General features: G+C 31.8%; 4 protein-coding genes and 1 non-coding gene across 7 annotated transcripts; 3 read left to right on the top strand and 2 right to left on the bottom strand.

Annotated features, from left to right (window-relative positions):
• Positions 1-15370: 15370 nt before the first annotated feature.
• LOC149902960 (uncharacterized) lies at positions 15371-16125 on the top strand. Its single transcript, XM_090109143.1, has one exon. The coding sequence runs from the start codon at positions 15371-15373 to the stop codon at positions 15878-15880; it is 510 nt and encodes a 169-aa protein (XP_089965269.1). The 3' UTR covers positions 15881-16125.
• Positions 16126-17047: 922 nt separating this feature from the next.
• TRNAM-CAU (transfer RNA methionine (anticodon CAU)) lies at positions 17048-17120 on the top strand. The gene has a single exon. It is a non-coding gene; the product is annotated as a tRNA-Met (tRNA).
• A 4878-nt stretch (positions 17121-21998) lies between these two features.
• On the bottom strand, positions 21999-23033 carry LOC149902962 (uncharacterized). Its single transcript, XM_090109707.1, has one exon. It carries the CDS (start codon positions 23031-23033, stop codon positions 21999-22001), a length of 1035 nt encoding a protein of 344 aa, XP_089965833.1.
• Positions 23034-42189: 19156 nt separating this feature from the next.
• On the bottom strand, positions 42190-121472 carry LOC149902963 (uncharacterized). 3 transcript variants are annotated; one of them, XM_090109533.1, is made up of 6 exons: positions 121325-121472; positions 110212-110560; positions 70109-70154; positions 60391-60517; positions 44666-44775; positions 42190-44529 (listed from the first exon to the last, which is right to left on the bottom strand). In XM_090109533.1, the coding sequence occupies exons 2-6, from the start codon at positions 110313-110315 to the stop codon at positions 44170-44172; spliced, it is 747 nt and encodes a 248-aa protein (XP_089965659.1). In that variant the 5' UTR covers positions 110316-110560; positions 121325-121472; the 3' UTR covers positions 42190-44169. The 3 variants fall into 3 exon arrangements, with proteins under 3 accessions (XP_089965659.1, XP_089965658.1, XP_089965660.1); XM_090109532.1 differs by having other exon boundaries at positions 121174-121472; XM_090109534.1 differs by lacking the exons at positions 110212-110560; positions 121325-121472 and adding an exon at positions 74952-75418.
• Positions 45839-47177, top strand: LOC149902964 (uncharacterized). Its single transcript, XM_090109674.1, has 2 exons — positions 45839-45846; positions 46212-47177. The coding sequence occupies exons 1-2, from the start codon at positions 45839-45841 to the stop codon at positions 46957-46959; spliced, it is 756 nt and encodes a 251-aa protein (XP_089965800.1). The 3' UTR covers positions 46960-47177.
• Positions 121473-126581: the final 5109 nt, after the last annotated feature.

Here is a 126581-nt window from a genome sequence, read left to right on the forward strand (position 1 = left end):
TTGAACGGGGAGGTATTACACCCTACAGAATCGACTGTATTTCTTGGGTTAACATTGGACGAGAAACTACAGTGGGGAGCCCATGTCAACACCGCTGCAGGTAAGCTCAGTTCAGCAGCATATGCAGTCCGAAAGGTAAGGCATCTCACCGATGAAGATACAGCTAGATTGGTTTATTTCAGCTACTTTCATAGTATTATGTCCTATGGAATTCTACTATGGGGCAGGGCAGCAGATATAGAAACTATATTTATCTTACAGAAAAGAGCCATTCGTTCTATATATAATTTACGTGCTCGGGACTCACTAAGAGATCTCTTTAAGAATACTGGTATCCTTACTGTACCATCACAGTATATATTTAATAATATTTTGCATGTACACAAAAACGCCGACTTACACACAAGAGTAGGAGATAGACACTGTTATGGCACAAGGAACAGAAATAGAATTGAAATGCCATTTTTCCGATTAGCTAAAGTTAAAAATTCATTTATGGGTCAAGGTATACGCTTTTACAATAGAATTCCTCATAATATTAAAGAGTTTAGTAGTTCTAAATTTAAAACTTATATAAAAAATGTACTAGTTCAGAGAGCGTACTACAGTATTCAGGAATATATGGACGATAAAAACCCATGGAGGGTTGTCGCGTAAAAACCACAGGACAGTTCTTTGGCATGTTATTACAATACTTATATGTTGTTACATATGTATTTTGTAAAATTGTAAAACTGACATGATTTAAAAGAGCAACTATGGAGTTTCTTGCCGGTTCTTCTCCGTAGATACTGCTTTCCGAATCGGTGGTAAATTTTAAAATATGTAATGACGTTTCAAAAGTGCTTCTTTAAGAAGTCTAATTGAATAAATAAATGTTTGAGTTTGAGTTTGAGTTTATGCAGCCGCTGCCTACACATTGAATAATAAGTATAACTTTTTACATACCTATTTTATTGTGGTGCTTGTAAAATCAATACATATAATAAAATCGTAGAAAAGTGATGTCTGTACATTGAAAATATTAAAAAAAAACTTAGCAGGTGTTATTATTAAATCGATCCTGAACCCAAAACTGTAGTAAAAAAATTTTTTGTCTGTTTGTCGGTTTGTCTGTTTGTCTGTATGTTCGTGCACGCTAATCTCAGAAACGGCTTATCCGATTTAGATGCGGTTTTCACTAATATATTGTGGTAAGCTTCACTTAACATTTAGTGTTTATTTCATGTCAATCGGTTCATAAATAAAAAAGTTATGACCATTTAAGTAATCACGGCGAACATTTGCTAAGGCATTCTATACATGAATAACTTACATGAATAACTTTATTACGTAAATTATACGCTAAAGTTATTCCTTGACATGTCCAGATGATCATATCGAAAGTGCCGTGGGGTGGGGGGGGGGGGGGTTTAGCTGAGGGGGTAGTAGGGGGATCAAAGGACCTTTATTTCGATTTTTGCTCATAAGTCTAAAACCTTCACAAATAGCATTATGGTTACTTCTAGGTAAATTTTCTACATAAAATGTCTTTTAAATTATGTCGTAGGTATTATATTTTTAACCCCCAATGCAAAAAGAGGGGTGTTACGTCCGCTATGTGTGTTTGCGTGTCCGTCTGTGCAACCGTAGCTCGCTAACGGGTAAAACGAATTAGATGCGTTTTTTTTTGTTACATTAGTTGTTCTTAGGTATAGTGTACCGAAATCGGTTCATCCATTTATTATATAATATAGGGGTAAAAGTGGGAATGGAAAAAATGAATGTTGTCCGTTATACCCAAGTGATATAGGTATCAAATGAAAATAGACGACCTGTCAGAAACAATTAGTCAAATTTTATCAAAATCGGTTCATCCATTTATTTTATATAGGGGTAAAAGTAGGAATAAATAAATGAATTTTATCAAATATACTCAAGTGACGTATCTAATGAAAGACATGACGTGTAAAGTACAATAAGACATATTTTATCAAAATTGGTTCATCCATTTATTGGATATAGGTATAAAAGTGGGAATAAAAAAATGAATTTTGTCAAATTGGGTATATTTGACAGTGGCATATCAAATGAAAGGGCATGACATGACGTGAGAAGTATAATGAGGCATCTAGGTATTTACTCAAAATCGGTTAATCCATTTATTGGGTTATAGCGGTAAAAGTGGGAATGAATAATCGAATGTGGTCAAATAATATACTCAAGCGGCATATCAATTGACGTCTGAATTACAATTAGTCATGTTTTATCAAAATCGGTTCATCTGTTTATTACATATAGGGCACCTTAGGGATGATATAGTGGGGATAAATAATCCAAATGGAGCACCAAACTAAAGGATATGACGTGTACATATACGTACAATTAGACATGGTTTACATCAAAATCGGTTCTGCCATTTACTAGGGGTGAAAGGGAAAAATTGAAAGTCTGTGAAAGTAGAAGGATATGGGAGCGGGAGGATAGCCATACCTTGGAAATTTTGAACTCTTTTGTACCTAAGTTTTTTTAGCTCAGTTTAGTAATAAATTTTACTAACAGTTATTTTGTGTTATTATTTATTTTATTTCTTAACTGTAAAATAATCTGTAAGTACTTATAATTTAGTTGTTTATGGTAGTACGTGTTTCAAGACGTGTTTACTCAATAATTGTGTGTTAATTAGTAACTACTATGCAGTCACTATTCCACGCGGACGAAGTCGCGGGCACAGCTAGTACAAAATATGTAATGTTTTTGACTTTGTGTTATGGCATAGCAAAAATAATCAAGGCAGTGGACGAAACCGCGAAAAAAGATATCTAAACCCCGAGTAGTGTTGGTTTATAAGCTACATCACATCGAAGTATTTAATCCGTTCAGTTGTTTTCCCGTTAAGGTTGATGTTCCGACCGTCCCTCCATACATTTTTGATTACCTCTAAACACTTAACACAGACACTATTTCTTTAAAACTAATCATTTTATCACTTCTCTATAATGAAATGTGTGCGCGTTCGACCTTTTTAATCAATAATTTACTATATTTACTTAGAAAAACAACAGTAAAATACCGGAAAAATTTGACACTTCTACAGTAGTGTGCGTGACTTTTGCCAAGCGAAACACGACATAAAGCACGACATCTAGCGCATAGACTATATACTTATTACAGATCTAGCGCGTCAATGTCTAAACGAAAGGCGATGTTTAGACATTGACGCGCTAGATGTCGTGCATTCGCGTTCGTTATCTTATGCATAATGAGCATAATTCTAATAAATCAAAGTTCTGTGTAAAAATTGAGTAATTTCATTTCCAATCGTTCAAAGAAAATAACAATAAAATAAAATAAAACTAATGACCTTAGAAACTATGTTTTTTTTTATTTATTACTCATTATTGTTCGTCCGTCGTAGGTCTGTAAACTGTATTGTACACTGAAGGTAAATGGTACTGTAGGTACTTTAGTTCGGCGTCGTCGCTCGTCGGCTTGATATAAAATTACATTCTTGATTTCATTGACACGCGCTATGATTTGCGCGCGGAATTTCTTGTGTTGTGAATTTATTTTTGTATGCTATGCATTTTAATTGATTCAAATTGCAATGTTTCTCTAGTATGCATTTGAGACTATATTGTAAATTGTAATAATTGATCGTGGGTATAGTAATTAATTATTCTAATAACGCAATTAGTAATATATGTATTTTCGGTGGGATTCAAAACAAAAAATTGGCCCGTGATTTTTATGAAATTTCACCACATTGCAAATCACATCAATCATAGTTCATACACATGTATGACGAAAGTGATTAGTATTGTGGCTAACATTGACTCATCAGTTCATCACTGAAACCAGTGATAAATCAGTACCTATATCATATTGTGTTTGAATATTTTTAAACAATGATATAAGTATACAATTATTATAAATCGGTAAACTATCAAAGTAATCACAAACTTGCAAACATTGGTAAAATGTCCAGTAGTTTATGAGCCTATTCATTACAATCAAACAAACAAACAAAGTTTTCCTCTTTATAATATTAGTGTAGACAAACACTATGAATACGATCACGAATGCAAATTCGGGGATTTTCTAATTATTGCTAAATAATAATTGAATTCGTTTTGAAATACTCTATAATTTTTAGTGTATAAATAGACATTTATAATGTGGTGCTCATTTTTTTTGTACTGCTAACGCTATTATGTAGTATGTAGGTACCTATTTTCGTTGTTTTATTTCAAGTGAACACGGCCATACAATTTTGTCACGAGCCGCCTATGATTGTAGGTACTTTTGTTAGGCTCCTTCGTCGTCCGCGTCGGCTCGAAAGTTCTTGATTTCATTGTCACGCGCTATGATTTGCGCGCGGATTTTCTTGTGTTGTGAATTTATTTTTGTATTATTATTATTTTTTATTTATTTTTTTATTTTATTGATTCAAATAAAATATTTCACTAGTATGCATTTGAGACTATATTGTATTATGTATAATTTATCGTAGGTATAGTTATTCTTATAACGCAGTTATATTTTCGGTGGGACAATTTGACCCGTGATTTTTCTGAAATATCACCACGTTGCAAATCACATCAATCATACACACGTATGACGAAAGTATAGTGGCTATAATTGACTCATCAGTTCATCACTGAAACCAGTGATAAATCAGTACATATATCATATTTTATTGTGTTTGAATATTTTTTAAACAACGATATATACAATATTATTATAAATCGGTAAACTACCAAAGTACTTCCGAATTTTCAGACAGACAAACAAGTAGTTTGAACACGCAGTTTTCTTATACTAGTAGCAAAAATCAAAACCATAATATTATGTTTCCCTACTATATTTTACTAAAAGTCGAGTGCGTCGAAATCGTAAATAATAATATGTTTTTCACCTTCCTGGTTATTTTCCCATAGTAAATAGTGTTTTAGGTTTGTTGTTGTAGGTAGGAATAATAATAATTATTCTTACATGTTGGTTATGAAATGTATATTGAAATAATTTACTTTTACAAATCATTAGTGATATAAGTTTTGAGTGAAAATGCTTGGATCAGCATAATATTATATGGTACTTCAAATACATGTTTTGATAAAAAAAACAATAGTGTAATAAAATAAAACTGCGTTTTATTGTAATCAATGTTGACAATTTTAAATTCCAAAATTATTGATCAATAAAATAGTTTACACCAACAAATATAACTTTTATTTTTATAACAATCGTTCATAATATAAACCGTAGCAGGTGGCGTTTTGAAGTTCTGTCTACTCATACAGAAAAATGGAAAACTTGTTTTTTTTGTAAACAATTTATTACTCATGTTGTTTGGCAACTCGAAGCGTGGTCGTCCGTCGTAGGTACTTTTGTTCGGCGTCGCGTCGTCGTCCGCGTCGGCTTGATATAAAACATTCTTGATTTCATTGACACGCGCTATGATTTGCGCGCGGAATTTCTTGTGTTGTGAATTTATTTTTGTATGCTATGCATTTTAATTGAATCAAATTGCAATATTTCTCTAGTATGCATTTGAGACTATATTGTAATAATTGATCGTGGGTAGGTATAGTAATTAATTATTCTAATAACGCAATTATATTTTCGGTGGGATTCAAAACAAAAAATTGGCCCGTGATTTTTATGAAATTTCACCACATTGCAAATTATATATTATACAATTACAATTACAATTATTATAAATCGGTAAACTATCAAAGTAATTACAAACTTGCAAAATATGCTTTTCCGAATTTTCAGACAGACACACAATTTTATTAGTTTGTTTTAGCAAAGTAGGTACCTATACCTATACGCTTACGTCGCGCGTCGCGTCGTCGAAAACGGTGCGCCAAGAAACAAACATACCTAATTCAGTTACAATCCTTTTTTTGTTCCGTAATTTATTGTATTTATTCTAATACGATTTTTTTTATTCGTCGGCCAGTTCTACTAGGTATAAAAAGATAAAATTGAAATATAATTATTGTAGCGACAGCCATAGGTATTATGTTACTATGTTTTCGTAAATATGTTTTTCACCTTCCTGGTTATTTTCACATAATCTTATCTTCTTATATATAAAAATGAATCGCAAAATGTGTTGGTAAGCGCATAACTCGAGAACGGCTGAACCGATTTCGATCATTCTTTTTTTATTATATTCCTTGAAGTACGAGGATGGTTTTTATGTAGAGAAAACGTAAATATTATGTACCACGGGCGAAGCCGGGGCGGACCGCTAGTATATATATATAAATGAATCGCAAAATGTGTTGGTAAGCGCATAACTCGAGAACGGCTGAACCGATTTCGATAATTCTTTTTTTATTATATTCCTTGAAGTACGAGGATGGTTCTTATGTAGAGAAAACGTAAACATGTACCACGGGCGAAGCCGGGGCGGACCGCTAGTCTTATATATAAAAATGAATCGCAAAATGTGTTGGTAAGCGCATAACTCGAGAACGGCTGAACCGATTTCGATAATTCTTTTTTTATTATATCCCTTGAAGTACGAGGATGGTTCTTATAGCTAGAGAGCTAGTTAGTTTAGTTTTAGTGCAGTGGCAGTGTAAATGTTGTTGTTGAGGTTATGTAAATTTAACACTTTAGTTAACTACCAAGATATAAAGAAATGAGGATAGGACACAATAACTATTGGTTGAGGTATTTATAAACTCATAATATACTTTTAAAAAAATCACGTTTTAATAAATTTCTAGAATTAAATTAGAACAGCTGATTCAAAATAGCCTAAAAAATCTTAATAATAATAATTACGCTTCACATAGGGCATGCACCCGGGTTTACCCGGTTCCGAAAAACCCGGGTAAACCCGGGTTTTTTTTATGATCTTGAGAACCGGGTCTGAATAGTATGAAACCCGGTTCTCCCGGTTCCGACCAAAATATTAAAATATAAAGTATTATTTATATTTTGCTGCATTATTTTAACAAATTTATTGTATCTGGCAACGTCAGACTCACGTGCATCGCGAATTTTCGTGCCACCGTGGCTCCGATTGGTTGTCTAACCTTAGATGCTATAAGTTTCCTACGGTTGTATTACCAAAAAAAATTAGGCTTCGAAAATGACAAAAATTAGGCTACAGAAATATTTTTATTAGATTTCTCGTGAATTTGAAAAGCTGTTAATTTTACTGATTCATATTTAATGATCCAGTCATGTTTTTGTTTTTGGTATCAAGCTGAAATTTATATCGAATACTCAAGTCTTCGGTCCCTTTTATGTGAAAAAGTCGAACTCACAAGCCAACGCATCAAAAGATACAGCCGTAAATGCTGAAAATTTTCGAAAATTTCGACATTCGCATGGGACTCAAAACCTACAGCTGGGTACTTTTCATATTTTTATGTGATATTATGATAGCAAGAGCGCCGAGACAACCGTCAAAACGCTAAGGAATAGAATACGCTATCGATACATATTGACATAATCCTATGATGTTTTGCCTAAGGATTCGGTCACACTACCAACGACGACGACGACCACGAACAAAGTTTTCATCCAGTCGAAATTAAATAAATTGTGCAAAACACAATTAAAAAAATGTTTTCGAGATCAATGGATAAAAAATAGGTTTTTCGTAGAAACGGTAGCTCCTAGGAAAAAATATATTTAACCTTTTTTATAGATAATTTTATGATGTACAATTTTGGTTCCAGGTGATTGTATGATAAACTTACCGCCTCGGCGAAAATCGCAAAAAAAAAAACTATTTTTTTATTAATTGACCTCGAATTAATTTTGAATAAATTTTGGCAAGATTTGAATTTTGGTCGTGGTCGTCATCGTCGTTGGTAGTGTGACCGAACCATTACCAAAATATCATGAGCTTATGTCAATAATTAGCGTTAGCAATTTCTATTCCTTGGCGATACTGACGTTTGACTAAAGGCCAAGGTACTTTTATAAGACTGATAAATAAAGAGAAGTATTGAAATTTTGTTTCTTTATTAATTTAATAAAATAAGACATAAGCCGCGTAAAATAAAGGCCTATCAGGTACTTTTACAGTTACTTTTGTTTAATTTCGTATTTTTTCCGAAGTATTATAAAAGAACCGGGTAACCCGGTTCTACCCGGTTCTGAGCCCGATTTGGAACCGGGTTTCAGAAACTTGGAACCGGATCCGGTTCTGCATGCCCTAGCTTCACAGCAAGAAGAAATGTACCATATGTACCCGCACAAAGTCGATATTGTGTTGCCTACCGTTCGACTCAATGGCTAGGGTTGTAACTACCTTTAATAATTATTACCAAACTAATAAACCGAGTGATGCGAAATAACCATAATTCTTTTAGAGTTTGATAAAATGATCAGGCAGGTATTTTCTTTAATCCTCTGAATTCTCGGTTACTAAATTGTATCGTTGAAATTATTCTTAATCGCGTAAATTTAATAAATAATCATATGGAAAACACTTTTCATTTGTTTTTTTACTTTCACGCCCAACTACTATACAATAATTACGTTGTTTCGGTATTTTGACGAGAAAACGCAGGAAACATCCGTTGTATCATTTTAGATAGATTGTATATTTTGTATCTGTAGAATTGAAATCAAAGCTATGTATATGTTGTCTCCATTCTTTTCTTATCGGATAGTTGATCCCAATGCGAATGCGTCACTTAAATTTTATAAAAGACAATTAAGAACATCAAAAATAAAGTGATACGTAAATATTTCACAGTGCAATATATTATGTAATTAATAATAATTATATATTTATGAAAAAATAATTACATCAGATTTAATAATAGCAATTGTTTTGAATGTACATAATATGAATAAATGATTACATCATAATAGTAATAATCACAATTGTTTTATTTCCCATTTGTTGCAACCCTAGCATATTTTCATGTAGCAGCAGAAGTACCTACACTGGCGGCGCGGCGGCATCGTGCGACATCAAAGGCATTGCCTTACTAGGTAAGTTTATAATGACTCATTTCTTTTATTATATAATTTACGTTTTACTTTTACAGAATCCGATTCAATGGATTATGAAGACGAGTCACACAACGCCATACGATAGTGATGATGAATGAACATTTCAATAAATGCATGCGTGTTTTTTTATGTTGTTTTGTAATTGTTAATTGTTTCTTAAATAAAGAAATAAACTAAATATTTAAATGATGATTTTTTATTTGCAACACAACTTTATATTTGAGATTCTTTACAAATGTATATTTAGTTTTGTATCATCAAATTTATAAATTTTATTCCATAGTTTTCAAAATTAAATGTAAATGACCATAAAAACATTAATAAAGTAAATCATTGATGTAAGGTCAGGGAACGTAATACATATATACATCTGACCATGTAGAAGCTAAGTCTTGTTGACTGCTGAAGTCTGTAAAGTTTTGTTGTCTGCTGAAGTCTGTACGCAATGAAAATGTCTGCCGTTTCGAAAATAAGTTTTTAAGACCCTAATAAATAAAATATATGAATGGCAGATCTGGTCAAATACTTTCAAAATTGTATTTTTTTCAGCACTTTCATAAGTGTCTGCCAGAATGTTATCCGCGTGATAATGGTCTGCCATTGTTATTTTCCGATAGTAATAATAATCTATTTTCAAATATCAAAATGGCAGACGTGGTCAAATGGTTTCAAAGTTCGCCAAAAATTTCCATCTGTCTTACCTAAGCGCGCGCCCCGTCCACCACTCTGGGCTTAGTGACTCCTCATCTCATGTATAGTAGGTATAGGGGAATCAACACACAAAAATCCAGGTCTGGTCAAATACATACAGGTAGCTTTGCGCTAGCTCTCTAGCTATTACTTCTTATGGAGAGAAAACGTAAACATGTACCACGGGCGAAGCCGGGGCGGACCGCTAGTAAATAATAAAATAATAAATAGTGTATTAGATTTGTTATTGTATCTTGTATACCTACGAATAATTATTCTTACGTCTTGTTGGGAAATGTTCAAATACCTACCTATTGAAATAATTTACTGTTACAAATCATTAGTGTTATTAGTTTTGAGTGAATAGGCATGGATCAGAAATTCAGAATATAATATGCTACTAACTACTCAAATACATACATGTTTACACAACAAACACCACTGACCTCTATAACTATAAGTTATAGAGGTCAGTGACCGTCAGTGACAAACACTATGGATACCTACGCTCGCGAATGCAAATTCGGTGATTTACTAATTATTGATACCTAGTCATTGAATTCGTTTTGAAATAGCCTGTACTTTGTAATTTTTAGTGTTATAGACATTTATAAAATGTGGTGCTCATTTTTTTGTAATAAATCATCCCGAACGCTATTGTATTTTCGTTGTTTTATTTCAAGTGAACACCTATACAATTTTGTCACGAGCCGCCTCTGGCCTCTGGGTGAAATAAACAAGTCAAATGATTTTTGTTCTAATTGTATTTTGGTAGTAGTTTGTTTAGAATTTACATTACCATTGTTTAATTTTTATTTTGTATTTGCAGTAAAATAAAAAGATGAAAAACTTCATTAGGTATATTGTACGACACCTCACTCTGAATCGCGCTAGCGAAATTTTTTCGTTACAGAGCACATATACAACTTTCGGACAATCTTCATTGAGGCCGGCCGGCAAATCGAGTATGTCGAGAAACTTCACTTATTCGATGGAGGTATTCTACCTTCCTTCCTCCACAGTTGTGGGACCCCGACGTGCATTGAACACGCAGCTTTCTGATACTAGTAGCTAAAATCAAAACCACAGATATGTCTGTGATCAAAACCATAATAATATTTTTACCTATTATTTTACTAAAAGTCGAGTGCATCGAAATCGTAAATATGTTTTTCACCTTCCTGGTTTTTTTTCCATAGTAAATAGTGTTTTTGATTTGTTGTTGTATGAATAATTATTCTTACTTGTTGGTTATGAAATGTATTTTGAAATAATTTACTTTTACAAATTGTCTACGCCTGTTAATTTATAATAGCAATCGCGCACGCACCGACATGGATTGTCATTTTTATAAATTTATCATTTATTGGCCGGGTAGAATGTATTTTTTTACTCACAAAGAAACCTTTGTACAAATGGGGCGTTGGTGTTGAAAATAAAATCTTTATACAAGTAATATTGAGTTTCCCTAAAGAGATTCCAGTTCCCATGCCTAAAGCGGGAACAATTTGGCGACCGTGACAGGACGAAAACGGATTTCACCGCAAAATACGAGTTTATTACAAAATATCTACACATCTACGCAACATTGTTTCTGGAATTGACGACTTCAATTTGGGACTGATTCCTGTCGAAAAGGATAACCTGCTCGTCTGAACAACGATACAGCTAAAGTGTCGTGCCGGAGTGCAGCTCATAGTACCAAGTTAAGTGCAAATCCTTTATTCCAATAACACATTCCTAAACCTAACCTTATAACATAAAATTCACGTTCATAATTATCCAAAAATTACCTATTATTTCGCTTCCATTTGTGTAAAACAATTTAAATTATATTATTTTGGTTTATCAATACCTATTATCATATCTTCACGCCAGATTCCCTTGCGGGATTGGCATGTAAATCGTAATTCATTTGTTCCAAATTAAATTCATTTTTTGTTAACAACAATCTCGAATATAATATTATAGCCCCTTCTCGCTTATAAACACGACTTCGCCGAATAATTTCAGGAGGCGTCTTCTCAGGCGACTAAATTTCGCTTGCACGATCTTCTGCGAAGCAGCTGCGTGTGAGCAGCAGCCCGGCTACCAGCTGCAGCGGCAGGTTCCACCAGGCGAGGAGCGTGAGATAAGCATTTTATTTCTTCCATAATTTTATCAGGCTTGTTGACGTGCATTTAAATAATTAATTAATCGAAAAATAATTACATAATTTCAAAATAATTACATACAATTAAACTTTAATTTCATAACAATATTCAATTAAACTATTTTACAAAATGTCGACGGAACCTAATCCAAAGTTATTAAGAGATTTATATTCAAAAAGGTCTGCTATTAAGGGCCAAATTACAAAATTTAAAAATTATTTGGACAGAATTAGTGAGTCCACTTCAATGGACGAACTATTAATGGCTGAACTTAAATTGAAACTTAGTAAATTTGAAGCATTGTCAACAAAGTTTGATGTGTTGCAGACTGAGATTGAGGTTCTTAATTCTGAAAATATAGATTCTGAGATTGATGAGAGAGACGACATTGAGAACGATTTCGTCCAAAGTATTGCTTCTGCTCAAATAATGATTAAACAGTATGATAATTTATTTAATGACAACGAAAATCGTAGGAAATCGATGGGCAATGAAGACTCTTTCCATCAAGACTCAAATGTTAAATTACCACGAATCGAAATCTCAAAGTTTGATGGTTCATACTTCCGTTGGCTAGAGTTCCGCGATACATTTTCAAATTTAGTTCATAAAAACAAAAATATTACTGATATACATAAATTTCATTATTTAATTTCTTACCTTGAGGGTGATGCGGCACGGATTGTCTCTAATCTCGAAGTGTCAACAGCAAACTACCAGGCAGCCTGGACGCTACTTTGCGACAGATATAATAACAAAAGGCTTCTTGTTGATCATCACTTAGATTCTTTACTTAATATTGAATCTATAACTCGTGAGTCCGACAAGTCACTACGTTTTTTAGTCGATCATGTTACAAAAAATCTGCGCGCCTTGTCTAGCCTGGGTCAGCCTACTGACTATTGGGATGTACTTATAATATTTATTTTGTCTTCTAAATTGGACAAATGTACTCTTGTTAAATGGGAAGAGTATCGAAATACTATTGATGACATTCCAACTTTGCAACAATTTCAACGATTTTTAATCAACCGTGCAGATGTGTTAGAATCTTTGAATCGTAATAAGGTTGGCACTAATAATGAATCCCAAAATAATTCTAAATTACAATTCACGTCACGTCCCTCACAACTAAATTCACAAAAAAATAATAAATTTAATACAAATAGAAATACTAATTCATTTTCTACATCCAATCAAAATAAATTAAACGTTTATCTTTGCATAATTTGTAACGAAAATCACAGAATTTATGACTGTCCTACATTTAAGTCTAAAAACATTCAAGATAGGCTGTCGTATGTAAATAAATACAAATTATGTCGAAATTGCCTCAGACAAGGGCATCCTGTCAGTGACTGCCGCATGGGTTCATGTCGACAATGCCAGCAAAAACACAACACTCTTCTCCATAATTCTAATGATGACGTCACTGCCAACTTCAGCACAGATGAGCAAGTTGAACCAAGCGAATCTGTAGCAGCATTTTCTAGACAAATGTCCAAACATGTTCTCCTATCTACAGCATTGATAGAAGTTTTTAACCCTATTAATAAACAGGTAGAAAAGGTTCGCGCTCTCTTGGATTGTGGCAGCCAGTCTTCATTTGTCACTAAATCCCTGCAACGAAGAATGTCGTTAAGAACTTGCCCATTGCAGGCAATTAATGTCATTGGCATTGGCAATAATTCTTCTAATACAGTGCACGAAAGCTGTCTCACTCAATTAAAATCTCTAAATAGCAATTACAGCGTTACTCTTTCATGTCTTGTTCTCAACGAATTGACGGGCCGCTTACCTAAGACGCCAGTTAATATTCAAGGTCTCAAAATACCTAATTCTTTAACTTTGGCGGACCCTGAGTTCTACAAGCCAGCTCCGATTGAAGTTTTAATTGGAGCAGATATCTTCTGGGACATTCTAGAAAGCGAACAGCTTTCTTTAGGTCCTAATAATCCTAAATTGCAAAATTCTAAATTCGGCTGGTTAATAGCTGGCCCAATCAATAATTCTCGTAGTAACGAAATTCATTGCAATCATGCCATAATTACAAACCCTACTTCTAACAAAATTCACAAAATGCTAAGAAAATTCTGGGAGCTTGAAGAGCTACCCCAAAAAACTGTTCGAAGTCAAAATGACATAACATGCGAAAAACGCTTTCTAAATACCGCCACTCGCTTAGAAAGCGGCAGATTCTGTGTGAAGTTACCCCTAAAGGACTCACCTGACTGCCTCGGCGATTCATATTCTCAAGCTAAAAAACGATTCCTAAATCTTGAGAAAAGATTTAGACGAAATGATATCTAATCACCGGCTGTGATGATGAAGATCAACTTTAATACATTCAAAATTCAGTTTCAAACGCTCTAAATTCAGCTTGTTTTCCTCTACGAAAGTACAAAACTAATTCAAAAAACTTATTTCAAAATTTACACGAAAGTAATACAGAACATTTAACAATCAGTGAGTCGTCGAGCACTCTCGGACTTTGTTGGGATCCATCGAGGGATGCTTTCAATTTTCCTATCGAAATTCCACTTCATAGTGACAAGATCACAAAGAGACATATCCTCTCAAGTTCATTTCGAATCTTCGATCCTTTAGGTCTTTTGAGCCCGTGCATTATTCAACCAAAGATGTTGCTCCTAAAATTGTAGCTCAAGGGTGTTGAGTGGGATGAACCTGTGTCGCAGGATATCAAAAATGACTGGTTGGACATTGTAGATAATCTAAAATTTCTTTCAAAATTCGATATTTCTCGTAGAGTTCTTTGCGATTCACCAAAAATCGTTTACATTCGTTTAGCGATGCATCTCAATGCGCTGATGGCCTCAACTTAACAAAAAATACGAAGAAGACTTACCTGAAGTCAAGGTCCATACAGCCGTCGAATCTGAAATTAATTTTGATTTTAAAAAATATTCTAAATTTACAAAACTTCAAATAACTTTCACTTACATTCTACGATTTTACACAACTCTAAAAACAAAATAAAAATAATAAACTTACCGGCATTTTATCAATTGACTAATTAAATTATTCTTTTCAAAAACTGCGTTACCTGCACTCGTCTTCGTGGTCAGACCTATAATCCAAAAATGGCTGACTTACCTTCAAATCGCGTCAACGTTGACTTTCCCTTCAAGTCTGTTGGAGTGGACTATGCGGGCCCTTTCTTCATTCTTAATCGTAAAGGACGCGGTGCAAGAGTAGTTAAGTGCTACTTATGTTTGTTTGTGTGTCTGCGTTTCAAATGCATTCACTTAGAGGTCGTGTCTGATTTGACAAAAGACGCTTATATTATGACACTTCGCAGATTTGTGGCACGCCGTGGAAAGCCAACCGAAATATTTTCCGACAACGGTAAAAATTTTGTAGCTGCCGCGAAAGAATTAAATAGTTTTCTAAAGGCTAATCAGGAACCTCTGTCTGAGTTTGCTGCTCAGGAGGGAATAAAATTTTCTTTTATCGCCGCTTACGCTCCTCACTTTGGTGGAATATGGGAGGCCGGTGTTAAGTCCGCTAAATATCATATAAAGCGAGTTATGGGCAATACTCATCTCACATTTGAGGAACTTTCGACATTGTTTGCTCAAGTGGAGGCCATTCTCAATAGCCGTCCTCTGTGTCCCATGTCATCTTCCCCCAATGACTTCCTTTCCTTGTCCCCAGGGCACTTCTTAATCGGAAGACCATTGAATGCACTGCCGGCTCCTTCGTTGGACAACGCTAAAGAGAGCTCCCTTGATAGATATGGCAGACTTGAACAAATTCGCCAGCACTTCTGGAAGAGATGGCAGAAAGAGTATATCTCAGAAATGCAACTACGAACCAAATGGAAGGTTGACAAATCAAAAATAAACGTCGGAGACCTCGTACTGCTTCAAGAGGATAATTCTCCACCACTTTGTTGGCGCATGGGGCGTATCGTTCGATTATTCCATGGAACAGACGGCGTTTGTCGAGTTGCGGACGTCGAAACTACAAGAGGCTGCGTTCGAAGACCTTTGGTTCGACTGTGTCCTCTGCCCACTTCTGAAGACCTTCAATCTTGAAAATCTACGCTTTTCACCGGGGGGAGGATTATGTCTACGCCTGTTAATTTATAATAGCAATCGCGCACGCACCGACATGGATTGTCATTTTTATAAATTTATCATTTATTGGCCGGGTAGAATGTATTTTTTTACTCACAAAGAAACCTTTGTACAAATGGGGCGTTGGTGTTGAAAATAAAATCTTTATACAAGTAATATTGAGTTTCCCTAAAGAGATTCCAGTTCCCATGCCTAAAGCGGGAACACAAATCATTAGTGATATTAGCTGTTTTGAGTGAAAATGCTTGGATCAGCATAATATCATATTTGCTACTTCAAATACATGTTTTGATAAAAAAAAAACAATAGTAAAATGTAGGTAATAAAATAAAACTGCGTTTTATTGTAGGTAATCAATTTTGACATTATTTATTTCCCAAAATTACAATAAAATAGTTTACGCCAACAAATATAACTTTTATTTTTATAACAATCCTACTTCCTACTAATGCGAAAGTTCATACATGTTTCAAAAGAAAAACTTTTACTTTTACTATTATTTCAATTTATCCGGTTTAATTAAGACTTAATATTGATACATATGATCATTATAAATACAAATAGGAATTAACAATATAACGAATACGTGGCACAACTAAAATTTTACCGATACCACCCGTGGTCATTCTCCTTTGTGGGTCATTTGTAACAGGATGGCGGTTCTACAGCGAAAAAAGAAAAATGATGGTCAGAACGCTGATACCGGATACCTTAAGATACTGTAATATAAAATATTACTAGATTAGATAAAATATTATAGGTAGTATCTTCACCGTGTGTGACGCGCTTTACATTCACGCCATCTAGAGTTAAATCTTTATCATTTTTGTATACGTCTGTGTGTGTAAACGACCCTGTATGCAATGACAGATGTTAAAACGCATAATTTTACCGAATTGGGTGGATTTTAAGGCAATGATATAACATATTTCAATAAAATATAATATTCAGTAACCGCCATGACTATTCCTAGGTTTGATGACTATTCCAATTACGCAAAAACTCAAATAAACTAGAAATGTAGAATTCAGCGCCATCTAGCGGGATATTGGCTGGGAACAGATCGTTGCAATCACCTTATTGTTAAAATAGCAACTTATGGCTAATTTTACACTCAGTTCATAAGCCTCGGTGGCGCAGTAGGCAGCGCGTAAGTCTCATAATCTTAAGGTCGTGAGTTCGAGCCTCACCCGGGGCATATCTATTGTTTTTTTTTTTTCATAAAAACAATCACAACACATAATGCATTTATACAAATTATTACATTATCAAATTATTATTTAATGAAATTTATTTTTTCAAAATTTTAATTCAGTGTTGCTACACGGTACATTTTTTTAACTTGTTAAATGGTGACTACTGGCGCCATCTATTGTAAGAACAAGCAATTAATTTTATGTGATAAACGCCATCTAGTGACAAAAAGTTAACTAAGATTACTTTAGCACTAATAGTTAATACCAGTAACTCGCAAGGTATTTTGTTTGTGTAGTAAAAAAAATCCTATATTAAATAAAACCACATTTAGCTTACTACGTAATATTTACTACGCTTATTTATTTTTTAGTAAAATTATTACATTGTCTTAATTTAATACAGCGCCATCTATTAATTTATATTAGAACTACGATCTGAGCACTAAACTAGCAAATCCTTAACTAGAACTTGTTCACGGAAACAACAATAGATGGCGCTTAAAACAATATACAAAAATTGTCGTTCATTTACATACTTAAGGGCTTGGTCTAGTAGTGCAAACAAATGCATCCTGTCATCCTATATGTAAATAATACAAATGTACTAAGGGAAAGTTGCTCCACTTAATTTTTAAAAATTAAATCATTCGTATAATTTAATATTCGTAATAAGTACCAAAAATGACAATTTGAAACAATTTTCGTGAAAATTACACCGGGTGATTTTTTTTTATCAGTACACAAAATTTGCGAATACTTTCTATTGATATCTTCAACTTCATGTTTATATAACTGATCAACTTTTACAAAGAAATTTGGACGAAATATAAAAAAAATAAGCTTTCCATACAAAATGCATAACTCTATACATTTTTTTCGACCTAAGTTTCTTAGTGAAGGTTGTTCAGTTTAACTAATAAAACGGATAAACAAATTTTGTATTTAATAAAAAAAATGTAATGTTTGTGTTAAAAAATTATAAAATAGAAAAATACGCAAATGAAAACAAAAGATATTTATTTCTGACTAGCTTCCGCCCGCGACTCCGTCCGCGCGGATGTCAGTCTTCGCTTCTTCTACAGATTTATTATTTTTTATTTTTTTTTATTTTTATTCATAAAAGGCACCTTACAGCTGTTATTAAGATAAATTATACAAATTACATATAAAAACGCCAATTACAAGGCACACCAATAATAGTCCAATTGTGTGACAACAAGAGGTAAACTAAAAGGGAACAATAATTGTTTTCTTTTTCTTTAACAAAAGTACAACAATTGTTCTTGATGAAACATAAAACGTACATGAAAAATAAATGTGACTTCTAGTAAACAAGCAACATCAACAAAATAACATTAAAGTTGAGAAAAAACAAAAATAAAAATGAGCCTAATAATGTGACTGTGTGAGTGAATGAGTGGATGTGTGAGTGTGTGTGTGTGTGTGTGTGTGTGTGTGTGTGTGTGTGTGTGTGTGTGTGTGTGTGTGTGTGTGTGTGTTACTTATTGAAATTATTGATAATCTGAAGAATTGCACTTTTAAATCTGGGACGTGACAAACTAAATATATCAGCTGAGCAAAATTTATTATTGTATACTTCAGGGAGTCTGAAATATGGAGAATTTTTAAGATAGTTTGTAGATGTTGAGGGCACTAAGAACAGATTTTTTTGACGAGTGCCTTGACTTGGAACCCGAAAATTTAAAGGATTCAAAATAGAGATACAGTCAAATTTATTATTTAAAATATCAAACAAGAACATTACGTCGATTAGATCTCTTCTATCCGATAGTGCGTTAATATTATAATGTTGGCAAGCTTGCTCGTAGCTATCAGGGAAATGTTTAGATTTAAAATTTAATTTCTTAAAAAATATCTTTTGTATCTTTTCTAGCCTATGGATATAACATTTGTAGACTGGTCGCCATATTACACATGCGAACTCAAGGATACTCCGAACATATGCAAAATATAAGACCTTTAAGCATCGTATATCATCAAAAGGTTCGGCTGTGCGCAAAACAAACCCTAAATTAGCAAAAGCCTTTTTTGTGACGTAGTCAATGTGATCGTTGTACGTGAGTTTCTCATCCAGTATCACGCCCAAATCCCTTACTGTATTCGTGGAAGGAATTTTTTCGTTGCAGATTGAATATTCAAAATTTATAATATTTTTTTTATTTCTAGAGAAAGTTATTTTTTGGCATTTATTAATATTAACGGATATCTTATTTATGTTATAGTAGTTTGTTAATCTATTAAGGTCGTTTTGAAGTGATAGACAATCATCTAAGCTAGCTATTTTAGTAAATATCTTTTTATCGTCCGCATATAAAAGAAATTTAGAACTATGAAAGCATTTATCTATATCATAAAGATATATATTGTACAGCAAAGGCCCCATGTGCGAACCCTGGGGCACACCTGAAGGGATATCTACAAAGTTAGACCTATAACCACCAACTACAACGGCTTGACAACGATTTCTTATGTAAGAATCTATCCATCTTAGTAGGTTACCTTTGATATTAACGTCTGAAAGCTTGCCTATTAGAACATCGTAATTTACTCTGTCAAATGCCTTCTCAAAGTCTGTATATATTACATCAACCTGTACTTTGTCACTCATATTGATGTTGAGATAGTGGGTAAGATCCAATAAGTTCGTTAAGACATTTCGTGATTTTATAAAACCGTGTTGATTATGTGGAATATAATTCAGAGCATGTTTGTAAATACTTTTATACACTAGTTTTTCAAGCAATTTTGAGAATATGTTAAGCAATGAAATACCCCTATAGTTAGTTATTTCTTTTTTAGAATTCTTTTTATGGATCGGTACAATTAAGGCTTCCTTCCAACGTTTCGGAAAAACTCCTTCGGTGACTGAACGATTAAATAATATTTTTAAAGGCAAAAGAAGACCAGACTGACATTTTTTGACGAATATAGCTGGTATACCATCAGAACCAGCGCCTTTCTTAACATCTAAATCCTTAAGTAGTTTTAATATTTCTCCTTCATTACAAGATATAGTGTGTAAGCAGTCAGTTACATCAGATTCATAGGCATTAGGCGTTACGCTGGAGGAGATAGTCCTTTGAAACACGCTATGAAAATATTCGTTGAAAGCATTACAAATATCGCTACCATTTGTGAGAACACGTCCATTATAATTCATATTGCATGGTAAATTTGAGTTATTACGCTTGCTGTTAATGTAAGTCCAAAATTGCTTTGGGTCTTTAATGATGCTGTCTTGACAACGAGATAAATAGTTGGAATGACATTCATCCTGTAAGTATTTAACTCTCTTTCTAAGTAGAGAGAAGGATGCGTAGTCATTAGGGTTTTTGAAAATTTTCCATCGATTATGAAATTTAGATTTCTCTTTAATTGCATTAATAAGAGCCGGCGTGTACCACTTAGGGTAATAGCGTCGAGAAGATATCTTTATACATGGGACAAACGTATCGATGAGGGTATTAATCTTGCTGTAAAATATGTCTACGCATTCGTCCAAAGAACCTATTGTTAGAAGCTCGTACCAGTTTATTTTATTCAGTTCAGAATTTATGGCATCATAGTCTGCTCTATAAAATTTCCTCAGCTTAGAAAACATAGGTCGCAATTTTTTAAAACATATATCGTGTACACAAATAAACAATGGGCTATGAAATTTATCTATATTTACGAGTGCATCGGAACATGCCGTGCAATCGACAGAAAAATTCGAGAAGACAAGATCGAGAGTATTGCCACAGTGGTTCTGTGTGACGTTAAACTGTCGAGCTCCCATTAAATTTATAATATCGAGCAGATCTAATGCAGATTCAAGTAAATTAGAATTACAATATTTGCTTATTTTATACGTGTTGTCAGTCGACCATAAAATAAAAGGTAAGTTAAAATCGCCAATAATAAGAAATAGGTCATTCGGATGCCGATCATAAAGATTACGTAAAGCTTGATTAAATATTTTTAGGGTATTATGTGCGTCTGAATTAGGGGGTAGATAAAGCGCAAGAACGTGCAAATTCTTTATATCCTGTGTCTTAAATTTAAAAACATTCCCTGGTATCGTCAACCAAACACTTTCAAGGTCATCAGGAACGTTATGCAAGTTATGACTCAAAAATGTTTTTTTAATGCAAATCATAACACCCCCGCCCTTCTTTTTGGTTATTCTGTCGCATCTAAATACATCGTAACGCCTATCACATAGTTCCGTATCCAATATCCCGTTACATAACCAACTTTCAGTAATAATAATTAAGTCGTAATTATTCTTTTCAACATTTTTAAAGAAGATTGGTAATTTTGTGCGTAATCCGCGTGCATTTTGATAGTAAATATTTAAACTATTGTTTATTGGCATTATATAAGAAGGAAGAAATTATATATTTAACTATATTATTTAAAAAACCGGAATTAATTCCGTCTGAAATAAAATAATTGACAATATTTTATAACAAAATAACACTTATTAATATCGCGGTTACGCATCAAATAATATATTCTATTAATGCATAATAAACAAGTAGATTCATTATTCACAAAGAACATCAGACACGAAAAAATATAGTCATTGAGGGTATGTGAAAAAATTTTGTTCAAATTTGTTACTGTGCGTTCACTATTTAACGCAGTCAGGGGTGGTAAACATATTATTACAACAACGTTCATTGATATTTGTATAACAATATTAAAGGAAGATTTAATAAGTGCATTCTTCTGTAAATAAAGTGTATGTGAAAAGTGTGTGTATATATAGTATAAGTAAAAGTAATTTGGAAAATTATGTAAATTAATGTGATGTGGCTCATAATATAGAAAGCTATATTTTAATTGTGACTCGATCGTAGCAGTAAACAAAAAAACTATTTTAAATTCTCTAAAAAAATATTCAAGTCTTCTTCCGAAGTTATAGCCTTTGCTGGAGACTTCTCACTGGCGCGTAAGTAAATAACGCAATTTTTAACCCATACGAACTTTATATTACGCTCTTTTGCACGTTGTTTACAGGTATTTAACAAGATTTTGTTCGCGATAGTGAGATGTTCATTAATGAAAATCTTTACAGAGTTACCTCCAAAACCAAGGTCGTGCGACGATAGGCCTTTATTCTTGTTGCATTTTTTAAAATTAGCTATTAAAACATCCTTGCTCATTTTATTATTTAACTTCGCCACGATCTTTTTCGAAGCTCCTTGTTTACCATGTAAAGGTTGGATTCTGGTAATAAAATCTAAGTCTTCTTTTTTCAGATTACAGTCTAAGGCAGCTGCTAAGCGTAAAAATTCTTCAACTAAGTTTTCATTGGGTTTTTCCGGTAAGCCAACTATTTCAACGTTTAAGAATCTGTTCTTTTGTTGAGTACGTCGTTGCTCGAGTTCCAAGGCTGCAATAGCCTTCTGAAGACGTTCGTGATCCTCTTTTCTCTTAGAAGCTTCAATTTCATAAGCCTTAAATTTGTCTTCCATAATAAGCACCTGTGATTGAATTTTTTGCATATTCTCTTTAATTGTGTCCGCTATTTTTAATTTTGAATCGATGTCCTCAAGTCTTTTATAAATATCTTCAATAACACTGGTATTAAAAGTAGAGGTTAGTTCATTTAAATCATAGCGAAGCTTTTCAACTTGTTCCGGAAGTGAAGAAAGCGGCGAAAGCATGTCTTCGATTCTCTTCAATGATAATTGATAAGAACTTAAGTCTTCTAAGTTTTTTGTGGTACATCCAGATGATAACGTATTTTTACAATCCTGACAAAGCCATGAGGTTTGACGTTCAATCCCGAGTCTCCGCCAACCGATTTCTGAATATCCCGCACATTGAAAGTGGTAATTACACCGACAGCTGGAGCAAGCGGTACCATCAGAAACAGTCTCATTACAACGCTTACACGAGTTCATGCCGAAGGTTGCGAATACTGGCGTTACGTAGATAGGACGAAACAAGAAACGGATGACTCAATTCACGTAGTGATTCTTAGCTTGTTTGGCGTCGCGCGCGGCACCGCGGACCGAGAAGTCACAGAGTCCAGGTTCAAATCCACTCAAGAATATTTTTAAATATTAAATTTTAAATTCCACTTTACGACAAAAACTACGTTCTTGCACACACAGATCTCAAGACAGACTGTGATTATATTATGTATAATATATAGATTTATATTGATAAACCTAATAAATCTTTTGCTAGCATTCTGATGCTTTATCGGTTGCACTGGATTTATCTCTTTTTTTTCAATCGCTTGAATGATATAGGATGGGTCCTTGATGGGCATCGAATGCTGAAGTCTCGAATCAATCAATTCTGACAGTAGGCAATTTATGTAAAATCCAATAATGGTCCATCATTTTATTTTGCCTAAACGTTACATACTTTTTTATATATTATATTTTTAACGAATGATTCACTCCAGTCCAAACAGCAAATAAGCAGACTTCTGCTTCTGCAACGTTTAGTTGTCCCTGAATTTGGAAAAAATAGTCATGATTCTTATCTATGACAAAAGTGCTATTTTTTGCATTGTATTTCAAATATTAAATTTTTTTTTAACCGCATCTTCCGCATTCATGTCTTTTGCCGGAATTAGACATTTAACTTCTACTAGTCCCATTTTCCCTTTTTGATATGGGAGTGTATAAAGTAAATTTTTTAGATATTTCTCGTTATACTTTTAAAAAGTTATTATTGTCATTTTGCTCATTAGGTAAAGTAATTTCGATATCAGTTTTAAGTTTTTTGATACCTGCAATAATAACGTCATAATCGCCTGCACATACTTATCGATTACACCCTGTATACAATCCACCATCCATATTCATAATGTTTTCCTGTCCTCCTCTCCTTTACGCTGTTCACCGATACATTTTAAATGAGTAAATCTGCTACCACTGAAGGATGTTTCATTGTGATCAGCAAATTTTCACCACTGTTGTCGATTATTTGTTTTTCATTTTTAATCAGCAATTGGGAATCATCAGTTTTGTTTTTTGCAGATTGGTGATGTACCCTAACAATACGTCGAAAAGGGAAAGCATCAACGAATTATCGTTTTCGTCCTCTTTTTTTATTCTTCGCGTCTCTGTTACTTCTGTTTGTTTAGTTCTCAACCCCACTGAATTTTGAGTTGGTAGAGTTGGTAGACTAAACTAGAAATAGTGGACTAAATTTGTCAGCGCGTCTGTAAGATCAGAATATAAAACCAACATCCTGTATTTAAGTTACAAAATTAATAATCAAACAACATGCCGCTACGTTGAAAATGACTAGAAGAAAAAATTAAAACACCTCGGATCAATTTTGGAGTAAACAAATCATTTTCCCCGTATGGGGATTTCCCCGGATGAACATGGGAAGTTCAAGTTCTCAATACAAGTTTATATTATATTTCGTATTTCTCAAACGAAAAATAAACATTTTTGGAACTTCAAAAAAATTATATTATAAGAAAATTTATGAGCTTACTTTAGTTTTAAAGAAATATACATCCCTTTACTGACACCCCGTAAAATAAAGAAATTGTTGCCAATCACCTTTGCAATCTATTTGGTTTCATTAACTTTATGTTCGAAGATAATTTTTTTTCTAGTAGTTACACACGTATTTTTTTCGTTTATTTTCCATATCGAAATCAAATGTTTAAAAATACGAATATTTGCACAAAACTAAGATAAAAATAATCAATTAACAAAAATATTAAATTTAATGAAGTAGAGCAACTTTCACTTCGGTATGAAGGAAAATCGAGCGTAGAGCACACGTCAGAACGCTCCGGCCCAAGGAGCGCGACTAAAGAAATTCGCTAGGATTTTTCCTTATTATTTTAAATATTTTTTTAATATTTAAAGAATTATCAAAATTCAAAAAAAAATTTTTTTAAAGGATTAATACTCATTGGTCTTCAACCAACTCGAATAAATTAATGGAAAAAATAACTTTTAGCAGTATTTATCAATCGATTTTGTAAGGCAAAAAATGGGAAATTTAATGAATTTATAACGCTCTAATTAAGAAAATCATAAGTTTTTCGGCAATTGTATTCAGCAGTTTTTAATAACGACTATATAAGGATAATAATGCGCTGATCAGATTGTGTAAATTGTAATCGGTTGCAACGTAGTGAGTGCCCAAACTTAGCTCGAAATGATTTTGGGGGAAAAGAGACTTATCTTGAAGGCCTGATTAAGGTAACATAAAGTAACTTTATAAATGTGAAAAAATTCACGCGCATTGCGTATATAACACTAATTGATAAACAAGAAAAAAAAATTCAGTTTATCATTTCATTAGCCGGGAAAAAATTGTCAAATAACTTGTTGAAAACGCAATTTTGCTAGACTGCAGCCTTAAGTGCATCCACTAAATATTTATTTTTATTTCTTTGCCCATATACATTCAAAATAATATTATTTATTACTTAAATGATTATATTATAAAGTGAAGCAGGTAAGCGAAGGAAATTTAATAGCTCATTGTTTTGAATTCCATCACGAACGATTTGTACAGGTTAAGGTCGCTGAATTTTACATTCATTGAATTGTATTCCTTACTTGATTTCAAAAAAGAGCACACTCCCTTTTTAATATAATAAGCTATCTGCGGCTAGTATTGCTAGTTAGATTAGATATACTTAATATAAAGTTTAGAGCGATACTATTCATACTAGCCCATGGGTGGAGAGACAAAATAGTTGCGGAGACAAAGTTGCTCGTGCGCGCTAGCTCTAATAATAACAGCTGTTAGTTGTTACAAAATGGAAATGGTACCTACTTACTAGGTAGAATCTAAAGAAGGTAAGATTTTAGATGAGCAACTATCGAGTTTATTGCCGCGGTTTTTCTCCATAGATACTGCTTTCCGAATCGGTGGTAAATGAAAAAAAAATTAGGTAGATATGTAATGACGATTCAAAAAAGCTTCTAGAAGAAGTCTAATTGAATAAATAAATATTTGAGTTTCAGTTGAGTTTGAGTAAAAGTAAAATAAGTAACTAGCGGTCCGCCCCGGCTTCGCCCGTGGTACATGTTTACGTTTTCTCTACATAAAAACCATCCTCGTACTTCAAGGAATATAATAAAAAAAGAATTATCGAAATCGGCTCAGCCGTTCTCGAGTTATGCGCTTACCAACACATTTTGCGATTCATTTTTATATATAAGAAGAAAAGAAGATTAAGAAAGACGGCAGCAGTTATCAACATCATCATCATCAGACCATATTATACGCTCCCGCTGCAGGGGCTATGGCCTATGAGCCTATGAGGGTCGCTCCCACTGCAGGGACACTGGCCTATGAGATGAGGGTATGCCATAATCCACCACACTGGCCAAAGCCAAATATGCAAAGTTGCAAACCTTTTACGTTTCTAATTAATAACGACCGGAAGGTTAAATCTAATGAATGCTGTATTTTAATAGAAATGAAATATATTTTAAATTCAACTCTTTGTGCAGTAAGGAATCTGTAAGAATAATAATAATTATTATATTGAGAATCACTTCAAACGCCTGCACGCTTGTAAAGAGGAATAATTTAATTAAATACAATTACTGGATTATCACACAAAACGCGTGATCGACACACATGGACAAACTTAATTCTATGTTATTAAATAATTATGTTTTCAATTTAACAACAACGACAAAGGTCAGTCAAATAATATATTATATAATCATATAGAACCTTCATAAGTGATAAACATTAAAATTTATAATAATCTGTGATAATAATATAATTCATAATTTTATGATTATACACGAAGGTCTAGGTAATTTATAAATCACATTTTTTATTAAGTTATGAGATTTGTTGTATTAATTATTTATTATACTAATTAGTAATTTATAATACCTATAGTGTTATGGATTCTAAAGATTTCTATAATTTAAAGAGTTATGAAATTAATATAATACTTAAAAAAAATAGGTTGGTGTACAATTTTAACACAAAAATAAAGTTCACAACAAACCAGCATATACAGAAACTAGATATAGCAATAATTTCATTAATACAAAGGGATGCAGAACCGACGGTAGTGACGAAGCACCCTTAAATGTCAAATTATACCCCCTTTACGTATCTGCCGCCTCAGAGCTATTAAGAGCTGATTTATTAGAAAGATTATATAACATCATTAAGAGCATTGATTAGTCACGGATACCACTTTTGAAACACGTGGTAGAACGAAAACGGTTTTTGCTGACGGTCAACAATTTTCTAGACAATTTTACTTGGAATTTTGTGCCGTTTTAATTTTTGAAACACGATTTTGAATGATGCTTTTTTGTGTTTGAATCATATGACGTGATGGTTGTACCGTGAAAAAATTTCTTATGACATTTTTAATGATTGCATTCTTAACAAATACTTAGTTACCTAGGTATCTAAATAGTACCTAAATACCAATATTTTTTGAAAGTACGAATATGTATAGATATGTACGAATATTTGGACTGTTATCTTTGTTCAGAACAAGTACCTACGATGAAGATGAGGCATTAGTGTTTTGTAATATATGTATTTTTAAAATTCGCAATATTTTAATAAGTATAAAGGTGAGTATGAAATATTTCAATAAATTATAACAAATGGCCCTTTTATTAATATTCACACCGTAAAATTGACGATTTATTAAAATGCACTCATCTTATTCAGCGCAGTTTTTACAAACGATGCCGCTAAAGTTCATATGACTGGACCAAAAGATGAATAGAGTAGTATTATTTAAACAATAATTTTAATTTATAAGTTTTGGCCAATATAATATTTGAAAAGATCACTCCATATTATAATCCACACATGTTTCGAATCAAAATTCAACAGTGAGCTAAGAACTTTGCAAGCTGAAACCGCAAATGCTGAAAACTAACATAATATGTTTAGTGAATGTACTTTATTATGAAATAATATGCCAACAATTTTTAATATGCCTAATAAATTTAAGGATGTAACATGTTTTTTAATAACAGTAAAATAAAGGCAAAAGCAGACAGGAAAAGTATAATAACGGTAAAATAGAGGCTCTTCAAATATTTATAAATAAATGTAGAAACAACAAATAACTGCGACTCCATAGTTTCTTTGATATGAGCCGAACTAAATTAAGTTATCAACTTTGATAAAATACATTGTCTTTACTTTTTTTACGATACGTGTTTAATAGTCAATTAATGAAGGTGCTTGCTACCTGCGGCGCTTTTATCCCAAATTGATTGCGAAGGTAGGCCTAAGATTCATTTTAATATCGCGATAACTTCAATAAGGACACAAACTGACTAAGCGGTTTTAATTCCTTTCTTTAAAAATAACAAACACACACTGAGGCTTCAAGCGTGCCGCGTGCGATTAAATCCTATCTATTACTATCAATACCACTGGACTATTAATTATTATACGGCCACGTCGAAGAGTTAACCGTCGCGGACGCGTTGACGAGCGTTTCGACTCTTTTGTTTAGTCGTTGAATTTAACTAGTGCGTTGGTGAGCGATGGACTAGTCGAATCATTGAGTGTACATAGTCGGTTAATTTAACTAGTCCGTTGATTCAACGCCCATGCCTAAATACCACAAGTTTATTAAAATAACAGTTGGGTGAAAGAAAACATCGTTTTGGAAAAAGCGAGTCATACAGCTTAAAGCTCGCACTGCACTAGCGGAGCAGAATGTGGCTTAGACCCGACTATTTACTTATCTGTGTACCAAGTAACACGCATCAAAATTAAGTAGACATGTAGTTGGTAGCACAGATAATAAAATAGGTATAGTAGACATGGAAACGAAAATTAAAACTCGCCTGTTAGGTATAACTTATTTGAACCGATATTGCAACAAAATCTAAATACATTTATTCTACAAATAAATTATTTAATAAATATAATTACAATTAGTATTAATAACTTTTCCATATTACACAAAGCAATTAAAACTTTAAAAAATAACTGATACCTATACCTTTCCTACACTACCTAAATGTAAGTAATTATTTTTCATCATCTACACTTACGATATTAATTACTTCCAAGTGCACGAACCCGCCTTGTTATTACAAAATAACCAATCACCTCGTTATTACCCCTACGAATTACAAAACCTATATTTTTCTCACAAATCAACGTACTAAATACCTCACAATTACAGACAGGGTAATATTGTAAGCGATATCAATTTACACCGAGATTCTCTATAATTATCGAGTTTTCTCAAGGAATAAATATAAAAGATGTGGTAGATTGGCTAATAACAGTTGAATATCTTTGATGATATTTATTACGAATTATTGCTTCATGCTTCATATAGCTCGCTCCAATACGGACTCGAGGAATTATACATTCATCATTTATCATTAATCATTATCATACATCACTAAACATTTATCTAAATAAATAAGTGTAGATTTTTATTAATTCCAATGTCTCTATTAAAATGACCAATGCAAATAGCCTTAATGCCTTGGCAAAGAAAGGCCTGAATTGCTATTGCTTCAATATTGCTACTAAAGTTATCAAAATACTACGAGATGGCCAGAGACTAAAAACTGTTCGCTTCAAAACTGAATTTTTAAATATCCTTTTGCGAAGGAAATAAGACTATCTTCGTACCACGTTTTGGAGAGAAACACACTTTTACTTCGACCACCGGCTAAATCATCTTTTAAATTCAATTATTAAAAATTAATTCCATAATAAAGACAAAATTGACGTTTCCGTGTCAAATAAGTACAGTTAATAATTATAAAAACACTTTCGAAGTTTATTAATGCAATAAATAAAGCCAATTTTTCTGGATGGATGGCACGAGGATGCTATCAATCAAGTAAAATGCACTAACCTAAATTTTAAGCTGTATTTTGAGCATATTGGTTATACAAAAATATGCTTCAATCAATATTCCTACAATAAATTTGAAAAAAATGTCTGAAGAGAATGTCCGAAGCTATAGTCATATTATTACAAGATATTATATAATAACATACTATAATCTTTAGATAAAAACAATCTTATATATTGACGTATCTAAATCTTATATTGCTGGCATATGATAATGTATAATTGCACATAATTGTGAAACATCTAAAGCTACATAATTCAGGAATAAAATGGATCTTAAAATAATAAATTGGCTAGGTACCATCTCCAATTATGGGTCATAGCTCTTAACATTACGTAATTGACTTAAATGCCATTATCATAGTTCAAGGTGCACTTAAAACTGTAAGAAAGGAAAATACTTGTTCACCCAACACATACATACATACACATACAACATATCTGGGTAGATATCTATGCATACATATTTGTAATTATGAATGGCAATAAAAAAAAGATGAAAATAAATAGACACAGACTAGAAAAAATTGCGAATAATTTAGTCTCTCTTTTTATCTCCCTAGAGAATGGGACAAACATGGGAGAATATACTGGACATCGTTAATTCATTGCATTTTGTTGTCTATAACTCAATGTCTATTATTTTGTCTGTAACCTTTGTCTGTAATGTATATTAAACTAAAATACACACCTAAAATAAAACATCTGTCTTGGTAATAATATTATACAGACTTATTAATGCAAAAGTTATTTTTATCCAGCGTATATTATACAATATTTATAAAGCCTAATGTTAAAATTATAATCAATTAATTATAACAGAAGAACCACTGTCACTAACTAATGATAACATGCAAACTACAGAGCTAATGTTGTCTACGACCAGTTTTTAACATAATTAATTATATCTGCTAGATTAGAATGCAAAATGGAACTATTTCAATGTAAGCTCTACCAAAAATTTCAATTAAGCTTCTGGGCTATTCTATGATCTTTAATTCGACAAGGTTCCTAAATGATTTGTATGTGTGTAGGAGTGTCGGCGCCACTACTACATTATATTGTATGCTAATTTCGTAGTTCGAATTATAATTGATACAAAAATAATATGGAAGCGGTTGCGAGTAAAGACGGGTTCCCTCATAATAGTAGAGCGTTACCGGTTATTATCATATGAGCTTGGTGATGTACCGATGTTGGGAAATATACTATTGTTTGATGACACTGTAGCTGTTACAATACAGAACCATATTATATCTTGAAAGCTCCATCTTACAATAGCCTTATAAATAGGAGCCCGCGAATGTATGCAAGAATGTATCGATATAACCACAGAACAGACTAAATATTTGGCAGTAATGTAGCTTATATACCAGAACAACACATAAGTTGTAACTTTATATACTTGCTGTCATTTTCATTTACATTGATTATCTACAGGCGGGAGCTTCACTCGCGTTGTACCCAGAAACCCTATGTGCTATTTATATGACAAATTTACAATCAGCCAATTATGCGTGATCCAATGTAAGAAAATTTTAAAATAATAAATTACCGAGGATAAACATAAGCTCGACATTTCTATTCATTTAGGTATAATTTGAAAACTTAAAAATAGCTAAGCTTTGAAAAATTATCAAGTTTATAAAAGATTGTATTTATTATTTTCAAACCTTTTCTTTTCTATGTTATTTATCTAGACGCTACGCGATTAAAGGTCGTACTTATAACTTATAAATAAACACAATACATACTAGCATTTTATTATATGTACTTATAAATAACATGTTTTGATTAACATTATCCATTATTTACGTGAGATTTTAAACCGCCTTATTTTATTATCCTTTTAATCCGTATATATCTAATCAATTTCCGTTATTCAAAACAAGAATTTCCCATTGACAAGATATTATTTAATTGTATTTCAATTGTGATTAATTATTGTATTATCATCGTTTGGGTTCAGATATTGATAATTCTTTGACCATATTATCAATGTTTTCTATTTGTGAAATATATTTTTAATATAATTATGTAACAGAAATAAATTTAACATAAATTACCAACCCATTACTACAATATTATGTCAATCAACAAAAATTTATTTAGATAACAGTATAGGTACTAAATAAAGTACCTACACGTATAATTTCAACTACCACAGAGAACAGACCATACATAAAGCAAAACTTTCATAAATAATATTTTACGTAAACAATATTCCATGTAACTTTATTAGTTTCATTAATCTCATTTCCAATTCATATGCAACGTAAGTGATCATCCATAAATCAATTTTAAATGCTTTTAATATGCTCATTACATAAAGGAACGCCTTCCAAAACCGTGGATGAATATTGTAGTAGCTTGGTTTTACAGTTAAGGACAAAGATTATGAGGTGATAAGTAAATACTAAATGGAGGTTCCCTCTGAGAGGCAAGCAAGGGTTCTTGTGAAAACCTATAATAAATATTATTTGAAGTCTACACGGGATTAATCGTAGCAAGTGTTGTAAGTAATAATGTAAATTAGTATTAAGTACCTATTTAATATTTGTAGATACGTGTAACCATGTTTGAGAATATTGTATTACAACGCAATTCTTGATTTATCAATACGATAATATAGATAAAGTTGAATTAAAAATAACTTCTAAGACATAATTATGTAAGCATCGTTTTAAAATAAACTATGCGTAATTTACTGTCTTGTAGTGGGTGCCGTTTGTAAAGTGACTTCTCTAATCAAATGTGAATTTATAATCATCTTTGTTACTTTAATTGTAGGTTCTACAAACGATCTATAAAATTTAAATACCATACTTTGAATTTCCGATCTTGCGCATAGAAAAATAATATAAAAATAAATTACACACACATCTTACGGCATTTAAAATCGTACAACTTATTTTGTTCGTGCTACGTTATCTATGCTAATGGCGGCTGCATACAAAATATTCAGAAAAGAATCCTACTTTACAAGCATTAGCGCCTCATATCATATGCAAATTGCTGACAGCATGCGGACCACGATTACCATGCTCCAGCGATTTCTCTCGGCCATTCAGTGGTCATTTTCTTAATTCCCTTTTATCTACATATTTTACGATCTATTACGTATAGAGGTGATGATTTTGGGTGGTCCGAGGTTGTAATGATGTTATTATTTATATGGTATTATTAATGGTTTCTTCCAACTGTCTCATCAAGATAAGTTTCAACGAGCATTCATTAGCCGCTATCGATGTACGATCGACTATCTCTATTCGAGATTTTAATTCGATTGTCAACAGTTGCTGATGATTGTAAATGCGGTTTCTTGCGTCATAAGTACAGCTAGATACAATTAGCAATGCTATATAATTGTACTACTAAAATGAACGTGAAAGTATGAGATAATAATTTTATGAATTTATATTTTGTTCCTTAATTGCAATAACAATAGCTGATCAAAACTTTGGTAGATGTATTGTGATGTTTGGCACTGTACCTATTAAAGCATAAAAACTATGTTATTAGATAGTTATTATTTATTATGTAGAGAAAAATCTCTATCCGAGTGAAGACGAAATTGACTCAAGAATAGGTACAGATAGATGTAATAAGAAGGTAAGTTTACTTTTGTAGAGTTCCAGTTTTTGTAGTTTGTTTAAGTCATTCAACTATTTTTGCCTAATCGTTTAGAATGGAACTTTTTTCTGGTCCTTTGGTCCTTTAATACTGTAAAATTATATTAGTTTATTTTCTATAATCTAGTATATTTTTGTTAATCTCCCATCAACTCTTTACAGCCAATTATTTCCTCAGATGTTATTTTATTTATTAAACGTGGATTAAAATAAACTGTCAAAGCCATCGAGTTCTTATTCTCTTTATTTTATATGTTAAACAGCTTGAAACATCGAACTATTCCACAAAATTGTTCGAATCATTGATTTATAGGTACAACACTAAGAACGTGCGCGGTAGGCTCCCCAAGGAAAAACGATACATAATTCATTCTCACTAATTAGAACTCGGAACATAATGATATGCTGTAAGATTAGTTTATCCTTATCAAAGATATATTTCAAGTTAGGTTAAGTGGACATAGATAATGTAAAAGAGTAAAATGCGCTCAGAATTCCTTGCGTTTATTTTGTTTTTGTTCGTATAAAAGTGTATACCGTGGCTTCGTTTATGTTAGAAAATTATAAAGGATTGGAATATATTATTTCTTTACGCTGCAGCTGTTTTGTAGTTTAAATTGATTAAAACGAGAATTATTGTATTTAATTATTATTAATTATTGATATGGATGCCTTCAAAAAAAGAGCCTACGCGTCCTTCAAAGGCCGGCAAAACAATCGCAGGGTTTACCTAACGTTGCAATTGCTATGGGCGGCGGTGATCATCTACATCAGTACACCGCCCGCTCCTTAGTCGGTTTTAGTATTAAAAAAATTATTAGTAATTAGTAGTAGCGAAGTTGAAGCTTCTAAAATATACGTGTTATAGAAACAAATTGTCAATTGATATTGAATGAATAGCACTCGATAAACAAAAACTAAGAGAGACATTGTTAATCAATTTTAATGTACATTTACTCATAAACCATGCAAAATAATAATGGCTAATAATTTTATACTTACAATTACATTAAGAAAACAATAAGAGGCTTACTATTGGAAATATAATAGACGTAACATAAATGTAAAATTAAATAGGTTCTCGAGTTTGCTCTATAAATGTTCTATTCCGAACTACAAAGGACACGAAAAAATGTTGCTTTATAAGTTAATTGCAATACATTGCTTGCTATCAAGAGACGCGAATTGTTCACTCTCATTAAAGCGGTAATGTACTTCGTTCTTAAGTTAGTATGCATTTGTTCCCGTCCCAAAAAGGGGTACGGAGGACCAAAGCAAAATGTTTGTCCGTGGGAACGTGGTTGTTTGTCCACCACATTTGTTGGCCTCTCATCGAGAACTAAACACTCGACGCCTTTGTCCGAAAATGTAATGGGAATAGATAAATATAAAAGAGTGGCGTGGCGCTATTGATGGTGTGACGTTTTATGATGCTTATTATGAAATAATAACTGTTTTTATTCTTATTGTGAGGAACTTCTGAATTGAGGAAATTGTGGTATGCAACGCTGGAATGTATGGTGATGGAGAGGTATTGTGTTCTACAAAATATTAATCTAAAATAAAAAGTAGTTGTATGGTACAGATGACTATAGAAGTGAAATTGTTCGTAAAGAAAATTGATTGATCAACCCATTTAAAATTTATCTTCTGTGTTAGCCAAAAGTTAAGAACCCGTACATTTTCATATTATGTTTGTATATTATGTTACTATTTAAAAAACTTATATCATGAACCATAACTTTGAGACGTTCAAAATCTGAACTTTTATAAACCAAAGTATTAAATTTCTCGTTTTTTCTTCTTCTTTTCGCTGTCTTTTAAATAAAGCAGTACACAAATTTAGGACCAATAATTGAAAGGCCGCTCCACTCCTTTCTTATGCCACAGGCTTGGCTTAGAACATATCCGCAAGCGAACCTAATGGATTTGTAATACCCGACAACTTCAAATACACTGGTGGCGTTAAAAGGACGAAGGGCCAACATTATACTTTCGATTTGTGATTTAATTCATAAGAGAAAGAGGGATAGAGCCCAACATTATATGTGGATGAATATAGAGTAAGTATTTCAAGAAGTTATATGCTCTAAATAAAATAAATTGATATTTCTTATAGAATTGATGTCTTAAAGTAAAAGTAAAATACATACTCCTTCTTGTTAGAGTTTATTTTCTGGTTAGAGTTCAACACATTTTTTATTCTAATTGACTTCGTTGATATACATATTGATTTTCGAAACATCTTCTTTAGTTTCGTATAAGTTTGAAATCCCGTATGTATATGATGCAATATCATCCGTTCTCTGATCGATTTCCCGTAGTAAGAGCGACGTTATACACTAAATATTAAATATGTTTTTTAATATTAGCTCTCGCACTTTTTGAGTCTTACACACTTGGATTACACTCCTTATCTCAAATGAGTGTCATGTGGTCATTCATTCCAACTAGCTTATCCCTTAGACCACACACTAAGACAGTGGACGTCCAATATTTACCGAGTGTGGAGTATTTTTTGTCAAGCTTGAGTGGAAGGGTTGAATGGCTGAGGGTGTTTGACTAGTCGCAACCTTCACTTTGGTATTGGGAAATTGGGAACATTATGACACTGAGATCCTTTAGAATCCTTAACTAAGTCATGCAGGTGATTAGTGGGGATAAATGAGATTAGTATGTGTTGGTTGCAGCAGTTATGGGTACACTGTTCAAGTAGGAGACTGCCGCATGCAAGTGCAAAGCCGAAAAATATATGTATTTCAGAATTCATACAAAATTACTTTGGCAGCTCAGTTGAGAAGAGCGCACGATGCGTATTTTGGAGTATTTTTTACATTTTGGGTAAATAATTTGCTTTTTAATATTTAATATTTTTCGCATTACAAATGAATAGAAACATTTGGCTCAATTATTCCATATTAAAAGTTAAAAGTATATCCATAATTTGAGATGGCGGATTATACATTGTAAGTAGAATTATTAACGACAATATATAATTCAACTATTAAAGTAAATTTAAATTCACAATTTTTAAATCAAAATAGGATACACAACAGCATTTTGAATTAGCAAATTGAATTTAACGTATAATATCAGAACTATAATATGATACAAAATTGTCAAGTACTACCAAAACTTGCTTCTAAAGTGGCGTAAAAATGAAATGTAACAAGTAATACAGCTAGGCTTGTGACGTGAGATTAAGATGTCAGTGTTTGCTAAACTCTCCACTTCCATTGTAATAAGGGCTCTAGAGGGTAGCATTTGTTTGCGTTTCAGCTTCCACGCTGCAATAACTTTGCTTCATAACTGTATATAGAATTCTTTTAAGTTTTTGATACCACAACTGGCTTTTAATAACGCTTTTAAATTAGCGTTTATTTCTGTTGAAGATATTATATAGAGATCAGGTTCGTTTGTTTGAAAGTATATTCGTAAATATAAAACAGATAATACATACTAATGTCTCGTTATTTCTTAATTTTTTTATTAAAAATGCAATAAGTATCTGTATTTTTCTATGCCTAGTATTTTGTAGATATAAATTACTTCATCAAATAGCAGGATCTTTTAGACTCTACATAATTCCTCCACCAAAATATGAATGAAACCGAAAAGCGGTCCCAAAATGCCTCCAAAAGCTGTCGATTCATGACCACTACCATGAATATAACCAGGTAGACCGGGTTGATGTTTGAACTATCCGTTAACACCAGGCCTAACTAGTTGCTGGCATCATGAGCCCGATTAACATTCGGTTATGAATAAACTATTGTTACTTAATAGACCACACGTTTTAAAAGGTTTTAAAGCATAGATTCGACGCATAGAAATATAAGATGAGTAAAGAATATTGGTGTTGATATAGAAAACATAATATTTATAAATAAGAAGCTTTTTATTTTTAAAAAGAAGAGTTAAAGAGAGAGTGTAACGTTTAACGTAGTTCTTCATTGAAAACATGACCATTCATTGGCATATCATGAGTTATCAGGACAATTGCTTTATTAAGAATAATATTGCACATTTTATTTCATTCATAAATTGTTTTTATCTGTATAATCTAGCAGTTTAATCTTTATACTGATAAAATCAATTCACATTTTCTTAATTTATAACAAGGTGTGTCTATTTTTTTATAAATCCTTAATCGGTATTTCAATACATTTTGAAGTTAACTTCTTAGGCGCGTTGAGAGTAAAATTTCAGGGTCGGGCATGGCAATACCGTCACGCCATGGCGACGATTTTGGTATCTTTGAATATTGCCAAAAAAGTTTCACTTAAATATTAATACCATCATAATCTGGTATTAATATTTAAGTCTAGTTAATCTTCCCCAGTTATCAATGCAGTGCTTTTTTCTTAATCGCTTTAAATATAAGAAATACTCAATATCCTCTTTAGATTACTTATCATATTCCTAATGATCAGTAAAATTGTCAATTTTAAGATTATATGAGCCGCAACTTCTATTCTAAAGTTTTTCATAATTCAGTCGAATATTCTAGACGTATCCAGAAATGTTATTAAATAAGTACTAATAGCGGGGTAAAGTCATACTACGGAATAAAGCTCTTTAATTTTCAAACTAGATCAGACGACTTGAATTTTATTTAACGAAATACATTTGCATAGATGAGAATGTACCCCTAATGATATTCTATTAAAATTGAGCTTGTATATTTAAAAACCCTTGTAATTTCTCTAAAAATTCCTTAAAATTTCCATGATATTTGTAAATGTGGTTATCGTGAAGCACACCTGTGCTATGAGCGACTCATTAGCACTTACATCGGGTTAGTATTGACAAACAGAATCGGCTTCCCACTTCCATCTCTATTGTTAGGAATGTGTTAGCTTTCGGCTATTTATAGAATGCAATTAAGTACAATATATTTAAATACCAATTCGTCAATAGTTTATTTATTTCAGCAGACGCAAGAGAAAGACTTTCCTCCTTTCTCTGTAGAAACTGCTTTCGGAACGGGCGGTAAAATTTTAAGATATGTATTTTGACGATTCAAAAGCGCTTCTTGAGGCAAGTATAAATGTTTAGGTTAGAGTTTGATATCACTCGTATTTTACTACAATATGTTCACTACAATATAGAAATAAAGTGATAGGTATAAAATTTATCAGAAAATAATTTTTAGTGTAGGTATCTAGTTTAAAAAGGGTTTGAAATTTTACATGATTAACCATACATGGATTACATATTTTCTGCTTAGACTTCCTATACCTCTACTAATTGTGAAGTACAACAGCTGACTATGATATAATTAAAATTTATTTAATTTCATACTAATTGAAACTCTTAAATTCACTTCAGCTCAGCTTTAAATCCCCGTTTTATTATCGAAGGAATTCCGTCTATCTATGTGTGTCAAGTTCGTTAGAGGCAATTCGATTTAGTTCTGCAAAGCGTCGTTCTGCTTGCAAGAATATAAGATAAAACCTAAAATATCACAAGTGAAGATTTATCATACGAAAACAAATGTTCCACAAATCTTCTGTAAGTAGTATATATTCTCTGAAATAAGTAACGTATCAGACTGTATGGTAGTAGAGCGTAACATATTAAATAAATCCTTAATCGGTATTTCAATACATTTTGAAGTTAAACTTCTTTAGGCGCGTTGAGAGTAAAATTTCAAGGTCGGGCATGGCAATACCGTCACGTCATGGCTACGATTTTGGTATCTTTGAATAGTGCCAAAGAAGTTTCACTTCTGACACATGTGCTCGGCACACACGCTCTTTTTTAATTTTCGTGAGTTTAATATATTTTTCATTTATCGTAAAGATCTCTTTATACAATTTTATTTAACTGCACGTGACCCGCTCTATACAAACGTTCAAGTACAATTTGACCCACTTCCCAGTGTTCGATAGAGCTGAAAATTTTTCACTTTAGCCTAATTTTCCATTTAATAATTTTATACAGAAATCTTTATTTTGCTCACAGTATTATATTATGATAGGATAGGCTAATTACTAAGAATTAAAAACGATAAATAAGTAATCAATATAATTATTACGAATATGACGCAACTTACATTTGTAATCCATTTATTAAACAAAGACAAATAATATTTCAAGAATTTAAAAAATCTTAATCGCTATTACGTATCAAATATGAGTCACAATTTAATACCTGAGTCTAGCTTGTAGCTCAAGTACGTACACACCGTGACATCAATTATGGTATGACATAATTTGAACTAAAACTACTTATTACTACTTTGCTGATGTTATCAGTGTAGTAAAAGAATCGATTGGATCCACTTACTGTGTAGGCCATTTGTTAGATAACTGTGATAGCCTTGGTGTGTAATCCCATGTCTGGTTTCTAAGAAAACTGATTGATAATGACATAGCTAATTTAAAATTTGTATGTGCCCTTGCCAAACTATCCCTAATAATGGCAAGGCCATGGTAGAGTGACCGATGTTCTGTCGTAAATTTTCCATTTGATCTCAATGCATCTTTTCTGAGTGAAATTCAAACAGTTATTTATTAAATTACTCTTTAATTATTATCATCATTAATTAGAAATGGAGGGATTGTACGATCGCACTAATTTTAGACTTCTGATTGCTCATTGCAATCGAAAAAATATATTTGTGTTAAATAGTCGATTTATTGAAGAAGGCAATATAACGTTATGTATAGCTGCAATGTGGGTGAAACTACAATCCACGGCTTGTATAAAATATTTTTGGTAAGAAGCTCTTTCCTTAATTCTAAAGGTGATAGCCCACAAAATAATATTTAATTTTCTTTTCGTGACGTCAATACGCAGACATTCGCGCATGCCGTATCAGCTGTAATACTGCTTCCACGTAATTTTATGAAGCTGAATTGTCTAGCATTCTATAAGCAATTTTAAAACACGTCATATAAAAAGAATGAAGCATTGTAAAATGATAACTACTTATGTACGTCAAACAGTACGAACAAAGACATGTTACGCTCAATTTTTACGCTATTTATCATATTCTATACCTATCACACCCACTTTTATCTATAAAGCGTAACAATATCGCACAAAAATTGTTTGGACACCTCACATTGTTTATGAATATTTAAAAATATTCCGACAATTTCATTGTTAACAATTTTATTTAAGTGATAACCTCGTGTCTTTAAATTCTGTCATATAATGTATTGATCAACAAATATGTCATATCATAATTGCTGGTTTATTATAAACTTTTTTTATTAATAATTACGTTCTATGTATATGAATAACGTTTTAGATAAAATAAATTTGGATCTTTGGATCACTGTTGTCATTTCTAAATATAATTTATTCTGCTTCATTTTTGTTTTGAAATTTAAGTAGATATAAAGTTTATGTTATTGTGCCTTTCGACCTGACACTCACCCTGTAGAAATAATATTTTTTAATAAATAAAGCATCTCTAAGTTCTAACCAATATGATTTAAATATTTTATTTATAAATATTACAACAATTTGTTCTTTCTTTGAGAAATTATTATAATATTACAATAAAACCGTTATTCCAGAAACTATATTCGGTAAACCTAGAAGTTTATCGTTTATTTGCAAAATGTCATTCTTATAATATTTCGTAATTTGTTCTAACATTGCGTTAACATGCGCTAGACAAACCTTTAATTAATAGTCGTCACCAACCATCAATTAGTGATTGATAGGGCTCTATCTTTTCTCGACGATCAAAATCCACTCATTTCCACTAAATTGTATACTTATATCCAGTATAAAGTTTCGATTTAATATGCAATATATTAACCTATTTGTTTTTGATCAGATCTTATTTTACGAGCTGAAAGCTACCCTATTCCTAAGTGACATATATTTTTTATCCTGCTTCAACTTTCTAGGCGGCATGAACTGAATGACTCGTAGCAAACAGGGTGGCGGTGAAATGCCTCCAATAACAACCACAAGCCTTCGCTGTACTAGCCACTAGGTGCTAATCGAGGCAGGCACGCTCGTACGATGCGGCATCATGGCCAGTTAGCCAGTTAGTCTCACTTTAGCCTATTTGTCTTTCTCGTTAGATTTCGTGTTCAAACAATCTCCTTCCGGAGACTTACTGGAACTAACCTTTTTATCCCCAGCCACTTATTGATAATTTACTCGAGTCAACATATTATATGCACTTTGACGTTTCGGTATAAATGAACACCTAATCCGGCCATAAACATCAGCGTTTTTGCCTAATCTTTACGAGCATTTCAATAAAATTGTTTGACATTGGTATCTTAAAATACAAATAATTTTTGAACGCAATGGAATTGAGTTAATAAAAGTCGGTTAAAAGGGTAAGCATTCGAAATAAGATGTCGGATTAAGGTTTCGTAAATCAGGCGAAAACTTCTTGATGTGCGTGCAAAATTAGTAAGTACTGTATTATTGTACTTTGCTTGGATAACTGTAGTAAATTTAGGTGTATGAACAATGAACTTTTTTGAAAGATATATGTTTGGTGCATTAAAAACTAACTGTTTGAAACAATATCAGCAGAAAAACATGTCTTAGGTACGCCGAAATAATGAAATTAATTCACTCTACATTTACAGTTCAAGGGTATAAAATAAATAACCAAAAATGCGAGTTAAATATGATTTAATTTCGTAATTTTCTTAGCAATTATGTAATTTCGTTTTCAGCATCTGAGTAATTATAAATATAGACACGGCGATACATTTTAAACAGTAATATAACTTTGTGTATAAGCGCATCACGTAAACTAACATTTAAATAGTTGGAATGTTTCTACGTCTTTTACATGTATTGTCGACTATGAATATACATAATAATAGTACATAATATACAACATGTAACAGAGTTTACTATATACGCTGAGTGTAACTTGTTAAATAAAAAGTTTCCAAAAGATGTAAATTACAGACACCCTAAATTGTAAAGCTACGCATACACCGTATCACTGTGTGCGTAGAATTTTGTTATGTGTGTTTCATATTGTATCCACACTTTCCACCAATAACGGGAATAATGCAATACTAAAATATGCAACGATTTATCCTGTTAAAACATTTTATTGTATTTACTTAAATTTACCATCGTATAGTTATGTAATTTCTGTTACATATTGTATAAGTTACGGAACGTCTAACATCGATTGTATTCCACACATTATGGTGACAGCAACCATTAATATTCAGTAAATACATTCATAAATAATTGAATAGACACTGGGCGTTACACTAATGTTTTAAATCATCTTTTCCTATAAGTTAAATACTTTATCTACGCGTAATTACATACAAACTTAACCCACTAAATAAGAACACAAATCGTGCACTGCCACCACACTATGGCACAGATCTTAAAATATTAAAATTACAATGTCTATTACAAAATTTCGCTTCGATATTTGTTAGGATGACTTTATTATCCAATATTTTTTATGGTAAAATTATATTTTTACAATATTACAATAGTCATCGTATGAAAGCATTGAACCTCGATAATTTGAATGAAGGTGTTTTTTTTATGAATTACCCTTTCGATTTTGAATGCATGATTGGCATAGATTGATTTAGTGATTTTTTTACAAAATAGCAACAATAAAAATGTAGGTCTACGAGATTTTTTGAGGCATTTGAATGAAACTATTAATGCAGAGACTATTTATGTTTCAAATTATCGAGAGTCCTCTGCAGAAAGTGTCAAAAGAGATTCAAAAACCTATCACTCACATACAAACACTTAAAATAATATATACAGAACGTTCAAAATCATACACATAATTCATTTCATACATTACAATTAAATTGAAAACATAAAGGAAGATGTTCGTAGTTACAGAAGAATTTTAGTTCGATTGTGACAATACACAAGAGAGCCATCGGATTAAATACAAAACATTTAAAAACAATTTTACATCTAACACCTACGTTACAAGTTTCCATTTAAGTTTTCGATAAATAAGTGAACATATTAGTATATTTACAAGCGGATAACACGATTCATACTTAAAAGAGTAAAGCGTTTAAATAATAATACACTGAGAATTGACATAAAGGCGCTGTAAGTACATTATGGCGAGCCAGCCGAGCGATCGAGGTTCGTAGAACTCGGCCTTATCAAACCGTTCGGCGCATGAAAGGGAAAATTACATTTTGACACGTACTAATGACGACGCGGCCGATATACCTCGCGTGTAAGCTACAAGTTCAGCGGTGGTCTGTCGGAAGACTCGTGACTAGGGAGACTACTATTTGCTCTCCGTACAGAAAACCTTTTTTCTCTCGGAGCGCAAGAGCGCAGGCAGAAGAGCAAACGCCACGATGTTACACGACCTTAAGGAATTTCACAGCTCCAGACGCGGGCCCGGCTCGGCTTTTTTCTCCCCGTCCAATGTTTGCTCTGTCTCTCGGTTCGGCTACCATCCGTGCGGCGTTCGCGACGCCGCGGCCGCGCTAACCTAACACTATCCAGTCCTCGTCACTGTAATAATACTGCGGTAGTTGACTAATACTCTGTCCACTCACAATGTCCATCGACAGCTGGCAACGAAACGCGCGAAGCGTTGAAGCGCAAATGAGTCGCGAGCGAGAGCCGCCTACGTGCCCTCGCAGTTCCGTCGCCGCTGCGGCCGGCCGTGGTGGTGGCGCACGTGGCACGGCGGCTTGATGGAGTTCTGCGCGGGCGGCCGGAGCCTACGCTGCGGGCGCCACTTGGGCAGCGAGCCGGCCAGCACCGTGTTGTGCCGGCTGATGTCGAAGTCGTGCGCTTCCTTCAGCAGCGAGAAGCACTTGTGCTGGCCCTCGGGGAGGTTCCGCTTGCCGCGCCGCATCTGCGCGCCTCGCCTGTTGAATCCTATGTACCGGTCTTCGTTCTTCACGAGATGGTATCTGCTGTAGCCGTCCACAAACTCTTCTTTGAATAGGCAGTTCGGTTGTCTCTCGGCTTGAAATCTCGTCTGTTGACAAGAAGGAATACATTTTAGACATGATTCACGATACCTAACTATTTATAAGTTTTAAGCCTGTATAATGTAACAATTAAAACATTGTTTGGTTTTATAATTTTTTACTACATTATGAAGAGTATCTTACCAGCCTCCTGCCGACCAGTCGCGACCGATTGAAGCACAGGTACATGTCTTGCACCGGCGAGTGTATGAGCAGGTCCAGGCTTAAGCCGCGTGTGCTGATCGTGAGATTCGCTGAAACAACATGCATTTACATATAAATCTCTTGTAAACAGTACAGAAATAAAAGTTTAACATTTTGTTATTTATACTCGATTGTGTTAAAGTTTTCCTTTTTTTGCAAATATGCATTAAAAATATTTTATGTAAACTTCTCTTTAATTTACATATCATATTAATTTAATAAATATCACGTTCGTTAAAAGAGAACTTTATTGTTATTTATTCTAATTCTAAGAAAATATAAATACTTGACGCAACAAGACTTCTTCCTAGATTCAAATGCTATAAACATTCATATAAAATATCCAATTATAAAGATATTTAAGAGCATAATTGCTACACCACAGGCGCTAAGCGTCATAAGTTTTATCAACGTTACCGCCAGTGGTCACATAATAAATTCAATTAGCTGCATGAACTTATATGAAAGTCATATGCAATGGACGAATCGTTAATGATATTTGAATACTTATAAAGTACAAAAATAAAAAGTCAATAAAAATTAATCTATTACTTGACAAGTACATGATTAGTTAAGCGGGGATTACATGGCTGTCGTTATTGTATTATGTGTACCCAATTCATTTTCGATTATCACTATTAAATTATTTTAATCTTTGGAAGTATTTTGCTATAATATAACCATCTTATAAATTAGATTTAGGAAAAAAAGAACACTTGCGAGCATAAATTTATGTTATGATGATAACACAAAGTCCAACAAAAAAATATTTCAAAAACAACACGTCATATCCGAAACACGTCAAGAATTCAACAAGAATTTCGCTAATCGCGGAGATAAGTCTCATTCGTCAGCCTAATTAAAGGATTTCAAACAGCATCATGTAATCCCAGCCGACTCATCGATTAGATAACATATAAAAGAGGAAAGTTCGAGAATGCAACGACCTAACGCGATGGGACACGTATAAAAAGGTACCGCTACGACACCGGCCATGTCAATTCAATTACCATTAGAAGAAATAAAAATACTCCGGGCGACTCCACGAACATAAATTTGTTATAATTTCGATGTAACGTGAAAGTGATAACACAGATATCTTGTTCTTGTAAGATGGAAAAGTAATGGAATGGTATAAAATATATGTTTATGCCAATTTTAATTGACGCGTTTAAGCAAAGCTATGAAAAAGCAAGTTATGCAATAGGGAGGATTACGTCGGAAAGGTAGAGTTGCAGGTATTTTTATAACAAATAAAGTTATTCGTTATTTTCTATATATTTTTCAAAAAACATCCTAAAACACCAATAAATTTACGTAAATTTACGCCATTGAATAAAATAGCGTAAATTAATCGATCTGTTACTGAAATATTTCGGGATTTAAGCAAACTTGCATGTTATATAACTATAAGAGAAGACTATGATTTCCTTATATACTTTTTTCTTTCTTATGTAAAAAAGTAACCTCAAAACGACATAAACAGTAACTTAAATACTGATAAAACTAAGCTTCTAATCGTACATTCACCATACCTACCTCTCAGTCAAACACATTCCATGTTCACCCACACTTTTGAATGCATCCATAATCAATTTAAAAATTGTATTTGTAAACCGATTGAACGCGTGAAAACTGTCACATATCTGGGCATGAGGGTAGATGAACATTTTTCTTGGACTACACATATAGACTATATATATGATAAATTAAAAGTATTGTTAGGTAAATTCTATCATATAAGTTACAAAGTTCCTATAAAGACTTTAAAATGTCTGTACATGGCCCTTGTGGATTCAATACTTAGTTATTCTCTTGATTGTTATGGACTTACTACTAAAACTAACTTAAACAAATTAGAAAATATGCAAATTAGATTCTTAAAACTCTTGGTGAGTAAAAAAATAAAACATAAATATAAACATAACTATAGAATGCTATTTAAATTTTGTAATATTCTTCCAGTCAGCCTTAAGCACAAATATCTTCTTGCTGTAAACAACCATAGCTCTATTCCTTCTCTTAATCTGTTAAATACCAATCATACAACGAGGTCAGTGACCTCAGGAAAATATGAAGTACCTAGAGTCAACAATTATTTTGGAGATCGAACTCTAGATAAACGTTTACCATATTTTCTCAATAGCTTACCAGAGTACATACGAACAGAAGCAAACATTCACAAATTTAAAAGATTATTAAGGAAACACCTTCTTCAGTCAATAGAATGCTAAAACACAAGCTCATGAATAGATATACCTATTCACTTAATATTATATTTTATAACAGATAATAATATGATATAATATATTTAGTTATAGATAGATATATAGATATTTTATATAATATATTTAGTTATAGGCTTGATCCCACAGACAAACTGCATGTGCAGTTTTGTGGGACTTAGACTTAAGTTATTGTAATAATTTGTAAGAATAATTTCAATAAATAAATAAAATAAAATAAAATCAAACAAATATCATACGTATCAAGGAACGTGACCGCGTCACATTGTCTGCAATTTTTGTTAAAAATTTTAACGATGTTTAAATATCTCTGTATCTCACATGTGAAACAATGTTTGTTTTTTGATATAAAAAGTTATTAACATTGATAACGAGTCACGGCATAATATTGTCTTATTATTTAATCCACTTTATTACTGTTTGTGTATGAGTTCATTACTTGGAGAGAGAATTTTAACCAACGTCAATAAATTTCTTGCATTCATTTTGAGTTAATCATTCAATACACACGATGAAAATAAGAAGCATCAAAATTACTAATTACTAATTGAGTGAACTTATTGTATTAAAAAGAAGGCAGTTCAAGCATAGTTTTCAAATCATAGTCATCTATCTATGAGTCTTGGAGAATCTCTACATTTAAACCCTATTAAACGATTTCAACACTTTTTACTCGCATTCTTAGGCACTTATTTTACATGTAAAGCATGACTCACACTCAAAAAATCAAGTAATCTTCAATCCCAAAATAGATTCGTGTTTTCGTCTATTTACCCGCTAAAACTGGACGGTGAATTCATAACAAACACTTATTGAACGGCGTACAAACATTTACTACAGCAATGGGCCATATTTCTGTCGTAACAAGAAAAACTTAAACATTGCACAACCTCCTTCATAGACATAAGCTAATTTTTGAAAAGACAACGTAATCTCAACTACTTATGGTAAACAAGTCGCTTTGATCGTGCCGCTGCATGAATTTTCTCTTGAGCATATTTGCTAAGGGCGCAAGTACTCAATCAAAATAAACATTATTAGATTCCATGTTAATGTAAAATTGCGAAAGTTCAAACTGGCATTATATCTTAGGGTTTCAAAGGATATAGGCTTTTTATTTTTGCTATTAAGTTTTTTGATGCTCTGAAAACTCTACTAAGAATTAATTCTTAATGTAGGGTCAAAAGTTTTGAGACAAAAGCTGGGTGTTTTAAAAAATGTTACTAGAAAAATAATACAATCATGAAGGCTTATTGTGTTTAAAAGTCAAAAAATGTAAGTAGGTAGTTACTTGGTATGTAACAAGTACTAAGTACCTACGAAGGTAATAGTTTCCCTCCATACAACGGAAATTTCGTAAATGCCATAGACTAAGGCATCCTTTCAAGAAGAACAATTATCATGAAGCTACAGTAATTTTCACTTGAAAACTGTTACATTCTCGATTCGATACGCCCTTTGAACAGTTAGTCCGTCTATCTGTTTATCAGTCAAAGACCGTTAAGTACTTTAACGAAGGAATTTCAAGTCGGTTAGTAATAGACAATATAAATAGAATAATTATAATATTTGGATATTTTTTAGCATACAGATAATTTAACCAGTCTTCAAAGATACTAAATAACCATATAAGAAGTTTGAGACTGATACTAATAAAGAGATTAAATTATATCAATCATAAACAATGAACATTTCAAGAACAGAATCGTGAATTTTATCACAAAAGAACGTAATCTATGTATAGAAATTGTGAAAAAAACAAGAAAAACTTGTCTAAATTCGCATCACACGGCAATTTATCGTTCATAACAAATATTTTCGATACTCATCGATTTTCAATGAAATTTCTTTATTCATCCGACCTCGCGTCATTTGACACATATTGTATGCGAAAAATATTGCTAATTCACGAAAACATTCGAGGCTACTAAAGAAAAATATTTGCTCACAACTCTTTATTTCAAAATATATATAAAATTATATTTTAGTCCGGGATACATCGCCCATTTTTGCAAGTGATTACTATCAAGCTAATTTTTCGTGAGTAGCTTTATTTTGATGAGATGCCCAATAATTTCATGTACGAAACTCTCGATTGTGGTAGCTTACAGAGGTAACAAGGATAAAAAATTTTGATTTGACGGTTTTCAAATATTTATTACGCAATTTGTAGGACAATATGTCTGTTGAATTACATAAGTATTAAATAAGTGAAAATAAAAAAATCTGCTGGTTAGTAATCATTTATGATGACTTCGTTATCGATACACATTGGAAAGGGGGACTCTTTGATCAAACCATAGATTTTGTAGGACAAATATTTTTTCGAATAATTTAGATAATTATCTTGAGATTGAACAAAAAAAAACATTCAGTTAGTAATTAATATTTGAGAACCATCAAATCAAAATATTTTATCCTTGTTTCCTCTGGTAGCTACCACAATCGAGAGTTTTGTACATGAAATTATTGGGCATCTCATCAAAATAAAGCTACTCACGAAAAATTAGCTTGATAGTAATCACTTGCAAAAATGGGCGATGTATCCCGGACTATTTGGCATAGAGGTTTGTTTTTAGACATAACGTTAGATAATAATTTAATTATTAAGGTTAAGTGCGGGCGTTCTGAATTCGATACACGAATTTATATACTACCTACTTTGAGGACAGTAGAAAGTCTATTACTGGACACAATTTCTAAGTAATATTTACGTAGTGCAGTCAATGATATTGTACGCTCTTTTAAACTGACTAGGAAAAGGATGTATTCTAAATTATATCTCACCAAATAGAATAAAAACTTACTGTAAAGTTTTACAGCTAACAAGTTTTAGGTCCAACAAAAAGTAAAATAAAAAGTGTGTTACAAACGAGAAGATTGTAAGCATAATTTGCAATGCGAAATAATAAGCGAAATAATGAATGATTCTTCACATTCAAAAATATAAAATTACAGAGCAAAAATTATAAACCACGAATTTTTATAGTGCATATAAAAAGATTATTCGTAATCCGTGGTATACTTTAAATTTCCGCTATACCGTTTTCCTAATGATTAGCTTCGAATGGTCAACGTCCGGCTATCGATACTGATAACTGATAATAATTGTATACCGCATTATCTTAATCGAACCTGCATTTCCTTTTTGAAGATTACAAGTTTTATGTTCATTAAAATATGTGGTATGAAAACTCGCACATATGTTCCGCCTAGTTACTGGAAGAGAAAACGATATAATATTATGTATAGCCTAAAGGTAATAATATAAAGCTGAAGAGTTTGTTTGTTTGAACGTGCTAATCGAAACTACTGCACCGCTTTCAAAAGTTCTATGTTGTATGTTCTCTGTTGTTCTTGGCTCCTGAGTTCTATAGGCTGGTTGTGCCACCAGCGAATCCAGGTCGGACCGCTAGTACTGTCATAATGAGATCAATAAAAGAATCGATGTGAAAAAAATTAACATTAATTAAAATCTATAATTGTGACGTACAATCAATGTAATGTATATGTGTTTGTACACATAAAAATTATAGCATGAAATTGAATGTTTTTCTTAAGTAAATAGACTTTGATAAGTCAAAGTAAATACATAAGTATATTTCATTTGCTATAAGCGTGTTCGCGCTATCACGTGTTTATAATACAAAGCCATTTAATTTAATAAAAATACTTCGTATAATTAATTTGATTATTTGCTCGTAAAATATTATCTAAGGCCTTGTCTCCAATCAATCTACTAACATTTAAATAACATAATTTTACGTAATAATCGTCGTTTACGATAACATTTGATACCAAAAGGTTAAATTGTATCAATTGTAGGTAATATTGGCTAAGAATTCGTGTGAGAATAGAATAATGTATATAAAAAACTAGTAATTTTAACTATTGTTACGTGTTGTCTATGAAAAAGAACAGAACTATGAAGATGCTCGATGAAATTCTTATGAAATGTTATTTTAAGATAATGGAGAATCGTTTTTGAAGCACAATATCATTGAAAATCGTAAATTATAAATAATTTTTTATACATTTTCTGAAAATTCCCTTATACAAAAGTGAGGTAACTTACTTGTACTTGTACAAAAAATAAACAGAAGAACATTTAAGCCGTGAAGCGTTATGACATTCGTGTAAATGTATTTTTATCTTGTCTTATGATAAAATTTTATTTTCTTAAGCAGTTTAATCCTAATCCTAACTAAAACGGTATTCTTCACTGGGGACCTACAAAGGACTTTTATTTATTTTAAACTAACTCTTTTAAACTGTGGGTGTTATTTTTAGTTAGACTTAAATCTTACCAATGTAAAGTTTATCTAAGTTATTTAATTACACAGTCGTCTTAGTTATGACTGTAATTTAGAAATTTAACACAAATGGATGGATGTTGTAATTTTCATGTTCAATTTTACAAATAATTTTATTTACTAAATAATTAACATTCGTTCTTATTTACGTATTACAGAAGTTTATCAAATCTACCTTATTCGTAAACATAATATTACAAAATATTATACAATACATAATATATTAAAACAAATATACTTCTGTTTTCTTGCTAACATCGTTCAGTTTTCAATATAAAGAGCGATCCCTTTATGTCGGTATCAATTACTACGCTATAACCCGTAAGATTTATAGCACGGGTAACATCATAATCGCGTTTAGTCTAGAAACCTAGGGATTAAATGCTGGCGTCTAATCCACAACTGCGGTAGGTATTCGTCGAGAATCTGCTGAGCGCTCCTTTGGTAGCCAACGCGTTTCCATTGTAATACAGCTGTTTTGAAATATGTTATTAGATTTTACGCAAAAATATTCTCTCTCATTGCTATGTAAATGGAAAACAATAACTAGTTAGTTTGATGTTGCATAATGCAGCATACTTTTTGAATTGTTTCAGTGCACTTTTTTATTACAAGTATGCGAATTCATTGTGAATTTACTGTGACTTTTTAAACTTAACTGATTTTAATACTTATTAAAGAAAACTTAACAATCAAACGAAAAATCTAAACTATATAAAAAGAACCTTCCAAATTTCCTCTTTCCTCGTTTTCAGAGTATAGATAACAAAATAGAGCCAGAACTGGAAGCTTATTATAGCTTAATTAAATGAAGGAACCAGCAAATAACAATTTTTGTCACTATCACCTATTGGAGGTATATAAATCGTTGTCGTATTCAGCACGCAGTAACAACAGTCATAACCAATATATAGTATAATCTCGTGACGTACCACAATGGAAACATACAAATTGAAGCGCCAAGACGACAGGATGCATAGCGGCACAGCAAACACGGATTACTATTGAAGGCTTTACAGTAACCGAGCTTTATCTTACGGGTTTATCTGCGCAATTAAACGCACTTGTTAAACAAATACAGGGTTCACTCGGAAGTTTTGTCGTTGATAACGTATACATATGTTTTTGTTATTAAAGTAAGTATATTTTTACATGTCACTGAAATTTTGATATGATGATTGGATCGTGCATTCCGATACTACAAACTCTTTTTATATGGACTAGCGTGCAGGAAATAAATAGATTTTTTCAAATTATCTGCGAATGTTGATAACATTACCACTGCTCGAACGGTGAAGGAAAACATTGTAATGAAACCGGCATGTCGAAGAATCAAAAGTTCGACGACATGTGACATCCGCCAACCCGCACTTGGCCAGCGTGATGAATTACGACCTGATCCCTAAATGGCAATGGAGGCCCGTTTCCCAGCAGTGGGAACAATTGTGGGCTGATGATGAAAATTAATTTTATCTATCGAAATTGAAGTGAAGTTTAATATCGTAATTAATCAGACTCACATAATTTTTTTGTTATTTTCCGCTTTATAAAACTATTTACGTTCAGATTATATCTAAGACATTGAAGATATTAATAAATAATAAAATATCATTTAAAGATAATGGTGTTTGTGAAAACCACAATAGTTGTCCAATATTATCATACTGATTTTTGGATAATCTTTGATTAAATCTAAATATTTGATATTGATCAATCTGTTACAAAAATACTAAATTATCATTATGTCTGATATTCTAAAATATATTTAGGGGTAATATAAAATCAAATAAGAAATCATATAATTTGAGTTTGGGTTTGTTCACATTTCATGTGGGTTTTACGTGTTGCTGATCGAATTTTGATGATTTACAAACTTAATGTTAAATTCAACAAAGTTTAAATATTAGGGATAATATCCTTACCAGCAGTCATTGAATGCTTAGCTTTGCTTTTATTTAGACCTCTATTAGAAATATGTATGATCTGTAATATAGCAGCAGTACATTATTATAAAGCTGCAATATTTTATATTTAAAATATTTCAAAACGTATTCTATACAAAGTCAGTGTATTTCTGACCCATATAGGAGGCTTTCATTCAGTCATCTGGACAAATGCCCAGAGTGAGGTCAACCCGAGCGCAGGCTACATCTGTCTTTGAATACCGCTTAAATAACCAAAAGCTTCGAGACGCTTTAAGAAATCCAAAACAAACTCTGATAAATTAAGTTAGATTTAATATTAAAATTCGATTTTGCGAATTCCGGGCTTATGAAAATAAGGTTTTAACACTTGATTTATAGTCTAAGATCCCACCGCAGGATTAGTGCGTTCACAGTTTTTTGACTGGTAACCCAGTCGATATAATTATATAATTATAAATATACATAAAATTTTGGTTTTAGCAAAAAAACTATGAATGCACTAATCCTGCGGTGGGATCTTATACTATTACTTGTTATTGTGTAGTTATAAATATTCAGCAAGCGATCTACCTATCACCAACAAGGACGTTCAAACAATATCTCCATACTAAAGATCCTTTTATATAAAGTTGCCAAGAAAATGTGATAATAATGTATTTATTTATTTTTGTCGCGGGTGTCAACGGCCAAACTGTAATTATCGGCTGGCGAAGTTGATCAATAAAATAAATAAAAATGATCGTCGAAGTTTACTGCACAGTGTCAATAATATTATATGAATAGTTGAAGACTTTCTTGTCAGGGAGGTTATTAAGATGGAATGCGACTCGATTACATTTTTTTCCTAGAACTTGTGTTTTCCCCTTTTTTTAGTATAATGTTAGCTGCTACCTACTCCGTTAACATTTTCTGTATGCCAAACTTGTTATTTCATCGAAAAAGTTACTAGGTGTGCATTACATTCTTAGGTTTATTTTCCAGAAATGTATGTATATTTCTAAACCATAAATTTGAAATTACATGCAATTAACATCGCAATGATATCGAGGAAAACGAAGTTTAATTGTTTACAAGCTTGTAAAGTAGTAAGTTTATACAATTAAGCCCGTAAGGTAGTTAATTATATTTTATAGGTAAGTAATAGTAATTGATAATAATGTCTCTGTACAATGCATCTATTTCATTTTTATGAACTTTTGCTGTAGTTAAGTTGTATTAATTTTAAGCTCTCGCTTCTGTTATGTACATAAAAAGTAACCATGGAAAAGAGCGAGTAAAAATCTACAAATTCGTTACTTTTATAAAAATTACCATAGTAAAGTTACCATTCAGTATAGAAAACAAATAAAAATCTACAAATTCTCGACAAATACGATGTTATTCGTAAACATCCACAAACACTAGAACACGTTTAGTCTAGACCGCATCACGACAATGACACTAATACTAGCATCTGAATTTAATACGCTATGCAAATTATAATAGGAAAATAAATAAAGGTCACTTCGAATCTCTGAAATGATTATCTTTAATGAATTCATGGAATGTTGTATGTCGACGTATTAAGCAGTTAATATAGGACTGTCTTCATTTTGCGGTGAGCATAATATTAACGTTAGTGTAATAATTGCAGGGAAGATTGGGAATTTCCTATGCATTGCTTAAGATGTTGCAATTTGCTTTAACCTTTATTAAATATAATGCGTCATTTTGTCATCTGTATTTCTTTTTCCTAGTGAATTATCAACTATAATTTTAAAGGAAAAAAAGGTAGGCTCTCTGTCAATCTTTCTAAATAAAATGAAAACAAGTTAAGAACATATGAATGGTATCCATGAAGATGAATTCCCAGAATCTTTTAAAATGTGTAGACTACAAAATGATACAATTAACCTTAACGATATTTGCAACAATTATAAGCAAGTTAGTTCTCGATTAGACATAAAACAGTTTAGATGGACTAAACAACGAATACCTATATAATTTCCTAACTTTTATCATTAACTAATAAATCAGCCAATAATCTGAATTATTATTTAACCCTATCACCTAAAATTATTCCTATCTGAAACCGAGTGAATCTAGACATAAAGAGAGTAGGTGAAAATCATATGTCACAACAAAACTGGGTCAATATTTTCACAAACAATGCGTAAAATTCGTAATAGCAATATGAACTTTATATCCATTGATAGTAAGGTGACATTTGTGTGATTCATGTTATCGAATGATACGATTGAGTAAGGAATTGTCACGGCGATCGAAATCGGGTCATTCATATTTTGATAAGTAAGCGCAGACTTCACAAAGATAAGTTAAGATTATTGTTGAGTGCTTCGCACTTCGAACAAATATATTTGACCACCTGTTCTGAAATTTATATGTTCTGAAAAATAAGGTAAGAATATATTTAACTAAATATCACTTGAACCTACTAGGTACTTAATATTTGAATTTTACTAATGTTATTAACTAAAAAGGAAAAATACCGAGAATACACATCATTGTATTATCAATGTTTCACAACGATGCCTATCATATTTTACTAAGGAAATTCGTGAATAAGATTAGTATTTTGCCCTTAATGTGGTACTTGATTAACAATAAAAGCACGCAGCGTTAAATAACAAATTAAAAAAAATAAAGAATTTTAAAACAATAAACTTGCATACCTCAACCCGATTCCATTGCATACAAAGTTGAATGTTTGCTAAACATTTAATGTTATTTTTTATTCGCGACAAAGGCCAGGACCACCCAAGTAATTGTAACAAACAGATGTTACGAAAAGCAATATTGTTGATAAGCGGTCTGTTTTAAAACGTATAAATTATAAATTATAGTTTTATTCCTATTTCCTACGATAGATATCGCGTGGAATCAACACTATTTTATTGATATATTTCGTGTACTGAGATTATGTGGTTTGATTTTATAATAACGATGAGTTGTACAAGTTTTTTGTTAGGCTTGCTCTTCGGTTTAAAAGTAGAAATCAGTCATATGGCTTCAGCACCACCCTCCTATTTAAATATCGCAACTCTTCTTTTTAATTATTACGTAGAGTCCTTAACACATTTTTAACAATATCTCGAAGTTAAATTTCTATTAATATCCCATAATTCTAAGAAAAATATTTTCAACTGCATAGAAAATTGTCTACACAATAGCAAATAATACAACGCAAATTTAGTTACACTGAAAAGCATAAATCATTTGAAATAGTCACGTAATCAACACGATTTCCATTACAGTAAGTAGCCGTACCTTACCTAATCAAAACATTGTACGATACAAGTTCGCATTATTTTTGTACCTCAAATAAAAACACTCAAACCGATCTTCACTTTCACACAAAGAAAATGGCTAAAAAATATCCACTCGATAACCGCATAGTCATTCACAACGTTAAATAAATAGAAGACACGTAACAAATTGTATATTTACTAAGACAACCGACGAAATTAACCCATCAAAATCTCTCGACTCTAGTTTTGTAAACCACTTAAAAGACTCAAAATGATTTCTCGGTAGTTTATTTTCGAACGCACAAATTACGTTATTTCTTATTAGATTATAGGGAAATAATTGGATACGTGTGTGGTATGTTTTTTGCGAAACGGAGGGCATTATGGCTCTTTCATTATAATGTTTTTAACCTATAACAACTTAATTTGGGAAGGCGCCGCACCGCCTCCGTCGATTGATTTCATATAATTTGCGACCCGACAATCTTCTTTCCAAGAATTCACACAAAAAACACCTTGAAGAAGCTTACGAGTTGTAAAAGGTTGATGCTTATATTAAATACTTGGCACATTCTCTATCCTATATATTTAATATAATATTTGAACCTTAAATGGAAAATATTAGAAGATATTCCAATCTAATTATTCTCTTGTCGAAAACAATTAATATATTCTTCTTCAATTCAATTGGTTTAAAAAGAAAGTTCTGTCTGTACTTCAAATCATTGATTAATATTACTTTTTCTATTTAACTGGAGGCATCAGGAATTTTTATGGCTTCGTATTGAGCATTCCTTCTAACTCTCAATGAATTATTTTCTCTTATCAGTACATTTACATCAAATTTTAATTAAAAAGCGTCACATATTTTATGCGGATATTCGGCGGTAGGCGGTGCAAGGTGGTCGCCTCGGCGTGAACCGACAAAAATAGCTTGACCTACGATATTACTTTACATTTAAGATAAAAAACAACGAGCACAGGTCAGCTTATATTGGCTATGTGATATTAATTCGTTAAATCTAATATAGCCCGTAGTTTATTTCCTCGTGATTAAATAACACATATTATAATAACCATACAATGTAAGGTTTTGCTTCACACTTGATTATCTTTCACACTTTTAATAATAGAACTAAGTTCAATGCAATCATAACTCGAAAAATTCATTAAACAGCTATACATAAATTACAATTGAACATTAAAATGGACTCTTATGAATGAACGTGCAGTAGTAAAACCTTTAAAAATACTACATTAATTTTTAATTTTTTACGATTATTACAAGCACATACACAAAAATCGATGATGAAATAAATAATAATTATGTCATACAAGTGGATTGTTGCGTCTTCGATTCAAGTACTTGATGTAACATTACAAACAAATAAATCATATTACAAATTATTGATTACGTTTCTAATTGCTAATGGAATGTGTCATAATATATTGGGTCAGGCATTAATGTAGCTGTGACGTAGTACACAATTCCAGCGAACATTTAGAGCCGAGGGAAATCTTTTTAAATGCCATTGGAGTACACTGTAGGACCCTTGTAATCGCTCTCCACATTCTTGTGAAGCAAAAATGAATACGACATAAGAGAATTCCTTTATTTAAGTCCTTGCAGGTGATGTAAAGCCTACGATAATTCCTGAGCAAACCGCAAATCGCTGTGAAATGTTGGTGAAAGTACTTTTTATTTGAACAGGTGACTTTGTTAAAATACGTTTAACAAACATTAAGTAATATTATGGACATCGTCTAGTCTAGACGAAGCCGTGATTTTTTCTACGTCGAGGTGTTGATCAGACGCATTAGATGTGCTAATCAAACGTGATGAAGTAAAATATATCCGGCTATTAGAAATTCGTTATTTACAGCTCTTTTGTATTTTAAATATTAACTTTCATTTGAACAAGTTTTCTTAACGCATTTAAACATTTGACAATTCACTGCCCAGATTGACAAAAAATTTAATGTTCTTTTATACGTACATCTGTTTAAATGTAAGTAATAATCTTTAATTGTACGTGCTTGCAAATTGATGATATTCATAAAATTTTCATTTAAATCCACTACAAATATTATTAAGCAACTGTAATATTACTGATAACGAGATTTACGAGCTACAAATAAATAAAAAACATCACATGACTGAAATAAGCACTCGGATATTTGCCTAGTTTTTGAACACTTTGCAATTATGTTTTGACATCACATTTGATCATAATAATTTATTATGATAGGTACCCAACAACACAGTAATTAAATGTCAAACATGACTACCTAAAACAGTACCCCGTCTACACATTCATATAAACTTACATTTGTAGGTACAATAAACCCCTGAAGAAGCCATGCTAATACAGTTTTGCCAATACAATTCAACAGAAGGCATCTAACAACAAGCAAGCTCCCTTAGACCTTGAGAAATCAAGTCGCACAATACATATCGCACGGTGACCATGCCCATGCCGTTAGCATATAGCAAAGTACTTGTTGCATGGCCGTTGACCCTTCAAGTATTGACATATTCCTATAGTTTCTCACGTCTAGAACCCGCAAACATGATTATGGCAAGCCTGCAGCGCTCAAATCGACTCGGTAGCTGGTTTTTAAACTAAAGCCTACAGGTGTTTCTAATGGATTTTTCGCATACCTTAGATTGGTTTTGAGGGTTTTACATAGATAAAATGCATTTGCTTACTTATTTTAATGAATTTACGAATTGATGTTATAAGAGAGATGATACTTTGAAGTACGATGTGCTATGTTGTAGGAAAAATGCGGTTTAAATCCTTAAGATTTTATAATAATATCGGATTGTATTGATCATCAAATTTGATAGAGTCGTGAGTAAAAAATACAATTTTTAACTCTAGCTTTAAATTAACTCTAAATACCTATTCCCCTTATACTACTAAGCCGAAAACTTACAGAACGATAATAAGTTTTATCATAACGTTTTAAAACATGTTAACGCTGGATTATAGCAAATACCTACTTCTTTAAATGTCTAAAAACTAAGTCATACACAAAGTCATATTGCGGTTGTTTCCGATTAGCAAATGTGGTCTAAACGGATAACAATAAGTAATAGATAGCATCACAGATTTGAATTATGTTGAAATAGGTTTTCACGGATTTGAAAAATGCAACATTAAAAGGAAGGAAGTAAAATAAAATATTCTTAATCACGTGTTGTTTCATTAGGGTTTTGTTTTTTAGTACATTTCAATTAAAATACCAAGTATTATGAATAGAGATAGCAATTTATCAGAAATCAATAGATAATATTTTTTACTTTCTAGATAATGTTTTAGTCTTTTGAGGCCAAGGATTATTATCACACTACATTTGAATTTGTTATTCTTTTGATTTTCGATACGATATTATATTTGATATAAGTGAAGTCAGTAGGGTAAAATTATGAACTTTTCAGGATTGTTTCATATTCATCTCGCGATTTTCCAATGATTTCGTATTGTTGTTGAGTCATTTAGGTATAATTTTCTTGATATCATTGTAGTCCAAATCAGAGAAAGTCGCGATTTTCATATTAAATTCATAACAGAAAGATCTAGGTATATTCTATCTATACTAATATTATAAAGAGGAAAGGTTTGTATAATTATGTATGTATGTATGTATGGTTTTCACGCATAAACTACTGAAGCGATTACAATGAAATTTAGCACACATATAGAGGGTAACTGGATTAACACATAGGATAGGTTTTATCCCGGAAATCCCACGGAAATGGGAACTATGCGGGTTTTCCTTTGAAAACGCGGGCGAAGCCGCATGCGGAAATCTAGTATGTTATAAATAAACTTGAAAACAACTCTATCGATTTTAAAAGAAAATATGACACATCTTTATTAAGTAACATAGGCAATTTTTTTAGTAGAAAAATAATAAAATACTTACGCTGGTCGTTTCCATCGGAGCGGGCCATGACAGTGCCGTTTGGGAACACGTTGACATACATGTGTGAACACTTGCTGTAGAGACGAACCGACCGGACCATCGATGGCACCGCACCGCAGATCACCACCTGGGAACAATAACAAGAAAATTTCAGTTTTCATAATACATATTTCGCTTTTTTTAACTTCTCCTAGCCTAGCCTAGCACAGATCACTGCTTAGTGTTACTTTTCTTGTATAGGGTATGTACAATAAAGTGTAATAAAATAAAAAATAAGTTTCAAGCCGCCATTATGTTGCTATGGTAACTAGGAAAATTATTGGTAGTATGATGTGGAGCTTGCAATTGTAACACAGTAAGTAGTTGTATATATAACAGCTTATTGAAACTACCAAGCCTAGTAGTCTGTCTATGTTTAATTATTTATTTCAGTTCAGTAGTTTTTATTGAGTAATGAACAAACAATTTTACAACGATAGGTTTACAAATTGACATAATTAAACAGGCATGTATAGGAATATTAATTAGTCAAAATTACAACTACATAATACGTAAATATCAGGTTTGCTCGAGAAAATTTAGCTATCAGCGGAAATAATTCGTATAGTTTTGAAAATCCCACGATTTTATATAATTTCTCAGACTATTTGTAGCTATTGACATGTTTTATTTTAATTTCTTAATCGTCTATTTTTATAATCTATACTTAATTTAATATTCGTATTGTGCGGAATTTCTGAACACGAATTAATTAACATACATTATTAATTATTTACTGTATCTATGCGCATTTTTTTAACCAATACCAATACCAATCAAAATGTATTATGTATGTATTTCTATCACATATTCAGACAGAACTGATAAATTAAATTAAACCGGTAATTCTATTTACCAGTTGGAGACTAATATAAAAAAACTTTTTTTTTATTTAAAGGCTGAGTACTAGCTTCAGTTAATACTGAAGATACCTAAGTATTATTTTTCCATACTTTAAAAAGTTTTTAAACGCCATGTGTGGTCGAATTCAAACGTAGGCTTTATCTATAAGTCTATTTAAATTAGTTTCCTTATAGTTGATACTTTCACTGTAATTTTAATGGCGCTAACGTTGGACACCTCATTACAAAGATTTGTATCGATACCTTCCTTGATATCGGGTGTAATGTGAGCACCTTTTTGTTCATATTACATCGTAATTAACCACACTTTTAATAAATATCATGTTGCTTTAATAATTATATTATTATATGAGAATGTACATTAGTCTATCTGTTTGTTTGTAATATTTTCAGGACTATTCACTGATAGTACATATTTGGATGTGTTGATATATCCAGGAGCAATTTTGGTGAATAAGGTTATTTTTGTCGCAAAATCAAACTTTAATGATGTGAAAGAGGATGGAAATTAGTATGTAGTAGGAGTCTCATGATCTATTCGTCTAATTAGGTGGTAATATAATCCAATGCAGATATCGCTGCAGAAAATTTGTTAATATTGAATATCTGGCGAAGCGCACATCACGTGACTTTCAGTCACCTGTTTCCTTGCTGTTTCACATTTACTTAAATTTTATATTTCATCCATGATTTTCCATGCGTATACGCGTGGTTTCATAAAATCTATCAGATTGATTTAAACTTACAAAATATGTAAAACAAAAATAAGTTCCGTACGCTATAATAAGGAAACAATCGATCGTTTTAATGGGTCAGCCGCGCTAATCCGCAGCCAGGGGTTCAGATCTACGCTGTTACACGAATGTAATTTCTATTTATTATTCATGAGGGTCTCATTTCGGTTGACTCTGTGGGGTGTGACATAGTCTCTTGTGAGTGTGGTGCGGGTGTCATGTTCAGGTGGGAAAGCATACGCTACCACGACGCGGTCGAAGTACAGACGTATTGCGTTTCAAGCCTGCTTTTTGTAAGCCGTACTAATTTTTGTTGGACAAGCAAAGTGCCCTGGCGTTGTACGTAAAACTAAATAAAACTAGGAAGGCTTTACGGGGTCAATAATAATTAATAATCCTGCTATTAACATAGCTGTGTTGCTGTACATATGTGCCAAAATTGGAAGGAATCAGTAAATTCCTTACTATGACCTCTTTTGATCTACAATAAAAAAAGTTGTAATATATATTCACTTGTAAAGTACTAGTAATAATCTGTATCAAATCGCTTTGCAATTATAGGTATAATTATTAGCATTATAAGAGTTAATTTTAATTAATTGGCAGTTAATCTCATTTATTTACTGTCATAGGTACGTGAACAAAGACTGGGATATGTGTTTCTTATTCTACTGTATCTATCTACATTAACTTCGCATTAAAACACGTTTCAAAACAAACATAATATTAATATAAAGAAAGACGACCACAAATGTCACATTTTTCTCAATTATCATACAAATTACGACTTATTGATTAAATTATTAATAAATAAAAGTTTAATTATTCATATAGTTAATTAATGCTGTTGTTATTAATTGAATATCTTGGTTAGTTATAGGTACATTATTTATATGATATTATGTACTTACAATAATATCATTGCACTGGTGTATCTTAATCTTAATCTTAATACTATTATAAAGGCGAAAGTTTGTATGGATGTATGGATGTATGGATGTATGGATGTTTGTTACTCTTTCACGTAAAAACTACTGAACCGATTACAATGAAATTTAGCACACATATAGAGGGTAACTTGGATTAACACATAGGATAGGTTTTATCCCGGAAATCCCACGGGAACGGGAACTATGCGGGTTTTCCTTTGAAAACGCGGGCGAAGCCGCGGGCGGAAATCTAGTTTGCAATAAATAAGAGATTTTTATTAAACCTGCAAGACAAACCGTTATAATGTGCATTAAAAGCATATTTCATCCCAATATAAAATGCTATATATGCTTCTATAATTTTAATAAAACAATATTTCATATTCATCATTATCATCATACTTAGATCATTAAGTAAGATCGAAGTCATCATATCATCAGCTCATATTTTATGTTCCCATTGCTGGAACATAGGCCTCCCTTAAGGGATCAAGCCATAATCCACCAGTAGCCTGTGGATTGGCGGTTGGATCGGATTGGAATAATCTTATAATTAACTAGATTTCCGCCCGCGGCTTTGCCCGCGTTTGCAAAGGAAAACCCGCATAGTTCCCGTTCCCGTGGGATTTCCGGGATAAAAACTATCCTATGTGTTAATCCAAGTTACCCTCTATATGTGTGCTAAATTTCATTGTAATTGGTTCAGTAGTTTTTACGTGAAAGAGTAACAAACATCCATACATCCATACATCCATACATCCTTACAAACTTTCGCCTTTATAATATATAATATAATAATATATAATATATTAGATACATTATTCGTCAAATCTCCAAATGGGTATTTTTATTTTAAAGTAGGTTATTAAAGTTCTGTTACAAACTTCAGGATATAAACTGTAGCCTCAAAACAATCCAGTTCTTAGTAAAATTGTAACGTAGAAGAGATGTTTTTACTTCAATATTAGTTCATATTGTTTGATTAAGTAGGTACTGTTAATTAGAAACTCTAAGAGTGTATCCACGACTCTACAATTTACTTTTGTCATGGTTTCATTAATTATTTATAACGTTCCATGAATAGTAGTTAGTAGTACTTTTGTAGATGCTGTTTATTACGAATTTTTTGCTCAAAAAAGGAAAGGTAAACCTAAATACCTATAGATCATGTACATATCAATGAATGATAAAATCAATTTTATTAATAACATAACCCGATTAAACTTCACCTGTAGCAATAATTATTAATTAGATTTATATAAATAATTAATAAATAGAATTATCAGATAATATAACGTAATAAATAACAATTTAATTAATTAATAATCTATCAATGATACATGTCTAATTGTCTAGTCTGACCAAAGTCTGAGCGTATTTTCTCTCGGTATTTTCTTGTGAGGTTAGCTGATTCAACCAAACCCAGATATATAATAAACACGTATATTATACGTGATTATTATAATTAGTAATAAATGTAATAATATTTACAAACAGTCATACATATAATTATCGCGATGCATTTTAAATATAATGTTATGGTAACAAGTTTAATTGATTTTCATAAATACGATAAAATTCTTGAAATGAATGAACGAATACATAAACTGAAGATGTTATTATGGTTGCGTAATGCAGACACATTGAAATAAGGATGCGAGTAAGATGAAGGTACAGTACGATTCAAACTTAATGGCGGCTCGGAACATCGTACGATGTTCCGGGATATACAGAAAACAATTTTAGGTATTAGAGGGAGGTTAAGGGACCTGTGCACACCCGCACTCGCACCTGTACCTAACTTCCGAACTGCCATTAAGTTTATATTGAACTTAACCTACTCAACGAAATAAATTACAGTAGGAAAGTGAGAGTAGTGCCAAATTTTATAACTGTTATTAGATAATTTAATGTGACTAAAGGTAATCTTGAAAAGTATAAGAATCTGAATAGAATCAAATAAAGAAGTTTAAAGACATGGGCTTAAGGCTTTCTTGTTGATCATCTGGTAGGTAACGAACTTAGACCTAAGACTTAGACTGATGTAAGGATATTGTTAACTAAATGATGTGAACTATATTCCGATTTCCGAATTGGGTCTCTTAATCTTTCTTATATTTAATCTGTTAGCTTGCTAATGCTTGCGATGTCCTCTTTTATGGACATCGCAATTGACATAAACCTCAGAGACATAAACTTTACTCAAACTTCAATCAGCTGTTATCTCTGTGATATATTTTGAAGCGGTAGCATCACAGCACTATTCAACACTAACATATGATCATTTGTAGGGAATACATTGTGACGTAATGCTTTATAATTGTTCAATGATAGTTATCAACTTAACCGGTCGGTCAAATCGCTTATCTTTCGACCCGACCGCACGCATTATGAACGGGTGGTCAATTGCCAAAATATAATCAGAGCGGTGGAAACTTTCACGGATGAGTTAATTCAAATGTATTGTTTTGTTTGAACCTTATGTATTGGTTAGTATGTGAATATTATCCAGTGATTGACAACCGTACAGTTCCACCAAAGGAAAGACTCAAGACTTACGTCTTTAGGAATACGTCTTTATAACGAATTTTAACGCTATATATTATTTATACCGACACTTCGAGCACTGAAAATTTTGTGATGAGGGTGGTGAAGGATATATTTCCTTTAATTATTTAATAATTAATATAAACATAAAAAATATATACGCAAACAGTGCAGTTGCAACGAGTAATACATATAATGTTCTTTTACTTATATAGCCTTGAAATAGAAAAGAATGACGTGTATAGGTCTACCAGAATCTGATGGCATATTTATATTTAAGAAATAAAAGATTTTCATGTGGCAACTTTATTTGACAACTATCAATTGGTTGTCAAATTATTTGTCTTCTTTGCAATTGATGAATAATTTTTAGGATTTTGTCTAAAAAATCTTCGAAAATGTCGTAAAAGCCGCTGCGATCACAAGCAAGAGGTATTGTTTATAATGTGTATAGAAAAACATTCGATGAAGAAGGGTCAAACACATCACAATTTTCAATTTTGAATATTTTATTGGTAAATTGGACTTACCCGTTTTGATACTTTAAATTAAAAATATTACCTATATGTAGGTAACTATAATATTGTTTGTTGTTTACAATATAATTTAATAAAAACTTATTACAGGAGTTTCCAATACGGCTATTCGTCAAGTCCAATCTGTCCAAGTCAATTTTATAATGTGTGTATCTGTTAATACGTACGAAAATAAACATAGTTTTATTTTATTTTATAGAAAATTATAAGCAATCTAGTTTTGATCTGTATTATCATTATATCCATATTTTCACATGGCATAATGATAATGAATATACAAATATAGGTATGTGTAGGTAAATAATAATATGTATTACCTATACAAAAGTAATATGTATACAATTATACATGTAAGTATGTACCTACATAATATTAAGTGGATATCTCATTATTAAGTACAGTATTGTCCACTTATGTAATGTGACTAATGATATTGAGGACAAAATATGAAAAAATAAGCAGTATCAAGATCGTTCAGTCCATTTTCCCTAGGGTTGCACACTCAAAATTTTGATTTCCCTAATTGCCATCAGATTCTGGTTTACCTATATTTATTCATATTAACATCTTATCTATAATCTTGAACTATCTTAAACTAGGATTACTGCCCACACGCCACACGCATTATTAATATCTACATTAACGTTTTTCCTATACGAATAATATTACAAACATGGAATTATTTATATTTTTCGTATTAAGAGAAATAATCGTTTTTTAACAAGAGCGTTTTGTTCTCAAAAAAACGATTAATTTTTTATTAAATATTTCTGTGATATTTTTCTTTTTTAAACAAAATCCTAATGTTTAAATTATTGGTCCTAAAGAAATGTTTCAATCCCTTTTTATTAATATTTTCAATGTTTTCCTGTCTCTAAATCAAATCATGGCATTCATTTACATTCTTACAGAGTGTATGCGGTAGAGCAAAGCGGTAGCGCTTAAAGCTGTCTCATAGAGCTTCATCCAAGAAAACCATTATACGTATATACATTGATACAATATTTTACTCTTTATAACAATGAAATCTTACTTATATTCTTCCTATAGTAGATTAGGTATTCCATGTTTTAATATTTATATAAGATTCATATCCTCTATTTCATTAAAAAAAATGAGCTTTCAAATGAAATTTGCAATACGCTTAATTACGCATATCGCCTTTTACACATATTTAGCAAAACTGTATTAAAATCCATATTCACAATTTACCTGTAGTAACACCAGACAATTTTACATATTTACTGTTAAAGTATGGATTTGCGTCACAAGTTTGCGAAGTTTTAGCACGTTTTTGATAATCCATATCACATAAGCCATTCTTATGTGTGATATTTATATGTATTTTAAATATATACGGTAAATATATCCGTTTTTTTTAATTTAATGAGAATAAAATATTATTTTTCAGATCGATTTTCCTTAAATATTCGTAGGTGTCTCTTTCTCTGCTCTCTTTTTACCTCCATCAGTGATAGAATCCATCTAACCTAACAAGCTAGCGCGTAAGATTCAGTCGGGAGACATATTATCTATACTGTACATAATATTATAAAGCAGACGAGTTTGTTTGTTTGTTTGCAAGCGCTAATCTCAGGAACTACTGGTCCGATTTGAAAAATTATTTCGGTATTAGATAGCCCATTCATCGATGCTATAGGTTATATATCATCAAGCTAAGACCAATTGGAGTGGAGCCACAACGGTGAAACCGCGGAGCTCAGCTAGTATATAATACTAGTGGGAAATAATCAACCTGATTACCAGTTACTTTTTAATTTCACACATAACAGTAACCAACCCGGGAGTATAATTTATACATTATATAAACCATAGAACACCCACATAGAAAGTTAATGTACGGCAAATACGATTGGATTGAATAATGAAAATCATCATGATCCCCGTATTCAATAAGCGCCGGCGCATACAGCGAACTTTTTGCTCATATCAAGCACATGCTGCTTATAGATGGACGATTGCATTACGACTGATCATAGAGATTAGTTATGCCCGCGACGTTGTCTGTTTATTAAATTATGTATGAAATATAGCTATGTTTCTGTTTCAGATATGTATGTACTAAATTTCTAAATCTATAGTTATCTATCATATAAAGCTAGAAAGTTCTTCCTGAATTGATTATCTCTAAATTATAACCTTCTAAATACGGTAGTCACGTTTTAAACTGCTACGACGTGTTAAAAAGATATGTAACAGTGTATAAAAAGCATGTCAGATCAATAGCAAAGATGTATTATTATCAAACTATGTAAAATACAGTAAATGCAATTATTCTTGTTGTTAATAATTACTTTCAAAAATTCATGCGATAAAAAAATCTTTACTCTTATCATGAAAAATCACTTTTTCAATAATCGAAGATGGATTAATATTAATCCTCATAATCATTTTAATTAGGTAATAATTATTATTTTATTACATAAATGCGTTTCGATTTTCCTTTGATATGCCTTTGTTTTCCAAAACAAAAAAATGTTTCTCAATGGCAGGTGTATGGGTGCGTTTCCTCTCAAAAATGCAGCGATATGATTGGTTCTTTACAAACATAATATTCCTCGCTATACATCCTCGTACATTATTGATGGGAAAATACCCAAATTCTTTGTTTATTTTATGAAATAGGTGCGCTTTGAGAATATTGCCAAATCCCAATTGAACTATCTAAAATTCGTCAAGAAACATCTATATATGGAACTTACTATACACATGTATCCTCGACTAGAGTCCATGACACACTGACATTTTTCTAAACGCATAGATTATTACTTTATGACAAAAGTCGCACCATAAATAGTAGAGCGTTCATGAATATCCTTAAATTGAATTTCTTCATCGAGCGTGGCGTTCGCAAGCAATCACCGCAAATGATAGGTAGCTGGCTAAAGACGGCTATGATAGCCTATGTTTTAATATTAACACTACCTTTACAACCCATTCGACTAATAAGTGTGCACTATATATTGAAAAAAACTAAAAATTATAAAACGCAGTTTGCTAAATGAAATATTTCCTTTATACGAACAATATGATTTGTTTGGAGGTAAAAATATTTATAATAAATGTGGTATGCATATTAGAATAGTTATCTAATAATAATATGATACTTATGAGAGATATAATAATATACCTATTTATGTTTTAGCTTACATAATACAGATAAATATGAACAAAGTAAATTTACCATAATATATACTGAATTAATATTTTAATGAATACATATCCACGTAACTAAATAAGATTTTTATAACACATTCTCGCTTGTTTATTCAAAATAAATAAGGAAAACACACACCACATTACGCTACACATATTATAATATGAGCAAACATTTTCTTATTAAATCTCGCTAATGCGAATAAAATTATGGTTGCAATTGAATACTAATCCTTTTATAGTGTTTAGACAGTTTTTAGACATTATCATAATATATAAATTATATTATTATGACGCGTGTATATTTTGTTTACTTTTTGAGTGTGGCATGCATATAAATTGAGCAATAAAATTGGATTACTCGTCCCCGACGAAATAAATGTCTGAGAGTGGATTATGACGAAATATTTGGACATTTGCTGTTAATTTGTTGAGACACTCCCGAATGAAGAATGCAATTTGAACGGGAAAACCGCTTGTGACTCTTGTATAATAAGTATTTATATTATGCACTCTGTTACGATTTACGAATCATAAAGACCGTTCCTTGACTTTTTTTTTGTTGGCGTGCGAAAATAGTTTGAAGGGTATATTATTATAGTATTATAACATTACTATAAGGTGCGCATAATCTAATATAACTCTGAACCTCTTAATGCTCCCCTACTTTATTGTATTAAGAAAGAGGCTCTTGTGAAATAATATATTAAATAGACCGGCTCAGGCAAACTATATGACACAGTAGTACTGTCACAGTACCATATCTAATTAAGTTGATATTTATTTAGGAGTACAAAATAATTTATAGAAAACTAAAAAAAAACCATTTTAGACATTATTTTTTTACATAGACAACATTTAATTAAAAATTAAGATATTTAAAAATAACTCACCATCAGGAGGCACAATATCTTCGCAGAGACGGCAAGCTGTGGTAACCTGAAAATAAATAAAACATTAACTCAAAATATTAGACTTATCTAACACATGGAAAAATAAATAAATTATATTCTTTAGTAACATATTCCATAAATTTTTCTTATTAAGTTTATTTTACTGCTAATTGAAAAACTTTCAAAACTTTAAATTAATTTCTTAGCTAAATTAAAACGTATAACAGCAATCTCAAATTTAATAAACCTTTTCAGTTGCGGTAAATACGTTATGAATAAGCAATATCTTAATAACACTGAAGGGTAACGAAAAGTTTAAAAACATTTACCTAAAACTAGTCATTCAGGGGATTTTATAATCTAATTCGATAATGTAGAGTCTAGTTTTCTTTGGCTCCATTTAGGCTTGACTATAGAAGTAATACGGATAGATTACACTTGACCTTTTAAAATTCACCCTCGCTTGCTTTTTGCTTATTACAAAGCAATTTAATTACGTAGCGTTTGCTGAAATATGACTTGGTGGTTTAATGGGTGTGCATTAATTTGATTTTCTGTTTATTCTCGTAAAAGGGGAAACGCATTTATAGAATTATTTATCGTCTATATTTCGCTTAACGTATAACATAACGTGACAGATTTTTAATACATAGCTTTTGTAAAAAGACTTTCCTCCAATATAGTATGTAAGTCAAAGTGTCCAGTTGATAGTTACAAATAAATAAAAAAAAAATTATATGTACATTAAAAATTTCGCTTCAACAATTAAATTTACAAATATAAGAATTTACCAACATAAAAGTATAACCATTAATCACCGATAATCACATTGTCATTGCCAGTAATGCGATAGGTAGCAATAACAGTGGGTAGAAAACAAAAACACAGTTCAGAGATCATTCAATCAACCGCTAATGGACTCAACGAACACCTATAATTTACTAAGTTGCATTCTATTGTAAGGACATATACACATGAGTTCCGTAATGGGTGGTAATGCTATACATATAGACAGTTTAGTGGTTTAGTTGACTAGCGCCAGTTACATAACGAATCCTGCGAAAGTGTTTGTTTGAGATGCTTTCACGAACTAGAAAACGTAGAGTTAATTATTACATAAAAAGTCGAAATGAGTTAAAAATGTAATACTTTATTCCCGATATATCTCAATTAAACTAATAATGACTCAGTATTTTCTGTCTTCCTCCTGAATTTCCAACTACAATGCTAATTTTTGAATCAATTTAAATGGTTTTTTATTCTCTGCTATATTATAGGATAGACCACCGTCCACCATGCCTTGTGATTGATTTACACGACAAAAATGCTATGCATGATCATATATAGGTACAATATACTGTGTGCGTAAGTGTGAGTGAAATTCTCCCTTTTTTATGATACTGTCTTAATAATAGCTTTAATTTAGAAAAGAAAATTTAGTAAAAATTAAAAAATTATCTAATGAGCAACTTGGAACATTTAAGTGAATACACCTACCTACTTCTTTAAAGACTATTATTGGCACATTGTACACATGTCTGTGTGGATGTAAATGGCATCAAATTGAATTAAATTGACACTGGGAAGGTCGCGTCACTCACTAATTGGAAATCAAGGCACAAGATTATTGATTGCTTTTCAATAACCATTGGAGTATATTATTAAGTTATTTTTTCACTATTAATCTTTTCTTATTGTTGGGTTTTCTCGATCATTTAACATAGCCCATTTTCCGCTGCAAGCTGTTGAGTTAAATTTTTCTTCACAAAATTAATTGTAGTACATGATAACTTTTACAATAAATGTAACGATTTTTTTGCAATTTTTTTTATTTCTGTTTTGTAACTATTTCTTTTTATTGGGAATATAATATGTTGTATGGCATACATCCGAACGTGTATTTTTTTAAAACACCTAGAAATAATTTTTTACAATATTTTTTTGTTTCAAACAAGATCGACCGTCAAGAAAATCTACCTCTACTATTACACCCAACTTTCATCGTTACTGAAAAATGCATACAAAAATTATTAAAAACTAAAAATATGTAAAGCTACTATAAACAGTATGATGAAGATGTACAAATGAGTATTTACTCTGTTTGCAAGAAGCTCTTACTATTTGATAAGCTAATGACCTGTTCTGTGCAGGAATGATAATTATTTACAATATTTTTTTTTAAATAAACCTCTTTAGAAAATATTTCTTATTATAACTGTAGATCCTTAAAATGTAGAGCTATAAAACTGTAAATTTTTTTACCTGATTTACGGGTATATTATTAAAGGGTTAAATGTGTAAATATTATGTTAGAGACATGACTGAAAGATGTGCATGTTGAAATGCTCTAATAATTTTCTTAATTGAATAGGAATACTCAATTTCCATCCGCCAACCCGCACTTGGTCAGCGTGGTGGATGGCCTGATCCCATCAATTCCCCATCCAAATTGGTCTAAGCATATTTCACTTTATCGAAAAGTCACACAGAATGGCTAGGTCGAGATTTTTTTATTATTTATAAATAATATCAACCAAGAATTACAGCTTATTCCCCATAACACATTATTTTATTTTGTTTGTACTCAAAACACGTGACTTTTTGTAATACTGTTTATATTGAATTACAAACATATGCTTATTAATCTAGTTTTATTATACATATTTGATAATGATAAAGCTATTTTATTAAAGTACTGATTAGAATAATATGTATATCGATGTAATTATACATATATTATTAGGTCTTATTACTTCGCTAAAAATATACCTAATATGCATAAAAATATTTTACCATCTTCAATGGCAAAATAAGCAAATAAATTACTTATTGATACATTTAAAAAGGTCCTGAAAATACAGCACACGTGTCAGATGTGAAACTTCTTTGGCGTGACGGTATTGCCATGACGTGACCTAGAAATTTTACTCTTAACACGCCTAAAGCAGCTTCACTTTAATAATTAAAAAATATACTTTCTTCTTAATGAAAAAAAAAATAAAAACGAATCCGAAGTTGCTCTACAGTGTAGAGCAGAATCTACACAATATATCGTCTACCACAAGTCTTAAGTAAATTTTGACGAGCTTAAAGCAAAATGCATAAAAATTATGTTAAAATATTTTTTTTGCATCAGGAAGTAATTCTAAACTAGTATCAATTATTATATTAATTAAGTATTAATTATTGTATTATTAGTAATTATATTAATATTTATTGTAATAAATTGAAAAATATATGATATGATATTCAATTAAATTTGCGGCTTTACCCCAAACCAAGATGACCCGTGATAACACATAAAAATATAGCCACTATCAATCTGTAATAATTTTGTTTTCTACCAGTTAAATAATTTTAAATCGGTCCAGTTATTTCAGAGCTTATTTGGTACAAACATACCTCCTTCTCTAATAATATACGGAGATTAAACTATACGATATATGAACCCCACGACGCCCTATCAAAAACACAGTCATTGCAGATTACAGTAAAGAAATATACCTATAATAATGATATGATCAATTCTATAATATAATATATGTGGCGCTATCAAAGCAATGAACGCGTTCGTAACATATAAATCACTTAAGAAAGTTTTATCAGTATATAGATGGATGATAAACTATAGATAAAGCCAATCGGTCGCTTGAATACGTACAGCTACATAATTATTAATTTGTATTTACATTCGTTTTTGTCAAAGAATATTGTAGACAGCGGAAAATAAAGCCAAACCGAGTATAGCAAATACAAAGAATCTAGCTCAATATTTTGTGAAGAAAATAGTTTTTTACATTTATAATATGTTATTGAGGAAAAACTACAATAAAATAGGTATATCGTATAAAATATAGATCTTACTGTAACCATTAAATACTTGAGAAAATATCTTATGTTGTTGAATTCACTATAATATGTGGAAAGTCTACGGATATCAAGTCTTCCAATTAAATGTGTATTTTCGGGTAGGTATAATCCTTTTAAAATCAGCAATACTCAAAACGTTCAAAATACAAACTAATGATAGAGTTTAGCTCGAGTCATACAGTTTACCTTAAAATATTAATTCAACACAAATTTAACCCAGAATTAATTAGGCACATTCTAAATACTTACCATTATGTACAACGAACTAAAACATATTTATTTAATTTCAATACACACAATATACGAACAATATAAACCACGGAGCATAAAATTTTCATTAAAATGAATTCAATTCAGGAAGTTATTTACATTTCATTGACGCTAATCGGCTAATAAAAAGATACGCTATCGAGTAATAGATACCATCAAACATATTGTTATAATCTCTCTTCTAACGAAGTATTTACTATTTGAACTATTTATTTACTGTGGTTGTAGTAGCCGTACTTTCCAAGGAAACCGCATTAGCAGTTTTGTATAAGCAATGCTGGTTTGTAATTCTATAGGAAAAGTGTAACATAATAAAATTTTATTATTAGAAAAATGTAAGGAAAACATTGTAAAACCTCCATCTTGAAACATACGTGCCTTTCTGTGCTTACGTATTTAGTGATGCGTCTAGCATTTTTTTAATGTGTACAAAATACAATACTATATCAAAGAAATAAACAATTTTTATTTTTATTTATTTATATCCGTAGCATGTATTTATTTTGATTGCAAAACAATTAACGTAGAAACTGATAAGTTAACCACTTAAATTGAAATACTTGTGTATATTATATTTATTTATAACAACATTGTATCCTGAAAATTATATTTTAATATACGAACTTTAGTACTTGTAGTAGTTAAGTTACAATAATATACTATTGTATTTTTGTAAATGTTATAAAAATAAAAAGCAACTTACATAGCCGAACTTTGCCGTCATGTTTTGTCCCGTTGTATATTACGTTGAACATACATCTAACTGAATTTCCCAGCCGATTTTCTTTCGTTAAAACTGAACAATCCACTTTTATGTAATAATTTAACACACTTCGCATTCAACAAAAAAACACTCAAAACAGCATATTTATACGCCTTTATAAGCGTTACCGCAAACAATAGGCTTTGTAGTCACACGAAAAAATAACTAAGCACGCTCTACGTTTTCTGAAAAGAAACACCTCAAAATGTTTTACACCACTTTCATAAATTTTCCGAATAGGCGTGTACGATAACTACGACCACTCCAGTTTTCGCTCGTCCTACGTCTCCGAGAGTGGCTCTATTTACTACAGGATGTTTAACTTTTCCTATTTTTCATATGCGGCCGCTTTTCACGCGCGTATTTATTCGACTTCCGTGACAACAACTACATGCGCACTCCTCGGCGGACGGCCGACGACTACGAGATAAAAACCGCGCTTGATTAAAAACTTATAAGCTAAAACTTTTTTGTTGGTGTGCGTGTGTTGAAGACGATATGTGCACAGGCTTTTTGTCTGAGGCTTGCTTAATTTTTCCTTTACAGCCCTATAGCGTGGATGCATCTTACGTCTTCATGTGGACTAATAAATATGGCTTTCAAAGCGTCGATTGAAACTTTTAAGGGATGTCACTATCTCCAATCAAAGTGAGTATATGGGTGTGTAATAAAAGCTTGCGTTTTAAAAGAGAAAATAAAAGAGAAATGTGAATAGCGTCCACGAAACGTTTATACACCTGAGTGCTTGAGTGGCCAACGTAATCTATGCGTGGCTTTATCGAAATGGGCCAATGCGCGTACCTACCTCACTCCTTTTTATTTCGCTCGAGAAATCCTTCACCGGAGCGATAGCGTCGTTTTGCTTAACATAAATTACCTTTTTACATTGAACCTGAATCGATCGAACTATGCTAATCAGCAATGGAGTGTACTGCAGCGTCGTTTACGTAAATCAATGTTAAAACCAAAACAAAGAAAGTACTACGATTTTAGTCGTAAAATGTTAGCAGTTAAATGTAGTCTTTAGGAAATTAAAATATGTTTTATTGGAAGTGAGACATATAGGAATACTAAATTTGTTTTATTATAATTGTAATAGGTATCATTTACTATCCTTAGCAACGATTCCGATAAGTAAAATAAACACATAACAGTTTATTCAGCTGTTAATTTCTGTTGCATCAATTGCGTAATTGTAAGTCAATGAATATTGGAATATTGTTAAGGTTAACGATACAATGTGTAATGCGATGCGATGTGCCTTTTGTTTTGTTATACCAAGTTCTAATTGTAATGAAATATTTATTTATACCTAGTTATTGTTTTTATTACGATTAATTCACGACTTTAAACAATTATTAATATAGCAGGATATATATTAGATATGTATATCAAGAAATCGTAATAATTTTTGGCTCTATTATTTTATCTTCAGATTGAATATAGTAAAAATGTATAAACAGCATAATATATTCAACCTAAACCTTCCCATTATGCAAAAGGAACACTTTCAAGTTTGAAAATATAAACACGGCGCTACTTACACTAACAAATAGTTTTCAAGAGGCTTGAAACAGACCTCTCCTAAGGTTAAGTGCAAATATTAATTAACTAGATAATTACATTCAAAACAGCCTAACACATTAAGCCTACGTCTTTTTATTTGCACATTCATTTAGCGTATGTGTATTGTTGTTTGAAACATGTCATTGAGGAGTGTAGTGAGGAGTGATGAAAATTTTGAATACATTAACTGTAGGTACTATTCGTGGGAGTCGAAGATGCCTACAATCCTACATCACACTGTAATACACAATGGCAATGAAATAATAATACATTTGACAGGATACTTGAAATCGAACGAAAGATATCTAAAACTAGATAATGGGAATTATTTTTGCTAGAATACAAAATAGGAAACAATTACAATAGAATCGTTATCTATGTATTTTATTAGATCCTACTCGTTATTTTATGAAAGTCAACTTTAACTTCATGACCTGACCGCTTCGTTAATAGTAAAATAATAAATGAATTATAGAGCCCTTAATACTTAGGAGTAGTTATCTCTAAAAAAAATCACAATCGGTATACTATATTTTTTTTAATTTTCCATTACAAACAACGGAATATTTTAGAATATAGAGCAGGTGAATATGAGTTGAAAAAAAAAGGTGAATACGAGTTTTTAAGAATCAAGGAATATAAAAATCCGACTAATCCTAAATTCTCAGTACAGCTTAGTATTATTTTCCTTATTACACAACATTCAGCCTTGAATTGTTCAAAATATTCCTTTATTTAAGGCTGTAACCTTAATCATGTAGCAAGTATAGACATTTAATATTCAATAGAATTCATCATTAGATCTTTAATGATCAATAATACAAGCTTTTCCTACATCCGACATCGTTCACACGTAAATTTTATTTTGAGAATTCCTTAAAAAACAATCCTTGAGAAATAAAAGGTAATAACCTTTTATTTCTCAAGGATTGTTTTTTAAGGAATGGTGGTAAATACATATTACTAATTAATGCGTGTAGTTGCTCTCCCTTGAAATAGAATAAATAACTCATAGATTTTCCTACTATTAAACTTCTATGCCTTTTCTTAGCTTGACTTTTTCGGTTTACTTAATCTCTTATTACATTTCCTGTTGAAATAAAACGTCGATATTCTAAAAAAATTCTGTTACAAATAAGTACAAGTCATTTGAAATGAATTCAAAATATTTACCGTATTATGCCATTCTCTGATAACTGTGTAAGTAATATTTTAACAATTGGTCTTAAATTCCCACTCGTATTTCGCAGTAGTGATGTTTATTTGCCGACCTATGCCAACCGTTCGCCAAAAGCTACGTCATACATTTATGAAATCATATGCATAAAGGTTTACACACACAAGGGAAAGAAATAAATGCACCAATTCCATATTAATTATTAAAAACACACATGTGAAATATTCATAATCCATATCCATAAATTTTTGAAATGATGCAAATTTAAAATAAAGTAAACTGCAATTAAACTTCAGAATAAGAGTCATACGTACCAAGAACCTTTGACCATCTTATTTCGTGGGTGGAGCCATTAATTAAGAGAAGAAGAAGATCTTATTTCGATTTTGAAACTGTAAAATCCATTACCACCTCCATACACTAGATTCCCTAACTTATGACACTTAAAACTGGTCACAGAATAGGAACAAAGCATAGCACAAAGCCAGAAAGATGAAGTCAATAAATCAGCTATTTACGTTCATCCGTTACTCTGTACCGCCGGAACATAAAATCCGGTGGAACAGCTTGTTCATGCACATCCGTATTAATATCCTACTTATCCCAATCATCAAATAACTGCATGTATCCTTGTGTGTTGAAATGTGGAAAGTGTTTAGATGCTTTCTTTTTCTCCAATAGTTAAATTCCTTCTCGTACTAAACCCCTCAACATATAAATATGGTACCACTTACCAGAATATAATATAATAGCGGTCCGCCCCAGCTTCGCCTGTGGTACATGTTAACGCTTTTTCTCTATAGGAACCATCCTCGTACTTCAAAGAACATTATTAAAAAAGAGTTAACGAAATCAGTTCAGTCGATCTCGAGCTTTTTTGCAATTCATTTTTATATTATGGATTACGTGCACAAATCGTTCTCAGCGACAAAGTTTATCCAGTTAAGTTAAGTGGTGTACGCATAAAAGTTCAATCATAGACACTTCAGAATATTTTAGATTGAGTGGGTTATTGTTGATATTATAAGATGAAATATCCGCCAATATGTATCCGCTAGAAATAATTATAAAATCTATTACGCTATAAGTATAAAAAAGTACTCTATTTTCTCAGTCTACAAGCCGTCTTAAGTCTATAGGAAGGAAATGCGAACTTATTTAGTTTTAAAACTTTTTTAAAACATTAAGCCTACTGAAAAAAATTGCAACGTCATTAGTAAACGACTTAGTTAACGAAGGTTAAGACTCCGACTTTGACCTTAGAAAAATTTCCCACCAGAAAATAGAACGTACTAAATAAATACTTAGAAATTAAATATTTCCTACATTTTACTATAATACTTCATTTCGCATATTTAAGCTTGAATCAACAAAATATTTAGCATACCAATCTAATGTTTGAGCGTCATGATGGGTATTTGTCAAATATTTTTGTGGTTATTAAGACCGTGTAAATTTCCATTTACACACATTTAAGATGTAAAGACTCTTGTCTTAAATACTAAGAAAACAAAACAATACTAAATTTTCTACCATACAATAATTTTCACACATTAGACGTTAGAATAACTTATGATATTAGGTCAATCACTAACATAACAACAAATCTAGAAGACTTTATGGTTTATATTAGCATAACCTTGATTTTCCGTTATCTAAATATTACCTACATTTGAATGGCATGTATACAAGCGAATGTATATCTTATTGCATAACGCACTCTGTAAATACTTCCTTATATTTCTGATGCGAGTTCACTTCAAGTGAACCGTTCGTTAAATATTTTAAAAGCTAAATGATACCACTCGGTTATACGGCTGGCAAATAATGACTGACCCCTTGAACATTGCGTTTTTGAACGAATATCGAGTACTTTATCCAACAATTTAATATCTGTTGAATGTATAAAATGTTATAATTGAAAATACCGATGATGTGGACGAGTTTTGTGATAGCATTAAAACAATTTTAATAATTTGCATACAAAGATTAGTTTATGAAAAATACTTTTTAATTCATTTAACTGACGCATCTGTAAAACTATAAATCATAAAATTGCTATCGGACTTTCAAAAATAAATTGAATAATGAGATAAAATAAGAAGGTTTAAAAATTGTAATGCAAAGTCTTTAAAATCTTAAATACCTTTATTTCTAAATGTAACCAAAAAATCAAGTATCTATAATTTTAGAACCAGCCGTGTAGTGCTAAAACTAGATACATAAGTAAATCGTGTGACGACGTGTGAGTTTGTTCGATCAATTACATATATGAGGCGCCAGTCGACAAATAAAAGTACATTAACTTTGTATGTAATGTAGTTATTCTTCACATACCTTGTTTAAGGTTACACTATATATTTTATAACGCAATAAAATAGCTTTAAAAGTGTTAACATGTTTATACTAAAATCATATTGTACGGATACCTATATCCCAAAAGAGAATAAAATTTTATATGCTTATATATTTAGGTCGTATTTATGAACCATTTCGAATAATAAGATTTCAACAAGAAGGCTGAAAGCTTTATTTACTTTTGATAATTCTATTTACGATACAAGAATATCTTTAGACGAAATATTTTGTCATGTCTAATATAATATTAAGTTATTATCGAAACAGTTATATCATATAATTAAATAAATTTCTCTTGAATCACGTAACTATCAATTAATGTCTCTACATAACCGAAAAATGTTGCGCCGATAATGAAAACATCGAAAAGGATGTCTTATTTATCATAAATTTAGTCCATTATAGGACTTGTTGTAAAACAAGAGACAAACGGTAAATTTAAAAGGTACAATGCGAGTAATGAACGAGTGAAGCTGGCAATTTTTCATGTTAAGCCTTATAAGTATCGTGTCCTGAATGTATGCTGAAATATAGGTTATTCAATTTTGTAGGACAGAGATGAAACTGAGTAAATTACCGTATGTTTCTATACTATGCACTAAATTAGGTAATTAGTGATGTTTCATATTTATTCATACCTATAATGGTTAAAAGTAGAACTATATCGTCCTTGTAAAGAAAAATTCCAAATGCTATATTAGCGACAGTACTTTTCTATAGTTAAGATGTAACTTTTAAAATGTCTCATCTAAATATCTACTATACAATCGTTAACAATTACAAGGAGAACATGTGTCTTCCAATATTTGAATATAAGTTTAATGCTAATACGTGTTGACATAAAATCACAATCAGGAAAATTCCAACGGAAATTTCCTCATACTTTCCCCTGTCCTGTCAACATTGGATGCCGACACGATCTTGCTCAAAGCTTTTAATTGTCATAAGGCGGATCCACACGGAGCGAGCCCCGCGACTCGCGAGGCAATTGCTCCGCTAAGGCGTTTCCACACTGACCGAGATGCTTCGCGCAGCACTTGCAGTTTGAAGTAAAACTTCTTTAGGTGCGTTGAGAGTCAAATTTCAAGATCGCGTAATGTCACGTCATAGAGTCAGGCGACGATTTTGGTATCTTTGAATCTTACCAAAGTTTCATTGCTGACACGTGTGCTTGGCTGTTGACACACATGCTCTTTTTCTTTAATGACAACAGGAAAGCGCTTGACCATATCTCGCCTGATTTTAAGCAAGATGTGTTCTAAAATAGTACACGCTATCTTTAGTAGGAAGCTCGCGAGGCTGCTCGCTCTGTATGGACCCGGCTTATTAGTATATCTAATAAAACCGGCCAAGTGCGAGTCGGGCTCGCGCACAAAGGGTTCCGTAGCAGCAAATATAATAAATTACAGTTAAATCAACCTATCTCAAAAACTATAAGAGATACTTTGATCAAACCAAAAATCGTTGAAAGAGTTAATTAGCATGCATCACCTCTATTTTTTTTAGAATTTTATACCCCGTAGTTATAAAAATAGAGGGGGGGGGACATACTTTTTACGACTTTGAGAGCTGATATCTCAAAAACCGTTCACTTTAAGAAAAATGTTTTTTAGAAAACTTTATATCATTTTAAAAGACCTTTCCATTGATACCCCACACGGGTATGTACATCGAAAAAAAAAATTTCATCCCTCAGTTACATGTATGGGGGGCCCCACCCCCAATTCTTTTTTTTACTATTTAGTGTCATATTTTTGTAGCGGTTCATACAACACATATTCCCATCAAATTTCATCACTGTAGTACTTATAGTTTCCGAGTAAATCGGCTGTGACAGACGGACAGACGGACAGACGGACAGACGGACATGACGAAACTATAAGGGTTCCGTTTTTGCCATTTTGGCTACGGAACCCTAAAAAGGCGTACATAAACACTATAATATATTACATGCTATATCAATTTGTACGACTATCGATGGACGTGTTATTAACGTGTATTATTTTAGTTTTAATTGCATTTTAATGCTCTTCACATATGTAATAAAACTAATGGTTACTAAACAGGGTGATGTTAATACACGCAAAATGTTTTACTAATAAAGTATAAAAATGTAATTCTTATTTTCAAAGTAGCAGTCCATTTTCTTTTGATGCCCACTAAAGTATTTTTTTTTGTGTGATAACTATCATTTTTCATTATGTTATTAGTTTATTATTATGGAATTTAACGATGGACACAAAACTCACGATTTTAAACTTTACGTAGAGACAAATAAAATCGTTTTTAAAGTAATGGATAAAATAACAAGAACAGAACACACATCTTGCGATATAAATAATACAAATATTTAAATAACCTCCTATTAGTTATTTTAATCACATTATAAAAATAAAACAAGATCGCTAATTTTAATATTTGTATATGCGGTCAGAATTATTGTTTTATTAATAATTAGCATATTTTGTTTAATTTGCGCACAAAAATTAGCATTTTCATATCCTTTTATGCTTAGTCAATAAATAAATCATAGACTTTTATTCATTTTTTATTGAACTTAATTAATACCTAATACGATTATAATGTTAAAACTACTGTTTTTATGATATAATTTTATGAGCATTTTGAATTGATTTAAAATACCTCGCATCTCATTAGACATGGAAGATTAAAACTTACTATTGAATATGATAACTATACTAAAAATATAATACCTATTATATTATCTGTGCTAGCTTCCTAGCAGTCTACCAAGAAACATAACGAATATAATGCTACAACATTGATACATTCATTTTCTTGTACCTACTTTTTATTGTATCCACACCGTAGAGATCCAAATCGATTCATGTTATGCAGGGTGTGATCAAAACACGAGTTCAAAACCCATAACTTACTTCAAAATTATTAAATAAATAAACGACTCTGTATAAATGAACAAAGCGCAACAACATGCTTTCCTTATCACGTAGATATTAGCAACAAATGCTTCAAAATTATCGGACCATCGAATTATATCGACACACATAACATTGGTTTATAATTATCGATTCATTTTCCTACATGGCGCCTATGCTATATCAGAGGCTGATAACGATTTCCAATATTGCATATCTATAAGTGCGCCGTAACCGTTCGGGGTTTTATTATTTTATATAGCATGTTGTTTTAGGGATAACTGCGTGTTAAATTATGTGTAATTTGAGTAAACAGATAATATAAAAAATAGGTCAGATTTAATTGCAATCGTAGATCTCTATTGATATAAATGAAAAGAAGAAGTCTCTTCGAATAAACGAAACATTTGCGTACAATAAAAAAAAAATATATTTATACTTTTCCAAATCATTTTAAACGAATTGAGACGGAAAGGTAAAGGAGGGGTAAAGATATAGCTTGTTCAGATGATTAAAAATTTGTTGAATTAAATAGGCGCTAGATTTAGTTTAAGCTGAAGAGTTTGTTTGTTTGAACACGCTAATCTCAGGAACTGAACCGATTTGAAAAATTCTTTCGGTGTTAGCTAGCCCATTTATCGAGGAAGGCTTTATGCTATCTATATATATCATCTCGCTAAGACCAACAGGAGCGAAGCACTGCGGGTAAAACCGCGGAGCACATCTAGTAAATGATATAAGGCCTTACATTTAAGATGCAAGGATGTATTTAGTATATTTGCAATCCACACTATATTACAACCATATTACAACACATTTTCACACCTCACGGTAATCGAAGATTGTAAATAGAATTGATATTTAAAACGCAAACAATGTAAAAATATCGATATTTGATTCGAAATATCTTCTGTCTCTTGACCTGAGCACCTAATGCTTAAAATAATTCGTAAGAATTAAAAATAGGAAAGATATTTAAATTTAGCAGTACCTATACCTCATTAGGTGGAGAGAACGACCAGAAACACAAAAAGCTAACAGCGCTGAAGGTGTATTATAAAGCATATAAGTATGTGCACAAACGCAAGTAGGTACCCTCACCATTCCATTAATCTTAAAGTCGCTAAAGATCTAAGACGAATGAAATTGCTATACGTAGTCTACAGGTCAAGAGGCTGTTCTAACATCGCCGAATTTCTAACTCCGAGACGCTGTAAGGGTTTCAAAAATACCAAGGACATTTTCCTCCCTTATTTTCTTACCTTTACCTTAACCAGGACTACGTATCATGAAACATGTATATCACAGTACAAGCATAGTACCAAAAAATCTGTGAAATATTTGTTTCAAAACGACGAGAGAAAAATTAAATTGGTTTCGTAACCTTTTTACTAGTATCAAAATGACATTAAAAAAACATTGTGATGCCGCGACGTCATTATGGATAGCAATCGATGTGTCAATGAACCTTGTGGCCCAATTTAGGGGCCTATAAAATACTTTACATAATGTTTAGTAATAAAACTATGATATGGTTTCGACGAATAATGGATAATGATCAACAAGTTGTATTCAAGACAATACACTAGATGGGTGGTATGCTGCTATTCTAATTTGTCGTGGTAGATGAAAAATAACAGACTTGATAAACTAAATCACAATTTGTTTAAAAAAAGCATAGACAAAGCAAACTTCTCATCTCAATACTCTTTGTCAAAGAAATATAATACCTGAGTCGCGAAATTTATTTATCTTAGGCCCTTCGCTCATGGAGCTACTCAAAAAGAACTAGTCACAAACTCAAATTACTAACGAGTTGCCTGAGCGTCACAGCCCATACATGTTCTATGGAGATTCGCACACGACGCGACTAGTTACTAACTGGTGAGTAACGCGTTAGCAACAAATCACGCGCGACGCGTCGTGTCGGTCTCCACGCTACTGGTTTCCCGAGTTTCTTTGTTTTTTATGATAAAAATGAACGAGCAAATAACAGAAGTGACTGAAACCTTATAACTTGAGTAGCGTTGTATGCGAGATACAATTTGTAACAGGTTTGTAATCGTAATTACTGATTAGTTCAGTCATTTTTGAGTAGCTCCATGAGCGAAGGCATTTATATATCTATCGCTATTATGCTATTTCACCTATCTCACCATTTTCTCACTTCTAGGTGATTCTATTCAGTCATACTATACGAGTTAATCGTCAATTTTTACATCATTAAAAAGAAAAGTGACCTAACGCTATCCAGAATTACCTTATCAATGACACAATGGACAAATTTAGGCATTGACTACATTGACTACAATGACTACATTTAAAATTGAAAAGAAAATTAGCCTTATCGAAGCACTCAAATGTTAGTCATACAAATTGCTCATAGCTGTTTGAAAAACTGTTAATCGCATTAGCATCGTTGTTTAGTGATTAAGCTGATCAAGCTTTACCTTATGAGGTCAAAAAGATCATTGCCCAAAATGAGTAATGAACGGAAAACATTATTTATATGAATTATTAAAATTTCTAAAGGTTTTCCCCAGCGTTGTTACGCTGTCTGTAACAAAACTGTACACGTTCAGTTTAATAATTGTGGCAATAAATAAATTACGTTATGAATATAATACGATATCACATCTTGCTAAACTGATTAGGGATTCACTTTCTACAAAATTTGTTTACGACTTTGTTTCAATTAATTTTTGTCACGATATTTTATACATCGATACTTTTAAAGACCCTTATAAATGTCCTACCTTCCTAGCTTACCTCAGGAATGAACTGAATTGATTATTAAAAAAAAACCTTTTCTTATACACAAATAATTAACACGTACTAAAATTAAAACAATATTGCATGCGCTAAAGGGTTCTAAAAAAACTGCATTAGCACCTACCAGGGTTGTTCAAAAGTTCGATGCCTTTCGTAAGGAATGTTTGAGTGCATCTCAATAGCAAACATGTTTGTGATTAAGAACAAAAATAAGAAACCCACTTCAACTTTTAGCAAACAATAGGTACTTATACGTTCTCAATATGGAAAAGAGATAAACATATTTTCATCTTTAATATTAATAATAAATGCTCTTACTGTTGCAAAATTGTCTACGATGACTCACAATTGAGCAGCACCTTTGAAATTCAATTAAAATTCTAAATTGTTACGTTATCTTCATCTTCATATAGCCACATTTTATCTGATACGAAGGCCTAATTGCAAAATTACAAATCACGTCGTATAGACTATATTATCACCTCGAACATAACGCATTAACAAATTCCTAGTAGCACTGATTACGCATATCATTTGGAGCCCGTTGCAATAAATAGTATAGGATGAAGTGGACGTTCTCGCAGCACAGTTGCATATGAAGTGACGTCTTATAATTCATACTTTATACCAACACATGGCCATCAAGTGCTAAGGCCAGCCGCTCGTTTAAAATTTGAGATCTGGAATTTTCTCGGACATTTACATGCATTCGTCGTCAAACCTAAGCCGCCTAATTAATGCGAAAGCACGCCTCTGACGATTGACCACACATCATATAGTATTTTCGTATACTTTATCCGTGTAGAATTTGTTTTTATAATTGTCGTACAAATATTGCGATAAGTGAAATGAACATTGTGTAATCGCAAATATTATTTTATAAGAACCGTGTCAGCTCCGTCCGAATAGTGTTCGACATAATATTTAAACATCGGCCGGTATGCGGTAGGCACACAATGAAACTGTACCTCGCATTCCCAAATCGTTCAGCGTCATGTGACTCAAAGTTTATCAATGTGATACAAGAACGCCATAAAACGCAGTTAATGAGAAAATTTCCGACTGTTTGATTAAGAAAGAATGTTTGTGTTGAAACTGCAAACCTGCTAATCTCGGTTGCGTAATAAAACGTGCCATTCGACCGACATAATCAAGGTTCGAGGTATCACAGAAAGAAAATATGGTTATTAGGATGGCACGGCGTGACCGCACGCCAGAACAATTACTTGGAGGTTTTTAACAAACCACAAGATAGAGGTTAGATTCCAAGTGACGCCTTTTGCAATATGACTCTACGAGCTAATATTATCGGCCATGAATATGCTATTCGATAAATGAGATACTATGAAATACACTTTCCCAACATTGTAAATTGTGTATGAATCTACTAAACAAAACCTTGGCGACATAGACCGGATAAAAAATATATGCCCACGATAATTAAACTAGTAAGGAAAGTAAAGAATTCAGAGGGATTTTTCGACTGCTGCGTAACATTACTCAAAAATATAGTCTGTTATCTCTCAGAATTCTCATTACTAAATACGTCACGTGGAAAAACTATAAAATTAACGTAAATATCCAAACTCGAAATTTGGCGCATTAGCGCTAAATTTGTGTCAAATTAATATTTGACAATCGGCTACACAAAACATTGTATTAAATATTTTGAATGAAACTAAATTAACAAAATTTTTAAAGGAAGATTTAGGACTAATCGTTTTCAACTTTACAGAGTTTATAACAACAGAGACTCCCATAGAAGCAAATAGTCAAGCGTTTATTTCAACACTTCTAACTTGCTTGCTTTAATTGTATTTAAGAACTACTGCTAATAAGTAAATGTCATAGTCCTGCAGTTAAGAATCGTGAGTTGTTTATAACTTTCTTCATATGATGAACAACTACATTGAAAGCTTCTAGGGACTAACATCAACACGTTGTCACATACATCGCGAAGTTTAATTTAACTGAGGAACTCTATTACATTGTTAAGGTTAGAGTTATGTAATGTGTTACAACGACATCTTGGACGTTGTATGCACGTGTTATATTGCTATTTGTTTAATCCCATAGCTAATAATTGGTATTCTATCTGTTCCTATAAGGAGTAATATGATTGTAAGAGATATTAAGTTCAAATTGAGCTTTCTAAGATTAAATTACTTATCATGTAATTGTACGAATATTATCATAAGAAATAAATTACTTTTAAATAGAAATAGTTCCTAGTTTTCATAATGTTATTATATAAATCTCTAAGTCAGAGAGGCGATGAAATCTCTTAAATTAACAAAGGCTTTTCTTTTCAGCGCCACTAGGGAATATTATTACACGGGCTTTGATAGGTGAGCTTATCATAAAAGATATCTTTGAGAGTAAATTTTGTATGTATAGAATATCTTAGATATTTTTCTATCTAAAAATTTACATGCTTAATACAAGATCATTTTTATAATATTATTCATATAAAATATGGACTCATATTGCTTCTAATTTCTAAAACACTTCTATATGGCATGTAATTGCTATATTTATGAATATATTCAACTGCAAGCTAATGCTATAGAAAACTGGTTTTTAAAAGCTATACCTAATATAAAACAAATAAAACATAACAAGTTTTATACCCAAATTATATGAAATAATGTGCAACAAAAGCAATACAAAATCAAATAACTGTACCAAAATAGATTCCTATTAAAACCATCCCTAATCTAAGAGAACGGTACAGTAATTACAACAATGATATTATAAAACAAACAAAAAGTGTGAAGGATTGAAACTGGAATCCGAGGCTAAGTACAGGCTCTAATGCTTTTTGTAGATACGTGTTAATTCGATAGATAATTTCTGAGAGTAGCCATTAATTAGTGACAGCATCTCTGACTGAGAGCAGAGAAGATTATATGGTGACGCGTCAAGCGCTCTTAACCTAATAGCCTACTGGCAAGATTCTATACAAATAACTTTGTATGACAAATATTAACATTGTGATTGAAATCGAAACAGTAAAAATCTAGCTAATAAATTGGTAGCATCGTATTGAATACACACAAATCTACTTAAAAAATGCAAGTCATTGTAGCACATTTATACACTTTGAACATGTCCAAACTGATATAGTAATAACATTTTATAGATAAGCAAATAATTCTAAATGCCTGTTTAACTTTGGACGTAGCGTATAATGTGCAACACTTATAATTATACAAGTTCATTTCGACAAATTATTTATATCACAATACTATTGTAACTGCATTATGATATCAGGTTCATTTCAGGGGCTTCATTTATCAATTGGATTAATACTATGCCCCTACCTTATTCAATATCAGGTTTATTATGGACATGCTTTAAGGGCCGATTTTTCAATGCTTGGATAAAACTTATCCGTCCAATAAAGTAATACACGACAATATTAAAATGTCACGTAAACTGTCAAATACGGGCAATTAGAATACGTTTTTAAAATGGTAGTTTTATACATTATTCGACGAATAAGTTTTAACCAAGGATTGAAAAATCAGCCCTTAGGAACATAATGAGAGTTTTATTTAAGGGTTACTCATAGGAAAAAATTTGCTTACCAAAAGTTATTATGTAATGTTACAAATGTATATTTTGCGGGTGTTATCGCTTACCGATAAACCAATTACATAATAAGCCTTTACATAATCAGGCGTTTAAATTAGTCCTGAATTCCAACTTTGAGGTATTGTGTTTCCTTGGAAGCAAATTTTATCGTTTTACTTTGTAAGTTAAGTGGTCGAATTTTGAAAAAAAAATTGGTATTATGTAAATGATTGACGAATAAATTATAAACTATAATATGTTAAGTCCTACTGCAGTGTGATTAAATTTGGATTGCTGCTATGAAATACAATGTTAAAAAAAGATCTTTATGCAATTGATTAGTCAAGAATTATTCATCAATCTAATCTTCGATTTTAAAAGAAACCTTACAATGAAAGTGACGCATGGCGCTAACGATACCGCAATTTTGCAGAAAACTTATATTCAGTTTTGAATTACATGTAATCCCTACTTCACTCAATTCTAAGTATCAGGCGGATTAATTACATTGAGTAAGTAAATAATAATATAACTACGTATTTTTAATAATATTTCAAATGAGTAATACTTTCAAAATATTTATTTTCTCATATAGATTTCTTCATTTCTGATAATACGTATATATGATTGGAAATGTAAAATTTTAGGAAAAGTTTTGTTTTAAATGTAATAAATATCGATTTCAATGAATTGCGGGATTGTAGAATGATAATAGAGATAGTTATGGTTGCTAAAAACTGATAAAGCTATCATACGTATCTATTTAATTTATCTTCATTCATATAAACATAACTTCATACTGCACACCGTTTTTTTTTTCAGTTCTATTTCTTTACACTCGGTCACAAACTGCTGTACAACTAAAACCAATACCATTCATATTAGTTTAATTAATCACTAGTTACGTATCAATTCCATTTTATTGTATCTACCCCGTCTTTTGGAATTACCAAAATGCACCTTATTACATAATAAGGAAATTTTTTCTTTAGCAAATACTAACAATGCAACGATATGCATATGATATATATCGTTACAGATATAAACATTAATCTTTATGGATTATGAAAATCGAAAGGTTTTAATAAAAAGATAAAACATGAATATAGTATAGATATTGCGTTTGGCGACAGTGTAATAATTTATTTATTGTTTATCGCAATAAGCCGGATATCCTGAGACATATATTTTCTACATTATAGTAATCGCATATCTTGATTAATGATATTATACATAAACGTCATTCAAACATATAAATAGTATAAATCATACGATGTTGATAACTGATTAGCTTCTTAATTTGTGCGCTAACATTTTTCTTGTTAACTTTTAGATTGATAAATGATTATATTTTTATAAATTATAAGCGTATTTTATCTAATGACATATTTATTTTCCACTAAGCTATTAATATTAGTGTTTATAATGTGATATCAAATGTATATTTTGAATAAAATTGACGTGTGCTTAAACACGTTTATTAATTTTGTAGAAATTAATACATTTTTAAAATCAGTCACATCCGTGTCCCGTGTCAATGCAAAAAGAAAAATTATGCATAAAAACCATAGCTTGTTTATCTCAAATTAAAAAGCATTTACCTACACCAATCGATAAATTAATTTTGGAAAGACAAGGTTAACGAAATACGTGGGTAAAAATCACAATTTATTACGATAACATAAATTTCCATTCCGGAATCGTGTTTGTCGCCATTAAGAATATATAATCACCAGAAGAAACAAAGACGTTAATAATTAATTATCTGTGACATACATGATGCTGCAAATTCCACAGATTCTATAAATATTGCCCAATAACCATTTGTCCAAATAATAATTTATCACTCCGATATGTTAATAACAAGATTAGTATATGAGCTGGTTTTGTGGAATTTTCATGTGTTTTGTTTGAATTCTGTATGGTTTATTGATGTAAGGAAAAATGTTTTTACAACGGAATTTTGCCGTGTTCCAAGTGATAATTGAATAGCTCAATTAGAACCCGGATATTATTAATTAATAGTTAAACGTCGATGTACAAACTAGCGACCAATTCATATTCAAATGAATGGCTTCAAATTTGACACGTATGACGTATCGCCAGTAAAATCTACATACGAGGAGACACAAAAAGAAAAACTGAATGTATAAGAAACTAGCTTTCCGCCCGCGGCTCCGCCCGCGTTTTCAAAGAAAATCCCGTTCTTGTAGGATTTTCGGGATAAAACCTATCCTATGTCCTTTCTCGGTTATCAAAATATCTCTATACCAAATTTCATGCAAATTGGTTCAGTAGTTAAGGCGTGATTGAGTAACAGACAGACAGACAGAGTTACTTTCGCATTTATAATATTAGTATGGATAACATGCAAATTGGCAAATTTACAATCGATGTATCTAGTCGTTTGGATCAATTATTGTGATTTTATTACATTCCTCTTTTAATTCGCGTGACATGAATATATTGTGTTTAGTTTTATATTTAGAGCCACTCAGCGTAGTAACCACAGTCTATTTAAACTACCCTTTAAAGAACAGAAAATTGAGAGGATATTTTAAGCCTTATGCGTATTTAATAATTTTTTTGTGAGTATTTATTAGAATTATATTTTTAGTAAGTGTAGACAATTTACATATTACTTTTACACGTGTAGTAGTTCGTTCACAGAGAAGGTAACAACAAATTAACACGTTTGAATGATGCAAAATAATACAGTATAATATTATACACCTAAAAACTTTTTACTAAATTGTGACTCTGTAAGTAATACATAATATTATGTTATTTCAGAATTAAAAGCTTTAGTTTTAAAATCTTTCAATTCATTTTTAATTCCTAGAGGAAGAGAAATTCTACTTTCCAAAACTTAAACGCGTTTATATCAAGTCAAAACACAATTGCTATAATTCATTCCGATTTGACGTTCGCCTTCACACTTAATAAAAATTACCAATGACGCGTGTAGAAGCATTTAATTATAATATATCTAGTTTTGCATATTTTATCATTCCGACAGTTTTTGTATATTTACGTATACAAAAGGAATTCTTGGTAATATGATACACTAGTATTATATTATAATGGAACTCCCATGTTGGTACATGAGTTTCAAATTAGACTAAAACGAACCTTTGGCATTATGCTTCGAGCAACTTTGTAAATACGGTATCCTCAGATTATTTACACTTGTCTTCCAAACGAATATAGACCTTATAGGTCATAATTTTCTACTTTTTTGGGTAAATGTAAATTTTTTATAAAAAGCTTGATTTACAGCTTTGCCATTATCCATTGCTGTGCTAATTTAAGCGCCTATCTTCATTATTAAACGCCAATAAAAATTTTGACTTCATATCCAAAATCGTGGAAAATAACGATAGCCATGTGAGAACACGTACTATTCAATACAATAAGCAATTACCGAAATAGATATTTGGTATTCAGAAGCGGTTGCGCCTGTGTGTTCCTATTAGTATGCCGGCACTAGAGTCGATTTAGTGCCGATATCAAATTGTAGTTGCCGACTTACTCTGAATAATAAGCATTCATGGTTCCATGAAGTCTCTATTAAACTGACTGTATGATAATGCGCTAAATCACAGAACATTCAATATAAAATTGTTACGTGACTTACAAAATTTAGATATATTTTGGAATTTAGAAACAATACTAAGGAATTACTTCCTCAACTAGTTACTAAAGTTTGTTCCTCTAAAGATGATGGCATTTTCCTAGTTCCTTAAGACTAATCAAAAGCAACTAAAACTACATTTTCTATCAAGTACCAGTCAGGCGAGGCCAGTGTAAATAAAACGTTAAATATTTAGCATATCGTGTACTTAAGAACGATTAAGTTACGTTGACACGGTATGCGTACTTTGATTGGCGCCACCGGCCAGCTTTGATTGTGCGGCCATCTTGGAATTAACTACGACACTGAAGGGAAGAAAAACAAGTGAGATATGAAGCTTACGTACTCGAAAGTTCTATCTATACTAATATTATAAAGCTGAAGAGTTTGTTTATTTGATTGAAGGCGCTAATCTCAGGAGTTACTGGTCCGATTTGAAAAATTCTTTCTGTGTTAGATAGCCCATTTATCGAGGAAGGCTATACGCTATATATCATCACGCTAAGATCAATATGAGCGGATCCACGGGGATGAAATCGCGAGGCGCAGCTAGTGCGTTATATTTACGGATGTAGTAATCTGTGGATAGGTTACCTGCGTTATGGGGATTCGTGGACACAAAGAAAATTCGAGGTAGTGGGGCTAGTAAGGTAATTTTGTATAGAGGAAAATTTATCAAGTTGCAATAAAAACAAGGCGTAATTTCACATATTTAAATGCTATATTTGTTTTTGCGACGGATACCTATACGTATCATCGTTAGAAATAGGTAAAGTATGTAAATGTGATGTTTTGATTGATTTGGGTACGCCCAATTATATGTTTACATTGCTTATATTTATGTATAATTAGGTATATTTACCTCAGACTGTATTATACTTTACATTATTGCTAATTATATTTATTAATAGATTAGGAAACATAGAAACTTAACTCAATTCTATTAGCATAAATTTAAAGGGTAATAAAATATTTGCCGTGAAATACACATTTCGAGAGAATTATTTAAACATTGTTAAATAAATTCAGGGAACGTAGGTAATTAAATATGAACCGATTTTTCATAGTATGTGATTTGTATTATAACAAGGAGGTAAAAACCAATGAACACTACATATTGTGTAGTTTAAATTCAATTAAAGTTACAGCAATACACATTGAATCACGTATCTAGTTGATTATGTGTTGCTATCGTAATAATAATATATTGCTATTAAAATATATAGGACACATTATGCAATGCGTAAAATTTTTGAAGTGTATTATTATAAGCTTAGAATTAATCTTGAGCTTTTCATTATCAAAAGAAAAATATGCGTTGTTTTTTAACCTCTCGATTTGAGAGTTTATCGTACGTATAGTATTTATAGTAATAGCCAGAAAATTTTAAATGTATACCTACCCTATTACTAATATTTTAAAGCCTAACCCAGTAAAATTTGTTGAAAAAACTTTTTGACGAAAAAGCAAGCCACTTCCAATAAAGCTCTGTGTTTCATAAAAGGATAAAACTACAATACTATACAAACTATATGTTTCAATATCATATTGTTTTGCATATCATTCCCAACTCTTGCGCAGTCGACGTCTTATATTAATGATCAAATGGAATCCACTTCTGAACTTCCGACGTCACGCAAAAAGCCAAGTAAATGTCAGCTGATTATCAACTTCATAACTGATGCACGAAATTGTAAAAATGAGGAAAGTTATGGCCACACTTGAGAGGGAATTATTTTTGGTTTACTTTTAGCATGCTTTTACATACCTATAAATTATAACTATGCTTAAGCATAGTAGGCTGATAATGATGATGATGATGATGCTTAAGCATTCGATCTGTATAGAACCTATACAAATTGTTCACATGTGAGTTTTTCAAGTTTAAATATGAGATATAAAGTGCTATTCATTTACAAGTTTTGTACATACAAAACTTTGTATGATAATATAAAATAAAGATTATAACTCATGACTATCGATTGTTGTTAATATTCTGCAATCAGACCGCCTCAAACTTACGTTGTATGTCACTCGATTCTCAGTCTCAAGTGTACACATATCACAAGCACCATCGTAACATAAAGAAGAAGGTGGTAAAATTATATTCGCTCTATAATTCAATTACCAATCCATGACGAGTCGCAAACGAGCTCCACACCATCAATCACACTTTAACTGTATCAAGTTTTTCATCCCTGCTTGCGCGATCTCTTAAAGCGGCCGCTTCAGAGACGCATAATTTGTCAAACTTTTTATCTCATTAATTGATTGACGTGGCCAATAACTCTGAGTTGTAACGGATGAGAAAAATTGTTAACACGCGCTCTGATGCGCTCTGACGCGCTGACGGTACATGCAGGCTATGTACATTGTACAAAGATGGAAGGAGCTTTAGCGCCTGTAGATTTACAGAAACCATTACCTACATCTTTGAAAATGTTTTAAATTACTTATTAAAATGCAATATCCGCTTTCCGCTATTTATCTGTAAACCAGAAACAAGAAAAGTCCTACGACACAGGATGGCAGGACTAATTCAATTGTTTTAACTGTCATATTCCATACCAGTAGAGTATTTTCTTCTACTTCAGCACTTTCGCATAATAAAGCATTTATAAAAAAGTTCTTGAATAATATTCAAAACAATACATTTATAATACAAATGGAAATAATATCGAAGTAGGACGGCACAAAGTCTAATACTTAATATGTCTTCCATAGAGCTACTAGGTACATAATAAATGTCATTAACACACGAGTCTCGAGTGTCAGTCTAAGTCCGTGAGGTATTAAACAAATACTGTACAAGTTGCCAAGTGACATTTTGTTGCGTTCCCCCTCCCACGTGCTGCCCAATAACACAAATAAATATAGATTTTTTGTGATAAAATGCTTTCAAAACAATCAAGTCATAGTTAAGCCATAAACACGTTTATACAACAAATGTCCAACAGTAAAACCTTAAAACCATAAAGCGGCAGCAAAACAATATTTTTATGAATTCCAACTACACTTTATATGAGACTACTGGAGATAATACTCATGAATAAACTTATAGAACTAGAACATTTTACAGCAGCGATTTAACACGTGATAAAAGTTGTAAGTACAACGGCAATAGCATTTCGCGAACGATAAAAACTGATTCGAATGAAGATTTAATGCCACAACTGAGCGGCCGCGGCGCCGAACCACCGTCTGCAAATTTACGACTTTAGAGTTATAATGGTGATCACGCCCACAATACACCCAAATAATACTGTTTAGCTCCGACAAAGCATTTATGGTACACAATATATAAATCATACGGCGAAGCGCAAACTCGCGAAATCACAAATGACAATGGAAAAAGTTCTAAAGAACTTCTGACCAAGAACACTCGGAATTAAGTTATAAATACGGTTGCATACGGAACGCGCGGTACCGTTAACTTTTAACAAGAATTAAAGGAAATGTACGTAATAACAGTGCTAATTCTGTTCTTTAGAAATGCGTATATCGGTATTTTTCACAGACAAGTTTCATTGTAGTTAGGTATGTGTGCCACGAGCTATGGAAACTTGAAATTTGTCACGTAAATAAACATCAAAGAAAATGAAGACGATTATCATCTTTACCGCACTACCGTTGCTATTTAAACCTCATTTTATATTACCGTGTTTTTGCATAAATATAACTGTTTAGTTTTTGTAAGGATTAAAATCACTATGACGCTAAAATGAATATCGAAAAAACGTCCTTCGTAAAAAATAAAGCGAAAAATATGATTAAATAAACTCAATACAATGTAAAATGAAAATAAATATAAGGATCCAACAATTTTAACGTATTTTATTTTATACCCAAATAAGCTCTTAAAAACCTGATCCTCTGTTATGCAATTAGTTATTTTTATAACCCATAGTTTTATTAATCGTTTTTCCATTGAAAATAAAATATTAAGTGGCGCCAATGAAAAATACCACGGCGACTTTTTATTCATTTAAATCGAATGAATATTAATTTCGTCTCATTTAGTAAATCCGCGATTAGTTACGGCGCGGGCAATTAATTTTCAATTCACAGATAATATAAGTTTTATTTGTGTTTAATTGCAATGCAACATTGTACGATAGAATCTCACAAGTAGCAACACGGAAAGCATCTATCAAGCATCCGTGCATCTCAGTTGAGAGTTACGTAACAATAATATTGGCATAGAGGCTCTGTTAAAATAAAATAAACAATGCTAATGAGCGTTGTCTGTCAAATCGTGACTGCCGTTCGATGGGAGCTGGTTAGGGCTGCACCACACTATAACTAAGATATTTATAATATTAAGGTAGCCATGAAACTACATAAGAATGAAATAAAGTGTTTTAAATTGTATCGGATAATATAATTAATACAATCGTTCATGATTATGAAATTTCAACGTTTGTTTTTGTTTTTATTAACACTAATAATTGAAAATATTACCTACACAAAGCTTATCCGAAGCGAATGTAATGAATTAAACCTGTTTAATATTTTCTTTTACTCAAAAGTCTACATGAAAACGTAACTAAACGGGTCTTATCGTAGTTTTTTTTTTATAAAAAATAACTTGTCATAATCAAATCGCCTATAATTATTTATTTATTTAGTATTTCTCTGTATTATGGACAGACCCTTACTTATCAAAGTTCTCAGGTTCATAAGTATTTGTTTGACGTACAATCATTACAACAAATTGTTTTTGATATTGATTGCTCACTTCCTCATCATTTGTATTACATTGATTTTTTCCATTACAGATCTTCGATTGATGTTTTGTTTCGGTGTATTTGATGCTAATTATTATTGGTTTTGAACAACAGTGATTTATAAATTAGGATTATTTAGTATTATATCTAGTAGTATTACTCTATATATTTGTGACGTAAGGGCGAGTCCACTTTGACCAATAAAGATTGTAAAGTCCGATGAAATACTTTACGATAATCTTGAAAATTTTGAAGATCTGCATACCTAATATGTAACTTCTTATTTTTTATTTATCAATATATATTATTTCGCTACAAAATTTGGATAACAAGGAAAAAGCGTCATATTTCTCTTTCTTTTTGTCATTATTACTATATCACCAACGCACACAGATCATCAAGTACACACTTATCATAGCAACAATACAATAATCCTTAAATACCATGTTTTAATTATCAGATACAAGAGCAAAATAAAGTCGTAAAACTGTTTTAAGTAAATAAAAAATTATTTCCAGTACTTAATTTTTATACTCGTCATTATGTATATTTTATTGCATCTTGAAGTGAAATAAATTCGATACTTTATGATAATTGCAATTGACAATCGAGATAATTGTTTAATCGATTATGTCTTGTTTAATTCCAATTTAAAAAATCGATTGCAGGTTTTGTTCGTGTGCTTAAAATTAAACACGATGTTGCGAGTTATTTTTGTGTGTTTAAATGACATTTACTAGAAAAATATGATGATTAACTTTCAGATTATAGCTATAGAATTTATCCTAGGAACTCTTTATCGCGAAATATTAATTATACCAACGTTAAACAGTCAAAATAATCCCTAAACCATCATTTTACCACGCGTGTATGTAAATTACATATCTCAGTGATGTAACACCAATCTTCACTCGATTATAAACATTTTCGAACCCGACTCGATATCACAACATTAATTAAAACACGATAATCACGTGTATTCTTATCTCGTAAGCTCAATAACTGAATGCAGTAGTCTCAGCAAGTTTAATAAAAATTCAGATTGCTAATTGGCTACTTGTATTATTGCCTACGATATGATAACAGTTGGTCTTTTATCTCAAAACTACCTTCGATTGGTATATCATACACTATTAATATGTATTAAAATACAAATTTTATTGGTCGTGATATCTTTTATGATATCGCAAGGTTCTTGTAAACAGGTATACGTTTTGAAATAAAATATCTTTCCACGTAATAGGGAATTCTCTTTTATTTTTGGATGCAAATAATAGAGCTCGTAATAATTATACGCTTTTATTTTATAGTCGTAAAATTAGTATTACAATTATTACTTGCAAAACGATGTCATATAACAGTGTGCAAAGTTCTATTCAATTATTAAAAGAAGCGGCAAAAATTGCTTACATGCTAAAATGTTAAAAATTTTACTTTTATTTATAAAGATGCAACTAGAGAAAGACACGTGTAGTTCGCACTCAATAGCGATGAATGATGTTATTCAAATTCAACTTTGTCTTTTCTATGAGATTCTTTATAAAACAGAACATAATTATCAAAAAGACTAATTTAGCTACGTTGTATGCATATAATTCCAATCGATCTATTATGACAGTCGCTAAGATATTTTCAAGTACCATGGCACCACTTGTGTTGCAACTACCATCTTCGTCAAAGCTATTTTCCCATACAAAACTTTCTCGTCCAATGTTTGTCTTGTATTAAGTACCAACCTACGCACTCTGATCGACTTCTGATGGATTTTGATTGAACGAGGTGTTGATATATCCATTATAATGACTCTTTGACACTGTCCTTTACATGCGCCGTGAGAAAGTCGAGATTCCTTTCATGGCATGGACATTGGACACATACTCGTATCAGTTTCTTGATTAATTCTATAGATTAGGAGAGATACAGGTGAAACTAGACGATTTTTAATCCAGCAAGTATCAAAAGTACTTTAAATTCGATGATTGAATGTGTTTTATAAAATGTGACATTGATGTACAGGATGGAGAATAAATAATACTTCGGTATCTGCAAATCCGCATGTGGCCAGCGTGGTGGATTACGGCCCTTATTATAGGAGGCCGTAATCCACCACGCTGGCCGCCCTTATTACAGGCCCGTGTCTTAGCAGTGGGAACATTTATGGGCTGATGATGATGATGATGATGATGAATATAATACATTTAGTAAGTCATTTTGATATAATTTTTCTTATATTTACTTCATTTTATTTATAAATTTAGTATAGGTACACACTTGCCCCCATATTTATATCTTTTGGCGAAAATGTACCCAGATTAAAATACTTGTTCCAAATCTTCAACAAGATTGAACTTAAAATCTACGTTTCCATTAACTTATCTATCTAAAGGAAGCGGTCAGAAGAGTAACCGTAATATAAGATAAATTGTGTAATGTCAAATACAGAAACATCGATACAGATTCGATTACGAGTCTCAACAACCACTATAGATATTTAATCGATTTGATTTCCAGATTAGCGGATTTCTTGAATACATTATACGGGTCAAGGACTCAGTATTATATTATTACAATGTGAGGAAGATTAAAAATTGCGCAATATTACGTACTTTTACAAGATGATTTATCTCCATAATTTTAAATCGTTACTAATAGCTTTTAGAGGTAAACAATTACAGTCCTAAATTTATTGTTCCGGTTATTCTATAAATAATCTAATGTTAAAAAAATGCAAAAAAATTGTTCAAAAATTTTTTTTCCATATTTTGAAAACGTAATCAGAAAGAGAAGGTAAAAATCTAAAAACTGCATGGAGAGGATACCTTATTTTCATTATCTATACATAGATATAATAAATCTGTAGAAGGGTCAATTCTGTACATTGATAATATTGAAAAAATAAATAGCAGGGGGTGTTACTGGATCGATACCAAACCCAAATATGTAATAAAAAAAATTTTTGTCTGTCTGTCTGTCTGTCTGTATGTGAAGGCATCACGTGAAAACTAACGGTTCGATTTCGATGAAACTTGGTATAATTATACCTTATTATCCTGGGCATAAAATAGGATACTTTTTATCCCGGAAATACGTAGAAAAAAAATTAATCTTAATTTTTCCGCGCGGACGGAGTCGCGGGCGGAAGCTAGTGATATAATAAAAAAGTGAGGATGTTTTCCTTCGATAATCTGGTAGACAAATTATTGACAGTAACTACAAATTCACTAGTCAATAGACTCACTTGAAAACTGGCGCTAATTTTCAACTATGTGGTCGCAGCATTAAGTTATCATAAACAACAATTGCTCACACCTTTCTAACAAGGCACTATCCTAGTTAATTTCCTAAAGAGGTTGGGATAATAGGATCCTATTACACGCCTGCTAATTCACATTAATATTAATTTCACGCGCCGTACATCAACAGATGTAAGCTGTAACGAGCATAATTCCGGCATTTCTAAACAAATCCACTAAACTTCATTAAAATTTGGACATAATACAATATTCGAACACCTAAGCCAAATTTATTATTAATTACAGTATGAGATTCGCCATAAATCTTGCCTTAGTTGTCTGACGCCTTGCAACCAATAATTCTAATATGTTATCGGCATAACACGTTTATATTTTAATACTTACTTATGACGTAATTAATAATTAAATTACAGGCGTACGTACTAAACACTATAGTTAAAAGATCATCCATCAATTTAATAGGTATTATTTTGGATTAAGAAAGTGAGGTGCTTGTTCGATAAAATCAAGTAATATTAATTGGAAATAAATTGGGTTAATTGGTAGGCGCAAATGTGATTTATAATTTACTATGCTTTATAGTCTATATTAACGGCATTTGGGATCTATTAATACTAATTTGCATAGTTAAGATTAATATCGTTTTTATTAAACCATCTCCGTAATTAATAGAGTGTAATTAATTTTTCTTTGGAAATGAGCAAATATAATAAAGAGATATTAAACGAAGAAACATCTTTACTTTTTATCTGAAATAAAAAGGATATTGCATGCAATTCGTTGCGTTGATACAAAGCGGTCTTGCAAACCTATTTAATCAGCCAATCTGACTATCTGTTATCAAGCAATGCACAATTTTTTACATATCCATCTTCCAAAACCCTTTCGTTATTGCAGCCAAAGGCAAAGCCACGCACTATAATTTTCTATGCAAGTGGTAAACATTTCGCTATTAAATCTGTTATTCAAATTGTGTACTGCCAGCCAGCCATGTCAAATAAATTTTAATTAAACCGAACATTCTCGAACCCAATGACCGCTACTACAATAATTGACAACTTCTTGATGAATCACTTCAGCTACCTTGTTATAATATAACTAGGGCCATCTATCTTGTGGCCATAGCATAGAAAGCGTTGATATAAAACGCGTGATATATTGGTGAAGATTTTTTGGTAACGTAGATTTATGTTCTTTAAATTTTGCTGGACAACTTACGCAATACGAGCGGATTGAAATTGCGTGACAAAAGCGTTACCCAACCCGATCGAACTTAAGCTCTATGACTAAAAAACAATCCGCATATATATTTTAGGTATATTCAGAAAGTACGACAGTAGCATTCATTTACTTAATTATAAAATCAGACAATTCACAAATTTAATTTAACATCATTAACTTTGTAGGTCACTTCTCAATCAATTTAAACTGAGCGCTTTAAGCCCTATAATAATCTACATACCCGGTCTCAATAAATAATTTGTCGTATTACATCAAAGTCCTTTCCGAGGTATTTAATATTAATCTCAACATCCCACGTCACATCAGCGATAAGCTTACATTGAGATTATTTCACTAAAAGAATAAAACAACGGATACCGTTAGACCGATTCGAATAATTAATATTTATTATATTTATAAAATGCAGTGATAAACATTATCTTTCAGTTCAATAAAATTTGCAATTTATTATCATTTAAAAACTGTAAAACAATTGTAAATACATCGAATACATGTCCCAAACAATTAATTCTCGAAGGTTGTTATAACACTGATCCAAACACACCGTTACTTATAAAAGTTATGAAGACGCAGGATGCACCTGCGTAAAGCATTAAAAAAGGTATGATATTTCGTAATTAAATTAGCGTCCCCGAAATTAAAAATTAAAAACACAAGGCGTCCTACCGCACGCAGTTGGGCGCCGCCGTCACGACACATACCATTGCATTTTATACCCATCAAATCGCTCGATAATTGACATGAGTTCCTTGTAAAAAGCAGAAAAACGATTATCCCCATACCTTTTAAGACGTCCGAGATACACAAATGGATTTTGTATTAGAATTTATGTCACTTAGTAGATGATATAAAAACGCGCCGACGGGTTTACACGCTATAAAAATATGGGAACGACAAGAATGCCTTCCCGGTTGTCAATCGCTCGGTTTAATAATCGTAAAATGTTTTTGATCTACTCGAGCTTTGTATCGAAATCCCCGATGTATGGGCGTGTGCCCGATGCGTTTTATTCAAGGCTCAATTACTTCTTCTGGGATTGAATATTAATTTAAACATTTTAAACTTTCTTTTAAATATCTTCCTATCACGTAATCGGAATAGTTTTTGAATTCCGGAATTCTATTTCGAGAAGTGAACAGCGAGTCATACTTATATGAAGGCATAGCTACGAAGCGAAAGGTTGGCATTATTTGCATACGACGTTTCAACGGTGCTGTATGCATACAGGTATAGGGAATAACATTATTGGATAGTGCCTACACGTAACACTATATAAAGATGAACACATGCAAATCAATTGTAGAAATTGCTTCATTAGTGCTTTAGACCAGCAGTAGGTAAGATTTTTAATATTGACTATATTCAGGATAAAATAATTTCAAATAAATCCAATCTTATATGCAGAGATAAAAATATTACGATAAATTAAATATTTAATCAAAAATAATTAGTATTTCATGTTTTCCCAAAATTTCAGTTAATTCTTAGCAATGATGTGGACATAATGACTAATTCCAAAATGATTATGCAGATATTTGGATGTATTCTCACTAGAGAGTGTTTCTTAAACCGAAATTTAGCTTCCCAATACAATTTTATGATCTGTCAAGCCATTATGCATATCATTAAAGTTAAAGACGATAAAAATTGATTTTAACGATTTTGAATATTAATAAGCCGTGTCTAATTATTGAAGAAGTCGTATTAAGAAATCGGGTTTTCTACCAACTATGTAGTAACTTCAGTTGGCTGATAAACGACCTTTTATTTTATGTGTTACAAAAGTCAATATTTCATTACAAATTTTTGTAACCAATAAATAATTTACATGAAACTAGTAACAATAGTTGTGAGACAATAATTCAGTGATGTCGTAATAGTTGTTAACAATTTCCCAAATGTTTCAAAAGTTTAACACCAAACGTGTTGTGTTAATCGGTAGGTAATTTATATACCAAATTCTTAACGCCCTACACGATTAAAATACATGGTCTTTTTAATATTCATAATGTGCTCGTTTCGGTGTAAAAAACGGATGTATGGCACTCAATCCATCACTGGTTTTTATTGGTTCGACAGGCTACTATTGTATAAGAGTTTAACAATAAAATATAAACACTAACAAAAAATAATATAAAAGATTCAATACGTTAAGATCACTCGACGCGCGTTTTTGAATTCAAATTAAGACCATATTGCTTTTTTATTCACGGTTTGGGATAATTAAAAATTAATAAGTTATTTTATGTATTTTGTAAAGAGTGATATATTATGCATAGAATTTCATAATAGTGGTATTTACAGCAACTTGTATAAACATTAAAAATAATTGAAGGGCGCTTTGATATTGCTCTAAATATTTTAAAATATATTACCTACTCGTAGTAATAACTTGTAACTACTGGTTAAGGTGGTTTAACTATAATTTATAGCGTGGTACGTTTCTTTTTACGCTTTTTACGTAATTACAATTTTTTAACGCTGAATATATATTTAAATGAATAACCGAGACAGCTCATTTATCGTATGTAAGAAGACATCATCGGTTAATGATAAAAATCCTGCTTCCAAGTTTTTAATACGTATTCATTAAAACGCTTGTTCCTATACAAAAAGTGTAACAGAGTATCTAAGTTATAAGCAGAAGATACGTGGGAAAATATTCTGTACTTTGGTCTGAAATAATTAAAACTTTAATAAGGAAGAAACAACTACCTAAATAATAAAATAGATGCGACATAAAATAGATTAAAAGGAAGCTCTACCAATAAAAATTGTAACGTTAATATTCATTGATTCTTGTTTTGTGGAAGAGTTTATATTTTCTCCTAAAAACCTAACTACAAACTTTTTTCGTCAGTCAATAACACATGATTTGTTGCTACTAAAATCATTCAATTATCTTGTCATTATAACCATTCACCCTTTCTTTAATGAATTCCTACCAAAAGTGGAGTAAAAAATCACACCACCTGATTAATTTTCACAGGCAATTAACCCGCTCGTTTGCCTATTTATATAAACAATATCTAACTGAAATGTTAATAGGCATGGCTTGTTATTAAAGTCAGATATGGGCGGACGTTCAATCTCCATACCGCCGGTCACTTGCGCCGTAGACCGCGTATAAAACCCACAATTACGCTTATTGGAGGATCAGATCAAAAGCTCCGACAGCAACCTATTATGACGTACACCAAATCAATGTATAGCATTTAATTTTACACGCTTACTTTGAGATGACAGCGCTAAGGTGCGTTAAAGTAGCCGCGCCGAGCGTAGCCTTCTCGATATAGCATAGGGTGCGGGATTGGCAATTAACTCTGCGATTGCTTTAATTTTAATAGTTTCACAGAAAATTGCCGCTTAAACTTCAGTATGAAGTCTTAACATTATCAAAAAGTCATCAATAACGGCACTCATAAACAACGCTTTTTATAGCGTATTGTAAAACAATTGAACAGTGTTTTGTAATAGTTATTTTTAACATTTACATAATATGATGTGAGGATACAAAATGATTTATCATCGAGCGCCGTCCACACTTCTGTCAGATACCCACAGAACTGATATCAATAAACCATTAAACATGCATTCATATCATTTCTTACAATAGTGATAAGATCGCGTCCTTTGGTTCAATACTTCCCTCTTCACATGAGAGGGACCACCTGAACATTAAACGCGTCGTGTGCAGCCGTCAGCTGTGCTAATTAATTTATTGTCACGTTCCATTCTTTGTGACGTATCCTAATCTTTAAATACGTCCAAACATAAAACCTGCTTCGAAACAAGACGGCGAAATTAGAAAAAAGAGTCCTCGAATCAGAGAGGGTTAAGCTACCGATGTATTGTGCTTTCGAATAGAAACCACATAATTTACGACGACAACAATCAATTTATCATGCCCAAAAAACTAGGAAACTAAAATTAATAAAAGTAAGTCATGTATCATAAAAAATTACTATCGTTTAAAAGTTCCCGCAGTCCTTACGTTCCAAATAAAGACGCCCACGCTTTGACGAAGTAAAAGTCGCTTTCCAAACGCAATTGTATACCGTGACAAGTCAACAAAGACACTGCATGCATACGCTTAGCTAACAGGTAACATTTAGCTAAGAAAAATCATAGAGAAAGTAATATAATAGAGCAGAGTGCATTTGACTTCTAGGCTTTTGTGAATAAAAGATAATGCATACGTTGAAGCAACGATTTTGCAATTGTTTCGTTAACCCCGCGACTAAAAAGTATAAATACTACAGTGCGTAGAACAGACTATTTATAAAAAGCTATTATTAACGTCACTGTATCTATATAAGCATATATTATAAGCTAACATTAACCGTAAATGAAATATACACAACAAAATTAACAATAATAAAAACCATTCATTATTCACCCATGAAATTGAAATAGTTTTGTATAAACAAAAACAAGCAATGAAAGTTGTCAACTTTCTTTAGTGTGAAGATGGCTTTACTAATTTTTTCTTACGTAATCGTAAAGCATACTGTTATAAAACAGTAGGTGGCGATCTGACTATCATTTGATAAGTGTCAAGGCGTCGTGGGAACATATTTGAAAACATTATTCGATACTAATTTTTGGAATTGCTTTAGTATTATATTGTCTTATAATTAACGAGAACAAATTATTCTCATTACCATTTTAATTCAAATTATATTGAACCTTATGTAAGCATTTGTTACTACATGATTACATACAACTCGGACAGGATGCTAAAAACTTTCATAGTAGACAAATCTTGACACAAACTAATTAGCTTAACTACACATGTTTCATAATATTTAAGTACATATTTATGTAGCTTCTCTGTAATCATTTCTTTTTGTAAGGATATTTTTTTCTTATAAATTCGGGTTATGTGATTAGAAGTTATGTGATTAGTGTGAAGGTTTCTGAATCCTGCGCTATCAGACTTTCTCATTTTAGTACAAAACGTCATACAGCATCTTCTTACAAGGTTAAAAGTCTTTTTGAAATACGATAGATCAAAACTGCATGAAGAAATAAATTTAAAAAAATAAGGACAAAAGCTACTTGACTAGGAATGACCTAATGTATTACAAATCGAAATTCTCCGTAGAATGAGTGCAATCCACGCTGGCTAAGCGTGGTGATGAATGATATTGATACATTTTTATAACATGCTGGTTTTATCATAATTGATATGAAAATCTTGGCCAAATAGAGCAATCATAAATAATAACAATTTTCTTCCCAATACCTATTCACATAATATTTTTGAACTAAAGCTCTACCTATTCTTCTCTTCTCAACTTAGTCTTCTACTTTTGATTGCAATTTCATTCGCCTTTCCACTACTTTTAATTATACTTTCAGGTTACTTAAAACTGATGACCTAGTGTGATTATTTAAATACTAACAGATTCATTTTTCTATTTCCTTCTAGCCCCATCTTGAACGAGACTCCAACAGTCAACAACTTTTGTTTGAATTTAACCAGCACCACTACTATAAATTTCTTGTGTTCTATAATATTTCGATGACTGAACCAACTAAACGATCACTTAAGCTCCTCCATGCAACAAGATACTTCCAATTCATCTCACAATCTGTGAAAATTAATCCAGCTATTAGTATTGAGAGTCACCGTTCACAATCGACTCGTTAAGGCAAAGAGCTTAACGGAATTTGAGTGTCCAAGCATTATTTGCATTATGTTCTGTTTGATTCGATAATTTAACAGTCCACACCTTGCTGGGTCAATATTGACCGAATTGTCTGGACAGATTGCTACAAGTCATGCAGTTAGTAGATGAGATTTTCATAATTATTTCCTCGATAACTTTATAATTTATTCATTCATTTATATCAAAATAATTTATGCATTACATATAAAAAATACATACAAAAAATAAAGCTTCCTCTTAACAATCAGTTCATTACATTAGCTCTACATTCGTCGAACACGTGGTAACAGCTGACGTATGAATTACATTGTTTAATGTCAATGCCTTCCATCCACGCTATCTACACAGCTATCTATTAATCATCTATTAAACATATTTTGACCACACACAATCCTATTTAGATTTTGTTTAGTAAATCATTGGATTTTTAGTCTTATATTATAATGCTTGAAGTTTAGTGTTTTTAAAACCTCTATTGTATCTAGTTCTAAGGACTCTAATTATTAAATCTAATGAAAATTAAATAAAACTATAACACTAAAACATGAGATTATTACCAGCATTACAATACCATAATAAGGCGTATTACATCAGATAGCATTATATTCGGCAATTCATTACCAACAAAAACATTCCGCTCATGATTAATACGTATTTAATAACGCCCACATGGCGATCTTAGAAAAAAAATGTCTACCTTTCAATACGTCTAGACATCTGTGGTAATCTCAGTAGTAATATGAACCCTGGTACATTTAAACAATGAGTACTACCCACATACATACACACACATTTTCGCGTCTTGCCGCTCGCTTATGCAAATAAAAAGGTATCTTAACCGCGGGTGTTTTTCAATGTTTTTTTATTTGGTACTGATGGATGTACCGAATTGAAATGTGATTTACACTTAATGTTTCGCTCTGGCCATGTTGAACCTCCAATGGTGGATTATCCGTTATGCTTATATAGTTTTAAAAATGCAATGTAGAGCATTTTGTTAAACAGAAGGTATTTGTTAAACTTGCTAGACTAAAGTACCTATAGAAAAATTATCATAATTTCGTGCCATAATACAATTTACTATCGCAAATAATTATTAAAAGTTGTAGAATTTTTTACTTCCAAATTTACCTTTTGAAAAGTTAACCTATATTAAAATATTTTGATCAGTCGAATGAATACATGTATAATCTTTATGATTATAATTTACATCAGCATAATATATTGATACAATTAACATTTTTCCTATTTTGGCCTATAATAATAATCTGGGTGGGCAGAAGCGATTTTTCATATCATATTACATGTCCAAAAGTACAATCTTAATTTACGATAGCTCATTCTGTTAAGCTTTTGTTTGTGGCTCTATGAATAATAAATGTTTATTGTTATTATTGGCGCCATAAATTATTTCATTTTATCACGCTAAACTAGAACAACTTTTTCTTTTTTACATATATTCTCGTAGTACCTATTTTGTCAGATTTTTTTAAGTGAAACTTCTTTAGGCGCGTTGAGAGTAAAATTTCAAGGTTGCGTCGTGGTAATACAGTCACATCATGGAGTAAGGTGACGATTTTGGTATCTTTGAATTCAAAGTAAATTTCGGTTATTAGTAAAAAAAAATGTACACATCACACAACCAAATTCGCGTTAACAAAAATCTTACTCAAACTAAACGAGTTCAAGTTAACCTTAAAAACAACACATGAACCCTTCAAAGCTTTGAAATACCACCCAGTACAGCAGGATAATGAAACGTCTCGAATCGGAAACCAACCATGAAGACGGTTCACATTTTATGTCCTCATTGAGCTGAGGTCGGTAAGCCTCTAGAGTCTAGACCCACAATGTCATTGCTGGGGACTTGACACTTAAACTCGAAAGCAACTGTACATCGCTAGTGATTCAACTTCGTGCATTCAAATAGAAATTACTTTGTAATAAACCTATTTGTCGCTATGGTATTCAATTTATTTGTTGTTAATTTTTTTTCAGTTTGAAGATTCTGTTGTACTCTATAATACACTTTAATTTGGCAAATTATCTTTAATATACATTATCAGCAACGCACTACATAAATATACAAACCACACATTACTCCTAATATTTGTACATATTTTCTAGACGTTCGCGTTCGAATGTTTACTTTTTAAACGTTCATATATTCTTTGAACTACATTAACAAATAAAACTATCACCAATCCCTTTTCTGATCAACAATGTATATCACTTCTTACGTTTATGGGCAGCGCATTTCGATTAACATCAGGCAATGAGTTAGCTCATTCACCTTGCGCTAAAAAACAAAAAGGTACTCACGTGTATACAGTTAGTAGCATCCAGCACTGGAGTCGCGCGCTGGGAAGCCACGTTACGTAGCGACCAGACAGCGCGCAGTCGATACCAAATACAATACAAAGCATACCACTCCGAGGTGGCACTAGCGTAATGGTAACTATCCCTAGCTATTGACTAGCACTGCTTCCTCGATCCCCTTCCCTACTTATCCAGGCAGCGGCTGTCGTTCGCCGAACTAACGTACACGCACTCCGATACTCTCTTTTCACCACACCCCAGCATCTTTATTCTATCCAACTGTATTAATGCGAGAAATTACATTTAATATCTTGTCACCCTGCTGTCCGTTATCACTGTTCCCATGTTGCACCTGAAACAAAAAACACCGAGTCAATACGCGTCGATTTAAATTACACTCAATGGAAACTTAACAAACCCGTCTAAGTGAGAATTTTAAGGGCAAAGTCATAAATAAATCACACCTTTGCGCAAACCCAGACCCTATTGTTTAAACGCTACCATACAAACAAAAACTTTTATTTTTCTCGCAAGCCTAACAGAAAAAAGCGAACGGTCGAGAATTGTGTAATATCACAACAGAAAAGTCATTAAACAATGCCTCTGCCAGGAATTGAGGTGTTTATTATATCAGTCCACGTTCCGAGTCATTCTGCAAAAAGTAGAAAGTCAGGTAAAGTCGGTGGATGCTTTTTTGCATTACCGGGAACTTATTATGCGGGATTTATGTCACTTTTTGTAGCGTCCGAGCTAATTATTGTTATCTGCTTTTTGCTTGACCAAAGCGTTTTCTATGGGCAATAATGGCTCACTAATTCTCATGACACCTTCGGAGTCGAAGCGTCAATCGGTTTAGACGTTTGAATGCTATTGTGTCGGCGCACAAAGCCACCCGCAACTCCTACCGAGCTAAACGTTTTATTATTCGCATTGTCAGTGTCTCATTCAGCGCGCAGCTTCCACGCTGAAACACAACAACGCCTAACACCAATTAACGACTCAATTCTCTCAATAAGATTACCATATCGCTGACTCGGCCGATCTACCCTAATGGCACGAGGGTTCGCAAATTAAATTCCTCGATGCGTATCGGCCTGCGGTCGGGCAAAAAAATAACAATAAAATATCGAATTTAGAACGGCAATCTGGACGCGGTGCTTATTATTTTAGCCAACAAAGTAGAAAACCATTTACAATAAATCATTTTGAATGCTTTCTCGGTTCCCATGCGAGCGGGCGACGCAAAGGGTGATTTCTGTCTGAGCATACATAAATAAAGGTAAAGGTTCTGTGCAGATCTCAGGTACATTTGTAAGTACACGGAGATAACGTCGCTGGAAGCCTGCGACGATACACGCGAACATAAAATACATTGACAAGCGATAAACGAGAACTCTATTGATTTGTACTCGATTTTATTTCGGTCAAAATAAACGTCGAAAGCAAATAGTCTATGGTATGCCTAATTGCTAATTTATGTATGAAGGCTAACGGCCAAACGTCATTCGACTTTCTTGTTTATTTTGTTTAGATTAGACAAATGAAATATTAAAGTACACGTTGAGAAAAGTTTACATAATTTGGCAATAACATGTCAAAGTTTATTTCGTTATAAATAACATGTGTGTTTAAACAACATGAAAATAAATTCTGAATATGAACTAAAACTTATACGAAAGTTAATAAAATCCACATTTAAAAAACAATATACATATATGTAAATTTAAATCACCAACTACAACTTAATCGAATTCCAACGTACAAAACAACTAGTCGCTTCTAGATGTTTCTATAGAATTATTTGCAGAAGCGGAGACCACACGGGGGACCGTAGAATGTGGAGTGTTTGACGAACGATTAGGCGCGTAGCGGTCTACGAGTCGCTGTATAATTGTTTTCGAATGCCCACTTGCTTGGATTTTACTGCATATGCCAATTGAAAGCAAGCTCTTGTTTTACTTTCTTTTAGCTTGCAATGTGATTTGAAAATCGGAATTGTTATTTTTGCATACATTGAGCTATAATTATTATTCAACTAACTGTTAGTAAGTTATTGATGAAGTTGGAATAGTATTAGCTCCTCGTAACCGATTAAAATAAATAAGTGAAACACGCATTTTAAATCTCTTACGGAACTCTACTTTTCTATTACAACGAAGTAATATAATGTTTAATATTTTATATTTAATTTTTTACTTGTTTCTTGCAAACCATGACTTATTATAGTATTTTACCGCCAAACTTCCTTGATTATAAAAATATTCAGTCTTCATACTTTAGAGAGCAAAATCGCTATCGAAGGTAGCGCAATAAGTTTTACATCTATGACGTAATGTTGAAACTTACATAATTTCTACACTACAGTATTTGTCGCAATGCGGTCGCTTATCCTACATTAATATGATAGTTTAAAATTTACTAAATCAATAAATTATTAAATATTAATAACACATAATGATATAGATATTATAAGAGAGAGACAGTTTAAATAACTCAAAATTATAAATCAAACCATACTGAAAATATAATATTATAGACTAACTAGCTGTTCGCCCCGGCTAGCTTCTGGGTTGTTGTTATTTTTTGTAGCGAAAGAGGAAAGAAAGCAATAATTTAAATCGATTTATTCATTCTTCTTTATAATTTGTGTAACTAGCACGAACTTCATATACTCGTATGTAATTTAGATAAAACTCTTAGGATTTTCCTTTAAATAAAAAACGAACAATGAAGAAGCATGTAAATGTAAATAATGCTCACTACAAAGCCTTCACGTTATAGTTCCGTAGGATAATTAAGTTGTCTGTTTCCTGGTAATATCCTGTACACGTCTACTCGTAATAGGCTTTGATACTAGGTTTTACCTAGATACAAGTTATTCACCAACATACCTATGGAATGCCTTGGACTATGCACATAGCAACAGTAGGTTACACCTATATAGTTTCTACTCGAGTAATTAGCCGTAACTGATACTACTACTAATAGAACGTAGATTTTAATTAATTGTTTGGTTGTCTGTTTGATTTCTATTCAACTTATAAATCAAATACATGGTATACACAGCCTCACATGCCCTTTGAATATGTATTAGCCGAATCTCCATTAACATTGTCAGGAGATTTTTTTAACTCAAAAATTACTGTAAATCCTGAATGACATAGGCTATACTTTATTTGTGCTTAACTACAGTTTCAGGATAAGTATTAATTACACATTATCTTTAAACGCTCCAAAAACCAAATAAATTCATTTGCGTGTACATAATAAAACAACATAATTAATTGCAAGCTTGCAACCTTACACATTTACAAGGCTCCCGCATAACATAATTCATGGACGAACAAGACTAAGCTGAGTCAATCGGATCGCGACAATATAATCTGCCTAGCCAAGTGATGTGATAATAGGATTAGATCTATAGAATATATCAAATTATATGTAAATATAGTTATTGAGATAGAATTGAGGTCATGATGTTCATAAATTATACATGTGTGTATTTCCGGTGTGTGTTTATTATTTTGAATTTTTAGTATTGGTTTTTATGATTTTCGTAATGTTATATTATTATTCATAGAATTAAAATAAATAATGTATACTTATATATTTCACATTTTGTATAGCGTGACCGTTAAAATAATAAAGTTTGCTTTTCAGTTTTAATTTGATATGCAAATTGGTTGTCTAAATTTCAATTTCATTTCAGAATTAAAAATATGCCACAATTTTCAATTACCATAAACATTTTATCTACAAAATTATACTCATCCCTTTTAATCGACTCAACTAAAAGGCCTAATAGAAAATGTACCGTATCAATGAAGAAGCTTTTTAAAAAGCACATCAATAACCTTTATAAATGGCCGTTAAAAATGCCATTTTGCCCTACATTTATAACTCATAATGGAGCAATTACTACCCCACTATTAAGATAAGGATAGTCAGCAAACCCGATACTCAACTACCTTATTTCTATTAAAATAAACGACATGTCTGGAACACCCATACAAAGTATCATGATTATTAATGACATAATTTGATGCGCGTTTATACGACTGAACAAGTTCAATTGTCAGTAATAAAGAGTATTTTTTTTAATATAGGTATATGTTATTTCAATTAATATGCAGAGATTTATAAAATTTTCAAATGAATGAAAATTTAAATACTTCTTGATATCATTTTAACAAAAGTAAACTGTGAAAACTAAGTAAATTCAAAATTACAGTCTATGTACAATATGTCTAATATATAAGCAAAGACGTTATGTTTGTTATATTTGCCCGCAATAAAATAAAAAAGGTTTTTCACTTACATTTATAAATTCACTGATTAAAACGATCAGAAAAAATACTCTCATCATACTGAAACTCCAAAATGCCTTCCAAACTACTCTACTAAAACATAGCTATATAAACTACCATTATGTTCATCAAATTGTTTCCAATAAAAATAATGCAATATTTATTCAGTACTTCAACGTTAAACGTGTGTTAAAATAGCGTGCGAAACTTTTAACTACTTGACCTAGAGCCATTAATCAAAGAGAATTCCTAAGCGCATGAATTCGTTTGAAAACTACTATAATTTCAATTACGATCACGAAGGTCATGTTGACTTTATAGGCGTAAATTACTGATTTATTAGCTTATTTTTATAATAACTTTTCAGCTGCACTAAAGCTTTAATAACAGAACTATATTATATGATATAAGATTAGGTATTCAAAGAAAAATATAGAAGCTTGACCGCTTTCTTGTTTAAGTGGTTAGGGCAATAGCCTTTCAAATGTGTCGTGGGTCGTTAAGTATCAAAAAATAGCAAAATACATGAAGCTTAACATTTGCCAAAAAATAGACTATCAGTGAAAGACGAGTGAAGGAAGTCCCCCCGCCACTTGGTGGTCTACCATATCAAAAGACTTGGAGAGAGCCCAATTGAATAAACAGACAACCCAGGATAGACCATCCTAGCGCATGAGAACGAGGAGAGCTGACCGCAAATAAAGGGATACGGCAAAGGAAGAAGAAGAAGACTATCAGTAAAAGACATGAAATAGCCACAAAAACATTTAATGAGAAGTCTAAAATTTAAATAGGTATTTAACCCCCCTTGCAAAATACCAATTTAATACTATTTAATGATAAATATTATTGAGCTATACGTGAAGTAGTTATAATCATAAAAGTACAGGAGGTATAAAGTTAGAAATCTAACTGCAACATTAGACTGTAATGTCTCACATGTTGTAGTGAAGAGAGAAATTAATATGTGAAAACCACAGATGTAAAGAGACTAGATAGTTTATCAAAGCTTGTGCTGTAAAACAAATTGAACGCACAACTTATACATGAGTAAATAAAGTAAAAGTTTTTCTGCCACAATTAATACATAAATGAATAAAATAAAATCCAAGTTTTACAAGCTCTATATAGAGTGAAGGGTTAGGCCTAGTTTGAGTATTATCTTTAGGACAAATAAATCTACGTACCTAGGTGATATTGAACATTAAAATAAACCCTAATTAGTGATACATTACAATAAATATTTTAAATAACACATTATTAAATCGATATAAACCTCGATTCAAGTAGCATATTATATTAAAGAATGAAATGAAAGTAAGGCTCATCTAGTATAACATATCTCTGTGGAAAAAACCAATCGTCTATAGTGCGACACAAAAGAGATGAAAATAAATGAGGGCGCCACCGTCGCTCATATAGCAACACTGATACTGCGACGCAAGCGATCTTGATACTATAGAATAAAAATGCAAAAATCTATATAATATAATCTAAAATAAATACCGCGATTTAAACCGTTATAATTGTTTCATTGTAGCAATAGCATTGTAGCAAATTTAAGACAAAAATACATTAGTATTTTAATTGACCTACCTAGGTAAAATTTTACTTAAATGTATTTGGAATTAGTTATTTTATAAAAATCGGTCAAGTGTTTAGACTGCAGAGGCACACATAGAATCAAACATACAAACAAACAAGCATACATGCAGCTCAAACACATTACCCTCTTTCTGGGTCCGTCGGGTAGAAAAAAACAAGGCGATTTGAAAACTACATATTTTTATTTTTTTTTTGTAGATAAATTTTGTACATTAATATAATTCATCAAAATCGAAATATTCTACTCCTTCAAAGGACTGATCATCACTCTGTTTCGAAGTACTGGCAAGAGGGTACGGGGCATCTTCAGTATCATCATTTGGTTCTTCAGCACTATAACAGCTATCTGAGTCATCTTCACTGCTCTCATCACCTCACACAAATTTGCCTTCATTTCTACTCCCTTCCTCTACTATCCTGCGTACTGTGCTTTCAGAAACCCCTATAACAAACGAATTAAGATGAATAAAATCAAATAGTACATTTAACATATTTTTATAGTAGCTTAAAACTAAAACTTCCTTTATTTTATTAATTTTTTTTTTTAATGTAGGAGGCCAGCGTCCCTGCGCTACTTTAGTAAGTAGTTAGTAAGCTAAATCTAAAATATTATTTTTTTTCTTATGGTTTGATTGATTAATAGATAGATAGCTGTATGAAAACAGTTATCACTATACTATGTAGTAAAATCTAAACTAAGTACTTTATTTGAGGCTGGTTGGATTGGATATACTTAACTTCTTGACTCAAATTGTGCTGGTCGCACTATAAAAACTAGTTTTTGTTTACATACAAATAACCTCAAATTAAATTGCGAAAACGTAATAATCGCCATACATACATACATTAAACACTCGTCACTAATGGAATATTCTATTTTACGTAGTACTGAGCAAAAATAAATGGAATCTCACCGGTATATTCTGCTGTACGTTTGTAAACGTTTTCCAAATCAGTCAATAAATTTCCAACTTGAAATTCGGACAAACACCGAATAAAACCTTTATACACGACATCACGGACACCGCTACGTTTAACCTTTTTCATGATGTCTCCTTTTTTATTTAAATTTCTTGTTCTAAATAACACTTTTATCTCAATAATTCTCCACTTTACGAAAAAAGCAACAAATTTTTATTCAACTTGACAGCTACATTGCCAATTCAGGGTTGCCAGGTAATGAAAAACGAATTAGTTCCAAAATAATTAATTTCATCTCTTTTATGTCGTACTATACCAACAGTCAAGAGCGTTTTATTGAAATTGCATATACTTATGACCTGACGATGTCGACAACTAGCTGCAAAATTGTCTAACTGCAACACAATATGATTTAAAACAACACAATATGTGTATTGTTTATAGAAGGCTAAAAATAGGTAATAATTTTAGGCTTAGGCTTGTCTTTTTTTGTATATAGCTGAATTAAAAAGATACGTAATAAGTATAGTTAGAACTAGCTAAAGAAGTAAGATTTAAAAAGATAAGGATATTATTTTTGGTTGTGAAAAAAGTGTCTCCATATGTAAATTTCGGATAAAAATATTTCATTGTTAAAAAAAAACGTTTTCACAATGAACTCTTTCAAGCAAAAATGGTATGAACATTATCAGATTGCAAAAATATTTTACATATTTTGACTATTTTTTCTTAGTACCATTAATTAACAACTATGTTAACAAAGTGTTCACGATGAAAAGGATTAATGAAAAACGGAAACTTCCATGTGATGTAATATAAATAATAATAATGTGTCATAACAAACCACATCATAATTTTAACCGCTAGTTCAATACCGGGATGATTGTAATGAACCGCATAATCTTCGGAGAGTAATTTCAAGAATTTTCAGTGCAATAAAAACAGTAAAAAGTCGATGATAATAATCGAATAGCAGATTTTTGCTAAGTCACGACTCATTAATTTACAACTTATTAGAAAAAATAGACCAAATATGAAACGTAAATCGCTCCGTAGGTAATTCTATAAAGTCCATTTATATAAGCACATACGCTCGATGTTGTCCGCAACGAATAAAAGATAAAACAGTTATAGTGACATATACGAGTGGGAATGTTTATTTTATGGCCAGGTACAAACTTTTAAAGTTTCAAACATTGTTTGAAAGAATACGTAACGGAGTCGGCGACGCGGCGACTGTCCCGAAGTTATTTGAGTCAATAACACCATTCCATGGAATATATGGGGGTGTTATTTTAAATTCCATTTTAGAGTAGCGAACCTGAATTTATTGATGCTAATAATTTTTCCCATTCGGATATATTATGGCTCGGAATTGGAGTCGAATGTGATATTGGCATTTTTGCTGACGTTTCGTGTTTACAAAACTTGTTTTGAAGGAACTGTAATGGATTTATTTACTTGTGGATAAATATTTTGACCATCCCTTGTAATAAGGAATAACGGCACGAGGTGTCAACAGAGCTTTGTAGAGCGACTGTGCGTATTTACACCCATGATTTTTAACTCCTTTGGTTCTTATTTTTACAATCTATTAAAATTTATATTTTACCTAATATAAAAGTACTAACAGACATACATAAAGTGTTAAATTTACAATAAAACTTTTCATTAAATAAATATTGATGATGATGATTTGTAATAACTCTTCAGCGAGCTGCTTAACCAAATGCTAAATTAAATCTTCTGCGTAACGTAGAGCCTTATTATCATCTCCATAGCCGCTAAACGAAGAATATAATTAATGTAGAAGGAAGTTCTTAGGTAGAAACTAATAACATTATTAACATATGTATAAATAAATATACATATAATTTGCTGCATAGTATTTATTTATTTATTTATTTATTAATACTTTATTGCTCTTAGAATCATTACAATAATACTTAATCTAAGGATACATTACAACAATTGGCGGTCTTATCGCTATGCAGCGATTTCTTCCAGACAACCGGACGTACGGAGAGAAATTAAATTAGAGGAAAGGTGAAGGAGTATATAATCTTTCAATAACTCAAACCGGCTCTATTATTACAACTTTTATATCCATTGCAATACGAATATAGAAAAGTTGGCAAGCTCTTCGTAGCTCAGTCCGAGTCCCTAACATAATCTAATTTCCGATAATGTCTTCGACTCTTAAGATTTATACTGTATTTATTAAAAGGGAACAATCTACAATCCTCTTTCGGAACAGTTTTTCATAATCCATATAACTTCATAACTAATAAGAAATAAAATGGGATTTTCATGTAAGAAATTCTTGTAGGGCTGAATTATAATGTAATGAAGAAAAGATCTTTTGAAAGATCTTTTTCAGGGTCAACATTGCATGAAATACTGAACTCGCATAGAATATTCCTAAGTTTCCTTTTCTTTCGCACAAAATAAACTAAACATACATAAAATATACATGGCTATCGTTTGAAACCTTACACGACTATAATATTTTGTATTATTTATGGTCCACGACCACGGCTTTTTAAAACTTAAAATAGGGTTATCATTATCACCCTATTTTGTACCAATAGCAAGGACATTAGCCTCGCTTCAGTGTCATATTGCTTCGAGTCGTGTTTTATTAAAGTTATATAAAAATTTAACTCTACACTTATTTATTGGCTAATAATTTTATGTTGCGGCCAAGATCGATTAATTAGAAAAAAAATAGTTCTTATAATATTTACACTCGGCTGATTCTAAATATTTATAATGCAATTACTTTTTTTCATTACTTATATTCAGAAACAATTTTTGAATTGAGATTTCCGAAAGCTCTACTTTGGGCTAAGTTACATCATTGTGTTTTCATATTAATTAAATATTATAGTTATGCTTATCGTAATACGTAGGTGTTCCGAAAATACTTTCAGAGGGATTTATGAGAATACATTTAAATGTACAAAGATGGGAGGATAATTTTAATTTAGTTTTCTTTCCAATATTTTAAATCGCATGATGTGTGAAATTTTATACTGCAAAATGAATAAAAGAAAGTTGTGTTACTAAGTTCCACTACTTACTTATAACACAAGAACGGCTGATTTCGTTTGTATCTACAATTTGTTTTCGCTTGGATAAGGAAAATAACGTAAAACAATTGTAAAACTTTCTAAAACAAAATTATATCCGGGCGGAACCGGGGCGAGCATCTAGTCTCACAGTGATAATTCCATTTTAATTACTAATTTAATTTAATTCTTAGCGAGGACTTTAGCAACTTACAACTTTTTTTAACTAAATTAGATAGGTAAGAAAATACGTAAGTATTTTCTTTAGGTATGTGCGAATAAAATTCATTTATATTTTGATTTTGAAGAGATATTTTCGATTATTCATATTTTTATCGCTTTCTTTCTTATTTCATTAAAACAGCTGGCGTAGCATTAAATATGTTATGATAACTTTATTTGTTATTACGAGTTTGAATTTACAAAATGAAAAGTTACCTAATGTTCTATTTACATCAGAATTTTCATATTTTTGTTTCCCATATGTATAAGTTAAATAGGTTTTACAGTTCTGAGCGTTCTTAAATTATTAATCCATCACACAAAATCATTTTTTATTATAAAATTATGATTATATCTACATTAACAGGTCCTATTTTGAGTTTTTGATTCATTTGAAATTGAATAAATATATTTAAATGAAAAATTGCTTATGTAGTTTCGAGATAGAGTTATTACAGGTTAATAAAATATTGTTCGATATTATTCTACAAAAAGCCTGTCAGCTTTTTCAAGCGATGCCAATAACGCATAGTCTGTTAAGAAATTAATCAAGAACGCCTACCGCTCACCGCATGAATATTTTCCTACGTTACCCGTTAATATTATGATAGAATTTGTCATAAGAAAATTAATCGAATACTGATCGATATTATTCAACCACTTAGAATGCAGACATTAAAAAACTTAATTATAAAATTCCTTAATATTAATTTAGAATATAAGTAGAATATAAGACACAGATAGCAAAATAGATTAAAAATGCTTTAAAATAAAATGTTAAATGTCATAAATATAATAAATTATTAATTAAAAAAAATCAATGCAAACCAATAACCAACCAAAAAATTCCGGAGCAAAAAAAATCCAAAAAGTAAATGAGCACAAAATAAATACACTTCACATGAACATGTTCGCACACCGCACATAAACGAAATAAAAATGTTTTAAAGCTATATGCAAAACGCACTTATACACCAGCACTCAATTTACCAAAATTCGCCAACGCCAAATTTTTGTGTCCCCTAAAAAAAGTTCAAATGTCAAAATCGAATTCGTTTTTTAAAATTCGCGCCGCGATTTCGCGCGTTCCCGAACACGAGCGGGAAATTTCGGCTAGGTTGGGGAAGATGTGCGCATAGCTGTGGCTTAGATGAGACTGTGGCGTGGTATGTACCGCCGTCGTACTGTACGGCAGCAGTCGACTTTCGCCCCGACCGGTCGCCCGATGCCTCTAACAACCAGTGACGCATCCAGGAACAAACTTAACTCCATTTTTACATATTTCTTGTTATTGGCACATTTAACCACAAAAGTTTACAGATTTATATATTGTAGAGCATTCACATTTGTGTTTTAATTTTATAAATAAGAAAGTGGATAAGGGTTGAACGCGTAGCACTATAACCGTTGAATTTTAAGCGTGTTAACGCGTATTGAAAATTGATAGTTTGATTATGTAAATTTATAAATTACAGTGTAAAGTAAATTGTATCCTTAAAATTTGCTGAATCACGTAGCAAATTGATTTTAGCAAATAAGTAAAAAATGTATTTCGTGAATAAGTTAAACGTATCTTTGAAACAATTATATAAAATATAATATATATAATTTATATAAAAAACATTATTTGTATAATGGATAAATCGTATTTTCCTGTTTGATAAGTCTTTAAATGGAAATAATGTCACATATTTGCTTTGAATTTGTGTCAATTAATTTAAATCCAATCAAATCAGAATAAATTGGTAATTCAATACACAAATTAGTCAATGAATCACATTCCGTGAAACATTAGTATTACATCATGAATAACAAATCGAATATAGCTATATATATTATTGTGGTTAATAATATTAAATGTAATTTAAATAATAATAAATTTACCTCTATATTACGTTACATAAAATATTATTCAATAACTATCGGCCGCTCTACATTTCAAAATTTTTAAATACATTTTATTTTCCTAAAAATAGACTTTCTCAATATTCGCATAATAAATTAACTCATATATAAAATATTTTAATAGATCAGGAACTGTATTACGTATGACGATATTCTTAATATACTAAAATTTTTTTAAGCTATTGCATAGCTTCTATCGCGGGCCTAGCGCGGGGACCGAATCGAGAAATTCCGTAACGAAAAAACCTCACGATCCCCACTCCGACGGGCTCGGAGGTGTGGCTTGAAGGCATGCTATGCAATAGCTTTACCGCGGCAATCCCCGAGTGCCACACGTCTTTTTTTCTTCATGGCAAGAATACTAATAATTATTTTTACACAGCTCTCACAATGTCATCACGTCGCGTGGTCATCACATCACGTATGTTTTTTTTGCTAATGTTAAAACTCAATTTCTATATAATCTATCTGCGATCTCAGAAATCTAAGGCAAAGCCTTCCCGCTCCGACCAATTGCAGCTGAAATCCTCATCAAGATAAAATAACTAAAATAATATATCAATACCTAAAGCTGCATACAATAGAAGTTACCACAGTGTGCCACAGTCTAGCATTGTGTCCGGTATCAAAATAACCCAGTTAACAACAAGGACTACGGATGTGCTAGGCGCAGGATGCACTGCAACTTCGTTGAAGTGATATCAATGGCTTTAATGGTACTGTTGTGTGTTTATCTATGTTTTGTTCAACTTTGATATAAAGCTTTAGTTGAGCAAAAGTCATTGAAGGATAGGAATAATTATTATGCACCTGTAATATGTATTAGGAATTTACGCATTATCGACTCTACAAATTTTTGCTTTTTTTCTTGGGAAGTTAACAAACACATAATACATATTATAATAACTCATAGCTACCAAAAATAAACCAAATCACGCACCTCATTAACTAAAAGTCTAATGAAGTAGACGTAAAAATCTAAAATTAAGCGGGTCATAAATCATTTTTCCCGCTAATGTGCATTCCGATCTCACCTCCATCGACCGTTACATTAAACACTTCTGTATGAAACCTAACACCTTTATTAACAAATCTAAATCACGTCATATTATACGAATATTGCTGTAAACATTTCATTCTAATAAGTGTCTGCCGCCACTGATGAAAATGCATATGAATAATTTGTAAATTTTACGATTATCGCCGCGTGATATGACAACTTTGTATGAAATTTAGTGATATACCTATTATACGTAATTAAGGTATCGAATTATCGTTAAATGTTTCGTAATTCTATTTCCGCTTACCGCATTTCGCAAATGCAATAAAACTATTATGATCTGCGCGATATAAATGTCGTAACTCATTCTTATGAATATAAAGTGTATGTGTTACTTTTGTTGACAAGAAAGCGTTAAGTAGAAATAAAATACCCGTATTTAAATGCGAATTGTTTATATCCCGCGATTATCTTGTTATCGAACAATCTCGCGAACATCTCACTTGTAGGAGCAACTTTTGCTACCGACTAGGACTCTAGTAATAAACAGAAATCCGATATCTTTGACTACGTTAGCCTTTTAACTACTTGCTGCTTGCAGGATAAAAATATTGTATGCTTTTACCTGTAGTGGCGCTAGATAAAACTATTTATAGAATACGTATCCTGTTAGAATGTTTATTTGGTTCCTATTTTCGAATCTGTTTTTAATGTAATAGGTATGTTTTGTTGTACAAACTGTGTGATTATACCATCTTATAAGTAAGTATATGTAAATGAAGGGGTACCTTAGTATTTTAACAAGAATGCATTGACAAAAGTTTGCATAAACTTTCGATGTCTTAAAGACTAATAAAGAATCGTATTACAAATGCAGGCACAGCTGCGGTATGCGAATTTTGAGGCCCTTTATTAAATTATTCATTTACCCTTCACGCCCTAAATCCGTCCGTTATGAATGAAAGGGTTGCGCCGCGTGCGCTCGATCCATCATAACGACGACGTAAAACAAATCGATTTCGGGAACCGTGTGATATGCGACCACTATTGTCGTTTTTTATTCGCCAAATTATACCTTATTAAAATCGCACGAAGCCGTAGAATTAAATGAGGGTACATGTGTTAATTTTCGCATGAGTTGCGTTATCATATTATCGTGTGTAATTTCATATTTGTACCAGTCGATGTTTTTGGTAATCTGCGCATAAGTGAATTCCAGCGGGCCTGATTCAGTAATTCGAGAGCGAGGCGCTATCTTTGATCGTTTAATTGACGATGTGTAAGACAAGTTACACCTTGTACTACGCAGCATTAATATTCAAAGATAAATTACTGGAAAATTTAAATTTGAGTAAGGACAACGTGTTTGTTTGCAAAATCAACATACATGAACGTACATTATACATCCATCGCTTTATTAATTTGATTTATATAACTTCAATACATACTAGGAAAAGGCTCAGTAACAAATTTTAAAATATATTGCATATCTATTTTTATTCCTTACAGGAAACACAATTCCTTTTACCTCACATATCGTTAATTGACATTGCCTTTTCAAACAGTAAACACAAATAAAGAAAATATTGAACCAGCACGTCCCCGAGTCGAACGTTAACGATCAAATTATAATGATCGATACGTCTGCGTGTGCGCCTGCGGTCACGGTTCTAACAAATTGGTGGCAACAAAAGACGGGTGATATCGGAAGTGATTCTGGTTTTACCCCACACCTTAGTATTGATTCCTGGCTGTCACCGGAATGGGGTAGCTTTGAATACCATTGATTGATGCTCTATAGAATGTGCCTAATAAATCCTGTATTGTTATTTTGTGCGAAGGAATTTATAATTCTGACGTCGTATTTTGCACACAAAATAATTGGTCTTTTTATCGGACTAAGTATATAAGAAAATAAATTATTCAAAATTTTTATAATTAACTGCATGAAACAAAAACACATACCTACTATTTTAAAATGGTATTTTACTTTGTAGGAGGTAATCTCGGCAGAACGTATAAGCTACCAAGTCGCTTCTAAGTAAGTATGTATACAAATTCGTATTTAAATAAGCCTGCCAAATAATTTAAAATGTATTCAGTTAAAATTCTTATAAAGTTAATTTAGACTAGGGTGAAAAACGTTTAAAAAACAACCCTTTGGAAATACGATCGTAATCCGGGATTAACTATTTCTATTGTGCGAGTTATTCGCATCCGATAAGATAACTACAAGGGTCTATGTTTATTTAGATCTAATGCATACATTAAACCTTTATAAAAACGGTTTGTACTATTAACGCGAGCTTTACAATGCAAAAATCATCAAGCTAATCTAAGCCTTGCTATAAAAAGATAAAGGTGATTATTGCGTGTGTAAGTTAAGGATTGATAGACAATCTGGGTTGCCAAATGTAGTAGCTTCGTGAATCGTGATAGAGATGTTGGAGACAATGCAGGGCATGTGCCAAACCGGTTTCAATGAAGCCACTGGAAGCTACTATTGTTAACATTTTAATTGGTATGAACAAAGTGTATTAGGTCAGGGGAATTATCATTTAAAACGTTAGACATACAGAATACTATTTATTTTATGTATGAAATAATTAGGCGTAAAGCAAACATTTTCTCGTCAGTTTAGTAAGTATTGTATCTTAGAAAATCAATGAGATAAATTATTCAAATGCATAGAGCAAAAATACCTAGAGAGTACATTATTAGATTATTGTTCCTAGTTTATTCTTTTTTTAAATTTTTATTCAATTCATTATTTCAGAAATGTCTTCAACTTACGGACATTGTTTTTTCTTCAAATTATTTCAGATAAAAATACGAATTGCTCAATTATTCTGCTATAAAATATTTCCACGATAAAGTAATTTTTACAGCTTAAAATGATAAAAAATATCCTTCGTGGATTAATTCGTGTTTAATCTCCGTTCGTGTCATAATATTGAAAATGACACTTGTGAAATATGTTGTTTTAACATGAAATATTTATTTATCAGTGTTTCGAAACTTTTTGATATTTTTTTTTTATTTCTTGGTGACAAAGAATTTAATTTTCTGTACATTGTGATTATCTGCATGCTACATGCATGCAGATAATCACAATGTACACACTTGGTAAAGTATTTGCTTTTGATAATTATTTTACTTGCATTATAAATGAGTATTTTCTTGAAAATGATGACCCGTCCATGCAAGGGATTTAAATTTGTTTTTATTTATGAATTTTGGATTCATTTTTCTAGTAAATAGTGTATAATATTGAAGTAACGAAGTAGGTATTTCTAAGATTAGTGAACCTGATCATATCCGTCCTAAATCCGTAATGTGATT

The sequence above is a fragment of the Colias eurytheme genome, chromosome 14 (assembly GCF_061535395.1).
Source record: "Colias eurytheme isolate Ceu_HAF_F1 chromosome 14, ilColEury1 Martin Lab GWU primary, whole genome shotgun sequence".
NCBI classification, from domain to species: Eukaryota; Metazoa; Arthropoda; class Insecta; order Lepidoptera; family Pieridae; genus Colias; species Colias eurytheme.

What these genes read in the sequence shown, in the direction of transcription:
- LOC149902963 (XM_090109533.1), bottom strand. Translation starts at nt 110,315, where the DNA reads ATGCTTTGTATTGTATTTGGTATCGACTGCGCGCTGTCTGGTCGCTAC. An exon ending in ATGCTACTAACTGTATACAC is followed by an intron (nt 70,155 to 110,211) that starts GTGAGTACCTTT and finishes ATTTATTTTCAG; the next exon opens with GTTACCACAGCTTGCCGTCT. An exon ending in AGATATTGTGCCTCCTGATG is followed by an intron (nt 60,518 to 70,108) that starts GTGAGTTATTTT and finishes TATTGTTCCCAG; the next exon opens with GTGGTGATCTGCGGTGCGGT.
- LOC149902962 (XM_090109707.1), bottom strand. Translation starts at nt 23,033, where the DNA reads ATGAACTCGTGTAAGCGTTGTAATGAGACTGTTTCTGATGGTACCGCT.
- LOC149902960 (XM_090109143.1), top strand. Translation starts at nt 15,371, where the DNA reads ATGGGCAATACTCATCTCACATTTGAGGAACTTTCGACATTGTTTGCT.